The sequence below is a fragment of the Thermobia domestica genome, chromosome 7, assembly GCF_964235325.1.
Source record: "Thermobia domestica chromosome 7, izTheDome1.hap1.1, whole genome shotgun sequence".
NCBI lineage: Eukaryota > Metazoa > Arthropoda > Insecta > Zygentoma > Lepismatidae > Thermobia > Thermobia domestica.
In genome coordinates this window covers 55,479,739-55,623,917 of record NC_137460.1, presented here as the reverse complement: position 1 = coordinate 55,623,917, position 144,179 = coordinate 55,479,739, and the positions used below count along the sequence as shown (strand labels likewise).

The window sequence follows — 144,179 nt, the reverse complement described above, 5'->3', positions numbered from 1 at the left end:
TTATACTATGAATCATTTAAGACTAGTACAGTGTTTGACATCTAACATTTGGATGAACTATAGTATTAGCGCCGAGTCGTGAAGCTTGACCTAGATCTACCGATTTCACCACCCAATAGAACGCGAAGGTGTGTTCCAGTCGTCAACGCCCACCCATCAAATTTTGTCAAGTGTCTTCTCTCGTGATACATGAAAGACATCTCCCGGGAGTACAGTGTTGTCGGATTGGCGCAAAGTTCTGTTTTGTTAATTGCTTTGTGTTGCGTTATATTTTTGTTGTTACTATTCGTGTTATTGTTACCGTTTCAGAATAATTGTTATAGTGGTTATTGTTATGCAGTGCTATTATTGGTAATTTTTAAATGCTTTTTAAAAAATACTCATTTACTATCTTCAAAGTCCGGCAACATTGTTGGTGAATTTCAGCTGTTTGACGTTTTTCCTAATGTTCGCTCGGAAAGCGACTGCACGAATTGTACCGAAGTTTCCCGATATGTCGGAGCTCAAGCAAAATATTTTTATGATTGGTTTAGAGCCCAAGCTTCACGACTCGGCGCGAGTACTATAGTGTTCTCTACGAAAAATTTCTCGCCTTATGGGCACAACCGACAGATGTTTCTTCCGCCAGCCTAATTAATGCCTTAAATCAGCAGTCTTCATTTTTTTTTTTCAGGTTTTGATGTTCTAACTGTGTGATTAGAATCCTATAGCATCCTATAAAAATGCAACTAAAAATAATAGATTATATCGTAATTTAGTATCTTTGATTAAAAGAAAAATGTATCTATGGAACTCCAACTGCCTAATTTATTAAATAACAAAAAATATTTTGTTTCTGTTTGGAATATATAAATAATCAATGGCGTATTTAGGGGAAGCTTCCGGTCTTAAGCCCCCCCCCACCCGAAATTATATTTACTATATTAAAGTAAATTAAATATCTTGCAGAATTTTCACATTTCCAGGAATAAAGTTGGAAAGCCCCCCCTCCTAAAACAAAATGGTAAATACGCCACTGTAAATAATTCTACAAATTTTTCATTTGACGAAAAAACTAAATAAATAGAAAGATGAAATAAATACAAATCTCGAAAGAACTCACCAAGTTTGTCCTTCCCGCTGGTTTAGTGGCTAGCACGTACGCCGTTGGTGTACGAGCTTCCGCGTTCGATTTCCGGTGGGAGAGTCTTTGGAATTTTAACTGTCCTGGTTGTTTATGTGTTCGTGTCTGTGTCATTAGAGGTTAATGGAAGAACAAGTAAAAACGTAGTAATTAGATAATTAAGTTACTGAGAAAGTTCGGTAAATCAGTTAACTTAAAAAAAAAAAAAAAAAAAGCTGATCTAAACGATGTGGGCCAGTAAATATTCACGCATAGTATTTGATAAACTACGAAAAAACTATTTCTTTTGTAAACCTAAAATACGATAACCACTCCACCTGTTGAGATGAAACTGAATACAAGCTGTATCCTTCTCAAGCTTTTCATCATGGTACTAGCAAAGATAGCATTAAGAGGAAGTAAGGTTAATTACATTTATTTGAAAATTATGATTAACTCTTTTGAACTTTAATTTTTATTTAACTATAATAATTATCCAGAGACAAAATGTATGAATCGATAGTACTATATGCATCATGCTCGTATTTTTCTTGCGAATGAGTATCCCATCAATCGAAAGCTCTCGATCCTTACGACATTCAGTGAACTTTGGCTATTGTGGACTTATGTAGCTTTCTAAATTCACCCATTTGCTCATCTCTTTTCCTGCCATTTTTTTTTAAATTAATAATTTGTATTCCAAAAAAACTATCTGTGCTCTAGTGCTGTGTAACATTCTAATTTATATTTCGAAAATCGATGTTGACAAAATGTCGAATCTTCACCGATATATCGATTAGCATTTTTTGATATTTGAAAATTTAAATCGATATATGAAAATATCGCAAGACGTGAATGTATATACATATACCGGTACTAACTTACGAATATACAGCCAAACGGCCAAAAATAACCGTTTCAGCGTGTATGAGCAATGCACCCGTTGAAATCTTGAATTAGATTTTTTCACGATCACTATACTTTCCCCTATTTCCGCATATTTTTGATCCAGCAAACTATCAAAAATGCCATTCAACTATTGTCGAATCACTGAGAAACTGAATATTGGTTTTTGTATATGGCATGTTCAAACATAACTAAACATTTATAAGTAAATAGAAAATACCGAAATATCTTAATATCGACAATACCGAAAAATATCGAGATACCGAAAATTGTCGACGTTGAAATATCGTACAACTCTGCCTGTTTTCTGTGCGTAACGACTAATTTCTACATCCATAAAGCAAAACGGGCAGAATTGTGCTTTCTTAATGTAGTTTTACTTTCAATTTATTCGGTATTAGTTACAATAATAACATGTTATGTATAGTTTTTATTGATAGATTAAAATCGACTCCTCTTTTGAACTCTTAGGCTATATGAGACGTGATCCATTGCTTAAAGTGGAATTCGAAGTATTCGATGTAAGACAATCATTCCCACTTTGTATCGAATACAGAATCAAGGACATTAACAATTTGGCCATAATGGAACACACCCCTTTCAGATGCGCTCTGGTCTAATGGCTAGAGCCTGTGCCCTTGGTACACGGAGCCCTGAATTCAAATCCTAATGGAAGACCCTTGAAATTTGAATGCATTACGTACAGGGGTACAGGGTACGAATTCCATCTTAAATTGTAAATTATGTATCACATAGCCTTCATACTAAAAGGGACACCAGGAAGCATGATACCTTCAAAACATGTGAAACCTCTGAATAACGGACACCAACGGGACATGAATTTTTGTCCGCTATTGAGAGGTGTCCGTTACAGAGAGGTTACAGAAATTTAATTTCTCACAATGGTAATTGTATGCAGTAATATATAGTAAATGCATTATGTATGAGCGTAGATAGGGAAAATTCGATATGAAAATACTCTATTTAGTACGTATTTGAATTACTGGGGGGATGAAGGACAAATTCATTTCTGTTAAATATTATTATTACTGGAGAATGTGTTAATATATTCGTTCTTTGGCGGAATGGATGAAAAGGCAAGTTATTGGAAGCGCATATGTTTATTGACCCAGTCCCAATCACAAAGAATATCCTCTTAGTAAAAGTGAAAAGGAAGCCGGGAAAACCCCAAACCCCAGACTTGTTTCAGTATCATACGTAAAAGAAAAATGTTGCTTTTCCAAAAAAAAAAAAAAAAAAAAAAAAAAAAAGTAAGGGAGGAGACATTGTTCGTTGAAAATATTATTGTAAAACATACAATATTTTGTTATTTAAGAAATTGTCGGGAAAGATGCAAGGCCCAGATGAAAAAGGACTAAATTTGTTAGGGAAGGGAAGTTCTTTTGCATGGAATTCTTGGCCTTACGACTGACCCTGCATGAGTGTTATTACTTATTGAAGTTTTCCTAGGATTTCCATCAGAAAATAGTTTATTGCGGGCATAAACAAAGAAGAATTTCAAGTTCAGCTTGAAGCAGTTCTGTTTGATGGTTCACCAGGTCTAGACTCATGATAGATACACTTGTGGGGAGAAGACTTTTCTGTCTCCTGTAATATATCGCAGAACCGAGAAAAATTCCTGTCCGTTATGACGAGGTTATTGAAACGTTTGGGGGGGGGGAAGGAATGTCCGCGTCCGTATCTGAGAGTGTCCGTTAAAGAGAGGGTTTTGTTCCGTAAGAGAACATATAATTTTGCCGGGACAAAAACTCTGTCCGTATTATAGAGGTGTCCGTTATTGAGAGGTGTCCGTTAAGGGAGGTTTCACTGTATTTCCTACTATTAGACCCCTCTATTTTTCATTTCCTTGTGCGATCACACGATACGTTTTAAACGTCTATTTCCAGTGGCGTATTTAAGGGGGGCTTCCCGAAATTTTATTTACTATATTAAAGTAAATGAAATATGTTGCAGATTTTTCACATTTTCAGGAATAAAGTTAGCAAAGCCCCCCGAAACAAAATCGTAAATACGCCACTGTCTATGTTTATTACTTATACATAATCAACAATTATTTCAAGAAACGGTAACCAGCTTATTTTCGTCGTTAAAAGAAATCATTGAAAGAGATGGTTGACGTTCTAAAACGTAAAAGATTTTGCAATAATGATCTCCGAGTCAATAGGAACGGTAGATGCATTGGGCGTTATGTATCTGTCATTCACCCACATTACAATAAGCAGCTATTGTTTTCAAATGCCACTTAGTAATTTCCGATTTTGAAATAACTAATAAATCGGTGTAAGATTTCTTAACAGTTTAGAGAAGAAGATAATAGGCCAGTGGGCTGATGAAGCTTCGTTGGTTTTTGGTTCACGTGCTCCACCCTTCACTCACTGTTTTTACAATGGCATTTCCTTTCTGTTATAGCTGTATTAAACCAATGGATTGAGGTTTATAGGCTTCCACGTAAATGTTAGTGAGTGGTCACTGAACCGTCAGTATTAATGTTACGTTTCGTTGTATATACGTAGAAATAACATAGACAACGGTCTCATTTCACGCGATTATCGATTACATTAAGGTGGTAATTTTTATTTTAAAGATAATAGTGGATTTGCCAGATGTTTGGGGAACTCACACCATAATAACTTTTAGGGTTTTATATTTATTAATAATAATAATAATAATAATAATAATAATAATAATAATAATAATAATAATAATAATAGTAGTAGTAGTAGTAGTAGTAGTAGTAGTAGTAGTAAACCTAGTAGTAGTAGTAATAATAATAGTAATAGTAGTAGTACTAAGTAGGATAAATTATCATATTGTAACACATTATAACTATAGTTGAGGACCAGGTGCACATCCAGAAATTTTTGTTGGGAGATTTCTAAATTTGAGGACTCCAATGCTACAATACACTGTATCTATGTATTATTGAAGTGATGTTATTCTGCACCCAAAAAGACGATAAGTAACTGTACTCCCGCCTCTATATTCTAAGGAAAATGATGGAACTAGATTGTTTTTATAGGAAAGGAAAGAGTACATAAGAAATATAAGGTTGCAACATCTTAATGCTACATCTTGTGTGCTAGAATTGCTAGAAAGGCATTGTAAATTGAAAGTGAAATGATGATGTGAAGTACTAGATATCAAAATAAATTCACTTGCTATAATTACGTAATTTGTAATCTATGCTTGCACAATGTAATGCTAATGTTCCAATATATGTATATAATTGTAGTTTTACAGTTAAATTGATGCTTGTGACCGGATCTTAAATAAATTGGGGCAAAAATATGCTGTCATCCATCTAAAGAAGTAATTCTGACAGTGTGATCTAATAAAATAAAAGTGGCATACGTGAATGGTGTCCCATGTTTAAAGATAGACGAACTGGCGTGCACAATGCGGCAGAAGTGGGCGCCCATCTGTAGTCAACTTATCTTGCATCGTTTGGCCTAATCCTCGTTTCGCCTAACCAATTATCTGACACTTTTATGACAGATAAATGATAAGATTTGTGTCCGCCATTTTAGGTGAAATAAGGATCCTCGTTTGGCCTAATCCTCGTTTTGCCTAAAACGATGGACTATAAAAAAATCGCGGAAATAAAACTGGAGGGAAATTTCGAAAGAATGTTCCCTACTATGTGAACAACTGAGAAATATTTGATTTAACCATAACTAATTTGTAATTTAGAAAATGCTTTGAGAGTTGTGTTAGGTTATTTTTCCTTTCCATTTTGAGAACAGCTTATTAGATATAGACCCCTACCTCTTATTTAAATTTAATGCTTTCACAGTGTGTATAGTGGCTATATTTGAGATGAGAGAAAAATAATAAGTTACACGTAGTTTACGCTCTGTTATTAACTTCGTTTAAACATGAGTGTTTTAGTTTGTAGTTTGTTTCCAAATATCTGATATTGTTAAATAATACTTACTGCTAATCAGTTTCTTAAAGGAAATATAGTTTGCGTGAGTATAAACCGGAATATGTATTTTACATTTCTGTTTGTTTCGTTCTTATGTGGATGTAGAAGATATTTTATTGTGGGTTTTGCTGAGGATTTCATACTGAAAAGGGTGAGTAAGAGGGAGGAAAAATCGGCAAAAACACCTCTTACACGCTAGCCGTCAGAAGAAAGAAATGGGGATTCTAGCTCTAGACAGGTACTAAGATCGGATGGCTATCCTCTGAAGAAAAGGCATAATTATCTAGAAATGAATTCGCAGAAGGATTTCTTAGAAGAGAGAGACTGGGTGAGGGAAGGTGATTAGGATATTGATAGGAATACTTTCATTTCGACGTATGGGCTCAAAAGCTGACACTCCTCGATGATCAAGACTGATGTCCACAGGTTCGGCTCCTTGCTCTCTCAATGACTCTGGTGGTCCGCTGGTGTCGATATAAAATCAATCAATCAATAATAGATCAATCACTGTCAGTCTTTAATGTGGGCGACAGTACAAATACATAGATTCCTTCACAATACCAGCTTCAACACTTTATTTAAAAAAAAAAACTGTTCATGCATTATAGGTGATGCTATTGTGATTCATTATAATTTTAATTAATATAAAATTAGTGAATATATTGAGCTAGATCTGACAAGAAGTATCTAAATTCGTTCATAACAATGGACAACTTTAATCGAAATGTGATTTGTGACAAATCACTCCGCTGGCAATTTGATCTTTGGATAATTCCACAATCCAAATATCTCACTGTGTTACTAACAAAGAAAAAATAATAATTTCAATTCTGAGTAACCATTAGCAAATAGTTATTGAAAAATTGTTAAAGAAATAAAATGGCTTCTGGTTATTGGTTGTAGGCTTCTGGTTGGTAGATGTAGTTTTGTTTTGGTCCTGGTAAGGGCCGGATATTCTGTTTTCCTGCGTTGTTTTGGTTTCCACCTGAGTGCGTTTGGTTTTCACCTGTGTGATTGGTTTTCATCTGTGTGTGTTTGGTGATATTGGTTGCTGTGTCTTGTGTTGAAGTTTTTTCTAGGTTCTTCTTTTTCCTCCCTCTTCATTCAACTACTTGAAAGTTGTCTTCTTCTCTATTTGGTTTCTTGCTCGTAATCTTTGGTTGGGCAGAGTCAGGCTCGTCTCCATAGCCGTGTAGGTTTCCGTCTGCGTGTGTTTCCTGTGGGTCTGAAGAACAGTGGTCCTCATAAGGCCCGGAATGCTGCTGTCAGGGCTTTGGGCCTGAAAAGGACCATATTACGTCTAATTTGTATGTGTTCGTCTCCCTGTGCAATCTAAAAGGAATAGTACTGAGTTCCTGTCAGCAAAGCCTGTTCAACCTATACGATCAGCGCAAACCTGGGTCCAGCCAACAAAAAACAATGCATATTCCACCTAAAATGCAGTGTATGTAGTTGATCATTGTGTTATTAAGTTCTTTATTAAGTAAAGTATATCTAAGCAGCCTATCTGAAAAGACTGGCTACTTGCTCTCTTCTATGGAATAACTCCTCACACTACACAATACTTTCGTCTTCGAAAGGTGAAAAAACGGTGCTTCAAGCTTCTATATTTTAACTGCGTATGACGGCTCTAGTCAATGATTGCTTGCTATCACACTGCAAGGTATTCACAATCATGACGAGCATATCTCTGCATCTGAAATTCGACCATCTCTACTGGAAAGCCAATGTCTTCTTATTTCTTCGTGAGTGGCTCTCCAACGGGCAAATACTGCAGGTGGTAAAAGGTGATGTCATCATCATCATCATCGAACCGAAGGTTCCCCTTCAAGGAGAAGGGAGGATTTATTAGCACAGTTGCTACTCTATCCTTGTGTAAATTTTGTCATGTGTCCACATGTCTTTACGCCTTGTTTGTCTTTTGGTTTGTCTGTAAGTGTTCCTCGTGGTAGTGCGTTGCGTTTCGTCTGGTGCACTTGATATGTTTTTATTATTATTATTATTATTTACATTTCTTTCCTCCTACTTTTGATATAAAAAGGCATAAGCTGTGTTGTGTGGATTGTTATGTTACTTGTTTGTGAGTGTGGTGTTGAGTTCTTCTGTGTGGGAGAAAGTGTGTGTTTGTTCTGAGTTGTGGGTTGTTGCTATTGTGTTCTTCTTTGTAAGGGAAGTAGTGTTAGATGTTATGTTCTTCTTAGTGTTTGTATGTTTGTGTTAGTGCTACCTATCGTCTCGCATGGAGTAGGCAGGAAATTAGGCTATTACTGTCTCTATGCTGTAGATAGTTTGGCGAATAGTTTTCGGTGAAAATGGGTGAGTTTCTAATTTTGCGTGCATATCTGTAATTGAGTCTTGAAATTTCCTAGGATAGTGGGTTTATTCCCGCCTGCCGATATAGTTCTTCTTTAGGTGATTGGAAAAGGTTGAGAGTTATTCGTAGCCAGTATCTTTCTGTCTTAGCGAGGGCTTCTATATTTTTTCCGCTGTAAATTTGGTGTCCATACAGAAGAATTGATCGGATGATGGTTTTGTATAGGTGCATTTTGTTTTTCGTGGTCAGTGGTGCAGTTTTTATCTTGTCTCTTGTTTTTATGGCAGCTACTTTGGCTCTTCGTTTTGTGTTTTTTATGTGGCCGTTGAGATTAAGTAGTCTGCCAAAAGTGATTCCAAGGTATTTTGCTGTTTTGGAAGGGAAAATATGTGTCCTTCCCAGCATAATGGTTTTATCGAGATCTCGTCTACAGTGCCCGAGAATTATCCTGGCAGTGACGTAGACTTCGCTCGTGCTCAAATGCCATCCCACTGGTTAAAGCAGACGCTTCGTTCAATTCAACGTCCAATCCCAGGAAAGAGAAAATGCGCGAACACAAATACCAACTTAAAAGCACGCTCCGTTCTCTACAGCAGGAAAGCGAAAGGAAATGAACCGAAATGGGAGATTCGTTCCTGATAAATATACTTGTCATCTTTGTGTAACGATAACTGGAGTTTGAGGAGAATAAATGCTACATTTTTTCCTTTTATATTTATATAACTTTCATGGAGAATATGGTTATTTTATATTTGAATTTTATATTATAAGTATGTGGAAAATAATTCTAAATGAAAGCCATTTGTGTTTATTCTGTTCTAACAACATTCAGATTTCAACATGCTACAAACTTTCGTTCTGTTGAAGATAGACACAAATATGCAGTGGAGGAAATGGGAAGAGAAGTCCAAATTTTATTTTAAAGAAACCCCCATGTCTTTACCTATCACGGTCCTTGAGTTAGAGGATGATATGAGAACATGTTTCCTGGTCACGGAAACAGAGCGTGGGGGTTAGTGAATGTAGCTTCGAAAAGTATAACATTTACCAATAGGACACAAGAACAGCGCTTCCAGGAACAACACACAAACAAATTAAAAAACAAAAGCGAAATTAAATTAACTGAAAAGCGCATGTTTTCTTTGTGTAGAGCTGTACAGTCTGTGGTGACTGGTGAAAGTTGTCAATCCTTTGTTTGGTTCTTGTTTTCGAAATGTTGTGTATAAGAATGGGTGATAGTACCTTAAAGAAAGGCAAGCCGTTGCATTGTGATGCAGGAGACTTTGTTTTTAATGTTTACAACTTTTCTTGCAGCAAAGAATAATAAATCCGACAGTGTTCATGAAACCTCCCAAGCAACATGTGTTAGTGAGAGATCCGTGTGGCGAATTGTGAAAGAGAAGGAGTAAAGTCTGGACAACCCGTCGTAACACCCTATAAAGTAAGGCCAAATACACAGAAAAGTCAAACAAATTTAGATATTTCAATGAAGCAGTAGTTCGTAAAACAATTCACAATCTTTATGCTGAAGGCATTGTCGCCACCTTAAAAAAAATATTGTGCGAACTTAAGAAAAGCATTAACTTCCAATTTTCTGAGTGGGAATTACAACAAATACTGCGCAAGTTGGGATTTAGGTTTTTTAAAAAAATTCTATTGGAAATAGAAAACTGCTTCTTGATAGGAAAGATATTGTCGTTTGACGACATAAATATAGGGTCTAATTTGATTTTTTTTCTTAGTCGTAATAATGCACATATATATACTAGTATTATTCAAATACATTGTTATCTAAATTCTCTCTAGTTCGTTACCATCATTATTTTAAACTGTAGTTACAACGTGACGTGCGAAGCGTTCAGTGTACCATCTAAGCATTATTTGTGACTAGCGTAAGTTGGTAGCCTTGCAACTGAGAGCGCTGACGTCACTGCCAAGATAGTTCTCGCCAACTGTAGTTCCTCGTCTGTTTGGATAGCATAGGAGAATCTGTGTCTTTTTAGGGTTAATTGTAAGCCTCCATTTGTGGCACCAGTTGCTGAAATTTTGGATTTCTTTTTCGAATCTATTTAGTATGTGTGTTGTGTTGGCCGCTGTGGTCCAGTACGCCGTGTCGTCTGCATACAGGGCCATTTTGCATTTAGAATTTTTCCTCAGGGGGGTGTCATTTACATATAGTATGTACAGGAGGGGGACAATTGTGGAGCCCTGGGGGATCCCTTTTTCAAGTTTTATTTCTTGTGAAAGTTCCCCGTCCACAAGGACACGCGTGCTTCTGCCCCGTAGAAAGTTATGAATCCAGCGAACTATGGTGGAGGGTATATCTAGATCTGTGAGTTTAACGAGCAGACCGTCGTGCCATACAGTGTCGAAGGCGGAGCTAAGGTCCATGAAGATGGCCCCTCCCCTCTTCTTGTTTAGAGTGGCTTCATTAATGTCGTTTTTGAGTCTCACCAGCTGGTCTACTGTGGAGTGCCCCGGTCTGAAACCTGCTTGCTGGTTTGACAGTTGGAGGCTTTGCTGGAAGTAGCGATGAAGTCTGTTAACTAGAATTTTTTCCATGAGTTTGGAAAAGGTGTTAGTTAATGAGATAGGTCTGTAGTTTTCAGACTTCTTCGCATCTTTTCCAGGCTTGGGGATCAGAATTAGGTGGGCAGTTTTCCAGGCTGATGGCACGTATCCAGTTCTAATTGTGGCAGTGAAAAGTCGAGCAAGGGCTTCATGGAATGCTGGTGGTGCTTTCTTGATGTGTATTGCTTGGATCTGATCTGGGCCCGGGGCTGTTCTTCTTCTTTTCTAAGGCGGCCTGAATTTCGCTAACTTCAACGGGGGCCACAAGCGCCCTTTGGTCTCCCCTGGATTGTCTGTGTGCGTCCTGTGCAGTAAGATCATTGTGGTGGCTTAACGTCGCTTTGATACGTTCTGCACGTTCTTGTATGTTCCGATGTACCCCTTCTATAATTGGGGATTCCGTGTATTTCTTTTGTATTTTGTTTTGGAAAAATGCACATTTTTCCGTTGGCGTGGAGAGGAGTTCCCCGTCGATGCTGTTTTCCATGTGATGTTTGTCTTTATTATTGTTTTGGAGCATTTTCCAAAATTTGCTGAGATTTGTGCTGTATGCTTCTGCCAGATCGTCGCAGAACATTTCAAAGCGTGCCTGTCTGAACGTTTTTATATCGTTCGTTATTTCTCTTCCCAGTTTGTTAATCTGATTTTTGATTGCTTCTGAGGGTGTGTTGTTGTGTAGACGTAAGTAGTGCCTTTTAAGTCGTATTTTCCTGATTATTTCTATTGGAAGTATTTCCCCGTTGTTTTTTCTGTTGGCGGTTGGTACATGCTTTTCATCTGCTTTTTGGATGATTTGTGTGAGATTATTATTTAGTATGTCTATGCCTTCAGGGGTGTCCATGTGTTGAAGATGTTTGGCAGCCTCCTCTATTTCCGTCTTGTAGGCGTCCCAATCTGCCTTTCTGTAAATTTTGAATTTCTTGTTCGGAACAGGTGTAATTGCCACATTTTGTAATTGGATTACAATTCCAGCGTGGTCACTCCTGAAGGCAAAATCTCTTTTGGTAGTCGGATTATGGGTACGCAGATTCCCCACGGTGCATGTCCGGTTTCGTGTCTACTTCTCCAATGCTTCCTTTGCGAGTGGGGCCATCGATATGAACTTTCATTAATGAGGCATTTGCCAAATATGGGAAATTTTTTTTTGCCATTATCGGTGGTAATGGGGTCCCCCATGAGCCTGTGTTGGCTGTTTAGATCCGCTGCTAGGATCATGTGGGATTTTGCCAGATAGTTCAGGAGTGGGAAGGAGTCCTCTATGTTTGTATCCGGGGAATTATAGAGGGTGGTGATGTCAGGAATTACAATTCTTCACTGCACTAGAATGCTTCTTTGAAACTCGATATTTCATAATTTGCTGGTTTTGAATCATTATGGGCCGCTCTCATTGGCTGACCGTTTTCTACGTGTTCATTGGTTTGTTGTTGGCTCTGCTTAATTGGTTTTTCAGCCAATCGGAAACGATCTGTTTTTGCTATATTCTATATAAAAAAAACTAAGTCATGTTGAAATTCAGTATTTTGTGCTAGTATTTACAGGTAGTCGTTATCTTGTATGTTTAAGTTGAAACATGTCAGTGTTATTTGTTTCTAGTAAACGGGGTGGTAAAATCCTATGTTATGAGGATTATATATACCGCATTAACCGACGTATAGGTGAACGGTCATACTGGAAATGTGTAGAAGGATGTAAAGCTACAGTTATTATAAACGGAGAATCTGTAGAATCGAAGGCGGGCTGGCACGCACATGGCCCTGTTAGTGCAGGAATCGAAAGAAAGCGAGTTTGTGAGCGGATGAAAAAAAAAAGCAATTCAAGAACCGACAACGTTAGTTAATGATATTTACAGGTTAAAAAAAAAAAAAGTGATTTTTAAAAATATAATATTCAGGTTAGTTTTCAATAATCACTGTGATAATTTTCTTCTGCTCAGAACAATTGATGAATTTGAATCCTTAGTCAGGGTGAGGTTAGAGTGGGCAATGTCCGGACTAAATTATCTCGTGCCCTTTCTAGTACAGAACGTAGAGATTTTTTAAATTGGCTCAAAACTTGGTACGATATATTTTCAATTTTCTTTAACAAACTAAACTCAATTTCGAGCATTTTACTCATTTCTGCGTATCTTCTTACGAGAAGCACGAAATCTCTCTCACAGTACTTTTTTTTTAATTTTTAAAAATATTTGTTGGTTAATGACGATTCCTCGTAGTATTGGATTTGTGTACCATAATATTTATCAGTAGCTATATTATATCCTATGTTAAAGTTGTTGAGGTTCCTGTCATTGTATGACTGTATTTTAGGATAATTACTATTTCATTTCTAATTCTTTCAAGTTTAATACTCAAGCTTCATAACTTCCAAACTTTCGGTTCATTAAAACAAATGAGTCAAGTAATTATCAGTTTTTGTATGTACAATATTAGTATTTGTTTTTAATTTGTTATGATATATTTCATTCCCAGAATGGAAGTCCTAAGGGGGAATGGATCTCAGGAAGCAACCGCAGAGACACCAAAATTACATAACGTTAGAAACGCACTATACAGGGTGAGAAAGAAAAGTAACACACGATTGCCTAGGACGCTTGAAGAAGTGACTCTAGAAGGGAAGTGGGCGGAAACTGAAGACGGAAGAAATTTCATTCTAATAGATGACGGAAAAGGGCAAGGTCGAATTTTGGTAAGTTTATGGTACTAAGTTCTGACAATTATCATATATGTTTGTAGTATGTACAGTACATAGATGTCAATCACTTAAAAGATTGAATACGGTGTAATTAATTTTTAAAGTAATTTAGAGACTCTGTTGGAAACAAGGGCGCCCATGTTGTAGTTTCCGAGAGGAGGCAGGTATAAGCGACGTTTCAAAAATAGTTTTAAATTTTGCTGTAACTAATGTACAAAATTCTATTGGATTTTCGATATTCTGAAGTACAATTTCCTCTAGGGGGGCGAGCACCCCACCTTGCCCCCCCTGATGGGCGCCCTTGGTTGGAAAATATTGTTGTTTTTCACGGTTTTGTACTTTTGGATATATATATATATATATAATCACGTATGTAATGGTAATTGAAACAATACTTCTGACAAGCACTTTAAAAAGTAAATAATATAAATTACGGTATATGTCGTCTTGGGCACTTGTACAATAACTATTGTACTTTTACAGACTTAGTTTCTAGCTTGTTTTGTTCTTAGCACTAGTAGCTTCTACCAGACCAGGGAACGAAAGGGGATTTATGGCTTTAGTTTCTTTCTTTTAACTAATTCTGATTGTCTGAGGTCATTCTGATCAGCCAATCAGCGTTCAGAGCCAGTTATATTAAGATGCAACTCTTTCTTGTATTGTACCGGTACTGTGAATGATGAAGCCAATATGTTCAGTTAGTTGGAGAAACTATTATACATTGATTACTTTTTAGTTAAAACTTTACTTTGTTCAGAGATTTTATTTTTTGTGCAAGTATTAGATAATTTTATGAATGCGAATTAATCCAAATTACATGAATTTATCAAATTTAGTATATCATATTTATACTCCCTTCTTACTTTCCAGGTTTTTGGAACACACGAGAATCTACAGAGTTTGTGAAACAGTAAGATTGTTCTTCTGGATGGTACTTTCAAATGTGTTCCTTCACTGTTTGAACAGCTATACACTATTCATGGAAGATACCTGGGGCAAACATTTTCATATTTATATTGCTTGCTTCGTAGCAAATCCCAAGAGACTTATGTTAGGTTGTTTACTCTTATTAAGCAAAAAGCAGAAGCTAACCATATGGAGTTTATGATGCGGGATGTTCTTATAGATTTTGAAAAAGCAGCCATGAACGCAATCGCTATATGTTTTCCTTGTGCTACAATTCGTGGATGCTTTTTCCATTTCTCTCAATGCATATGGAGGAAGGTACAAAGTTTTGGATTGCCATGCTTATACAAAGAAGATGAAGATGTACGGAAGTGGATTCGCCGCTCAGCAGCTCTGGCTCTTGTTCCTTTGGATAGTGTGAGCGAAACATACCTTTATGTGCAAGAAAACTCACCAGATGTACCACAGAAAGACGCCTTTCACGATTATATGGTGGAAACTTGGATGGACGATTCTGATGCTTTATTTCCCCCGTGAGTAATTTGTAATATCTTACTTAGACTAGTGGCTTGACTGCTGTATTATAGTTATTTTCATTTTCCATTTGGAATAGATTAACATAGAGGTACTTTTCATTTAAATTTAATAGTACTCTTCATATTATTTTATTTTTATTATTATTAAAGGTTGTCCCAAAAGTTTGTAAACACATGCAAAAACTTGAAATTTTATGCAGTTGTTAAGTGTTTTGTGTGTTTATATCGTGATGGTGATGCTCTTCATTTGTGTATTCCAGATGGCAATTGACAAAATGGAGCTGCGAGTTTTGATTCGCTACTGCTGGAAGCGAGGACTCTCAACCAGAAAAGCTGCAGAAGAGATTTGTGCTACCGAAGGTGAAGGAACAATTGCATATGCTGCGATCTCAAAGTGGTACAAGCGTTTCGAGTCAGGCAACATAAGTCTTGAAGATAAGCCTCGTTCCGGACGGCCGTTAAAGTTGGATGATGGAGACTTGCAAACCGGGTTAGACATTGTGCCTTCAGCGACCACTCGGGAATTGGTTGCTGAGCTTCGAGTTGGCAAATCGACAATTCACCGACACTTGAAGCAACTTGATTTTGTTCACAAAAAGCCGCGCCAAGATCCGCACGAACTCACCGAAGAACAAGCCAACAAACGAGTTTAAATTTGCCGTCAATTGCTCAGTAATCCATTGGACGACCGTTTTAGGAAGCGTATTATGACATCGGGCGAGAAATGGGTCTATCTAGTCCAGCACAATCGAGACAAGCGATGGGTTAAGAAAGGGCAAGAAACACCGTCAGTTCCAAAACAAGATCGCTTCGGCAAGAAAGTCATGTTGTGCGTGTGGTAGAACTTTGAAGGAATCGTGCATTTTGAAATTGTTCCGAATGGTCGTGCGTCAATGCCGAACTTTACTGTCAGCAACTGGAGTGGGTCTACGACAAATTGAAGCAAAAGTACCTGACTCTGATCAACTGAAAGCGCGCGTTGATGCAGCAGGACAATGCAAAGCCACACACCGCCAGGAAGACCAAAGACAAGTTTGCAGAGCTGGACGGCGTTGAAGTTTTGCCACATCCTGCATACAGTCCGGACTGTGCTCCATCAGATTACGGCCTTTTCCGCTCAATGCAACACTTTCTGAAGGGCCGCCGATTCAAATCGTTTGATGAAGTCGCGGAAGCGTGTCAAGAATTCTTTAATTCGAAGCCGGCTGAATGTTACTTCCACCAGATCCGAATGCATGCAGTTCGATGGCAGAAAGTCTTAGAACATGATGGTCTTTATTTTGAGGAATAATGTTTGGTATGTAAATACTTGGCGAATAAAATGTCAATTGTTAGCAAGTGTTTACGAACTTTTGGGACAACCTGTATTATTATTATTATTATTATTATTATTATTATTATTATTATTATTATTATTATTATTATTATTATTATTATTATTATTATTATTATTATTACATTTCAACATGCTATTTGAAACTTATTTTAACGTTCCATTATTCTTGCTGCTATTTATTATCTGATTGCTCGCTTTACCTTCTAGGTTGGTGTGGAATCGCTATGAAAACACGCAAGACAGGACGACGAACAAAGTGGAAGGATGGCATTTCAAATGGAATAGGCGATTCTCCAGGCATCATCCAAATGTATACATATTTATTCAAGAAATGAAACATGAGCAAGCGGAAAACGAGACTGTCATGACTATGTTGGAATTAGGCCAACACAGCGTAGTTCAGATAAAGAAGTGCAAGCGAGCAAATGAACGACTTAATGTTTTGAAAGACAGACTTAAAAACAATGAAATCAATTTATTTTCTTATTTGAATGCTGTGTCGTATTGTATTCATCTAGACTATTAGGTGACTGAAATGCTAATTTACATTTTACTTGTTCACTTTTAATACAAACTTAATTTATTTGTTTGTCATTTTACGTAAAATTTTGGGAAATAAAACTAACGTTCATTCTGAAAAAAAAAAAGAAAGCTTTCTCATTTTACTTTCAACACTTTTGAGAATTCACTATTGAAAGGGTCGTAACATTTTCTTTTTTCTTTTAGTTTAAATCTCATTTTTATGCTCCGAGACTAAGAGAGGCGGTGATGATGATAATGAACGAAAATGATGGGATGAGCAAAGTGGAAGGAAACGCATGAAGCCCAAGATAAAGCTTACAATATGTTTGTAAGGTTCACTTGAGCGTGGTATTTCATTCAATTCAAATGTATCCATTTCGTCTCCTTTAGTCTGAAGGGCATAATTGTGGGACGTTAAACTCAAAGATTTTGTTTTTCAAGTGTATCTATTATTTGTGTAATTACTTAGTCACATAATCTACTGTAAAGGCTTTTTTTTTTTTAGCAAGTATAGTTCACATGACATTGGACTATTTTTCAGTATTTACTCAAATGTAGGAAATGATTTCAAAGCTCTTTCACTACTTTCAGTATTTGTGTTCTTTATTGCAAAATGTTCTGAAGTGCATTAAAGTTAGCTGTGCACGAACACATAGGAAAGGAGCTCCAGATAAACAAGTATTCTTCATATCCTAGTAGTTTTATATATATATATACGTCTCTGCTTCACTTACGCTTTTGTCGTCCCAATGCATTACATTTTGAATTTTCTTAATCTACTACTTTTTATTTTCCTTGGTGAAACTATATATTTCGCATTTCTAGGGAATTTTTTTCTTGTAATTTCCCTCTAGTTGAATTTCCACGATTTTTTTCATTGTCCGCCATTTTAGGCGTAACGAGGATTAGGCCAAACGAGGATCCTTTTTCGCCTAATCTTATCATTTATCTGTCGTGAAAGTGTCTGATAATTGGTTAGGCGAAACGAGGATTAGGCCAAACGTGGCGACACGGTCAGCAATGAACTCGTGCAGGAAATTCACAAAACTGCTCGTAAAGTCTGTCGGTTCAAAACAACTTTCTGTTCGGTTTCCTCAAATTTCTCATGATTTCATCAAATTAACGAGTAGCTTCATTCCGAGGCGGGAGATTTTTTGCAGAAGGAATTTCAAACCTTGTAAAATGTTATGACAAGTGCCTCAATTTGAATCGTGGATATTTTGAGAAGTAATATAATGTAGTACTTTTCCAATGTGTGTAATAAAAGTTCTATCTGCGAGTGTATATCATTGATAAACCAAACGGCGATTTTTTTCGTACTATAGGCAAGAAAGGAAGGCGACGTTTGATCAGTGTACATTTCTAACGTACTGATGAAGTGAAGGTTTTGACAATACTATATATCTGGAACAGTATGAGGCACCTCTGCTACAAATAGTCTTTCCAGTTTACGATTTTATAAAAATGATTTAAATTGGGTAAATTGCTTGAAATGGTCTCAGAAGCTGTTTTGGGCAATGATCTGGGTTATCGTGGAACATATTGTGTAATAACTTGCCGAGAAATACTCTTCACTATGTTCGTACAATTAGATAATCAATTAATAGTTTTTATACTATGTATCAAGATTTGGATGAACTAATGTTGCAGTGTAATTTCTCGTCTCGTCTCGGAAATAGTCGCCGTCTGTAACCATATACTTTTGCCATTCCTCGGCCAACTGTTAAATTCCTTGGCGAAAGAAGTGTGGAGTCTGCAGAGCAAGGAAGTCTTTAAACACACGTTGCATCGCCCGATAATAACAAAATGTTTTTTCTCCTAATGATTGTTCGAAACGCCGGACAAGGTAGTAGTCGATGAGAGAGACATCAGGGGAATACGTGGATGAGGAAGGGTTTCACATTGCAACTCATGAAGACTGTACAACATCATTTGAGCGACATTTGCGTGTGCATTGTCGTGCAACATGAGAAAACCATGTCTTTGAACGTTTCTCGGATGTTTGTGTGCAAAGTTGTGGTGCATCTCATGTAATGATCCTCGTTAATCATTCCACATTGACGAAGAAAGAGATCAGTCAGCTCCATCATAGATCACCATAGCAGCAACAACATTTTCTACAAGTTTTGGAAATCGTCTTGGACTTTGATCAAGATCCAACCACTGTGAAAACGTTTATGATTGTCGTAGTATTTTCATTTTTCATCAAAAGAGTGTAACAATCAGATGCAGAGGAAAGTTTCCTGGTTATACCTTACGATCAGAGAACTGCACGCTTCCAGATGGCGATTCTTGCTGACCGGTATCAACTTATGTAGCACCCATGAGCTCAACTTTTCTTTTTCTTTCTTTCTTTTTTTCTTTTTTTTTTACCTCACCAATTTCACAGAGCTCCCGAATGATAGTAATGTGATGTAGCCTAATTCGTCTGCAATTCAGGGGTGTAACCACGGGGGAGCCATTGGAGCCAGGCGCCCCAAATGATTTCGTGTCCCCACCCCAAATGACCAGTTTTTGAAACATCATCGTAAGATTACCTTGCTTCAGTCATTTAAAAATAACAAAGTTCACATATAATTAAAAATTTACAGTAAAATAGCATGGAAAAGTACTATTTTGCCATACAGATCGAAAAATAGCACGGTAACTCTTCCATATACCGATCGGAAAATAGTAGTGTTGCCACGAGACGAGACATTTCTCGTGTCCCGTCTCGTCTCGTCTCGTAAACGAGACGAGACGGAACCCTTTTAGACGAGACACGAGACGAGACGGACTGCTTGTCCCGTCTCGAAAACGAGACGAGACACGAGACGAGACGGGACGCCTTGTGAAATGTCTCGTCCCGTCTCGTGTCTCGAAAATGCAAACGCTGGCGGGAATGGCCAAGATTGAAATTGCCAGTGGTCATATAGATTGCAAAAGGAAAATCCCCTTTGTGAGAAAACATGTTGAAAAGCCTTCATAGAAAAGTGTCCTCTGTCTATTGAATGAATCAATCGAGATACATGAGCTTCCAGGAATATCATCCTTAATGTCTTGTCCCCAATTCCCCTTGCTGTAAACTGAGGAATTCTCATTTTTTTTTTTCATTTCTGGCTGGAATGATGACAAACAAAATCAAAGACAGGGAAGATTTTTACAAGGTCAAGAAACCGAACTACCATCCCATCTATTCAATTTGAAAACTGGATAAGGTCTACACTCATTACAGGCTGTAGTTGAAAGTTCTGGTTGAGATGGCGGATTCTCTGGTGGCGGTATTCTTTTTGCTATATGAACCGAAATTAACCGAAAACGGCAATTGAAGTATGTCATCTTGTAAATAAAATTTTGTCTTCTCTCTCGTTCTCTCTCTCTCTCTCTCTCTCTCTCTCTCTCTCACACACACACACACACACACACACACACACACACACATACACATAAAAATACACTTTTACCATTTTACCAATCGCTCGCTTATTATACAGCAGTCATGTTGTAAAATTCACCTCTTCGTTTGGAAGGCGGGCGCAGGACAAAAAGAAGCAGATATTATCGACGAACCCTTCAAATTGTTTGCTTTCAGCAAATTTATGATACTAACAATAACACTTTAAATGAAGAGGTTTTACAGGGGGACCTTCGTTTTGTTACGCGGAAATGTTTGATCTGACCAGTGTGCGAAATTGCCCTCTGCTTCCAAGGTTCGCCGACCCTACTGTTTCTTTCCTCTTTTAAGGTCGCGGCATAACTACCCTTCTTTGAAAACCGAAGATGCAGTAAAATTGTGACGTCACGGCGGGAGCAGAAACAGCTTTCGCCCAAGGTTCTTGTCATTCACCCTTGTTTGTTTCTTTGATTTTTGCAGGAAAGTGAGTGATTCTTGCTTTCCTGTATTAAGAAAACATTAATTACTGTAGTGCTCGTGTTAGCATATAAGCATGTCGAATTCTACACTAAGTATTTGTCGCAATTATAGTAGAAATACTACGGGTTCCAAAGTTATTTATCATGTATTTCCCTCGGTTCCTTTGCGGAAAGTTTGGCGAAAGAAATGCTGTCGGAAAGATATCTTTAAAGTTGAAAACGCCAGCGTCTATTCCGATCATTTTATTCCCGAAGCTTATGGACATAATTTAAAATGTGAGCTTCTAAATATTCTACCCAAGAAAAAGTTTAAACAAGACGTGCCTTCACTAAACTTACCTTTACTATACGGAACCGTGTTGATGTAAATAATGAAAGAATTAAATGTACGGAAGTTAGGTGTTTAAAGAAAAAACAAATCAGACATTGGGGTGCAGCCAGATGAAATAACTATTGTGACTGAAATAAAAAAATAAAAAAACTCTTTGTTTATGTTATTTTTCGTTTGTTTTGTGGAGAGTGAGGGGCATAAACCAAAGGAAGAGCTCTCCTTTTTGCGTAAAGAGAACGAAAAACTGAAGTCTAACAGTATGTACAAAGCCAAATAAATATGTTTACAAACGAAGTTAAAAGAATTGGAAAGCAAATATAATAAAGAATTAATTTCAAAGGCCAGTTCTAAAATATAATATTGTGATCGTTTCAATAAAGTGGTTAATAACCGGTGGTGGATATATTATGAAAAAGTTTTATACAGGGCCAAGTAAATATGCTAATGAATGGCAAGAAAAAACTAAGATGGATTGATTAAGATATCATTCGTGCATTAACACAACATGCCTCATTGATAAATTATACAATCATCTGCGGTTACAAGTTCGAATCCCCGTACCCAATGTGTCAACATTTCGACGTTGTATGATTGCGAATAGATCACGACAATATAAGAAACTTTAATCCAAAATGGCCACCCAAAAATCAACTTTCTTTAGACCACTAGCTAATCTAGGTGTACTGTCATGAGTTTGTTACACAAACGGGGCAACCACCATATAGTGGCACACACCTCGCGGTTATGGGAACAGATTTGTACCATGGAGGTGAAGACTGGCCCCAAGTATTCTTTGGTCCGATGTGTCGTTCAGCTCCCATTACTATGGCACTTTAAGTAGAGCTTACTGTGCAGTAACATATAAAATTTCAATCAAATACTTTCCATTACTCAATAAAATTATTTGGTTCCGAGCTTTTTTTTAAAAAAAATAATTGCAACAAATCTAAACATGCTAAAATGAAAAGTAGTTTTTGGATTGGTATGGAAACCTAAAGGCTGGAATATATGAAATCAAAGTGTACACACATATCTATCTCTCTATTTATCTATATATCTTTCCATCTCTCTCTCTCTCTCTCTCTCTCTCTCTCTCTCTCTCTATATATATATATATATATATATATATATATATATATATATATATATATATATATATATATATATATATATATATATCTTTACAGACACTATAAAGCAAGTGGGCTGATAGTATACGATAGTGTCGTGGATGGTGACACCTTTACATCGAACTTTGTTTGTCGTGTAAACATTATTTGACATTAGTGTCTTCATCTTCAACGTACCTATGAGCAATTTACTGTATATTCGTGTATTGAAACTGGTGAAACAAATTTCAATGTTTCAGAATGTAAAAAAAAAAAAAAAAAAAAAAAAAAAAAAAAAAAAGCCAGGGTCGAGAAGCCTCAGACAAGTAACAGCAGAGGTATATTATCTTGTAAATTATTTGTCCTTGCCTTGTGAGCTTATTTGAATTTATTTTTAAGACCTTTAGGCAACTTTGGCTCACCCCGAATGGATGATGATGGGAAAATTAGTGGAATGAAGAAAGTGGTAGGATACTAGACAACTTCGAGAAAACACACACATTCGAAAAATGAAATGAAATGAAATGAAATATTTGAGTTTTAGGTCCCACGGTAATGCCGGTTAGGCTAAAGGAGACGGTGATGATGAGTAATGAATGAAATGGTGGAATGAAGAAAGTGGGAGGAAACGGGAGAACCCCGAGAAAACCCACGCACACGGTGTTTGTCCACCACAAAGTTCACTTGGCGGGGCTGGGATCGAACCCGAGATCCCAAGCACCAGAGGTGAACGCTCTACCACTGAGCCACCGCGGTCCCCACACACATTCAATGTTTGTCCACCACAAAGCTCACATGGCACTAACCGAGATCGAACCGACTACCACATACACCAGAGGTGAAGGCTTCACGGTGTAGCTACCGTGACATTTCTTGTCTTGTGTGTTCTGGGTAATACTTGTAACTTACAAGGGAAGAGAGGGAGATTATATATCGAAGTGGAAGATGGTTTATATACCAATCGAAAGCACTAATGAAGCCTATTACAAAACTGTAATAAAACATTTCCGAATGCATATACTATGCGAGTTATATGGATATATAGAGTGTCCAGATAATCCGTTACCACCTCTTGAAATCGCAAACGATAAGACAGATGCCAAAACTCGAAAACATGTGTTTGATCATTTTAAAAGTATCAAAGCAAAAATTCTTGTCACAAGGCCACCCGCATTGTACTGGGCGGGGTCCAACTCAAAAATTACAAAAGGTAAGGGGGTCAAGTAGCATATCGTTCGAAACTTCTTGGGAAATGAAAGAAGACGGAACAAGTCTCAATACTCTAAAATTACCTTGTGCAAAATGGCGGCCGGTCAAACTGTCAGCAAAAACGTCATTGTAAAGTCGATGGCCACCCCCCAAAAAATCCTGAAACGGTGAGGCAGATGTCAAAACAGGAGAACATGTGTGTCATCATTTCAAAGGTACAATGATTGGAAGTAAAAATATTTGTCTCAGGGTCCTCCACAATGTCCCAGGCGGGGTCATGTTCAAATTGTTCAAATGGCAAGGGAGGTTAAGTAGCACATCGTTTAAAGCTGTTATTAAATGAAAGCAGAAAGAACAAGTATGGACGCTATACGATAATACTGTGCAAACATCTTGCATTTTAGTTGTTCTTTCTGTAACCGGGTTTTTAGTTTATTTTCACTTTAATTCTTGTACTCAACGGAAAGAAAGGAAATGCCCCTACTGTGAGATTCTGCTCTTTGAGCCCAATAATATCTAAATAAAGAAAAAAAATAATAAAATAAAAGCAAATTAAGACATAAAGAAAAGAAACGACAACATTTGACATCTTTGAGTATAGAACTGACTAGTTAACATATAATGTACTTCCACGAACATAAATAAGTAGAGGTTGGAGCCATCAGAAGTAAAGACTCTTACCTCTACTTATTTATGTTTATGACTGCACAACAGTGGTACTTATGCTCGTTATCTGGTTTATCAATTATAAAATGATTCAAACGAAAGAATTCCTTGCACCAGGAAGAGTAAATACGTACAAATGTCTCAGAATGAAAACAAGTGCCGATTGCAAAATGGAAAGTGAACGTTCTCAGAAAATCGAAATGAAGATGTACATTTTGACCGGCCGTCATTTTACACAGGGTAATTTTAGAGCATCGAGACTTGTTCCGTGTTCTTTTATTTCTCAACAGCTTTATTTGACCATATTTGCCATTTGAAAATTTTGAGTAGGACCCCGTCTGGAACCTTGTGGAGGACCCTGGGACAAACATTTTTACTTTCAATCATTGTACTTTTGAAAAGATGACACACATCTTTTTCTTTTTTGACATCTGTCTTACCGTTTCAGTTTTTTTTTTTCTTTGGAGGGTGGCCATAGACTCTACAATGACGTTTTTGCTGACAGTTTGACCGGCCGCCATTTTGCACAGGGTAATTTTAGAGAGTTGGGACTTGTTCGTCTTCTTTCATTTTCCAAGAAGTTTCGAACGATATACTACTTGGCCCACTTACCTTTTGTAATTTTTGAGTTGGATCCCGCCTGGGACTCTGCGGGTGGCCCCGGGGACAACAATGTTTGCTTTGATACATTGTACTTTTATAATGATCAAAAACGTGTTTTCCAGTTTTGGCATCTGTCTCATCGTTTGCGATTTCAAGGGGTGGAAATGGATTTTCTGGACACCCTGTATATTCATATAACTCACATAGTATATGCATTCGGAAAATGTTTATTACAGTTTTGTAATAGGCGTCATTAGTGCTTTCGATTGGTATATAAACCATCTTCCACTTCGATATATAATCTCCCTCTCTTCCCTTGCTGGTTGTATCTTGATTAGCATGGTGCAGCCTGCTACATTTTACTTTCGTTCCCATGGTATGCTGCTATATTTTTACGAGACAAGACGAGACAAAACGAGACAAACGAGACGAGACGAGACGAGACGGGACAGAACCTCTCGAGACGAGACACGAGACGGGACGAGTACATTTTTTCGAGACGAGACACGGGACGAGACATGCTTTGCACGAGACGAGACGAGACAGCCTGAAGTCTCGTCTCGTCTCGTCTCGTGGCAACACTAGAAAATAGTATGGTATACTCTTTTGTTACAGCAGATTACACAATTTACTGCGATTTATATTTGGCAGTTCGAAGACAAATGTTTTAACAAGGTACTATCAATACTACCATAAAAAATGGTATTAAACTAATTAGTAAGTACATTATATTTTTAGTGCTGTAACTAATAAGTGCTTTAAAACACATTTTTTATCAGATGGAAAATTTGGTGAAAAACAACGTTTTTATTCAGTTTTTCAGTTTTGGATTTCATTCGCTCTTTTTAATGCTACTTGGTGTAAAACAGAAAGTGAGATATACTTGTTAATAAAATAATTGTTTTTTAGTCACGAATAATAAACAAACATTTTTGTCAGGAAATATTGAAGAAATTAAGTGTACAACGTAATTTCAAAGAAAATCAGTGTTATGTATAAAGGTAAATAAGAAAGTTCTGTCGCTTTTTGTGAAGGTCTTTGCTCAATTGGCCCTCTCATCGTGAGTTGAATGCGAATGGAGATAAGGCGAAGGTCAGTAGTTGGTGTGGGTATATCCAATACACTATCTGGTTGTGGCAGTTCAGTTACTCCGTGAACTTGCGTAAGGACAGAGCGAACATGGAACCTCCACTGAGCGTCATAACGGCGTGTATGCTATACGAGTTCAAGAATGTTGATATGTGATGAGAAGTGGGTGCTGTATAAAGCTCCACGGCGCCATCATCATTGGTTAGCATGCCATGAACCGGTTCTAAAACAACCGAAACCAGCACTGCACCAGAAGAAGGTTCTCCTGTGTTTTGTGGACTGCTCGTGTATTCGTGCATCAGGAGCTACTACCAGCTGGTCAGAGCATCAATGCAACTGTGCACTGTCAGCAGTTGAGTCATGTTCAAGAAAAACTCAAAACTGTGGAGTCAGCACTTCTGAATCGCAAAGGGATCCTCCTATTACAGGACAACTCTAAGTCCCACGTGGCTAGGATGACTCGGGACCAGGGGTGGACTGGCCATAATCATGTACCGGCCCGATGGCCGCTGCACCCACCTCACATCAGTGCCTTTGCGCCAGTAGTAATCGCATGACTTGGCCTAACTTTTTGGCCCCTGGGTCCCTGCCTCAGGACCCATGGTCCCTGGCCCGGGGTCAATGACCTAGGGGTACCATGGCCCACCCCCTAAAATTTGGCAGGGGTACATAGGACCACCCCCCAGGACCCATGGTCCCTGGCCCGTGTCAATGACCTAGGGGTACTTAGGACCACCCCTCTAGATTTTGGCAGGGGTACATAGGACCATCTCCTTAAATTTTGGAAATTGCCAAATCTAAAAATTTGGTATGGTAGCCTAGGACCACAGTATGTACCTCTATCAGTATTGGGTGTCTATGTCGTTCCCTTTCATGAGTAAAAAATTGCCAAAAATTCAAATTTCGGGGGTTTTTTGACCTAATTTATCCCCTTTGATGAGGTATTATTACCCTATATGGTTATATGGGCATATACAGGGATTCATTACCTTTCATAAGACATGGGTATATTGGTGCACCCCTTTAAATTTTTGGGAGGTGTACCTTGGCCCACCCATCAATTTTTGGAAATTGCCCAATTTAAACATTTTGGTACAATAGTATAGAACCCTAGTATGTATTACTGTAAATTTGGGTGGTCCACTTCGTTCCCTTTTTAGGGGTACAAAATTGCCAAAATTTTAGTACAACCACATGTTTGGTTTTTTGGCTCATTTTATTCCCTTGGATGAGGTCCTATTACCTTATATAGTTATATGGGTGTATACAGGTGTTTATTTCCTATTGTAAGACATAGGTACTTTGTGCACCCCGGCAGGAGTGCCTTGGCCCACCCCTTAAATTTTGGAAATTGCCCAATTTAAACATTTGGTATAATAGTATAGAACCCTAGTATGTATTACTATAAATTTCGGTGGTCTACCTCGTTCCCTTTTAGGGGTACAAAATTGCCAAAATATAAACGTAAGCATTACGTTGTACCACGTGTTTGGTTTTTGACCTAATTCATTTCCTTGGATGAGATCCTATTACCTTATATGGTTATATGGCCATGTATAGGAGTCCATTCCCTATTATGAAACATAAGTACATATGTGCACCCCCGGGAATGGTACCTTGGCCCGCCCCTTAAGTTTTAGAAATTGCCAAATGTAAACATTTGGTATCATAGTACTGGACCCTAATATATATTACTACAAAATTTGGGTGGTCCACCTCGTTCCCTTTTAGGGGGCATTTTGTTCCGCTTTAGGAGTGAACATGGATACCTTGCAATCGTCCCGAGTTCGATTCTTGGAAATGTTGAATTTAATGTCCCCACCGATGATGAGAAATGAGAAAACATCATAAACTTACTTGCTTGCGGATTGAAGCAGAGACCTCACACATCAGAAAAAAAAACGCTGAGGCACCATGCCAACTTCAGTGCAAGCAATTTTTGCGTATGAAAAAAGAACATGAACAGATTATGTTACATTACTACACATTTCTGCTCGTTGTTACGCATAGAAGCTTGTTATTGTGAAATTGCAGAATCTGCTTATACTACATCAGCATTTTTTTCTCAGCTGACGGACTTTTAAAGCTCAACTTTACATTTATGTCAAAGACAGTTTCGTAACATATCGATGAGTGTTACATTTTTCAATCAAGTTTAAGAAAAATGAATCACATTTTTAGATGTGGTAATTTGAATGTCGTAAGAAACTAACGAGTCAACGGTATGATGTCATTATCAAAATTGCGATACGAGATGTCGTAACGATTGATGTGTAAGGAGAAAAAACGTGAATAATGTCACAACCAATCAGATTGCTTCTTACATCACGTTTCGGCTCATGATACATGATGAAAGCTGTGTTTTCTTTGGTTCTCCGTGATGTCATTGATTCATTTTCCTCGTTTCTGATTGGCTGATAGTGTTGTCACTTTATAGTTGAACCGTTTCAGACCTAAATAAAATTCTTAATTTCATTTTCAAATCCTACTTCCACGAAGATCTTGAATGAACGTAGATGTACCTCTAGTGACAGCGTGACTTTACTCCGTTCCTTGAATTTGAGGTAAGTATCGACTGCGTTTTTTTAACATCAATGGAGTGCTTTTGCATGAGGATAACATTGTTATCATTGTTTTATTTTAACACGAAATATTTAGCAAATGGAAGAATAACCCTCACTTACTTGACCGGGGATCGAATTAGGAATCCCACACATTAGAAGCACGAGAAAATTGTTGATTTTGGTTTAGCGTCCCTTCAGTAGTGGGGTGCTAGGAATACAGCTTAATGTTGAATCTGATCGCATACTGGGTGTTGAACCCGTGCCAGAGGAACGTAACGCTAACCACTTAGCTCAGTTTCTGAAAGTAAACAAAGAAACTACGCACGAATTTGTTCCCCTACAACGTGAGACGTGGACTTGCAGTTTAATGTGGGATCTGATCTCCCGCCGAGAAACGAATTCGAGTCTTTCTTGTCTTAGCTCGAAAAAAAAAAAGCAAGCGCATGAGATTTTGTTTTCGTTTCATGTTCGTCATACGTTTTAAAGTTCAGTGTCAGAGGAAAAATGCTTACTACTACAATGATTCTTTCAGCACAGTTAGAAAAACAATTTCATTCATTCTTTTTATCACTACAGAAACTTAGGTCATTTACATGTTGATGTTGGTCCGGGTTTGATTTCCAGTATGACGACAATAAAACGTTTCAGTAGTAGAACTATTTGAGATATGATCATTCTTTTAGGATTGATCGTGTAGTCATTTTGATAACGTAGTGATCTCTGAATTCAATTTAATTCGGGCTTTTTTTTTCTCTTTTCGTTTTAGATATTTGTTTTTCTTTGCCTATTCCTTTTTTGCTTACCTTACCTTTTTCCCTATTTGAATATGGCTACTTCTGGCTTTACTGTCTTGCGAGAAATCAATAGACATTATCGGCGTTTTAATCTTGAAGGACGAATGCTGGAAATTCAAATTAATGCTCCGACCAGTGGCACCGATATTGTGGAGTGGGTTCAGACCTCCTTTGAACAGATGTTGGATTACTTATTGGAAAACGTCGACGAATCATCGATGGTTGGATTATCGATTTTATCCCACGATGAGAAGAACAAACCGTTTTATCTATCTTTCCGGCATGCAAGTAATTTGACACTGGAGACTTTATGGGCATCCTTTGATCGCATCCTTCAAAGTAACGATAGTTTTCTCATGAACGAACCGTTCATTGTCCATTTTCATCATGTGGATGTGCCCCGTGGATTTGGATTGGTGCGTCGAGGTCTTTTATCAAACGACGAATTATTAAAGTGCAAGAAAGGCATTCTACGAGTAAAAAACACCGACAAGAAATGTTTAGCGTATGCAATTGTGATTGCTATTGGCCTAAAGAAATATAAGGATACGAACAAGAAACTGTACAGACAATATCACAACCAGAGCAAGTGTGTTGTTATTCCAGCCGTACATGAACTTTTGTCCAGATCATCAGTGAATTTAGACCATGGGGGATCCGTGGAAGAATTGCGACAATTGCAACGCTACTTGACAAATTATAAACTTACCGTATACACTAGCTTTTCCGGAGAAGATATTCTGTATGAAGGGCCTGGTGGCGAAGACAAAATTCCAATCAATTTAATGTGCATCAATTCTCATTATGACATCATCACGTCATTAACGTCTGTTTTTTCTACCAACTACTATTGTGCTGCATGCCACAAAAAATATGATCATCGTAATGCACACGTCAAGAACTGTTCGGCCATGTGCGAGAAATGTTTGCAGAAACCGCCATGTAGTAAGACCAATACGGAGAAGCAGTGCCTAGAATGCAATCGTGAATTTTATGGTGAAACATGCTATACAAATCATCTGACTCTACCATATCATAAAGGCCAACCAATATGCAAGATGGTGAAACAGTGTGCCAAATGTTTACGCATTTATTCGTTTGTCCATACAGGGGAAAGAAAACATGATTGTACAGATTATTTTTGTAATGTGTACCATAAACACGTTACGTCTACCCACCAATGCTACATGAAGCCTGATACGACTCAATTAAAACCTGGAGTTCCATCAGTGTTACATGCCAAGAAGGCTATGATTGTCTTCTATGATATTGAAGCCACACAGGATACTTTCTTCGATGAAGACACGTTCATTCATAAGCCCAATTTACTGGTGGCCCAACAAGTATGTTACAACTGTGTTCAAGATGAAGATATACATCATCCGTGTGAAGTTTGTGGACAGCGAGAACATATTTTTCAAGATGATCCGATCAATGCCTTTCTTGCGTATTTACGTCAACCACGACCCAACATCAAACTTATTGTATCTTTGGCACATAACTGTAAGGGATATGATGGTCATTTTATTCTTAAATCTTTAGTGGAAGAACATGAATTGAAACCTACTTTGATCTTGAACGGAGCAAAAATTTTAAGCATGAAAGTGAATCACTTATCGTTTATTGACTCTTTAAATTTCATGCCAATGGCTTTAAGTAAATTATCCAAGGCATTTCATTTACCCGCGACCAAAGGATATTTTCCACACTTTTTTAATACTGCTGCAAATCAAACGTATGTGGGAAAATTACCGGACATCCATTATTATGGTGCAGATGAAATGAAAGTGGATGAACGAGAGAAATTCATGACATGGTACAACGAACACCAGAACGATACGTTTATTTTCCAAGAAGAATTGGTAAACTATTGTGTCCAGGACGTCAACGTACTTCGAATGGCTTGTATATCTTTCATGACCACTTTTGAACAAGAAACTCACGTCAATCCTTTCCTGGAGGCTATCACTTTGGCGAGTGCGTGCAATTTAGTATTTCGACGAAATTTCTTAAAACCCAATACTATTAGCATTCTTCCTGCACGAGGATATCGTCACAGAAACAATCAGTCACGGATTGCTTTGCAGTGGCTTGCCTACATGGAAGAAAAAGAGGGTCATTCAATTCTACATGCGGCCAAAGGCAAAGAAGTTTATGATGCTGGTTTTCATCTGGACGGCTACTACAAAGATCCCGACACTAAAGAGGAACACGTGTATGAATTTGAAGGGTGCAGATTCCATGGATGTCCTCTATGTGTCCCTACAGGCCGTGATCAACCCATTTATGAGAACTCCGAAGAAACGATGAACTATCGCTACGAGAGAACACAGCGTAAAATGAAATTATTACGATCCATGGGATATAAAATACATGAAATGTGGGAATGTGAATTTTGTCAAGTGTTAAAATCCAATCCAGCATTGGCCTCTTCTTTAAGCACACATCCTTATACTAATAAGACACCATTAAATCCAAGAGACAGCTTCTATGGTGGCCGTGTTAATGCCATTAAATTGTATCACGTCGCAAATGAAAATGAAGGCGAAGAAATAAAATTCTTGGATATCGTTTCCCTGTATCCTTATGTGAATAAATGTGGACGGTATCCAATAGGGCATCCACGAATATATCTACAGGGAGATCCAGAAATGCCCGACATTCAAGATGTCAACGGATTGGTCAAGTTGAAGATTTTGCCTAGCAGAAATGTGTTTCATCCAGTGCTGCCATTTCGCTCAAATAAGAAGTTGTTGTTTCCACTTTGTGCTGCCTGTGCCACAGCATTAAATCAAGATTCTGAATGTACACATTCGGACAGTGAACGAAGCCTAACAGGAACATGGGTGTCCTATGAAATTCAAAAAGCCATTGAACTTGGGTATCAAGTCATTGAAATTTACGAAATTTGGGATTACGACATCACCGTATATGATCCAGAAACCAAGACTGGCGGATTATTCAGCGAATACATTAACACATTTTTGAAATCTAAGCTGGAAGCTTCTGGATGGCCTGCCAATTGCGTCACCGAAGAAGAAAAGCAGCAGTATATTCAAGTGGTACAACAACGGGAAGGCATAACTTTAGATGCAGCAAATATAATGACAAATTCAGCACGTCGTAGTCTTGCAAAACTCTGTTTGAATGCCTTCTGGGGACGACTCGCTATAAGAGACAATTTCAGCCAAACGACCATCATTAACGACCCCAAAGAACTGTATCAGAAATTAACTGCTCCAGATATAAAAGTCAACCAAATTTTACCTGTTAACGATTCGATGTTATACCTTTATTGGCAGTATGAAGATGATGTTCCAGTACAAAATCACAATGCTAATGTTGTCCTTGGAGCATTTACAACGTGTCAAGCTCGTCTGGAACTCTACAAATATTTAGAACTGCTGCAAGAAAGAGTACTATATTTCGATACAGATTCCGTAATATTCACGCAGCGACCATCACAGCCCACAATAGAACCAGAAGTATTTCTTGGTTCAATGTCAAATGAACTGGAATCAATTGGACCAAAAGCATACATTAAAAAATTCGTGTCTGGTGGCCCAAAACAGTACGCCTTGGAAATCTACAACCCCGACACGAAATCAACCAGTTATGTATGCAAAATTCGTGGATTCACACTCAATTATACTGCAAGTCAAAAGCTAAATTTTAACAGTCTGGAGCAAATGATCATAAATCAATCGAATGAAAAAATCTCCATTAGCACGCCGCACAAAATTTACAGAACCCACGATCATCATCTTGTCACAAAACCTGAAGAAAAGAAGTACAGTTTCAACTATAAAAAACGCCGATTAATACCAGACACATACGAGACATTGCCCTATGGGTATAAAAAAGCCAGAACAGAATAACAGCCATATTTTCCCCTAATCCCACCAACATCACCTCCCAAAGACGGGGCAAAGAATCAACGCAACACGGGACATGCTTCAACGAGGCCACAGCGGAAACAAAACTCAGATGACATCACCTTGCAGAAACCCGTGGAGAAAAAAAAAAGGAATTCAGGTACGTCACATTTGCGTTTCTTTTCTCACCTCACTCTCTCTTGATCAGTTAGTTCGATGTTAATAATCTGTTTTTCTTCTTTCACAGGAAACAAAATAAATATTACCATGTATATTCATATGTTTTATTTTCTCTTTACAGAATTTGTACCCGTCACGGACACGTCTTCCTTTGAAGAAAAAAGAAATTCTGTATTCATTTTCACATGCTAAAAATAAATGTACAAAAACATGATTCTGTGTTTTTTATTTCACATCCTAAAATCAAATTCTTTTTCCTGTACTGCGATTTCAATTTCTTTTTTCTGAATCAGTTTACCGGTAAAATAAATCAATGTTTTACGAAAAAAAATCAAACTAAATTTTTGTTTCAGAAAATTTTTAGTGTACGAAAAAAAAACTGATTCAGAAAATTTTTGTGTACGAAAAAAAATGTTTTCAGAAAAATTTTTTGTGTACGAAAACAAAATTCTGTTTCAGAATTTTTTTTGTGTGTGTACAAAACAAAAACTGTTTCAGAAAAATTTTTATGTACAAACAAAATTCTGTTTCAGAAAATTTTTTTTATGTACAAACAAAATTCTGTTTCAGAAAAATTTTTGTGTGGAAAACAAAAATCAGTTTTCGTCACGAAACTGCTCCGACTAAATGAATCGATTCATTCTGATAGTGTTGGCAACACTGGAAAAATTTCGGTAAGTATCGCTCAGACCCTGAGTTACAGCGAACACAACTAGATTCGAACCAGCAACCTTACATGTCTGATTCATCTCTAAATACAGCCAACTAAACAATAAGATTATGTGTATACGTCAATGCTTTGCACTGAGTCAACAAGGTTTTCTTCAAGGTCAAAGTTGCACACGAAGTAAAAAAGATGACAACGCAGATCTTCTATCTTTCTATATGAAACATAAACCTAGTATAAACTGCTCGCACTGAAATGTGTAATGTAACATAATCTGCTCGTCTTCTTTTCATACGCGAAACTGTTCGCACTGAATGGAGTACGGCGGCTCAGCGCTTCAATCCACGACGAAGTAAGTTCATGTTTCCTCCTATCATTTTTTCATCATCGTTTCAAGGGGACGTTAAACTCAACATTTCTTAAACTAACACACACAAAAAAAAATCGAACTCGGGACCATGACATAGTAATCAACAAACTGAACTTCTCAATGGGCCATGGTGACTCAGCTCTTATTTCTGATGTGTGAGGTCTCTGCTTCAATCCGCAAGCAAGTAAGTTTATGATGTTTTCTCATTTCTCATCATCGGTGGGGACATTAAATTCAACATTTCCAAGAATCGAACTCGGGACGATTGCAAGGTATCCATGTTCACTCCTAAAGCGGAACAAAATGCCCCCTAAAAGGGAACGAGGTGGACCACCCAAATTTTGTAGTAATATATATTAGGGTCCAGTACTATGATACCAAATGTTTACATTTGGCAATTTCTAAAACTTAAGGGGCGGGCCAAGGTACCATTCCCGGGGGTGCACATATGTACTTATGTTTCATAATAGGGAATGGACTCCTATACATGGCCATATAACCATATAAGGTAATAGGATCTCATCCAAGGAAATGAATTAGGTCAAAAACCAAACACGTGGTACAACGTAATGCTTACGTTTATATTTTGGCAATTTTGTACCCCTAAAAGGGAACGAGGTAGACCACCGAAATGTATAGTAATACATACTAGGGTTCTATACTATTATACCAAATGTTTAATTTGGGCAATTTCCAAAATTTAAGGGGTGGGCCAAGGCACTCCTGCCGGGGTGCACAAATGTACCTATGTCTTACAATAGGAAATAAACACCTGTATACACCCATATAACTATATAAGGTAATAGGACCTCATCCAAGGGAATAAAATGAGCCAAAAAACCAAACATGTGGTTGTACTAAAATTTTGGCAATTTTGTACCCCTAAAAAGGGAACGAAGTGGACCACCCAAATTTACAGTAATACATACTAGGGTTCTATACTATTGTACCAAAATGTTTAAATTGGGCAATTTCCAAAAATTGATGGGTGGGCCAAGGTACACCTCCCAAAAATTTAAAGGGGTGCACCAATATACCCATGTCTTATGAAAGGTAATGAATCCCTGTATACGCCCATATAACCATATAGGGTAATAATACCTCATCAAAGGGGATAAATTAGGTCAAAAAACCCCCGAAATTTGAATTTTTGGCAATTTTTTACTCATGAAAGGGAACGACATAGACACCCAATACTGATAGAGGTACATACTGTGGTCCTAGGCTACCACACCCAATTTTTAGATTTGGCAATTTCCAAAATTTAAGGAGATGGTCCTATGTACCCCTGCCAAAATCTAGAGGGGTGGTCCTAAGTATCCCTAGGTCATTGACACGGGCCAGGGACCATGGGTCCTGAATGGTGGTCCTATGTACCCCTGCCAAATTTTAGGGGGTGGGCCATGGTACCCCTAGGTCATTGACCCCGGGCCAGGGACCATGGGTCCTTATGCAGGGACCCAGGGGCCAAAAAGTTAGGCCAAGTCATGCGATTACTACTGCGCCCTCCACGGGAGGGGCTAAGACCCGTCTTAGCCTCGGGAAGGCGCACAGTTTCCTCTCTGAACACAATTAAAAAAAACAAAGCTACATAATTATCTTATAAATTTGCTAGCCTTTGGCCAGCCAGGGCTCCACCCCAGAGCCCGGTATTTGCTCGGCCTGCGGCCTCGCTCTTTCTCTTTCTGGGAATGCTATTAATGATATTAGATTTACCCCTAAAAATATAGATTTGACTCTAATATCGATCATTTTGGATGAATTTTATATATCAACCCTCCCACCCCCACTGCTCTGCCCCCAGTTCCCGTCTTTACTCGGCCTATGGCTTTGCCCTTTAGCTGAGTTTGGGTGTTTGTATATCTTTCTTTGGGTTTCTCCAGGAAATTCAGATATTTTTGGAAGAATTCCAGAAACGACTTGGGGTGTACTTGGAACAAAACCCAAGCGTCCGTCTTGAAGCTATTAGGATAACTCGATGGAGAAGTAAAAGCAACGCTGCTGTAAAAATATTTGGACACTTTCATTACTGAGCACCCGACCAAGGATGCCAGACCAAGAAAATCAAAACCAGTATATGTGGAACTCGTAGCAGCTCTTTATGTGAGATTGGCAACTCGCAAGAATTCAATTTCAAAGTCAGACATGATGCAATGGCTCTCATTCAGAAGTTGTGCTCCTTTGACACTATCATTGTGGCTATGATTTTTTTATTGATTTTTCAGCATACCACACCTTTATCAGACTACTTGGAAACAGAAAACTTAGACTATGTCCAAGCATGGCACCTGATATCCTCAACTCAAAATAGGTTGAAAGAAGCTAGGGATCAGTTTGACAAAGTCTACAAAGCAGCAGAACACTTTGAAACAGAAATGTCAAATAGTATTGAGGGACTCATTACAGATGTTCCAAGTCTAGAACAAGTTATTATAGAAACAGAATTGCCTGAGGTAAGATGTAGAAAAAGAAAGAAAATGGCAGGGGAATCAGCATCTGATGAAGTAATTGAAGAGTGTAAATACAGATTTGAAATAACCATTTCAACTGTGTTCTAGACCAAATTTCTAACAGCATGCAGGAACGATTTGCTGAAAATCAAAGCAGATTTAGAGTGTTTTGATCCTAAGAAGTTCAAGAGTTTAAGTCTGGCTTCGTTGTCACTGAAAAGAATAAGAATTACTTCCTGATTGTGAAGAGGGAAAACTTAAAGAAGAGCTTCTTTCGTTTTAATCAATGTGGGAAGAGTTTCCAAAATCCCTTTATGGAACCAAGAAAAGAATCAAGAAGCTGTTGAGGTTCGTACGATTGAAGAGGACAACTTTTCTGAAGATTTCATGGAGGATGAGGAGGAATATTTGGGGCCGACTGACGATATTGTGGATTTAAGGTCCATAAAATGTGATGGAGTGAAGTGCAATTCTTGCTTTAAGTGCGCATTCGATGTGATTCTGCAGTACAATATGTACTCAGACTACACAGAATTATTCAAAGTTTATAAGTATCTCCTTACATTACCGACAACATAAGTGTCCTGTGAGCGAGCATTTTCAAAGCTCAGATACATAAAAACAAGACTCCGTTCAAGACTTACAGATGAACATCTGGAATCATTGTTCTTGATGAACTCAGAAAGAAACATTCTGACCAAAATAGACAACAATCTTATTATTGACAAAAAGTGTGAGAAAAGCAAGGAGATGTGAAGGCTCCTTCAAGCATAAAGCAGTGACTTTACTTTCATTTTCCAGTTTTGTTTTTGAATTTCGTTTTCCGCTAGGTAGGTATATAATTCTAAATTTACTTTTGTTAATTTGTAATAAATGTTCTATATATACTTTTTATCAATGATTTTAAAAATAGATGAAAAATAAATTAATGTTATGATTAACATAGCTTTAAAAGGACAGAAGTATGAAAAGTAGCATAAGCCCCAAACTTAACTCAAATCTTCAGTTATAATTTGGCTGTTAACAAATGTAGCAGAAGAATTTAAACAAGTGGTGTGATTTTTGTAGTCTCAGTTAAAGTGTGAAGATTTATATAGACCTAATATATTTAGTACTCAAAGTCTCTGTGTTTGTTCATGAAAATATTGAATTTGTATAATTCTGCAGTAGCTAGTTAATCTTTTGTTGTTTTTTGTGTACTAATTTTCCGGGGAAAGCCCCCCGGCACTTCCTTTTATTAGGAGGGGGTATTCCATACAAGCGAAAGCCTCGGATGGACGGCGCCCTCCCACAGTATGTGACCGCGCCCTTTTTACATAACCAGTCCACCCCTGCTCGGGACACCATAGTACGCTCTGGATGGGAAACACTATTGCATCTGCCATGCTCCCCGGACATTGCACTGTCCAATTATTACCAGTTCCATTCCTTGGACAATCACCTTAGAGGACGCCAGTTCAAATTCCTAGTAGAGGTGGAAAATGCACTTGGCACTTGATACTTCGCTTCACGGCCCACCAATTTCTACCGCGATGGAATCCATGGGCTTCCAGAATTTTGACAGAGGGTCGTAGATGCTGATGGGGACTATTTTTGATATTCCAGGTACGTCTTAGCCCCAGGCGACATATCGATGTTGGAAGGTGATGGGTAAGAAAGCGATGGAACTTTCTTGGTTTCCTTTATAGATAAGTTCTGTGTACAACGGCTTAAATTGAAATAGTTATGTATATACAAAGGTATAGTCTTTGGTCCGGGGTAGTAGTTCTTGGTTATACATAATAAAAAATACCTTGAATATAATTTATGTAGAAAAAGCAAATAAATACATAAATAAATAATAAGTTAAAATAACAGTGTTTTTAGTTTTCCGGAAGAAAACAAATTTCGGTTTTTCTCAGGCCTCAAAAACACTAGCTGCAATACATTATATTTGGTTTTGTACAGTGCGCAGCAAGAAACATGCAACATGAGCATGTAAGTTTATTGTGAAACGATGAAGTCTTTTGCTCCAAAATGTGTGTAGGGGAGGACGCCGAGGTTTCTCCTGGCGTAATTCGTGCCACTTAGACGTTATGTTGATTCCTTACGCTGTTAGGCGTAGTTTCACAATAAACATGCTTATGTTGCAGTTTTTTTTTTTTTTTTTTTTTGCTGCGGACTGTACATTGTAGCTGGTCTTCCTTCAAAAACGACGGGCCCCTCCTACATAAACCGGCTGGCTACTCCCCTGCTGCAATTTCACGAAAACCTCGCTTCCACATCCAAACGTGATGTTGGTTGGTGCTCACGGGACTCATATTGCAATGCAGTGTCGCCAAAACGAGATTTGATAAATCAATGGTGAGTTGTGTCATTCCTTGCCCGAACATATAAAGAAATATCGTAAAGAAAAATCACTTGCAATTGTGTGTTCTCTTTGGTGCATTTTCATACGACTCTGTTCAACAACGCACTGTCCCTTGATTGTGTGTGTTGTCCCAGTCTGTTTGCTGGCTGTGTATATAATTTGTAATGTCAGACGTGTGACAGTTCATCCTTGTGTTGTGTTGTTGAGGTGAGTTTCCCACCAGACGTCAAAACTGATATTTCATTCGCACTGACCTAACCCATATTTCAGCAATGAAGTCAAGTTGCGTACTATATAGTGATAGCTATACGTTATACATACTCTATTTTGTTAGCAATACGAGGGATGATTCAAAAGTAAATGATAAACAGATACTTGTAATAAAATGATTTTGCTTCTCTATACCTTCATTAGTTCTCTGTAATATATTCATTTCAGTACGAGCAGTCGAGACCGTAATGCGAAAGTGTAAACAAACGGAGTAAAATTTGTCGTCAGCAGTGGCGTATTTACGATTTTATTTCGGGGGTGGCTTTGCTAACTTTATTCCTGAAAATGTGAAAATTCTGCAAAATATTTCATTTACCTTAATGTAGTAAGTAACATTTCGAGGGGGGTACTTAAGCCCGGAAGCCCCCTTAAATACGCCATTGGTCGTCAGGTACCTTTTCTTCAAAAAATTGTCGAAAGATATATATACTGACTTGGTAGAAACTTTACTCCTCTTTATTCCACAATTGCACGATGGTGCAAGAAGCTTAAGCTGGGCAGAAAAATCATTGAACATGAATATTGTGAAGGTCTCCCTTCCACGTCCCTCACCGAGGATAACGTCAAAAATGTCCAAGACGTTGTATTGGCAGACCGAAGAGTGACTATCAGAAATTTGACTGAGGTCACAGGGATCTCATATGGTAGCATTCAACGAATTCTTACCAAAGAACTGCACATGAAAAAAGATCTCCGCTCGTTGGATGCCGAAAATGTTAACCAAAGAGCAAAAGAAATGAGTTGAACTTACAAGAACGAACCTAAAAGGTACCAGGGTACCAGAATGACGAAGAATTTTTTGTCGCAATTTATGATATAGACAAACCATGATCCATCGTTTTGATCCTGAGAGCAGAGAACAGTCAATGGCTTGGAAGGGGGCGCTCTCACCAGCGCCGAACAAACTCAAAGTACCAGGCTCGACATGAAAGGTTATGGCGTCCATTTTTTGGGATGCTGAGGGAATAATTATGGTGGTGGAAGAGGGAGCCACTATCACGAGCTCTTACTACGCAGACTAGATAAGAAAATTGCGGGAGGGCATTAAAGAAAAAAGCCGAGGCAAATTATGAGCAAGAGTCTTGTTTTGTCAAGAAACCCATCTACACATGAAGCTGAAGTTTGATGGTTGCCATTCGAGAAACAGGTTTGGAATTGCTTGAACATCCACTCTATTCCCCAGGTCTAGTCCCCAGTAACTTTTATATCTTTCCCTGGCTGAAAGAAAAAGCTCAGGAGAAAAACGTTTGAAGATGATAGCAAAGCAACGGACCATTTGGAAGCATTTTGGGAGGTTCAAGACAAAGATTTCTTAAAAGGGTACTGAGAGTTCAGAAGAAAGATGGACTTGTTAGGAGACTGTGTAGAAAAACAAACATAATTTTAAACCATTACCATTGTACTACATACTCCTTATAATTATTTTTGGATCATCCTTCATATATTGCTTTGCTCATTAGTATAATCTTCCTGTTTATATAGTTCATATATTCCATTACATAACTAGCCAACGTCAAATAATAAAAGAACATAACTATATTCGTGATCTGCTCTTAACGCTTGCATTAATAATTAGCCAATAGATGTTCTCGTATAATTGCATTTAGAGATTGCATAGACGGGAACTTTGAAAATGACCAGACAACCATTCCACTGCTGTTACTTAAATCGTGACTTGCAGCTGTCTTTATCTTGACACAGAAGAAGAAAAAAATAAAGTGAAATTACAAAAAACACCTCCCAATGAAAGAGATGTATGTACGTACGATATATACATGCATCTCTGGAATCGTGCAAGTTAATTCCACATACTGATGCTGACCACACCTCATGAACACGTCTGTTTACTAAAGTATCTCCATCCACCTTCCACATCGCCATATGTATATTTTTTCTCTTTCTTTAATTTTGTGCATTTCACTTAAATAAATTATTAAGTTCATCGACCTTAGGGCTCCTGTTTCTAGCCTATATTTTTGTATGTTACATAAACTAAAATTTTCATATATGTGCTGCACAATTCATATGCTTACTATAATGGTATCCCAGAGAGAACTATAATGTATTCTTAACAAGTATATGTGGGTCGCTAATTTATATTTATGAAAGCTAAAATTGCATTCATTCAACCTGATAATTTACTTGTGTGACAGACATTACATTGAGCTGACATTCTGAATAATTGTCAGAGTAAATTATACGTTGTCACTTCTTTGAGTGTGAAGTACTTATACCTACCATTTTAGATTGTCATTACTAATATATATTTTTAATTGACTTCACTTTATACAGTAAAATGCTGGTGTAACGAACGCCAGTAAAACGAAATGATCACATTTTTAATTTTATTTTTGAGTTTAATGTCCTATGATTATACACCGAGGCTAAGGGAATTGGCGGGTTGAGGGATGTACGTATGATTGTTTGGCCGCACCAATTGTTTCACGGACGGTGGGGCGACGTGAAGCCAGAACATAGACGGTAACGTTAATATGTGCAGAAACTTGTGCAGACATATTACTATTTCTGATTGTGTTGATAGATTCAAATTGTATGGCTCTCATGGGCTTATTTTGTAAACTCAGCTGTTAATCTTGGTATCTTTAACAGGCACAAACATTTCAGTACAAATAGAAGAAAGCTAAATAAACCTTAAGGCACCGGCGTTACGGGGACAAATAAATGATTTAGTGGTAAGACTCGATCATAAGTTAACTGTCTGTCGTCTTTCGGAACACATATTGAAAAAGAAAAGTTGTAGGTTATATGATAACTTGTATCATATATTATGTTTTAATTATAACAAATACCGTACAAAAGGAATAATATAGAGATGTTTCGTTCGAGGAATTCTTTTTACTAGTGTTACCTATGTTAATTATTATATTGTATTATGCACGGGGAGAATAAATTTATGGAAAATATTCAATCAAATATCAACTTAGGCTGCTTAGGTTATTCATTTCAACGAAAAGTAATGATAAAAATCCTTAAGAGTCTTCATCCCGGCGAAATTAAAATACCGCTAATTTTACAGTAATTATGTGATATCTTCAAATAGATAAAAGATAATTGAAATATGGAACAAGAGCGCCCTAGACAATATTAGTTTGCGTGAGGTACCGTTATCACAAGTCACCTAGTGGCTTTTTGTTTTCAGCTGTTTAGAAACGCGAAAATAAATGCCGATTTTCAAAATGGCTCGAAATCGAAAGCAGATAAGTGAGTTATGATAACGGTTTCTCATGTAAAATAGTATTGTCTAGGGCGCTCTTGTTCCACATTTCAATTATCTTTTATCTATTTGAAGATATCACATAATTACTGTAAAATTAGCGGTATTTTAATTTCGCCGGGATGAAGACTCTTAATATACTCTACTTTTGGCACAAATATTAAAACACTCTACGCCCGTAGAATGCAAGCTTTAATCGAAGTGACATGATAAGTCCAGGTTGATACAGTTCTAACTTTGTTTCAAAGGTTATTTCAAATTGGTTAAGCATTTTCCGGACTCCAAAAACTATGGACTCGACACAATTCTCGGTCATTTTGGATATTTTATTTTTCACCTCTTCCCACCCATCTAGTCGATGGGGGCTGAGCATTGACTTTAATTGGCATCGAAAATGCCGGTATTCATCTCAGGAACCCAGAAACTATGTATTCGACATAAGTATTGGTACTTTAGATTATTTTTACATGACATTCCTTTCTCCCCTTGGGTTATCTTACCCACAAAGGGGACTGAACTTGGACTGATGGCATTGGGGAATGTCAGTATTCATATCAGCAACGTCAAACACTACGACAACATTAATATCTGTTGTTTTCAATTATTTTTATATGTCACCCCTTCCTACCCTGAAGCTAGGGGTGTCTTACTCCATAGTATCTTTTCCCAGGTTGTCAATCATGTGTGTACCAAGTTTGGTTGAAATTGCTCCAAGTATTCCACAGTTGTAGAAGAACATGCATATTTACGAGGCGCATGTCAAAAAAGGGCCGATATTTAAAAAAAAATGATAGAAGAAATGTATTGTGATTAATATACAAGTAAATATCCTTTTTTTCTACATAGTCACCATGAAACCACAAGCTTCTGTATACTCTCTGTGTAAAAGTCTCCTATCTGAAAGTACAACCAGTCCAGAACTGATTTCTTGAGCACTCCACTGTCGTTGAAACACTTCGATGCGAGCCAGTTTATCAGGTGAATAAAAAGAAGAAATAGCTGGGACAAAAGTCGTGGATGCAAGAGAGATGATTGAATATTTTCGATCGAAATCTTTGAATTGTCTCAACAGTACGAGCAGCTGTGTTTTGGCAAGCGTTCTAATGGATCAGAAGAACTCAAGCGCCTAGCATTCCTGTCCGCGATTTTGGATGACACGTTGCAGATTATTCAGTGTTTGGCAGTACACATCTGCTGTAGTTATTCGTCCTAGTTTCAAGAATTTCACAAGAATCACACCTTTAAAGTCCCAAAACACAGTTGCCATACTGTGAACTGATGGTGTTTGTTTGAATTTCTTTGCTTTAGGATAACCAGAGTGCCGCCATTGAATTGATTGCTGCTTTGGCTCCCTAGTTCGTTCGATATCTAGGTTTCATCCTCGTCATCCTCCTCAGCGGGCCAAAAAAATCATTTGCAGCTGTCGTCCTACGCTCTTTGTAAGTGTCTATCAGCAGTTTTGACATTCACCTTGCACATACGTAGTTCGTGATGACTCAGCTTGTCAGTCTCAATTCTTAAGTACTGTTTTCGCAGACACTTCTGAAAACTCTTTGGCGACTTCAGTTATTGTGGACCGGTGATTGGATCTCGTTAACGCGTTCCATCCGATCGTCCGTCTGAATTCTGGACATTCCGCTAAGCTCGTCGTCATGAACACTTGGGACGCTCTTCCCGAAACTGCATCATTGCCTGACATATTTCCTTCATTTATTAATGTCGGTTCGAAAAAAAAAATGGCACATAACTTCCGTTGAATATCAGCTGCTTTCAGAAATCGTATGAAAGGTCTCACGTCACATTTCGCGGGGTTTTGAATTACAGGAGTCATTTCACCTTACTGCTACTCGTACGTACGCAAGCTTACTCGGACGATTTTGTCTGCTGACTAGGGCATGTTCCAGCGCATGCTCATCTTCATCAATGTTGCCAACCCCGCGTAAAAGATAATTGGCCTATTTTTATTTATTTATTTGACATGTGCCTGTTCCGGCGTTGCTCCTGTCAGAGAATAAAAAAACTGAGTAAAATAAATATCGACAAGCAATGTATTCAATTTCCAGGACAGGCAGCGTGCCCATTGTTGCCTAAACTTATTCTCAAATATCATTGTGAATCTCACCAATCAGCTTATCGACACTAAAAATTATGGATTCAACACTAATCACAGTAATTTTGAACATTTTATTTTCCACTCCCTTCTCACGTCATGCCGATGGGGGCTGAACTTGGAATTAATTGGCATCGGAAGTGTCATTATTCATCCTAGTAATAGGGAAAACTTATGAATTTTGACACTAATATTGGTCGTTTTTCAGTTATTTTTAGATGTCATACCTTCCCATTCCAACTGTTAGGGTAAGGTAACCAAATTCTGACAAGCGAAAAGTAGGACACAATATAATAGTATATGATAGTTTACTGCGTAGGCAATACACATGTCCTTATTTTATTTAATGTTAACCTTAAGTTAATCAAGTACTGAACAAAAGTATTGTAATAAACACAACTCCAAATGCTTTGATGAATGGCAAAGTAGTTTATTTAGAACTAGAGTGAAACTTCGTGTAGAGCTAAAGACTTTTTTTGTTTTAATCGATTTTCGGAGCATGGGGTTATTTTAAGGAATGAGAGAAAATTTAGACCGGCACGAGGGAACTTCTATTTAACTTGGTTAGTATCACTGTCGTAAGTTGAAAAAAAGAAAAAAAAATCCTACCTTACCGATACCTCAACAAACTCTTCTCAGGAAAATCAATGTATTGCAAAACAATGTTTTGTTGATTGTTTTCCTTCCCTAATCTTTTGAAGGGTGTTTAAAAAAATACAGCGGTTCATCGTTCAGAAAGAGAGTGCCTGTGATTCAAAATGAGGTGAATAAACAATGAAACGTTAAAATATTGCAAATAAATTAACTTACAACACGCAGAGTAGCTCTTTGAAAAACAGTACTGTTCTGCGAAAATCAGTACGTCTGGTTACTCTACGTTAGGGGTGCTAGAGGTGTCTTATCTTCACTGGTGACTGAACTTTGATTTAAACGGTGTCTGGGTGTCACAATTCATCTCAGCGATTCTGAAAACTAAATTCGACATTAATATTGGTCGTTTTCCTTCATTTTTATGTCACCCCTTCCAAACCCCCTAAGGATGCTAATAGTGGCTGAACTCGTACTAAAACATCAACGGGATGTGTTACTGTTCATATCAGCAACCTCAAAATTTATGGATTCGACAGTAATATTTGTCGTTTTCGATTATTTTTACATGCCATCCCTTACGAAGTGTTTACCCCACTTGAGGTTAAACTTGAACTTAAATGGTATCTGGAATGTCACTATTCGTCTCAACGACCCTGAAAACTATAAGTTCGACATTAATATTGACCGCTTTCGATTATTTTTACATTTCACCCTGAGGGTTCTAAAGAGTGTTAGTGGTATTTTACCCCCCCTCCCCAGAATTTTATTTCAGACTGTAAGTCATTTGTAAGTTTGGTTGAAATTCTTCCAAACATTCCAGAGTTATACTGTAACATAGACACATATATATACATTTTATATAGATAGATAGATATTACTGAGTTCTTATTTAGTTTAATGGTTCCCAATCTGAGGGCGTTCCCCATTGGAGGCATGAAAACCCGGCAAGAGAGAAATAATCAACTAGCAGAAGTGAACAGTGAAATTATGAATAAATAAATAAATAACATTTTATAGTGTTTCTGGTCTGTAAACAATTTATAACAGATTTACAAGCAGCCAAGAATATATACTACGAGTAAATATATGCTTTTTCTTACGGTTATTTAACGAATGTTGCAAGAAAGATGCGCTAAATTAAATAAAGGTCAAAGGCAAAATTACTATTGAGTAAGAACTGTGGTTTCTTTTAAGATCAAGGGTGGAATAAAATAATCATTATAATAGTATGTAGAAGTCTTGCTGCAAAATAATGTAAATTAGTAAGAATATGACATTATATTATTATTATTATTATTATTATTATTATTATTATTATTATTATTATTATTATTATTATTATTATTATTATTGTTGTTGTTGTTAATGTTGTTGTTGTTGTTGAAAATTGCAGAATTCAATGTTTCATCTGAAATCGCAGAAGCTCCTTATGACCAACAAGTGGAAAAAAAGGGGGTCGTGAAGTATGAAGGATTTACAGAAGAGGGCGCTTGCTAAACAAAGCTGGGAACCCTGGCTTAGTCGAATTATTAGCGTGCTCAATTCCCATGTGCGTAGTCGCTGGTTCTATTCTCGATGTTAGCAGCATCATCAGGCAATATAAGAGCTACCGGAATTAAGAAATACCGAACTCCGGTCCAAAAAGTCAAATTAATGGCACCTGAGAATCAATGTGCTAGTCACACATCACTCAGTTGAGTGCCATCTGACGGGATATAGACCATCTAACGCCATATTTATGACCTTTTCAGGCCAGTATATATAATAATATACAGTGGAGCGGTGCGGTGCGGTATTCAAATGTTAATTTGATGAGGCTTCTGCTAGGTACAATTTCTTTATAAGGAATGAATTTAAGATACGTTAACAACGAGGCTAAACTCTTATAAGTAAAAAAGGGTGCTTAATACTGTAAATCATTCGCATAATTTAATAATAAGTTATCTTCTTTTATAATATATCTATACATTATGCACTTCAACCACATTTAAGCAGTAATAATTCATGTAACACACTGTAATTAGAAGTCAATTAAGAGACACATTCAGAAGCTGTTAATCATTTGGATGAGATATTTTTTGTTACATTTTTTTGAGATGAGCTTACATAAAATGGATGAAAGAAAAAAAAACATTTTCTTGCGTGACCTAGAAACTTAAGTTGAGCACTTACACAAGTACTGTATATAATAGATAGAACACATAATCTGTTTGGTAGCAATAGCTAATTCTGCTCAATCACTGCTGTGCTTGTTCTTATGTAAGTGCTCTTTTACTCCACCCGATTGCCCACCTTCTTTCGTCTTCCTTAAGAAGTCATTTGGTAGATGTCGGCACCTTGGATGTACAAAAACTAGTTTTACTTCACGTTCCGATAAGGTGAAAGGTTACCAATTCTTCTTGTACTTCTACACGATAATGCATGTTATGAAATGAAGTTTACTTGCTCCATATCAAGCGATTCTACGTATATGTATGTTGTTCTATCTATGTATCATCTAAATAAAGAAAAAAACCTGCATGATCACAACTCTTTTGATCACAAAACTTGTTGTTAGGTTATTGATTGCTGTCAGTTGTTTTGCAATGGTGATGTGTTGGTGGACGAAAGTAAAAACTGTGCTAATTGGAAGACAAGAATATTTTATGCATTTTGCGAAGGGAAATTCCAGTTTCTAGTGTAGTTACTTCATAGATGCAGGCATTAGTATCATAGGTTTTATCTTTAATGTCAGCCATTTTTTAAAATACGATTCAAAGTTGCCAAACTCTGAAATTATGTATTTCCCTTTTAGATGCGCAAATATCTCTTCAACGAGCAACACATCAATTTGAGATTTTTGATGTTTTATGTAGAAATAGGAATTATATATGGTCTTTCGGCGTCTAAGGCCGTTTTAGTCTGTGACGTGCGAGAGATAACGTCCCTTGGCGATCACAATACCCGGGAAAGTGGAGAAGGAAGACAGCGACCTCGGACTTTCGCGGGCGCGGATAACCATCTCGGCATTTACCTGAGTGAATGAGGGAAAACCCAGGAAACTTTATCTGAAACAACAGTAGACTACTTAGAAGAAATATTAAAATTCTGTAAAAATATAAGAATATTTCTACATGTTGTATATGTGCAACGTTAGCGAAAAATGGGTGGTCGAAAAGATCACGAAATCGTTTCAACACTCCAAAACACCTCAAGGAAACTACAAAATACACATTTTTCATAGTTGTAATTTTACAACATACATAATCCTCCTCAAGGAAAACACATTTAGCTACTCCAGGGATGTTGAAGCTCTTTATTCCTTATAGAACTGTTCAGGCAATGGCGGACTGGCACATAAAGGGCCCAGGCGGGGATTAATCATAGAAGCACTCTTTTTCCATACACACACACACACACAAATATATATATATATATATAGAGAGAGAGAGAGAGAAAGGGGGGGAGGTGTTGAGATGTTTGCGGCTGAGATTCATAGGGATTAAAATACGCAATAAACAATACTATTTTGTAGCAATAAAATATAGTATACTCTAAATGTCGTACACACCCTAAATATCTTAAATTCCCTAAATATAGTATATACTACACTACCTATGCAATTTCACAATTATTGAAGTTACAAAAAAATGTATAATATAACTACATACAATGCGAGAGAATTAATTCTCACATGACTTCGATGCTAGTACACACGAATGGTAATCTAAATTCTTTGATTTCTATTGACATGTAAGTTTAATATTCGGTTTAACTTATCAGGCTTGGTATGAATAACGATACGAAAAAGAATGTAAAACAAAAGGCTAACTTTTAACATTGTTTGATTACTGCATTAGTATTCAAATATTTCTATAGATATCAAAATAATTGACAAACCCTAGAAATACTCCATATGTAACAATAGAAAGCTAATACACCTCTTAAAATATACCTACAAAATATTTTCATCTACTTACGAAAGAAGCATTATTTTCAAGTTTGTTGAAGTTGCCACTCTTTGAATAACAGAATCATAGTTCAGTTGGTGGCTACTTAGCTCTACATTCACAATTAACAAAGATCTCAAGACGACTGGTCCCATTAAGGACCTTAATCTTCTTTTGATTAATTTCAATTTTGAGACAACTCTTTCATACGTTACTTGGAAAAAATGAAATCTTTGAGTTTTACGTCCCACGGTTATGCCGGTTAGGCTAAAGGAGACGGTGATGATGAGTAATGAATGAAATGGTGGAATGAAGAAAGTGGGAGGAAACGGGAGAACCCCGAGAAAACCCACGCACGCGGTGTTTGTCTTGAGTTTTACGTCCTACGGATATGCCGGTTAGGCTAAAGGAGACAGTGATAATGAGAAATGAATGAAATGGTGGTGAGTTACTTAATACAGCTGTATTCAACATAGATACATAATAAATATGACGTTATGTCAGTTCTGCTCTTTGGGATTCATTCTTTTTAAAATAGGCCATTAAACTTCGCCTGCCAATTGAAGTCTCGTTGTTATTGGTGCACTTCTTTTTAGAAGAACGTACCAGGCACTCGATAAAACAAATTCTAAAAGCGTATGTGGCTATAGCAGTACTACACGGGGCCCCATCAACGATCAAAGGGGCCCTCTTGGGCGTGATAAAGGGTCCCCATCATATATAACTGTTTTCATAGAATTAATTATACTTCATTGGTAGTCAGTGAAATTTATTATTATTATTATTATTATTATTATTATTATTATTATTATTATTATTATTATTATTATTATTATTATTATTGAATCAAGGGGTCCAGGCGGGAATTCCCGCCTTCCCGCCCGGGTCAGTCCGCCCCTGTGTTCAGGAGCCTATTTCTCTAAGCTAGTAGTCTTATATTTTTTCTTACAAGTCATAAAAATATCATTAGGGATGCATTCGAGTCGAGTCGAGTCGAGATTTAAGCCTGTCTCGACTCGACTCGAGAAAATGTTGTCTCGACTCGTGTCTCGACTCGAAAATATGTTGCTGTCTCGACTCGTGTCTCGACTCGACAGTCTCTGTCTCGACTCGACTCGAATTCGAGTCGAGACGTCTCGAAATTCGAGTCGAGACAAAATATATGAGTTAAAATATACACACACATCAGCCAGGCCATTATGACTACCTGCCTAATTGTTAGTATGTCCACCTTTTGGCACGAATAACAACGGCAACGCGTCTTGGCGTGGTCGCAATGTTCCTCGGTGGGTCGCTGGAGAGAGTTGGCACCATATATGCACACACAGGTCATCTAATTCCCGTAAATTCCGGGGAGGGGGTGATGCGCCCTCAGGTCACGTTCAATCACATCCCAGATGTGATCGATTGGGTTCAGATCCGGAGAGTTTGCACTTGGAACTCGCTCCTGTGTTTCTCGAACCACTCCATCACACTCCTGGCCTTGTGACATGGTGCATTATCTTGTCGAAAAATGCCACTACCGATGAGAAACATGGCCGTCATGAAAGAATGTACGTAGTCTGCAAGCAGCGTGTGACGCCTCGGTCGTCATGGTGCCTTCCTCGAGCTCCAATAGACACATGGATGCTCACCTGAATGTTCCCCAGATAATAATTAAGCCGCAGCCAGTTTGTCTCCGCCCCCGAGTACAGATGTCAAGGAGCTGTTCCCTTGGAACACGACGGATTCGCACCCTCACATCGTCATGATGAAGATGATATCGGGATTCATCAGATAATGCAACGCTCTACCATTGTGCCAAGCTCTAGTGGCGATGGTAACGTATTCATTTCAGTTGTAGTTGCCGATGTCGTGGTGTTAACATTCGCCATCGGTAGGAGTGTTCGGTGCACCGTGTGTTCAGACTAGTGTTGTAAAGGTCTGTGAAAAAAACAGAAATTTTGGGTAAAAAAAACAGTTTTTTACGGTTTTCCCGAGCTGGGGAAAAAACGGAAAATTTGGGTATTATCAGAATCATCATTTTTGCTAATCACAGAATCATTTTAGTTAATATGTTAAATCAAACATATTTCATAGAGATATCTTCATTGTTATATGTAAAATTCCGGAAATTTTGAAACCATTAGAAAAAAATCATTTGTTCGGAAATATTGGCAAAAACAGGAAAATATAGTTTAAAAACTATTTGTTGGCCTGATGCTAGTAATCTTACTTGCTGTAACATGTCTGCAACATATACAGTGGGAAGTCGAAAATTCGAACTAATTGGGACCACAGGTAGTTCGGATTTTCAAATTGTTCGGATTTTCGAAAATGACCAAGAAAATGCCATTTAGGCTTACATATACTGTACGGTATGTTCTTCTATCGATACAGTGGTGATTCAGTACATACAGTAATTACAATACCGTACGTAAGGCTACTTACATTTAATGTTTCTGAAGAACCTGCTTGTACTCTAAATAACACTGTTCTTGTAAGTCACACTTAAAATTTATAGGCCTAATAAAAAAAATAAAAATACATGACGAACAATTACATATAAATGAACTTTTGTAAAAACACTGACTTCACATAACGTCGATGGACACGCTATTGTTTGTTTCTCGCGTTAAGACAAAATGTAAAAAGCTTCTAGGAACCGCGTTCGGATTTTTGACGTTAGGATTATCGACGTCCTACTATATATGCAATGTATTTCGCTAACGGAAAAATACTTAAAGCAACAGGTTTTAGTTCTACTTTACACACATATACCGCACAAGTGAGTAAATTTGAGCAGCGAGAAATATATTAAGTGAAACTTCCGTTAGTTATTATTACAGACTAGCAGAATATCCGTTCTTCGCACGGGGAGAATACGTTTCATTTTGGACGCAAAGGGCACCAAAACTGTCCCCAATGAAGTTGTGAAGCCCCAAAACTATGAATTTGACATTAATACCGATAATTTTCAATTATCTTTACATGTCACCATCCCCCTTAGAGTACTAATGGGGCTGAATTTGTGGATTTAAACGGCATCTTCTGTTCATCTCAGCGAGTATGGATTCGAGGCCATTTTCGATCATGTATGTATATATAGGTAGATATATATACATATATACACACAGAGGCGGATCCAAGGGGGCTGTCGCCCCCCTCTCTTCACACTCAAGTATACACTGCATAAAATGGGCTTCAATCCTGCTTTACACTGGATAAAACTGCAAACTATGGTTTAGCCCCTCCCTTGATCATATCCTGGATCCGCCACTATACTGTATATAATTCTCAAAAAAATTAGGGGTTCAGCTGAAACATCACACAAGACCTTAAGATAGTGTATGAATAAGCTTGTGTTTGACTCATATATATCTTACAAAAAGGAATGCTTTAAGATACATTAGAAAAATGGGGCACATACTGGTGTTGGGGCACGGAAAACCTTGTTCACATGGCTCATGACACAAGACGGTTATGTGTGTACCTCTCGAACTGCTCACAAACAGGCAAGGCAACAACACTGATTGTTCCTTAATATGTCATATGATCACTTCGAATAACCAACAGAGCCTCGCACCTGCGTGGCATGGATTCAATCAGATTATCGATGAGTTCTTGGGGAATGTTGTGCCACTCATCCAGAAGAGCGACTTCCAGCTCTGGAATGGTTAATGGATTTACTGGCCTAGCGGCAATTCGTTGCCATGCATATTCCAGACATGCTCAATTGGAATGAGATCCGGAGAGCATGCTAGCCACTTCATCCGAGCGATACCCTCAGCATCCAGCATCTCATCCACTAACCGAGCTCTGTGAGGATGAGTATTGTCATCCATGAAAAGGAACGAATCACCAATGGCACCAGCATAGGGAAGAGCAAGAGTTTTCATAATCTCATCCCTATATCTGAGAGCCGTCAAAGAGCCATTTCGGATGATGTGGAGCTCAGTACGCTCACCAATGCTGATTCCTGCCCACACCATCAGTCCACCACCATGATACTGGGATCTTTCTCGCACAAACATGGGATTCTGTCGTGTTCCACAATCTCTCCAGATGAAAACACGTCGATTATCAGGCTCCACACTGAATCGAGATTCGTCAGAGAACAAAACATTGCCCCATTCATTGCGTCCCAACCCACGATGTTCCTTTACCTTCGCTCTTCGATCAACACGGTGTCGTGCAGTTAATGGGACACACACCATAGGCCTACGTGCGTAGAGACCACCTTCTCGAAGGCGATTGCGGACCGTTTGAGTGGATATTGTGCGTCCTGTTGTTGTTCGGAAGGCTTGCGGGAGCAGAGTTGTATTCTGACGCCGGTTTTGACGGGCTGTTAACAAGAGATAACGATCGTCTCTGGCTTTGGTTGCTAGTGGACGGCTCTGTCTTTGTCTTCTTCGAACACTTCAAGTTGTTTGTAATCGATTCCACAATCGGGAAATCACACTTTGTGCCACTCCTATGGCATGTGACACCTCCCGCTGTAACTGACCAGCTTCCAACCTGCCGACAGCTCGCCATGCCAACGATTCTGGCAAATCACGTTGTTGCGCAATTTCACTACGTAGATTTGTGACACACTAAACACAATGAAAACAAAGGTATCCTGGAGCTGGAATGTATTGGCAGCGCCACACTACAAAATGATATCTGTTAGCGCCACGTCACTGATTACGTGCACAGATGTTCCAAACGGTTCGTTTGCACGTTGGGCCTTCAGGATTTTAATCTGAACTGGACAAGATACAGTGTTCTTACATTATTCGTAAGAAGTTTTACATGTGTTTTCATCTGATTCCCTAATTTTTTTGATCAATATATATATATATATATATATATATATATATATATATATATATATATATATATATATATATATATATATATATATATATATATATATATATATATATATATATATATATATATATATATATACACAGTGAAACCTCTACTAACGGACACCTCTGTAAAGCGGACACCTCCCATAACGGACATATTTTGTAATCCCCAAACACTGTAATAGGAAAAAAACATATTGGCAAACCTCTCTAAAGCGGACACTCTCTAGTACGGACACGGATAGTCTTTTTTGTCTTTTATAGGTATTATTTACCTCCGTATTACGGACACTTTCTCTGGAAACAAGTTGGAAAGTGCAGTAAAAATACATTTTTCATACGCAGTAAAAATACATTTTTCATACGTATGTCACCAAGGAAGAACATGTGGGTGTGACAACATTTTGCCTCCTCAACTGTCTGTTCAGCAACCCAGAGGAAGGGTCTCTGTTTCACAACACCCTTATATCCTTTGTTTGCATTCCACTCCCACCCAACCTGCTTCAGAAAAAAAAAGTGATTGACAGTTGCCCACTGTTTGGAATGACACATCATTCTACTGTCCCGCTGGATCTCTAACCAAACAGGAAGACAAGTTTGGTATTTTTGCATTTTGCACGGGTACGCATATTGTCTTTTTAAAAAAGTCATTGCTGGACTGCAATTAACTCACAAATTAAAGCAACACACCGAAACGTAGTAAGTAGAGATAAGTATAAAGTGCAGAGAACTATAACATCTTATTCCCATGTTGTGCCTCGAATTGGATGGCGCAAGATAATGCAGGTACAGTAACATTTTGGTAATATTCATAAATATGTGATTCATGCAAAAAAAATCTAATTGCATATTACCTTGTTTATTAATTTACGTAAGAAAATATTGAAACCTCTCTAAGGCGGACACCTCTCTATAGCGGACAATTTTTGATTCCCCACGGCTGTCCGCTTTAGAGAGGTTTCACTGTATATATATATATATATATATATATATATATATATATATATATATATATATATATATATATATATATATATATATATATATATATATATATATATATATATATATATATATATATAGATAGATAGATAGATAGATAGATAGATAGATGTAGATATATATTAGATAAATATACCCATTCTTCGCATGGAAGTCAAGGCCTGTGGAAGTATTACCCTCATTTCCGCGACCGCGAAAACTATGGATCTGAGACTAAATCGATCATTTTGGATTACTTTTACATGTCTCGGTATATCCTCCCCTCCCCGCTGATTCTCGGTCCGCATACAATGGTAGCTGAATTTGCAAGTGATCACTAATGAAAGTGTCACCATTCATCTCAGCGACCGCGAAAACTATGGATTTGACACTAATATCGGTCATTGTGAATTACTTTTACATGTTTCGGTATCCCCACCCCCCGCTGACTCCCGGCCCACATACAATGGTAGCTGAATTTGCAAGTGATCACTAATGAAAGTGTCACCATTCATCTCAGCAACCGCGAAAACTATGGATTTGACACTAATATCGGTCATTTTGTATTACTTTTACATGTTTCGGTATCCCCACCCCCCGCTGACTCCCGGCCCACATACAATGGTAGCTGAATTAGCAAGTGATCACTAATGAAAGTGTCACCATTCACCTCAGCGACCGCAAAAACTATGGATTTGACACTAATATCGGTCATTGTGAATTACTTTTACATCTCTCGGTATATCCTCCCCCCCCCCCCCCGCTGATTCTCGGCCCGCATACAATGGTATCTGAATTTGCAAATATCGCTAATGGAAGTGTCACCATTGTTCTCAGCGATCACGAAAACTATGGATTTGACACTAATATTGGTCATTTTGTATTACTTTTACATGTTTCGGTATCCCCGCCCCCGCTTACTCCCGGCCCGCATACAATGGTAGCTGAATTTGCAAGTGATCACTAATGAAAGTGTCACCATTCATCTCAGCAACCGCGAAAGTATGGATTTGACACTAATATCGGTCATTTTGGATTACTTTTACTTGTCTCGGTTTTCTCCCCCTCCCCGCTGACTCCCGGCCCACATGCGATTGTAGCTGAATTTGCAAATCATCGCTAATGGAAGTGTCACTATTGATCTCAGAGACCGCGAAAACTATGGATTTGACACTAATATCGGTCATTGTGGATTACTTTTATATGTCTCGATATCTCAACTCCCCCTTCCCGTTGACCCCCGACCCGGTGCCACATAGCATGAATTTGGAAGTTAATGCGATCGGAGTTTCACCATTGATTTCAGCGACCGCGAAAACTATGAATTCAACACTCATATCTGTTATTTTCTACTACTTTTACATGTCCCGGTAAACAACCCCTGAGACCCCCCTGGTTCGAATTTTGACAAAATCGTTTAACTCTGGTCTGGAGCCTGGACCAAGGTATTCGTGACTAAAATTTGGTAACTCTCGGTCAATTTGTCTGGTTCCCAAGCCGGTTCCGGTAAACGCCTCCCCATGAGACTCCCCTGGTTCGAAATTTGAAAACAACTTTTCGTCTTGATCTCGGGCCTAGGCCAAGGTACCCCTGACCAAAATTTGGTAACTCTCGGTCCACTCGTCTGGTCCCCAGGCCGCATACAGACAGACAAACTCACAAACAAACTGTTTATTTTATTTATATTAGACTAGATAGATTCTTGGAAATTATACCAGATTTTCATATTATCTTTCCGAACTAATTTTAAAGACCCGCTCCTACTTATCTTTATATGTATACAGTATATCTATATTTATATCTATATATGTATATAACAAACGCAGGAATTACCCCATAAATAACACTCCTGGAGGACCCCTTTCTCAAACACTTGTACAAACTTCAGTTTTCGTACCGGATGATTACCGAGACCTGGTGGAAAAAAAAAACTGCTTTTGCGTTCGAATTAAAAAAAAATTAGTTCTCCTCAGATTAGTATTCACTGATAATATTTTTATAAAATTTAAATTTGATGGGTAAATCAGTGGACTTTGAATACATCCACATCGTATCCACTGAGTTACAAAATTGTGTACCTCCAGACATGGGCGGCCGAAGAAAATTTTCTAGGGGAACATCTTCAATGTTTGCTATATTAGTCTGGCATTTAATGTGCATGGTTTGTTATATTACGTATACATTTTCGTGAGCCAGGGAGGTTCATTCTTATCAAACACGGAGATTATGAAGGAGCAGATCTACTGTACAAAATATAATAAAAACATCTCTTTCGGATTTCTATTATCCCGCAGTCCAACCCCGAGACGGAAACATAAGAGATAGGCTTTTTGTTTTTAAACAAGATAACGTGTCTAGCGAATGCTTTACATTGTGAAGATTATATTAGTGAAAATTAAACGAATATAATTTTACAACTTAATATACATATTACTAAATGTTTAGCTCCCCGTTGCTATGTTGTTAGCGATGCGCCTTTCTCGAACGAGGTTTGATTCATGGTAGGAGCTCATGTGTTTCAAATCCGACATTAAACTGTACGTTCACGTCTTGTAGAGCTTTGCTCCTAAAAACGACGCTAAACTATAATCTAATTTAATATTATTAATATTAAAAAATAATGACTTATCAATGTGACGTCAATTTTGTAGTCATCAAATCCATTTTATACTTTCACTTAATCCAGTGGATATTAATATAACAATTACGAGACACACGCGCATATAAATACTCAGAAACAAGCACATACACACGTATACATACACAAATATGAACACTTCAAATCTATTTACATGTGTTGAACTGCACTGCATCAAGTATCTTCTCATGTATCTGCATTTTCTGATTCATCCACAGATTTCTTATTTGTACGCATCAATCATTTTAGCATTTTCGGGAAGGTTCAGGGTTCGTTCTTCATTTAAAGAGTTGGTTCTCTGTATTGGAAACAGAATGAGGGGAGGGTGGGGGAATTTATACTTTATGAATGGATAACATTTTAAGAAATATATACAAAACATGCCGCTTCCGATGCTTCACTACAGCATTTCTTTTAGCGGTGAACTACTAGTGGTACCCTGGTGATAATACCCCCTCCCCTCTCAAGTTGTAAAGTGAGAAGGGACAGAAACATCCCAGACACTCAGGGTTCAGTTGACAATAATAAAACTATGGGTAAGTAAACATCTTGTGCAGAGTCACGTTTTGCTTATTTTTGAACATTTCTGTGAAATCAACAATACAACAGCGGAAATACTAACTGGTTTTATTACTCCAACCATCGCTTCAACAAGGGATAATTCCCAACGGTCAGTGTTCTCTTTCTCTTTTTCTGTCCTCGTTTTTATTCTCCACATCTTTAATGAAGTAGGGGGCGCCCAACCTCTCGACATTTGGACGTCTTTTCCTCTTGGTTTCGCCACTTGTTGAAGACAATCACCACAGCACTCTTCGAACACCTGACAAGTCCTGCAGTTTCCGAAATTCTCGTGCCGAGTGTTTCTGAGCGAGTACTTTCTTCAAAATATTATTAAAAATTATAGAAAGATTTTCGAGACATTCGAGTCGAGTCGAGATTTTTACCAGCTGTCTCGACTCGACTCGAGTCTCGACTCGAAAATTCGAGTCGAGAAATACGTTTGTCTCGACTCGTCTCGAATTTTACAAAGAGTGTCTCGACTCGAAACTCGACTCGAATTCGAGTCGAGTCGAGTCGAGATTCGAGACATGTCTCGACTCGAGCGCATCCTTAAATATCATGAAGCAGAATCACTAGAATAACAGTAAAGTTATTTCTAAATGCTAATACTGATGCCTCTAATTTATCATGATTTATGTCCAATTGTGTAATATTTGATTTTTTGAGAAATTGGTCCTTGTAACCCTAAGAATTCTTCTACTGCTTCTATGACGCCATTCTCGTTGGTAAATCGAGCTTTTTCAAGTTTGGAAAAAGGCGGAAATTCAATAGAGCTAACAATGTGGCGAAGTGTGGCGAATAGAATGAATTAGAAACAAATGGAAACCCGCAGTCATAAATTATTGTCGTGACAACCGATAGCGTCGAAGCAAGAACGTTACATTGTTGGAAGAGATCCATTTTTGTAATTCTCGTCCGTTTTCTCCTCTTATTTTACTGATATCTTTCAGAAGTTCAGGGTAATTGTCTCCTTTAATTGTATGATTCCAATCAATACTTCCTCGGGAATATAAATTAAATGAATAAAACTGTCACTTTCCCAGGGGTACCACGGCTAGTGATGTGAGGTGGAAAATTTTCCGCTATATTTTTCCGGAAAATTTTCCGTTCTAAAAAAAATGTCAGTAATCAAGTAACAATTCCTCAGCAATCATAAAATTGGTTGAATTCATGAATAGAAATGTTAAAAATTGAAAGATCGTTTAAAGAATCTGAAAATTTTCATGGCTCAGACAATTTTCAATACTGTGTAGGTACAAGTGAAACAGTTTTTCATGAATCGAAATATTTTCTGTCTTATATGAAAAATTGAAGAACTTTTTATGATTCGGAAAATTTTCATCATTTTGAAGCAAAAAGTAAGACAACTTTTTGTGAATCAGGAAGTTTTATTGCTCTGTAGAAACAAGTGAAAGGAATTTTCATAGATCGGAAAATTTTCATCACGATGTAGAAACAAGTGGAAAAAACTTTTCGTAAGCCGGACAATGTTGGATATTATGTATAGTGATGTTTGATGGAAAATTTTCCATTATATTTAACTGCACATCAGTGATGAAAATTTTCCGATTCATAAAAACATACTCCACTTATTCCTACATCGTTGTTTAGCCGTGATGTAAGGTGGAAAATTTTCACCTATATTTTTCCGGAAAATTTTCTGTTCTTAACAAATATCAGTGATCAAGTAACAGTTCCTCAGTATTCAAAAATTGATTGAAATCATGTATAGAAATGTTAAAAAGTGAAAGATCACTTAAAGAATCTGAAAATTTTCATGGCTCAGACAATTTTCAGTACTATGTAGGAACAAGTGAAACAATTTTTCATGAATCGAAAAATTCACTGTCCTGTACAGTGAAGAAAATTTTCCGGAAAATTTTGAAACGGATTATCTTAAAAAGTTTCATGAAGTGAAAATCTAACGATTCTTCATTCCAAGAATGTTTCAAAAACTTCAATGCGTTCTTCCCTCAGAATCCACCTTTGATCTTACAATATTAGATTTCGTCAGTTTAATAGGCATAATACGGTTTTCTCATAGCTTTACTACTTTTATAGATTTACATACTGCAACATTTATAAATACGTAGATATAATATAAAGTGCCTAATGTAAATTTTTGACTACCCAAAATTCGAGTTTAAGTAACTCATGAAAGCAAATACTGACCATTTTCTGGAAATAAAAATTTATTTATTCACATATTCATTCAGAAGAGAAATTGGATTGGGATATTTATTCTCTACGTACTCGATGTATGTTCCCTGCACATTACACACACACACACACACACAGAGAGAGAGAGAGAGAGACTGTATATTTTAACTTCACAACTTGAAATATTACGAAGTTTTCTGGTTTCCGAAAGCTATTTGGAAAAATAATAATTTGTTGCCGTCTAACTTCCCTCTACAAGAATTGAATTTTATAGCTGAATGTGCAGTTAAATATTGGAAAATTTCCCACCAAACATAACTATACATAATATCCAAAATTGTCCGGATTATGAAAAGTTTTTTCACTTGTTTCTACATAGTGATGAAAACTTTCCGATTCATGAAAATTCTTTTCACTTGCTTTTACAGAGCAATAAAACTTTTCGATTCACAAAAAGTTGTTTTACTTTTTGCTTCAAAATGTTGAAAATTTTCCGACTCATAGAAAGTTCTTCAATTTTTCCGTACAAGACAGAAAATACTTCGATTCATGAAAATTGTTTCACTTGTTCCTACATAGTAGGCTACTGAAAATTGTCTGAGCCATGAACATTTTCAGATTCTTTAAACGATCTTTCACTTTTTAACATTTCTATACATGAATTAAATCAATTTGATGAATACTGAGAGATTGTTACTTGATCACTGATATTTGTTAAGAACGGAAAATTTTAAAATCTTCATATATGCTTTCTGCGTCTGAATGGAACCCCCAAATTTACAGAGAAATCGGCGCCCTTGGATTGTGCTCAAGCTCTTGAGGGTGGGATGTGCACCCCTGACTGAAGGCGTGACCTTGTCTTCTTCAGAATGTTGAAAGATGCATACTATTCAATCAATTCCTTTTTCTTATTTTTTCTGATAGTGTTGGATCGGACCTAGCACTCGTTCAGAGTAACGAATAAAGCAAAAAATATGCCAACATCAGCTTCAAACAGTTCCAAAATTGTTCAGTGACATCTTGTGCAAATATGTATCTACTCAGAAGTCAGAAGACACGATGGAATTCTATCGAGTAGAAACCTCGAGAATCCGCTACCTGTGAGATGCCCATTTGTCTATTATTTGACGTGTTGACAACCGGCGATCTTGTGTAATCATGTTCAGGACGAGGTCAACGTTTTCTTTGCTGATGAGTAACAGGGCCGGATCCAGGATATACTTCTGGGGGGGGGGGGACGGAGAGTTGTCATACTGCTACTTTTAAGGGCTCCAAACTTTGGGATGGGTTTTATTTATACATATAAAATAAAAAAGTTTCCTCTTCTGGGGGGGGGGGCAATACCCCCGATCGCCCCTCCTCGGATCCGCCCCTGATGAGTAATGACGGTTGATACTCTCCCTGACCTTGATTCCTTTGGGAGGCTGTTGAGTATGAAGGGTTATATCGTGATGGATTTCAGATAGTGATGAAAATATTTGACCACAGCGCAGATATTCCAATTTAACTTACACATTTTCAACATCTCACTGACTTCAAGGAATTGGCAAAATAAACGAGAGAAACTTAATAACATGAACATAGTTAATGATAATATGAAAATACATAATTTTTTTTAAAAAAAATATAATATTCTCTTGATTATACTCGAAAACTTTTTCGGTTATTTCCCGTACCTCTTAGTGTATCCTCGGTGGAAATCTGACTTTTAAGGCCACACATATATTTAAGAAGTGTTTAAATTCACACTTAAATACATCAATCACATTATGGCAATTTTTTAAGCTTGTTTTTATCTAAATTGAAATAAGTTCGATGTGAATTCTAATGTCAATAGTATGTTAGCATTAATCATCTTCTTGTCTTATTAGCTGTTTGCATGTGTAATGCATAATATGAGACAGCACATTTTTATTTATGTCAGTGTTACATCATTCAAGGTAGCACTACAAACAAAATTATGGGTAAGAATACTCATGTAGATATGGCCTTGGCTACCTGCATATAGATGAATCATAAAATATTTTATAAATTTGATTAATTAAAAGAAGAGAATAACTCAATTTATTTATGTACTGAAAAAAATGCATTATTTTGAATTTTCGTAACATGAAGATTTACGTTCAAGATTTGACAATGAAGTTCCAGGAATAAGGGTAGTACTCTGTATCTGCTACCGACAAAAAAAAGTTTTTCATGCTAAATTAATGCTATGATATTCTTTTGCAGAACATGTAAGGATTTAATTAATTAATTCAAAAAGAAAAAAAATATCTGTGCCCTTCCGAACAGTAGTAATCGAAGAAAACCTGGTTCCTGTCATCGGATTCGAAGAGAATCTGAGCCCTGGTCGTCAAAGACGCCCTTGTTCACATTATCATGTATTTTTACATGGAAAAAGGGAATTTATCAACTCTGTGCAGCACTCGATTCACTGAGGTTTTTTCAGTCAAAGAAGGAGGTTCAAATCTTTTAGATCTTTCAGGATCTGCACGATCGTTTCGCGACTGATATGCATTACGTTCAGGGATGTCATTTCAGACTTCGCTTGAGGGGAGCAAGATCACCAACGACATAAGACTTTCAAGTTTTGTATTAGCATATTAGTAGACAATCGATTAAAGTATATGCATTCCTCAAACTCTTGGGGGGGGATTTCCCCCCTCCTAAATGACGCCCCTGATTACGTTCTCTCTATCATGCAATGATCTGTCTGCTGCAAGTCGCGAACATGGTCTACACTATTCTCTGAACGACTGGGTGATGGGAGTCCACTTCAGGGGTATCAGAAACATCTTCATGTCCATCACGAAATCAGGTGCACTGTTTAAACGCACGACCACGAGATACGACAATCTTGTGGTGAACAGTACTGATCAACTCATAAGTCTCTGTGATGATTTTCCTAACTTTCAGCAGAACTTAATGTTTACCATTTGTTCCATGTGAGAGTCGATGACAATGGGAACCACAGGTTCTTCCATGACATGTTTAGAAAGGCACAAACACTTTCTTTAAAAATTTTCTCACGTCCTGCAAAATAATCGCTGTTGGAACTATTCGTATATTCCTTGTCAAACCTTGTAATTGAAGGTCTCGCACATCCCTTTCACAATAGCCTAAGAATTTAGCAGAAGCATTATTGTTCTTTCGTGTTACGAAAATATTTGGTCTAGGAATTAATTCGTGCGGTTTTTAATAAAAATTGAAGCTTTATTTCAAAAACAAAGTAAATGAATACGTTAACAAAAATATTGTCCATCGCTAGCCACTACTTTCTCCCATCTTTCAGGCAATTTACGGATTCCGTGTCGAAAGAATTCCTCATCTTTTGACGCAATCTAATCAAACATCCATTTTTCGATATTTTCTGAAGAAGTGAACCGCTGTCCAATCAAATCGTTATTGATGCAATCGATCAAGTAGTAGTCAGACGGAGCAGTGTCTGGTGAATATCGCGGGTGGAGTAACACTTTTCATCCGACATTTTCCAAATAGGTTTTGACCGGTTTTGCGACATGTGGTCGAGCGTTATCATCTTGATAAATAAGTTTATTATGCCTGTTATTCCATTCTGGTCGTTTTCAGGCCAGAGCTTGCTTCAAACGCATTAATTGTTGTCGATAGCGGTGTCCATTAATAGTTTCACCAAGTTTCAGAAGTTCATAGTACACCACACGTTTCAAATCCCACCATATATACAGCATAACCTTTGCACAATGGATATCTCGTTTCGGTTGTGAAGGACCTAGTTCACCTTGCTTCACTCAGGCCTTTTTTCGTTTAGGATTCTCGTAATGAATCCACTTCTCATCACCAGTTACAATTCGATGCAAAAATCCCTTCCTTTTCTGTCTTTGAAGCAGCAATTCGCAAACGGTTTTTCTTCTTTCAACGTCTTTCTTTTCAATTCATGTGAAACCCAATAAGACATCTTTTGAATCATTCCTATGGCTTTGAGACGTTTGGGAACTGTTGTTTGCTCAACTCCAAATGCTTCTGCAAGTTCGTCCTGCGTTTGACACGAATCCTGATCAAGCAATGCTCTCAATTCTTCATCTTCAAATTCTTTTGGCTGTCCAAATTGCTTTTGGTCTTCCAAGCTGAAATCACCGCCTTTAAACCGTGCAAACCACTTCTGACACGTTCGCTCAGCTAGAGCATGGTCACCAAACACTTCCACTAAAATATGATGACTTGCGGTAGCACTTTTCTTCATGTTAAAGCAATGAAGAATAACTCCCCGCAAAAACACTTTATCAGGCACAAAATGCGCCATTTACAGTTGAAGAAAAAATGTTGTTGTTTCCGCTTCAAGCAACTGACATATACTAAACAAGATGCTCAATGACAGTAGTTTTCAACGCATGTTTGGATCAACGAAACTATGGAACAATAAGCTAGTTACGCCATCTTTTGTAAAACCGCACGAATTAATTCCTAGACCAAATATACGTTCTGTATCGATATGCGGAAGTGTTCCTTGGTAAGCTTCCCTGATTATGATGCAGCCGAATATACGTTTGCACGACGGAACAACGTTTCTTTCACTCGTGGGCCGAGTCCCGCTAGATTTCTGAAGAACAATGAATAAGGGCGAAAGTAACTTCGCGGTTGCAGCAACAATTGGTTGAATTGTGTAATGTGTGTTATAGAACCTATTGATTGCACAGTCCACATGGCTACTTTGATCCACGGAGGGCTAAAGTTCGACCGCTATGCATCTCCAGTTCAAGTCCACTCTGATCCCAATTGTAGAGATGTTCTGCTCTAAGATTATCAATGTTTTCCTGCATTAGTCGAATGAAGTTTGCAAATGTTGCTTTGTCTTCTGTGTTTTGCTCCAGACGCGCCATCGTAATTAACTTTGTTACCTTTCATTAAACAATGTTGTGGGTACGTTTAAATGTCAATATGGACGCAGTTAGCGTTGGGAGATTATGTTCCCAGTTTGTTTCTAGAACCCAATGTCATGAACTTTGGATATGTGCAGCAAGGAAAGTTTTGAAAGATTCAAACACAACACCTGACACTCCACATAGTTTGTCTCTGTGTACCACCAGAACCAACGTGTTTCTCTCAGTGGTACAATTGGCTTCTCGACTTAACCCTCTTGTACTTTGTCATGACGTTGCTCAACGACATTAACTTACGTTTTCCACTCTTCCAGTAGTTGACAGGCCCTTTTGTTTGTATTCCAAATTCACTGAGTCCCTATCTTCACCACAGAGAATCCCCATCTTCTATTCTATTGTCATGTTCATACAATTGTTCGTAAAGTTCTACAGTCTTGAATAGTGTATGGCTTTTGGATGTGATAAAATATAAGCCCCATCGAAATAAACTGTGGTATCGTAACTTCTTCATACATTGGGAGAGATCCTTTCATACCTGCAGTTATCATATCCTGGATGTGAATGGCGAATTGAGTTTCATCACTTGTGATACGAGCTTCGTGCAGGTCCTAAATAGACAAATTATGCCAATAATAGTCCTATAACGTAAGCTGGATTGACGCAATTCATGTGAGTGTGAAGATGACAAACGTCACCGTAATACCATTTATCGTTTCAAGTAGTCGCTGTTATTTAATTCACAAGTGTTAATTTCTAATCAAGAGGCATGCATTTTCATGTTATGAACACTACTATTGTCAGACCTATTTATATAATGGTATAAAGTGATTCTTGCGATATAACACTCTCAGCTGCTAACAAAATACTTATATCATGGCCAAGCCACACCATTTTGGTAGCATGTATGTTACAAAAAAAAAAAAAAAAAAAAAAAAAAAAAAGTCATCTGCAATAAACTAACCTCAATAATATACACAATCAGATAATACCTAGTAGTCTAGTACCAATAGTCTAGTCTAGTACCAATCAGATAATAAATCTATGCTCTCACTATACTAATCCTAATTTCATTCAAATTCCAAGTATGGCATAGTGCTCTGTGAAATCTCATCGGAGGTAGAACGATTGTGTATATTTCTTCTATATTATTTCATTGCGAATGGAAGTTTATAGAACTTTTTTTGTATCTTGTATTGTTTGTAATTTCTTAAAGTTTATATGCTGACATGTTCCATACTGGTATCATTATGTTCAAAATAAGGTCCAAAGAACGCAATAAACGAACTGAATTGAACTGTATAACCAAAATTTATGGGGTGTATCCGCCAACAGCTGGCTACACTAATAATTGGGCTTGTTAGAAGAAGAAAGAAAAAAGAACAGTTGACTTACTTTGATACGGAATATACAACTTATACTGCTAAATAATACACTTTTTTTTTAATTTGAAATATATTTTTATATAAAAAATAATACAATAATTACATTCGAAAATACATAAACGGTATAAATACAATGTTAACTGTATTTAATTGACTACTGCCGATTAGATGTACAACTACATCGTCTTTTAATTACATAGTTTATTTATTTATTTTTAAAAACATTTCATAATATAAATCTTTTCTTGTTTGCATACGTCAATACAATCTAGACATAGCCTTAAAAAAATTGTATCTTCTTTATGAAGCTTCAAATAGAGATTACAATATTAGGTTACGAACACGCAAAAAAGTGCCAGCACTCACAAGTGTTAACCACAGCTTTAATTGGTGCGAGTATGACCTTATGTGCATGCAAATACAATTATTTTTTAATTTTTTTTAATGTATTTATGTTTGTTTTTTTTCCCGCTGATTAAGCTTTCAGAAGCCCTTAAGATCGTCATTCTGAACACATAACTTTGACTAGTTCTCTCGAGCCAATTGTTGCTGATGTATTTTCCAACAAATTTTGTGACGGATTTTTCAGTCCTTTTACGAATGTAATTAAAACTGCTGCTTTGATCTCCATATAACTTAATGATGAAGAAATTGTCAAATATTCGCCACCCTTCATTAGATTCGTATTCTCCTCTTCTTTTCCTATACAGGAATTTGATTCCCGATCAGAAACATACCACTTTTATTCGAGGAAGATATCTCTCCTTGCAGATAGTAAATATACATCCTTGCAGTTTTCTTGATGGCTACTTATAAATGCAAACAAGGACTGAAAGCAAGCAATGGAAAATACGACTAACAAGTGCTGGTAACCATCTCTCCATAGTGCAAGTTCGCATCCTTAGGAACAATATTTGTTACTGTGTCTGGATGACAATTTCACTCCGTCATAGTACATTTTGGAAGCACTCTTCCCGAATGATATAACAATCCGTTTACAACTACTGAACACTGTCAGAATATTAACCTAAGAATTACACTCAATCTTTCTAATTGTTGGACTTAAAGGAAGCAGTATTATCCATCAGTACACGATATTAGGATTATTACTATATACCACATTTACATTAATCAATACTTAACTAAAATTCCCATAACAATCAGTCTTACAACCAGGGACGTACGCAGGGAATGAGTTCTGGGGATCCGATGCTTCCCCCCACACAATCAAGATTTTTCTGTACATTTAGTCTAATTTTGGATGTAAGTTTACAAATTTTAATATAATTTATCCTCATATTGAACTCGGAACCCTCCCAAAATAAATTCTTGCGTACGCCCCTGCTTACAACAATTTAAAGAAAAAACGCACAATATACAAGAATATAGACCTTTTCCAATATCTGTTTTGGGTATATTGCGTGTTCTGAGTAATCACAATTCATCTTACAGGGTGATTTCTGATATACAGTACAAGTTGGAGACTGTGTTCCAAAGAAATCGACAAATCATAGTTTTGTTTAATATTAATTAATTAATTAATTAAAAAAAAACTAGCCGAGGTACCTAAGTAACTAACTGAGCCCTCCGTTAGGAGAAAATGTTCAAAATGGACGGAGGTAATTCATTTAATTGAACCTTTCACTTATTTGAGGAAATTCTTGCTCGTTTTTATTAGTTCACACTGTTTTTTTTCTTCTTCTTTAAACGAATAATATTAATTATGAAATACGAGGAAAGAATTACCTTTACAACTCAACATTTGATATCTTGTGCATTTAGGCTCTTGGTTTGACGATATATATGATAGAAATGTACACACACTTAATTTTCAGTGCAATTAACTACAAGACCTTTCTCTCTTTTTGAAACCATTTATTTGTAGATGACAGAAGCCATTGGTAGGATTGAAACAAACAAAATTATATATATATATATATATATATATATATATATATATATATATATATATATATATATATATATATATATGTTTTTTAAATATATTTTATATAATTTGTTCCCTCGAAGACTTTCTTGTAAGCTGTATTGAAACATTTTACCATCGGCGGTTTTACGATTCGCTCCCCTAATATATTCATACAAAATGAAAATCGACTACAAATTTTCACACAGTCCTACCTTTATCAAATGACGTGACTAATATAATAGATTTACTACAAAGGCAAACTTATTTTTGCGAAGTGTTTAATCTATTTTTGTTCACATTCGATTTCAATAATTTTAAAATATCCTGATTTTCCGTTGATTGTGTCTTCAAATTTGCTCCTGATTTAACTTTTAGTAGATAATACTGTATTATTTATATACTACTTTTTCTACAAATTTTATATGTAGTATCTGTATTCTTATATGAAGTTTTTTTTATGTTTACTAATACAGTATAATTACCATAACAACTTTTTTTTTTTTTTTAATTGAAGTTTGTGTATACAGCACTAGTAAAAAAGAAACCCTCTAATGGAACTATTAACGAATCTGTATTTGTTAATTTCTTTTGTATTTGTTATAATAAATAATAGCATATGATGCGAGTTCTTATATATATTTTTTTTAAAATATGTTCCGAAAGACAACATTTAACTTATGATCGAGTAATACGTCTAAATTATGATTTCTGTTCTATGTAAAATATTACTACTAATCTTACACCCTAAGCAGAAGAAATCTACCTTTCTTTTGTGGTGCCGGTGCCGTAAAGTTTAATTTTCCTCTATTTGTACTGATATATTTGTGCATATTAAAGATACCAAGATTAACAACTGAGTTTACAAAAGAAGTCTATGAACAGTACGATTTGAATCTATTAATGCAATCCAAAATATTAACATTTCTGCTCAAATTAACATTGCCGCTTATGCCTACCTTCATGCCACCCTGTGTCCGTGAAACAACTCAGAGTACGGCCGTACTATTGTAGCCTCCTGGAGCCGCCAATGCAGTTTACTCACGTATATTAGTGGAAAAATTTTCGAAGGAAAGTATTTTAAAAAAAATATAACCTTACACCATCTAGCAGATTCCTCATCAAGCTTTGATGTTCATCTTAACAAGTCTGAGTTCAAAAATATCATATTTCAGCCCCGATTCTTGTTCAGTATTAAGTACATATCTGTAAACACTACTATAAACTTCATTTATATGTACTATTCATTACTGTACTCAAATTGTTATTTGTTTGCTTTTGCAGTAAGAAAGAAAAGTTGTCTTGTTTTAACTATTCATTCAAACAAAGTACAAATAGTTCTATTATAGTGTTTAAAAGTATATATATATTGTATGAAATATGTTTTGGAACAGAGACTCTTACTTCTCCAAATCTACTGGATGTCCGATAAGTATGGAACTATAAAGAATAATTGGTTTTCTTCTTTTAGTTTCGTTACAGGTATTTCCCTACTTGAGTAATATTGTTAAGTGTTAGCGAAGACCTCCAAATGATCCATTTGTGGGGCTGAAGTCAGAAGGAAGTTATCGACTGTGACCAGATCAATCACCTACTACGCACAATTGTGTGGGGAAATTCATGCAAGAAATAAAGGGGACAGGATATTTGATAGACAAACTTCAAAGCAGGCCACCGAGGACATCAATAGAGGAGCACATAACTTATGATAACTTGGGAGTGGTCTCCACAAGCCCTACGCAACGGACGTTATTAGTGGTTAATAGTAACCACAAAACCTTCATCAGATACAGGCTTGTACGAAACAATATGGCGATCGCCTTCTTAGTTTCATGCTGTTACGGAGCGATCGACTTATCTATCAGTCCCTTCTTTTTTCAGACTGTGTGACTAGATAAATATATTTATCAATGCTCCAGGAGGAAGTATTTTCATCAATCTTGAATCCAGAAGGAAATTTCCCAATTTGATTTCAATAAGATGTGCAGCAACGCATTACTATGAGCAGGTTAGGTTCGTACATGTATAGACTTGGAATTTCCTGGCATTAGATTGCCCGATAAGGACTAATTGAGTAGCCCCACAGTACGTTCAAACTTGTCAGCATTTGATTTTTATCTGTGGGCAACTTCTAAGTCATGGTGTACAGGAAGTCCAAGGCGTAAATCATCTTAGGAAACGTATAGTGTCATGCTGGCTCAAATCAGTCAAATCGGTTTTTCCCTGTATATTTGAAACAGTTTTGCACAACGGTCAACGGCGGCCATATTAAACGAACACTCCGTAAGCTGGGGATTTTTCCTATAGTTCCAGATTTAAGGGACAGCCAAGTTACAAACTCAAGCAAAATAACGCCTTTATTTGCCTCTTTTTCACGCAATATGTAAAGTCAGGTAACAAACAAAAATAAATAAACTATCTTTGGTACATTCAACTTTTTCTCCTACATTTATGGCAACCCTTTAGAAACCACTGAGTAGCTAGCTCTATATCACAATATCTTATCTAACCGTAGTAATTTTTTCTAAATCCACTACTTTTTCCTACACCGCTACTTTCTCCACAATAAATAAACGTCTTAAAATACATAAAATGCATTTGCTTTATGTCAACTACGTTGTCTATAACCTAAATATATGTTGCAAATTTATTTAATGTTGAGACTTATTTAAAAAGGAAACAATAAAAATAATGTAGAAAAACAGTTGAATTCTTAATTAGGATCAAGGACTAATTTATAATCTTTGACATTTTTCAGCTAAAATTTGAACGATTTACTCTTTTTCTTCTTAAAAAAAAAAAAGTAACATATATGTATATTTATTAACTTGATTATCTCTATTTTGAATGAAACCAAGATATTAAAGTTCGAAGTTACATACCACCGTTTAAATTATTTGTTGTTCAAAAATGTAACGTTTTGAACATGCTCACATTGTTTTGATTTCAGTTTTCCGTATTGAATCACTAGAACTTTGAGTATTTTGGTGTTCACATAATATATTTCCTTTGAAATTATCAACCAACTAATGTAGTTCTCCAAAATTACAAAAACCAAGTTACATAATGACTTTTCAACACCTCTTGCTAATGCATTGTTTATGTAAGTTGCTTACGAGGGAGCACGAGTGTTTTGAAAAATAAGAGTGACAATAGTTCAGCGTAAATGACATATACGTTAATGCAGCTGTGATTTATTATATTATAGTCCAGAAGGTATAACGTCGTTGACTTCCCGCGCTTGGACCTGCTCGTCACTGGAGGTGTGGTAAGAGGGTAGCCAATCACCACTAACCGTCTCCTGCGCTCAACGAGCCACGAGTAACCAAACTGTTCACTCCCCATAAACGTCACTACAACTTTTCGCGGGAAGCGAACGACGTTGTACCTTCCGTACTATAACAATTGAAAATTCCATATGGAAAATCGATTATTAATATAAATTATACCTCTAGTTATACCTCATGAAGCTTCCATTGGTACAGCTGGATTAACATATATGTCGTTTACCTTCAATGATAGTCCCCCGTTTTTCAAAACACTTGATAAATCTGAGATATACATAATGAGAAGTGTTTATGGTCCATGTTAAATCAAAGTTCTCAATTCATTCTAGCTGCCTTATAAACTCAAAATATACAATAAATTCACTTTGCTCTTTTCCACACTATTATCGATATAAACAACTACCAATCGTTGACTTTCCGCTAACTTCACTGACAATATTGTTAAGATACAAGGAAGAAGAAATATATCAGTATACATCAAATAATGACGTGTTAAAACAACACAAAATGACTACTATTTGGGCATGTTACTTGTGTGTTAATTTAAGACCAAGGACATCACCTTCCGAACATATCAGAAATAACAAGTAATTATCAGTAAGAATTTGCATTGGATATTACTGTTTGCTAAAGCAAATTTGTACACAGTATTTGGCATATATGGAAGTAACGAGTAACGTACTATGTATTCTGTAATCGGTCATGTAAATAGTTTTGTAAACCTATGAATTGTCTAACAACAGTGACATGAGTAGCAGTTCTGCCATCTGTTGTTCTTATCTGTTTTTCGTATTTGCAAAGATATAAAAACAACAGGTGGCAGCACTACTACTCATGTAACTGCTGTCAGATAATTCATAGGCTTACAAAACTATTTTCGTGACCGATTACAGAAAGCCATATTACATTATTCCTTACTTGGTTTAGATGTCAAATATACTGCGTTAAGATTTGCTCATTAAACAATAAAATCAAATTTAAATGATCACTGATAATTACTAGTTACTTCTGATATGCTCGGAAGGCAATGTCTTTGGTGTTAAATTAACACACAAGTAACAGGATAAAGTGGTAGTCAATTTGTGTTGTTTCAACACTTCATTTTGGGCTGTGTAGGGGTAAAATGAAAAGGAATTAATTATACAGGTAATTATGCATACGGACATAACTTAACTTACCAACCTTGCAGACACTTGTGTTTGTAAGTGCAAAATATTTTTGTACATACGTGTTACCTGTACAATTAATTTCTAATCATGCTATCTTCATTAACTTCCTGTTTCTTGCATGTTTTATCCATAGTTGGAAAAATTAATGATAAATTTATAACGGATTAATAATAAAAATTAAAGGTAACGGTTAAAATTAAAATTAACTTCAATTTAAAATAATAGTTTTCACTATTACGCAATGAGAATTGTATTGAGTTGCAAAAGTTAATATAAATTAACAAAATTAAGTGCAAGAGGAAATTAATCGATTATTCTGAAAAATTACTGTTTTCAAACAAAAGTGATAATTAATTTAAAAAATTAAAAAAGGTAAAAAAAATGAGAAAAAATAATGAAAATTATGTCTTTTAATGTATTTTTTTGTACATCTGTTAGTTCTACAAGGAACACAGTTTTTTAGAATGCATGTACAAAAAAAGTGTTTGCAGAATATCCGTTTCACGCATTTTCGAGAAAAATTAACGATTAATAGTTTAATTGTTACGATTTTTAACGATTATCAATTAAAATTACTTCTTTCGAGAAAAATAACGATTAATAGTTTAATCATTACGATTTTTTAACGATTATCAATTAAAAATTACTTCTTTCGAGAAAAATAACGATTAATAGTTTAATTGTTACGATTTTTAACGATTATCAATTAAAAATTACTTCTTTCGACAAAAAATAACGATTAATAGTTTAATCATTACGATTTTTTAACGATTATCAATTAAAAGTTAACTCTGCAAAATTTAACTGATTAAATTAGAAATTAATATAATTTTAAAATGACTAGTTTAACTGTTTTCTTTAATGGATTAATTAAAAGCCTAGTCTTAACAATGCTGCCAATGGAGGGAGCGAAAATTCAATAATTAATTAAGAAATTTCAAATAGTGTAGAGCACAAAGCTTTGGGTATTTTTTGAGTTTTAATATGATATTTAAGTTATATTCATATGCATTTTGTATCATTTAGAGCGCTGTTTTCCTGATTAGCGATGGGTTACCCTGTATTAGAAATGCTTCTTTACTCACAATAAATTCAAGCTGTCGGAAACCCGTACTCAATAACCCGTGTATATTTTCATACAACACAGATTGCAAGTTCAATATCAAGAAACTAAACTGTTCATATTTGACAATATATACATACCGGCGCGGATCCATGGGGAGGGCTATAGTGGCTATAGCCCCCCATCCCCCCTTTGACGCTCAGGTACACTTGATAAAATGGGCTTCAATCCTACTTTCTTTACACTGGTTAAAGCGGCAAACTATGGTATAGTCCCTCCCTTGATCATATCCTGGATCCGCAGCTGTATACATACATACAAAATTGTTCTCTGTTATTATATCATAGGGTGCTATAACAAAAGATTAAGTAAGTGTATCTTACTTCTTCATCAACTGACAAGACACATTTTTAATTTAAAATTATATTCATTAGATGTTGATATGTTGAATGATGCATGAAATGCTCATAGTCAAAATATATATAAACATCGATACCTTTTTGTGAATAATTTTCAGCACTACATTGTACAAACATTATATATATAAATATGAACTACTTTTCTTTCCACACACCCCGTACAACACTATCAGTTAGGGGTTTGATTAATTTCTGGAATACGTCCATCATAACACATGCATTCATATACATTAGGTACTAATCTAAGAACGAAACACTAAAAACTAAACCATTTGTGGAAAAGGTTGAATTTACAGTACGACTGCAACAACATGTTGTATTGCACAAATTTAGAACAGGTACTTATAGATTTTTGATATATATTTGAGCATATCTTAAAAAATAATATCAATAACAGTCTTCAGCTGCAGTCCAACTGAACTTAAGTTGCTTGAATTATACTGTAAGACTAGTTTACATGAATCTATTGCATTAGCAGATCTACCCTTGAAATTCTATAACTCTAGAAAATATTACATGATTTGCACATAAAGGTACAAATAAGTTGCTTATTTTCTTGATTTGTTATAAGTTGCGTGTGTGTATTTCTTATTTAAAAAAAATACTATTTGAATAGTGGTTGTAAGAGTTTAATAACGCTTATCCAACAATATACTTTTGAATAATGCCGTTTTTAATCTATAAATGCCATAAAATTATATACAAAGTACACCCTTCTGATCTTCTATATAGATATTAGAAATGAGTGGAGGAGGGGGTATATTTATATTCACAAATATTATGAAAAATACGACTTTCCCCAAGAACTTTCTCAACAAGATACCGGTGAAAATCCACCAGATATAGTGCGTATTGGATTTTTTTTTTTTTTTTTTCAGGGTGGACTGCTGTCTTCTAATAAATATACAGATCTACAAAATGTTAGAGAAAACGACTCTATCGGAAAACGCATAGTATTCCACGTTGGAGATTGAGTTTAGGGTTAACAATTTTATCTCGTACGAAAAAGCTATAAAACTATATATTTTTTTAAAAAACCCTCCGAAAAATAAATAACAGATAGGCAAAGAATAGGGATTGAAAGTTGGTAACTACAACCTGGGAGTTATTCAATAATATCACGAAAGATGCACCATAGGACAAGACCTATTGCAGAATACATTAGATTGTTAACATTGCAGAAATTAATATCACGAAAGATGCACCAAATAGGACAAGACCTATTGCAGAATACATTAGATTGTTAATATTGCAGAAATTAATATCACGAAAGATGCACCAAATAGGACAAGACCTATTGCAGAATACATTAGATTGTTAATATTGCAGAAATTAATATCACGAAAGATGCACCAAATAGGACAAGACCTATTGCAGAATACATTAGATTGTTAATATTGCAGAAATACAAGAGATTAGATAGAAAATAAAAGGAAGCATTCAGAAATAAAACTGTTATTTTGTCATCGAAGAAAAAACAAAACAGGTTTTACTGTTTCTAAAAAGATTATAGATAAAATATAAGCTGAACCAATACACGACAGAATATGCACAATACGGGTAAAAGGAAAATTTAGGAGGATTACAATTATGAAGATATATGCACCAACATAAGAAAAAGAAGTGGAAAAAATATGAGACACTGGAGAGGATATATTACTACGGAAATATGTACTATGACATTAATACGAGTAGTTATTGCAAAGGATGAAATTGAAAAATGTATAGTAAATATAGCTGCAAGATGCGGGTTGCATCAAGAGAACAATTTGCGGTGGCGACAAACATGGTAATTAGAACCACGCAGTTCTCTTATAGACTTCAATAACAAAAGGATTTCTGTTCGAAATTAAAATTATGAACTACAATGAGTAAGTCTCATATAAATGTCTGCACTGTACATTGAAAAACTATCTAGTAAAAGTTATTTGTTTTTTTAAAGTTGCGTACAGGCCTAATGTCTTAAATAGTAATCACATTAAAATTTCAGTATTTATAAATATTGATGCAAGTAATTACAATAGTCTTGTAAACCTAATGTGTAAAGGATTTCCGATAACAAAAGAGGATCGATTTTTTTAAAGCCCTAATACATGACATGCACAATACCCTCCTTTGTATCCATTTTTTGTGTATGTTGCATTGGGTTAAGGTTTAGAGATACAATAAAATCATGCTATTCTAATTACTTTCGGCACCTTATAAAAGAACTGTACAAAGTTCATATTGTATGTATAAACTGTGACTCAATGAAACTTAAACAGACATATTGTATCAATTCAACTTAATAACAATATTGCCTTGCAATGACACATTTAAGTACTATAATGTATCAGTTATTAATAACCAACTTCTTAAAAAATCGAGTATAATACTCGGATAATATGCTCTCCTCGAAGTTCGCTATTTACATTGAGCAACATTTTGCTGTCATTCAACTGAATCGGAAATGGGACAAATCTCTTAAATAAGTTTTCTTTTTTAGTATCTAATAAATAAATTAGTCATTTTATCAACACCTCCTCTGTCCTATACAAGATCTTACACTATTTAGATTACAGGCAACTACAGTACTTAGATTTCTCAATTTGTCAAAACTACAGTCAGATCGTGAAGGAAGTCACATCGGTAAAAATCGGTAAGTTTTTTCTCTTAGTAAGTTTTATCTCATCGGCAAGAAGAAAACTTACTTAATTTACATTATTCTTGAATATAACAGTTAATGAATTAGATATCTTTCTTTCCCTTAGTTTTAAACGATAAAGCTTTAATATTTACCGATGTGACTTCCCTCACAAGCCACCTTTAGTCAAAGCTATTGAAACAAAAATGAATACACTTTTGCAATCATCTGTCTAGTACCACTGTATACATGTTCTTTTGTCTAGAATTTCAGAGCGATTGGATCAGTTTGGTTAGATCTGTCTTGAAGAAATGTAAGTTGTAGAATATCATATTAAAAATTGTCTATTTGTTTCACACTATTAATAAAGAAAAAGCATGTATGAAGTCCGTACGCACTTTTATGGTGTGAATATACGTAGAATAATTAAAAGTGAAAAAGTTTCTATGTTGAAATTTTACTGTATTTTTCGTGAGCAATAGTATCTTCAGTATGCTGAAGAATAAAGGATATTTATATCACTGATACAAACAGCATGACATCCCTACGTATTCACAGTGATAAGAATATTGCTAGAATCAAGACTAAAAAAAAACAACTCTTTTTATTGTAACAGGCATAAAGACAAACTAATTAACAGATGAGCCAATTATCAATACTGGACTGTATAGAGATTCGACGTCCACCCAGGATCGTGAGGCAAACTGAGGAGTCAAGTGAATAAAAAAAAGTGACGGCCACTAGGTGTAGAAAGCACCTGATCCGCTTGTTCAGACCACGTGTTCGTCGCTAAACTGGATGTAGTTCAGCCGGTGGCTAACAGATGGCGTTGGAGCGACTTAGGGCTCCACAAAAGGAGTTCTTACGCCTAGTGGTGGTGGTGGTGGACTCTATAGAGATTGATAGAAATGTAGAAAGAGCTACAAAAGGTTATTCATTGAAAATATCTTATAAACTTTATGGCACGAACTTTAGTTCATGTATGGTTCGATAGGTAATTTATAAGCGATCGTACCGACTTCAGTCTGTGAAACGTAAGAAACAAAGAGCAGTTGATGCCCAAGTAGAAAACTGTGTTGTTTTTCGCACAAATAAAGAATGTTTGCCACGACTCTGGAAGTTCTTCATGCTTATTTCGGTTCGCGATTGTCTCCTAGCATACAAATAAGTCTATAGGTCTGCATGTATAGATCAGCCAGACAATTTGAAACTGATGTCTATAATTTGAAGAAAACCTCTGTAGGAAGAGAATACTGAAGATGTAAGAGTGTACAAAACAGCTCTTGATATTTATCCTTGTGAGAATATCTGAAGAAATAGAAAGATTAGCAGCGTAAAAAATAATGACAAGTATGTTCTATTCCAAGCAGCCATCGTGACTTTCTCCTCGATTTTTTTTTCTATTTTAGTTTTATGTCCCAGCAGACTAAAGGAAGAAAGCGACTACCGAAACTGAATTAATATGAAAAACTGGCGACATGAAAATGTGGGAGAAAACGGAAGAACCTCGAGAAAACCCATGGACAAAATGCCGTATGCCAAAAACTTACATAAATGGAGATCGAACTAAGGAATTCTTCAAAGAAATGACAGAGGATTTGAGTCGTATAGACATCATAAATCTAAGAGTTTTGAAGAGTTAAATGTCAAGACGTGGACATACTGAACACACTAACTAGCTACATAAACCAACTGAATATATTAATGCTAATCTTTCTGCAATAGTTATATAGTGTGTTACGACTTTTAAAAGTCATTTTCAGAGTATCACTTCGTGCGCTATTCTGTATATTGTGTACAGTACAGGAAAGAATGGGAAAAAAATCTATCACAACACTAAAACAATACAAATAAGCAACATAGCACATAGAATAATGTTATGAACTATCACATTCATACAGTAACGTATGACTGATTTCAGTAATACAAACACCGTACCAGTGCACATAATAAAATACATACTTATAATAATTGTCATTGTTCAGTTACAATTAAAACTTATAATAATAAATATTTACATTTGGTCTTAGCTGTACATTACTAGCTGCTATCAGTCTCTGTTTATCGACTTCTTGTGTTTCAATGCTCTTTTATGACATTTTATTTTTCAATATTGCGAACTTATATTAATCAATGATCTACAATAATCAAATATCACAATTGTTTCTGCTGGTTACATTTTGTTTACAGCTGGAAACAGCAACAGTATATCTCAGCCAACAAATGTATAATATTTCACTTATACTATTGCATAACTGTATAGTAAACTGGAGAACATGTTTACTTGGATGCTCTCTTTAGATGATACCCAAACATAATTTCAATTAACATATTGAACAAGTATGTACTTCCTCTGTGTAGCTAAAATTTCACTTTAAAAACAGTCCTTTATTTACTTTTCTGTTCTTTAATGCTTTCCCATAACAATTTTCTTAAGAGAAGTTCAGTTACAACTTGGTTTGGTATCTAAGGCAAATGTATGAAAAACATTAAATGTAATTTCGTTAAAAAGGGTACTACAGTAATAAGACAAATATTTTCTTATGATAATGTGAAGCCTTTTTTTTTTATCAAGTTCGCTAAATATATAGCGTAAAACATTATTTATAAAAAAACATGTTGTACTCTGAGATTTCTGGCCATAATTGACTATTTATATTGTTGATATATAACACTCATGACACAAAAGATTATATTATTTACATCGGTATCAGTATTTTACACATAATAGTACATACATATCGAGTGTTTAACGTGATGGAAAAACACGGGGAAATAGCATTGCCTTACTTTCTTTTAAAATACACAATAGAAACACCAATATTCTATTTTTCCTTTTTTTTCGAATCGCTTCGAACGTTATGTATCATTAAAAAAAGGGGAAAAATAAAAGAAATCTTCCATTTATTACAGCTATTCAAGCTATATCTTCTGTGTGGATTTCAGCAATATGCTCTGTTGTATGGCAGGACTCTTCTTTTTCTTCGCTCTCATTTTCGGTGGTAAGTACACTTGCTACACCTTCCGCTACTTCTGCCAGCAATGACGATGCCCTGGCGTCCTGTTCTTCTTGTTTCTTGATTTCTGCTCTTGCTTCACTACACCTTTCAACACGAGATGTCACACCATCACTAAGGGCTATGCCAAAAATAAAATAGCCAAGTCCTGATCCTATAACCACTCCGATTGCAAGATATGCATTGTAAGTCATCACAGCTAACATTAGAATATATCCCAAGAGATTTTCGATTATCAGCAACGTTCCTTGATGAAGCATTGACGACATCCTGGGGAAATCAATAAATTACTATTAATTAAAAAAAAACTTACCCCAAAAGCACCCATGGCATAGTCTGTATCAATACATGGAAGGTGGTTACTTTGATAGTTTTAGATATTATTGAATTTAATAGACGTTAAAATTTAGAACAAAGTGTGAAACCTGTACTTTTGTTTTATTCAAAAAAATTCTGGCCCGAGGTACTGGCGGTCAAGGTAGCGCCTTGGGCGCCATTTTTCACGTGAGATTTTCTGCAAAATATTCAAATGCTCTATCTCTGGAATGGCTCAGGATATTTTGTTATCTTTTTTTTTATTTCAAAGATAATAATTTACTGATTCCAATGATGTCCTCTGCTTGGAAACATGTGCCAAGTTCTCGTGCTATAGCCTCCTGATTTTCTTTTAAATAAAAAAATTCAAAAATTCCCATATTAAAATTTTATTTATTATTATTATTATTTTACTGTTGATAGGTTCTGTACAGTACTACATTGAGCTTAACAGGTTTTATAAACAATGTTCACTTTTAAACTTCAGTGGCTAATGTCTTGATTGTACTTTCGTTTATTTATTTATTTGTCTCAGAAACATTAATCCCAAAAATTCTGTCAATTTTATGAGAGTTGTATCTTTAAGGGTACTGCATATCCTAAAAAGGAGAACACGTTATTTTGGTTCTGGAATATTTTTTTATAATGTTTTATTAAAAAATCTATTCTCGGACCAATGGAATAAAAATGATAAAATTATTTTCTTTATGTAGATTCTTCCAAATCATGAAAAGTCTTCTGGAACAATGTAGAACCTTCCAGATTATTCCAGAATTTCACAGAACCATCTAGAATATTCTGGAACCATCTAGGTTATTCCACAATGTAACAGAACTTTCTAGAACAATCTTGAAACACCCAGATAATTCTGTATGTTTGGCCTAGGATATAAAAGGGAGGATATGTGAATTCACAGTTCAGTTGTCAATAGGCAAACAAAGACAGCAGTTCATCATTTTGTGGTCCAACAGTACTTATAAACTTTTGTGAAGATCCTGCTGATTGATTGGGTTGTAGGGTGTTTTGTGGAAAGGACTGAATTTGAAATGTCTTCTCGCTTGAAACACAGGAGAATGAAATGTGCTGACTATTTGTATATCCATAAAAGAGTAACATATAAGACTAGCTAAAAAACATAATTTCTTTAGGTTGAGAATGAAAGTGTTCATTTCGAAACTCTATCTCAAAGTCAAGATGTTTCCATTGATGGCTTTTTGTGTTCTACATAATTTGACAATATCAACAATGACATTAATTGAATCAGAAATCTCCCATGGTGTGGATGATAAAGACTTTGTATCTGCAAAAGAAGAATCACATTCTTTGAAGAAGTTAGCTACAGAGGTTGGAGTTAGTCCTGTTAAGAAATCATGGTCAGAAGCCAAGTCGTAAGCTGTATATATCAAGAAAACACAGCGAAATTACTGCAGTCATAGGTGAGCACATCAAATCACAACTGACCAAATTCTTCCAAGTAGAAATTTCATTTTCAGAAGAAAATAAAGCAAAAGAATCTTGTACAACTTGCCAGGAATTCATATCAAACATCAATTCAGCTGCTGAATCGTACGTATGTCCTACAACGAAGAGGTGCAAGTTCTAACAATTATTCCAGTGTCCCTCCCTCTCAAAGGTATAAATTTTGCACCACATTTCGCCTACAACAAAATACATGGTAGACAAAGTTGCAGGAGAAAAGGTGGGAAAAATGAAAGGATACATAATCCGCAGTATTAAAGAAACTTCTGTCATATATAAGAAAGAACATTCAGTATTCCACATTGGAAGATTAAAATTTTATGCTCTAGATCTAAGTGTATGGTTCTACATCCACCCAGAGATGTATGTATTATGTCAATTTTGAACTTTCCGTGACAACTTTGAAGAAGTTACTTGAAGATGGACATATGACACTTTGGTTGGACATGGGAAGTCGTTAGTAATCTGTGATGTACAATGAGAGACTTGTTTGTTTCAGGAATGTGGTAATTGATCTGGAAAGAGAGGACTCGCCTTAAGACCTGTGGTCCGGAAAACATAAACTCTTCTGAGATTACATATGCACCATGGGAGGAAAATAAATTCATTAAGAAAATTGTTGCCATTGGTATCTTTATTGATGAACTTGGAAAACGGACAGTGAAAGCAGTAACGCACCAACATCTGAAGAAATTGCAACAACAACACATTGCAGAAATGAAGGGACGTGTGGAGGTTGGACAACTATGTTTAATGTTTCCTATGATTTTGGTGCCAACTAGTCTGTGATTCTGCCACGAGAAGTAGAAGGTATCACTGAAATAATGATTAAGCTTCAATTTTCACAAGAATCACATATTTTCAAAACAGGACCACAAGTATTGCAGTTATAAGCAATGACTGATGGCAGAGGACACGACTCAGCACATGCATTGTTGGCAATACGCAAAATTCTTCAACAGCTGCAATCACAGACAGAAAAGATCATCATTATTTGTGATGGTGCTCCTATCGACTTAAAAAACCATTACCAACTGTTTGAATTGACGAAGTCGCTTGTGCTAATGGAGTGGGTATACAGTAGGGTGGAGTGAAAAGAGGCCAAAAAAATTTTTTTTCGAAATTCGATTTTGGATAGGGGGCAAAAGTTGCATCATATCGTAGTACTTTACCATGGAAAATTTCAATACTCTAAAATAATTTTTAGCCGGGGCGCAAAGGGCCTTAAATTTGATAGATTTTGTAAATAAGTGAAAAGAGGTCAATTTTTTAAAAATCTAAATTCGAATTCGGATATGGGGCAAAAGTTGCATAATATCGTAGTACTTTACCACGGGAAATTCTAATTCTCTAAAGTATTATTTTAGCCGGGGCGCAACAGCCTTAAGTTTCATATATTCTGTAAACAAATACATATTTATTGGGTATTTATGTAATTATTAGGCAGCTCTTCGGTTGAAGTTAACTGTAATTTGAGGGTGTTAAGATTCATCGTTGTGTCCAGATGGATTTCTAAAGCTATCGAAGTTCATATTCAATGTTACAGGCTACATCAATCCAGAATTCACCACTAAGAGGTGGCTGCCGTCAAGTTCAATCCCACCCGCCCGGCAACATTAGATTGAATATTTCATAAGTTTCATTCACGTCTTCGTGCAAAATACTGCCACTTTGTCTCGAGTCAGTTTTGGAACGAATATGGAAATCTCTCTCTCGAGCCCCACATACTTAAAGAAGCTTCACTAATTATTTTCATTAATCTTACCACTGCTTGCGTATGACATGGTAACTCTAGGATATCAACACATGTATTTTCTGAAGAGCAAATTTCTTGCAATTTGCCATCTGTCACATGAGTCAGTATTGGTGGTTATGTTATGTTACACTGATTTCAGTTTGAAACTTCTATGTAAATAACAGCCACGAAGTTTAATACTGGCACTTGGAAGAAACGAATTTCAAAAGGTTTACACTATTTTCTGGATTGGAGGATTTTATCGGCAGCAAGGATTCGTGTAGCTTATCTGTCGCCACCAATCATGGCAATGAGAATATTCTAAGGATTCGCATGGAATGCATTTCTGAAAATGACTTTATTGACAGAAGTCTTGTATGGTTCTTGCAAACATTCGTGAAAGTCTTGTGTTCAAGAACAAGTGTTTAGCTCCGTATTTGACAAGAGGTTTCAGTTTGATGTTGAACCGCACTGGTACATATACTTTTACTACGAACTTTACGAGAGTTTAGAGCTCCTCTGAAGAAATTGGCATTGATATATATAGACGCGAAAGTCTGCAAGACATTGTTAACCAGCTAGTATGCGCAAGTTTCCTAGGTTTCTTATCTGCTAGGTTTTTATCACAGCCTCCTCTTACGACAGATTGACAAATTTCATACAAATATCCTTGACCATAACTGAGATGACGCACGTTTAGGTATGTAGGGAGTTCTGAAGAAATCTGTCCGAAGCTGCACACTGGATTCGTCTCACAATTCACCAATGATCTACCAATAGGACCAGATAAAGTATCATAAGAGGGATCTAAATTTATTTCAGTAAATGATGAAGTAGTAGTTCAATGATGTGCAATAGACGTATGTATCACTGCAAGGGCCTCTCTAAATGGTTTTCGAGCACTCGAATCATCATCCTTTAAACCCAACATTAGTATTAGTGCCATCACAGCCGATAGTTACCATATCTCATAGGTCCACATTATTTTCTTGTATTTCGCTGCAGATGGAACTAGCAATATTCTTTGCTGATGCTGATCTGGTCAAAGAGGCTGGGAAAATTGTTACGTGGTTCTTCAAGGATACAATAATGTTCTTCCATCTTCATATCTCTGTGACTTTCGGATATCACGAGTGTTTGATCTTTCTTCCCATCAAAATAGATAGCACGAGGTTTCACTTTATTGACAGCCTGTTTAGTTTTTACACTTTTCGATTCTCTTTGTATTTTACTTCTGTCAATTATGTTTTGCGACTGCTCTGGACTCATAGTATTAAACTCTCCCAAAACTGCAGTAGCAATTGCTGCAATTTCTCTTCTAGTCACGGTGGTTTTCTCCTTCAATTTTGCTAATTTTGGGAGGAATTTTCTCATTTGCGTGTATCCAATCAGTGATTGTTTTCTTGTCTTCTTCAAAGAATACTTCCAACTAAAATCAGGATCTCCTCCAGCTTCAACGTGTTCTTTATCGCTTTCCTTTCTTGTTTCAGAAGATGAAGAGGAATCTGAAGATTGATAATGTAACTGGTAGAGTATAATACTATTTTTTTAAAAGCTTCACCGTAAGATCGCTTGTTGGCTTTCCTTTCTTCTCTTTTCTTCAATTGCTTTGTCCAAGTAACTTCAATATAACCGAGTATATATTTTTTTTTTTTACTCACCACCCAGCGACGCAACTAGCCTAGTTGTCGCCCAAGGCAAGAACTCGGTTAGCCCCCCTTCCTCCTGACCAACCAACCAAAACGCTCCCAAACTATAACTGATATCGGCATCATACAGTAGTTTTCCTATTCCATTTTTCCTTCAAGTGGTAAGCTTGACTTCAAAATTGCAGTACATATTTTTTTTTTTTTTTTTTTTTTTTTTTTACTACAAGGTAAACACCAAAACTAATTAGTATCTGATTGACAAATAATTTGAAAGTAGCAAGCTTGACATATTCTATAGACTTATCATAATAACAGTAAATCAAAATGTTTCTGGAGTTATATCGGGACATGTGTATGTGTAGAATGAATCAACAATATGTTGCTTTAGAATAAAATATTTAATTATGATAAACAGTCAAACTGTTCTCTCAAGTATTATACACGGACATTTCGCAAATCTCTTAAATCGATAAGTTAAATGAAAACACAAAAAGCTGGAACTAAAATTTAACTTTTCAGGCTTTTTGGCTGTAAAGGTTTTTTTACAATGTCCTCAAATGATTGCTTTGAAGCTCAAAAGATAATTTATGCTCTATGGATATGATCCTAAGTTGTCCTGTTAAGTTTCTAGGGTACTTTTTTTAATGATTTTTAGTTGCTAAAACTTATGTCTTTGCCTTATAGTAAAAATAAATATTTGCCAAGTTTGTGTCCCCCATTTCGGCGCCTGGAGCACAAGCCCCATTCGCCCCCCTTAGTTACATCACTGTCACCACCCACCATACTATTATACTACTGACAACACTGCCAACCAGTTCATTATAGGATATCAGAAGAAAACTGTTATCAAGTAGCAAAAAAAGCTTCTTTATGACAAAGTCGCAAAATACTTATAGTTGATCACCTTTCTTCTTATTATTCCCAAATTTCAGGGCCATTGCGCCTCGGCTAAAAATAATTTTAGAGAATTAAAAATTCTTGTTGTTATTTACTGATACAGGATGTTTCTTTTGCCCTGTATCAACAATGCAAATTATAGTGTACTTTCAGCGAAGATTTGCTAAATATTTACATAGTAAATGGAAAATAATTTGCAAAATCTGAAATTTAAGGCCCCTTGCGCCCCGGCTAAAAATTATTTTAGAGAATTGAAATTTTCTATGGTAAAGTACTACGATATGATGCAACTTTTGCCCCCTATCCAAATTCGAATTTCGAAAAAAAATTTTTTCGCTCCACCCTAGTATACAGTGCTGCTGATTTGGAAAGGGGTCTTGTGATGGTGTAAGGAGCCTGCTGAAACATCACGCTACAAAACATAATCTTTCCAGCCCAAGTACAGCTGCAATTCAGAATGTCGAGGATTTTACAAGAGTCGTGAAGTAACACACATCAACAGCCCTAATCCTGTTGCTCAAGAGGGAAGATGAAGAATTACGCCAGCAGAAAAAAAGAACAATGACCCAACGAAACTATCCCTGTGAAAGGAATTCGGAAGTCACATGTCTAGATTCATAATGATGGGCGAACTTATATTGTACGAACTTTAAAGAGCAAAAAAGAAGAAATTTAATTTGTGCAATCAAAATCTCAGAAACGAGAGGAGAATATTCAGATACACCACATTCTACAAAGAGGGATGTTTAGGTCTTGTGTATATAATTGTCATTGGTGGCTTGCATAGATTATAGATATCAGTTATGAGTTACATGAAATCGCCGTGAGCTTTATGCTACCACATGGACTGGCTGCTGGGTATAGATTTCCACCTGAAAGACAGCAACATCACGATCAGTGCTCATTTCCAATTTGCGATGTTTTAAAGATTATAGCTGCCTCAGTTCCTACAGGAAGTTATCATTCAATATCCAAGGAAGATAATGATGCAGTTGAACACTTTCAGTTCGTTGAATTGCTAATTTCTGTTCTTAAAAAAGTACACAGAAGTGGTATGTTTTGAACATATCATATGTTTGAGATTAGAGAAGACATGACAGTTTAAGCTGAAATCCGAACCACCGTAATATGTTCAATGCTCTTCAACCGGGAACAGAACCTGACACCAGATGTACCAAATCTCACGCTAGCCACTAGACCAGCGAGGAAGGAATGATATTCATTTGTTGTACACCTCAATATTCCTTCACTATAGATACTCTGCCTTATTCTGCCAAAAACCAGATCTTTGACAGAGTCAACAAAATAAAAGAAAATGAAATTTTCTAACCTTAATGATGAAGCTGTATTTTTCTCTGTTCTGTATTATGATATACAATACTTCGTACTTGAAACCAGAAAAAGAAAAGCTCCAGTTATTAGAAAGAAAAGGGAAAAATACTAATCCAAAACTAATTAATATATTACTCACCCAAATAACGTTTCTTCCAATTGTGTTTCTTTCTAATATTTCAATTGCTTTTCTCGGGCACTTTTCGTCACGATCACAAGGCTTATGCACTTCTTCATTTTCTTTTAATAGAAAGTTTTCACATTTTTCTTTTCTTTTTTTTTTTATATCAACAATGGTAATATAATGAATATTGCTCAACTTTTTTTTTTCCAATAGTAGTAGCTTCCTACTTATCCCAGTGGATATAAATATTTACAAGTTAGTAACATTTACAGTATATAATTTAATGTTCATACACTAAGTTATAACTAAAATCCTGTTATTTTTTTATACCCTATCAAAGAACGAAAGGACTTCTAAAATAATAAAAACATTAACAGTTTTTACTTAAAGTTAGTGCACTAACATTAAACTATATATTTTATGTGTTACTTAGCTCATAAACATTTTCATCTACTATGGTAAGTAGACAACCACTAGTATCGTAAAAAAATATATTGCGCAAATTTATTATTATACCATTGTTGAGTTAAAAAGAAGAATATGAAGACCTTACATTAAAAAGAAAAAGTCTTGTGACCCTGATGAAAAGTGGCCACCTGAAATATCGGAAACAAACACAATTAGAACGAACAATATTAGAGCGAGTAGTATATTAATTATTATAATGTGTTCTATATGCTGAATAGGGTAATTAATAAGAAAGTTTTACACAAAAATATTGTGCTTCTCAGCTCCGTTCTAGCTATATGATTAGTGTTCTCATCTTTGATGCAAGAGACAAGAGTTCAATTCCCGATGGAAGCTCATGTGTTACTGATTCCACGTTAAACTGTAGCTCCATGTCTCATATAGCAACGGTGCTGAAAGGAACACTAACTTCCAACTAACCAATATTACGCTATTTTCTAATGATGGGAAAAGATGTACAAATTAACTCTAATTACCTGTAATGTTGCAGTAAAGATGCTTTCAAAAACGAAGTACTTTCTGTTGGATCCTCAGTTTCGCTTCCCTCGCCTTCATTTGTCTGCACGTGGATTTGTGGTTTCCAAATATTTTTATTCACATGAACTCGACGTACTTTAACGGCTTCCAGCAACATGGCAAGAGACATCACTGCTACGAATGTTGTTACTAAGCCTAGAAAAGGTTTTCGAAACCACACGTCAAATAGGAACATATGAAATCACAGGCTTTTGAAAGCACTTATTAATACCTTCGTAGAACACATTTATATTTATGTAAAGAAATAAAAAATGCGATACCCATTTCAGAAATTTAAGGTTTAAGCTAGCATGATAAAAGATGAACTGAAAATAACATGTTGTGGTAGTTTTACTCTGAAGTTCCAGCTGTTTGGAGATCTGTACAAGATTTAAGCAAACATCGAAAATCAAAACTTTTGACCGTTTTGTAATTCAGACTTTATATTCTCCACTTAGATTCTTCCCTTTACATACAAACTGTATAAGAAAATTCTGAACATCAAAGTGCAAAGATGAATAAATAACAGATGGTACGAAGAATGAAAAAAAAATACATCTTTATTTAACGGTTCTTCTTTTTAGGATAAAAAAAAGAGGGATAATTAATGAAAGTGAATGATTCTGAAAGGTGATACAAAAATGTGTGTGTGTGTGCGGGTGGTAGAATCCCAAGAAAATCCACAGAACAGTATAGTAAAATAATCAAATAAATAGATTAAGATATCATACCCTTTCTTCTAATTGTTCGTTCGAAACAACTTGATAAATTTGAGTGTAGAACTTTCATTTTTCCTACTGTAAAAGACACGAAACTCTTTAAGATTTGTATGATCTCAATGTACTTTTACGTGACAACCTTGGTTTCATGTTAAAAACAGCTCCATTTCCTATTGGGTACGAAAAGAAGTTACGCTATTGTATGATACACCAAAACACTACGCCTAAGTAGTGAGAGAAAAACAAATCATACTACAGCAAAAGTAATGTTTGCTGAAAACTATGCTCGCAATCTGTAAACGATAAAGTTCCGAAGTATGATCACCCCACTTTAGCTTGTCATTTAAAATAACGCCTATCACTTAATTTTTGAAGAATATTTTACAATTAACGAATTTACTGTTGTTGGGGAAAAGTAGACTCTTGACAGGAAAAATAATACAAATCTGCAATTTACCTAGACAGTCATTGTCAACAGTCTGATTACATATTTACTTTTTTTCAGAATTTTCCACATGAAAGACACTGTATCCATACAAAATCATGTCTATTGGAGTCATTTTTGAAAATAAACAAGACTGTTCATATAAAGATGGTCCATGGTCTTACTGACATCGAGACAACTATATTCAGGAAAGCTCCTTGGCATTAAATGGATAACTAATAAACAAACAACTAACGTCATGCTTTGTTTGATAATGCGTCGTTTCAACGACACCTAGTGGTGTTTGTATGAAACCTTGTCAGTAGTTGTATCTTAATTTCAACGAACAGTTGTGTATGCGCTATTCAATCTATGTCGTAATATGGGCAAAACTGGATGCAAATTTGTGACATGCGATTTTACTGTTTTCATTCGCGTGAACCAGTTGAATAGTATGAATAATATGCAAACACTAAAAAATATGGAAGAGAAATTGTTAACTAAAGGACGAGACACGTGTTTAAGTGATTATTTTGACAGAAGAGACTCATTCTATGTGAAAAAACGCTCAGAAATCGAACGGAGCAGTGCGTCGGATTCTTGAAAGACAGCCACAAAGCGGTATAAATATTAAAGAGAAACGCATTAATCGTCCAAAAATAACAACCTCTCTTAAGGACAAGTTCATTGGAAAAAGTACCAAACGGAATAGGTGTTAACCGCTTCGGAAAAAGCAACAGAACTATGGAAGAGCTATTTCAATTCGGTATCACATAGGACGGTGGCCCAGGCTCTTCAGATCTATGTCTTGGGGGTTGAATTGTGGTAAAGAAACCATTCCTTAAAGCAGGGAACATTACAAAAAGATACCCCTAGGCAAAAAAAAAAAATTAAAAATAAATAAATAAAATAAAAATAAAATGAAAAAATAAATTAAATTAGAACAAATAACAATTGGAACGATGAACAATGGAAAAGGGCACTCTGGATCGATGAATCGCAACTCCAACTTTTCGCCTTCCAATGCTTGAAGTTTAAGCGTCGTCATCACGAAAAGCGCTTTCACTCCAACAGTGTAATACTTACAGCAAGGCACATAGAAGATAGTCATTGTTTGGGGATGTTTTACAGACTACCAAGTTGATAATTTAGTTCGAATTAATGGAATAATGGACAAAATTGTCTTTCACAACGTTTAAGTGAGGCATGGAATTCTATCAAGAACGTGGATTTGGAGCAGTAACTTTGTATTACAACAGGATTACCATCCCAAATATTCTTCCAAGATATTCAATAATTATCTGCAATGCAAAGAAGACCCTTACATCACCAACAAACGGAACAGTCGCCACACTCACCGAATTGGTTACCCATTGAGCTCTTGCAAGATGAACTTGACAGGATAGTCCGTAAATACATGGTCTTTGGAAAGCTCCTCAGAACTACTTGAGTGCATAGCTTCAAAAAAGGATGGATAAATTAATCGAACAAATACATGGAGTTTGTAAAGCTCTTATCAGGGCTAGGATCAGCATTTAATTGAACGCAAACATACTCAATAAATCCGTCTCAGTAGAAACAGGACAATACATTTTAATTTCTTCATACAAACACTTGATGTTTATTTTACAGAACAAGTTTAACAAACTTTTTTTTTATGGATACATGGCTTTTTTTTTTTTTAAATGTGAAAATCAGTAGTATGCTCAGACTTTTGATAATGACTGTACATTTACATTCAGATTGTTTATTGAAGTCCAATCTATTTATCTAGCAATTGCTGATTTTAATTTCGTGTCTTTAAAAAAAAAAAATCCAATAAATAACACTAGCATTGTCTGCAAACGAACCTGTAAATTGCGATAAATCATTAATATACCAAAGTAATAATATCATTCCATATTTTGAGTTTTTTCTTTCATTCATTCATAACTTATAGTTTAGATTTCCACAAGTTTTTAAACGAAGAAACATTCATTGTCTCCCAGAAACTGGAAACGAATCAAGCCAAAAAAATATACTAACTGAAACAACAAGAATACTACAAGTAAAATTACCTGTAGAAGTAATAACTTTATATCCTTTGAAGAGAAAGTCTCCTATGTAAGTTCCAAACCAAAATGATGACATCATCATCATCTGGAATGAATTGACAAGTATTACAACAAACATGTAAATTACTGAATGAATTAAACATTAAGAAGGACAGTTTTGTAACATGCAAGATTAATCAATCAAGGAAAAAAATTACTCTTGTCGGAACTAATTAGTAAAAAGCTGCAAATTTGAGATTTATTACATCATAAGGGGAGTATATCCTCAACAATCCCATCCCCTTCCCTTCTTGCTTACTCCCTCCCCCACGGCCCTAAACATGTAAATTTGCATGCCTGCAATGAAGTACCACTATTTAGATTGAGCTAGCTCATATCAATATGATTTTCTAAAGATAGTTTCCTAATACTTACGTTATTTGTATTATGTCATGTATTTTTAGCTAAAATAAGTATATATGGCGCTATTAAAATACATTGCTGAAAATGTATATATTTTCAATGTAATGTTCAACATTTTCGTTATCATCACTAGAAAACTGATAATGTTGCAACAAAATGTGCCAAATAAAAGCATGTTTTTTTTTTTTTTTTTTAGCTTTAAAATAATATACGCATTCATAGGCTTGTAGGAATGTGAACGGTGTCCAGACAGTTTTTACCAGATGACTACAAGTGCGAGTGAGTCACCCTGCTGTGCTGGCCTTCCGCGTCATATCTTTAGTATCCAGACATAGCTAGGCACACCTCTTACATATAGTGAACAACATACTGGGTTACGAGAATCAAGAAAACTTCGAGATCAAGTAGATTTAGATAAATTCATCTTGTAGCTTAGCCAATATAATCCTTTTTAACAGAACGTCAGGAGAACTTATTTCTTTGTCATCTAGTTTCGTCAGTGAATTGCGACCACGCTTATCAACTAGGTTGTAATACTATGAAAAAAAAAAAAAAATGCCGGACAGACATTTTAGAGAGCTTAATATAAACTCTCAACTGTTCTTTAATACGATTCTCACTGTGTGTGTATGTACGATAGCTCCAAAACTAGAAAGCTATGTTGAGTATGAGTTACCTTCACCTCCACCATCTCTATTTAACGATGTTTCTCTACGTAAAGGAACTAAATTATCTGCACTGAAATTTCTTGAAGAAGACATTGTTAAAGAACAAGGAATCAACATAAATGAGGTAGTTGTAGAGATTGATAAAGGATTTTTCATTCATTATATTCCTTGGCCGAAAGACTATACTTACGGAAATGTTATTCAAAACTACAGCAACTGCATTATAAACACGTACGAAAGAATGTCATTGTCATTTTTGACGATTATTTTCAAGATTTTACCACTAAACAAGAACAAAATAGAACATCAGCGAAAAAGTTATCATGAGACATCACATTTAATGGAAAATAACAGATGCCTGACTGTAAAAGTTTTTCAGAGTACAAGAGGAACAAGACACATCTCATATTTTTAGTTTCTTTAGAACTCCAAAGAATTGAAATGCTGATGTTTCCATTCTGAACATTGGCATTGAAAAACTGAAAACACAATCAAATGTAATAGTTGTTGGCACATATACTGATTTGTTGGTGTTAAAATATCTATTAATTTCTTCTAACAGAAGTCACCACAAAAGTTTACTTCAGTATTCCCAAATTGACTCACAAGTTAGATGATACAAGAAAGTTCTTCTGCTACCTTATACCATAACAGGTTATGACATACACAACGTCGTGATTCTTTGGTCTTGGAAAAGCAAAATAATCATAGGGGAGGCCGGGGTAATAAGAGACAAAAAAATATTCTTGCACTTGCATTGATTTCTTGAGGAACTAGAAAAAAATATATATGTGACTGTACTAAAAAAAAATGAAACCTACTGATGTATTAACATATTTTTCCAGTTGCTTTTTCACCCCCCCTCCCCCCAAAAAAAAATCACGAAAAATTTTGTTAAAGTCATTGTCTTTTATTACCCCTAAGGGGTAATAAGAGACAGGGCTCTCAGTACTCATATACATAGAATAGAAAATGAGTAGTGGTTTAAGGAAAAAACCTTCAGACAATTCTGAATAATTTACTTTTTTCAGATCTGAAATATGTACTATACATATGTTCCCGAAATATCAAGATTAAAAAAAAAAAAAAATGAAATTCAATAGTTCGTTCGGAAAATTTATTTGCCTGAGTCTTAAATATCAAAAACCATTGAAACAAAGTATAGTTGCGTTTTACGGAATCTAGATACATCATGGATAAAACTCACACTACCAAATAAAAAAGAATACTGACAAGAAACTTTGTGGAGAATGTCGAAAATAAACTTAAAAAGTGCCTAAATTCTCAATGAAGAAAAGGCACCGCATGTGAAAAATAGTTTTAACTAACTTAAAGGACTGAAAAAGCTATTAAATTGTAATCATACAAGAAGAGAACATTGAAAAATGTTGTAAACCTATTGTTGACCAAATTTTATGTAAAATGTAAAACTACATTTTCGAAAAATATATAAGATGAATATTAAACCTTTTATGATGTACAGTCGAACGATCATATAAAAATGTACAAAAGAGTTTGGAAATGTTATGCTAGCCTATGTAAACTCCAAGTTAACATTTAAAAACCTAATCTTTCTGTTTTAGTTTCAAAAGTCCTTTTTCACTTTACTATAAACACAACGAACTTTTTGGAGCTATCCTCTGGATAACTGGAATGGCCCATTTCCATTTCCATCCAGTTTGATAGGTTCATAAAACACAAATTTGGGTGTCACTGTTTGAATGTCATCATAGGCAGGCTAATTGAAACCACTTAGTTCTTTTTTCAAAAATTTTACTTTGCACACTCCTTCATCTGGGAAAACAATAATCCTCCCAACATACGAGTCAAGATCGTAGTACACGGCGTAATACATTTCTAGCCAAGATTCTGCTCTGGTTGGATCAATTTCTCCTGGCAAACTTTCACCAGTTGATGATGAAATTAGTTGATCTAAAGCATATTCTCCAGTGTCACTATCTATGCACAGACTCTAACTGAATTGCCGGAGTAGGAATTTTCTATTTATTATCTATATACAAAAAATAGCAGGTTATACTCGTCACATGTGCTAAATAACTGATACCGGGTGAACTGGGGTAATAAGAGACATACCCTTAATTGACCTGAAATGCAATGTTTCAACATTTTTCAAAATTTCACATCAATCTTCATATCTTAGTCACAAAGTTAGATAGCAGTCATTTCCACATTTGTAACTCACTTTTCACAATAAAATTTTCTTTTAAAACAGTCACGAACTTCTGTCGTAAGTTTAAAGTGAAGATATTTTTTCATAGCATAACAATATAAAAACTCATATTAGTTCATAAGTGCAAGTGGGGTAGGAAAGTAAAGGTATTGACGTTGCCATTACTTTCTTTTTTTTATAATTTTGATTTGATATTTAGGGTATTTTTGGCCGTGTCTCTTATTACCCCGGCCTCCCTTAATAATAATAATAATAATAATAATCATCATCATCATCCATGGATATGATGGTCTTCAAACAAAGCCCAAATATAATGCTGGGTGTTTACTCGTGATGGTGTTTCCAAAGAAGAACACTTTATTATAGAGCTATATGGATTGAAACATTACTCCAACCGTAACCGTGCTCGCTACTTCATGTTTACTAGACTGACAAAAATTTAAATTAAGATCAAATTTTGACCTCGCGAAGCTTCCTCCGACATCTGAGGCTGCACATGAGCATTTGTTTTTAGTGTATTTAGAAGTACAGGCATGGCTTGGAAACAAATTGGATGCCACAGCATGTGACTTGAAGATGGAACATGTGTGTTTCTAGAAAAACTCACACCAGTACCAAATTCTAAACTCTTTGCATCTGATGACCTTCTTCCTTGCAGCTGCAAATCATCTTGTGTCAACTTCTGTGGATGTAGAAAAATAGGGCTAAATTGTTCCTTCATGTTTGAACACTGTAATGGACTTCTCTGCGATAATTCTTCGGCCTTCGACAACGTTATCGACCTTGATGTTGGAAAACGTGAACATAGTATAATTACATTTTAGCTAGATTTGACTCAGAGATGATGTACATATCGATTGTTTTGTAAACAGTAGAATACTTCGATGTAGATCAGTGTGTGGTGGATGTGAGGTCCGTGGTGGTGTTATAACAATATAAAGGTTACATTACTTTGTCGCTTGTAGTCAGTCTGGGACACGGCAGTCCATAGATAGTGGATAATGGAACGGCCCTGATTTAAGGGTTAGGAATACTCCTCCGAACCAAATAACTGGCTATGCTAGTAAACAATACTAATACTGTATTACACATTATATATAATTACAGTAAATTACAGTATTACAGTAAATAATTAATGTAATAATTACAGTAAATAATAAACAAATCCATAAAATACAGTAACCAATAAATTTGTGCATAATCGTTATAAATAGGGCAACTCAAAAGCATAACAGTAATTTACACATATGGTTGGTACCTTGAACATGGCTGTGGTTGTCTAAGGGTCCACAAGAAACTAGTTTTAAAAGCATAATAAAGCATAATTTAAAGTATATAGCACAATTCTTGGAAAATTATGTTTAACTGCAAGCTTAACATACTGTATTAATATTTTTTTTTTTTTTTTTTTAAAAAACAATATTTACAATGTAAAATCACTGAGAATATAACAATGCAACAATGAAAAGCTTATTTTTATTTCTGTAAAGTTTTCAGTGTAATCCTTTGATGTGGAGAAAAGGAAACAGGAAAAGAATAAGAAAACTTTACACCAACAATGAACAGTACACATGAATTCTACATTATATTGTTGTGTGTACCTCTTGAACTTAAGCACTTTCCGTACTTTTTGGTGGCATCTTTTGCTTTCCCTTTCTGTATATATGCACCTGTAAGGCACACACAAGTGATAGAAAAAACTGACTAGAGTAAAGCAGATCTCTTTACAGTGCATTAAGTAGGAAGTTCATTAAATATGAGAGAACCCGCTTTCCTAAAATATTAATAAACAGATCAAGATATTAAGAACATTTAATGTATAGTAAATATTACACATGATACACGATTAATGTAAAAAAATGATTAAAATTATCAGTAAAGCATAATAAGGCATAATTACACAAAAAATAAAACAATGTGGGTTGCTCTAGTTATAAATAAAATATTAACTTATAATAGCTACTTGCCAAAAATATATATACGTAATTAAAGTAATATTATTCATAATAAGACAAGTAATTAAACAATAAAAAAGCCGAACAGTGCCTGCACTGGCGATCTTGTATTTGCTGCTGAGCTGTTGTGCATAACATTAATAATACAGTATATATACATAATTTAAAGCTTATACAATATGCTAAAACTTATACTTCGTTCCATTTGTCATATTTTACTGCTAATAAAAACTATATAAGGAAATTTTTCATTTTTGAGAAAAATTACAATTTTTACGATAAAGAAATAAATTTTTATGAACGAAAAACTGTCCTTTGTCAATCGGAAATCGGTTCATTCACTGACTGACTCACTCATCACATTGATTAGGTAAGTTTACGACCCAATGCGATAGAGACATTAAACTCTTAATGATGGTACCTTATAATGACTTGAGTGTGGAAAGAGTCCGAAATTTTAGGAATGTGCTATGGGAATTTCTTATGAGCAAAAAACTGTCCTTACTCAATTAGAAATACGAAAAGGATTCCTTTATTGAACACATCATGCGCATAGTAGTGACGTTGTCAATTGACCGAATGGGCTAAGGTGCGTATATACTGCCTTAAGGTTGGAGGTTCGAAACCCAGACAAGGAATACTTAAATTTTTCTTCTTTTCTTCGGTGAATATTTTTCCTTTGTTGCATTCACTGGCATTAAATGAGTATGGAAATTGAATGGATAAGTAAGAGAATGTATATGTGGGAATATTTAGAATTAATGAAGTTTTCGTATTTAGGTAACGATGAAAATCAGGTGTTAGCGATTGTGAATTAGTAGCTGGATAAATGAACTAGAATCTCGTTTGGACATGGCTCTCTGGCAGATATTTAATGGAAGAAGCCATTCCCGCTGGTCTACTGACTAGCACGTGTGCCTTCGTGGGGGTCCTGGGTTCAAGTTCTGGTGGGAGAGCCCTTGCAAGTGGCACATTATGACTCCTTTAAAAATATAAATCCGAAATTTCAGTCCAACAATATGCGACAATTGAGAATCCGGATGGCATTTAGTATCTCCCCCAAATCCATCCACTACTCCGAATCTGACACTGTGACTTATAGTGAGCCGTTATAAACACCATCGTTTATGCGCATACCCACCATCGATGACGCGCCTGCTCCCTACGGACGCACTTCCTCGCTACCTTTCGGGCCCCCCTGCTGCGCTCCTGCCCTGACTCGGTTAGCATTCGTGCTGTTTAGAGCACAAGTTCGTTCGTGTTTTACATACTATAGTTTTTATGAGACATATCTACATTGTAATCCTAATATACGATATTGATATAGTGAACTACAAAAAGCAATGCAATCTGAACAAACACACCAGAAGTGCAATAAATGCGTCAGCCTCAAAGTGTTCAGCCGAGGAGCCACGTTCCCTTCCAATAAGCCCAGCCACGCCAAACCAATGTACTAAGGCAAATGAATGAAACTAAATATAACCTATTCATAACTCATTATTGTCATGTTGAAAAACTGGAGGCAATTATCGGAATGAATTACTTGTGTGTGTGTGTGTATGTGAGTGGTATATCGAGACGCTATATTTATACTCATAACAGTTAAACCCTCCTAAAGTAAGTCTGCACCCAGAAAGATAACTCCTCCAACAAGAAATAATTCAAAAGGTAATAGGAATGCATTTCCAGATGAAAGTACATAAATCATAAATTCGTGTATGTATCTTCAAAATGCGATAGCACGAAAATATGTTTTAGCACATTGTACATTAGTCCCATTAACATTTATCGGAACTACATATTTGGATTTCTGGAACAAAGTGATTATCGACACAGTTATCTCAAGTTTGATATTGTAGCAGTTCTACTAGTCTTGCTCTAGAAATCACGTATTTGCAAATTGTTGTTGTCACCAAAATAGTACGCATTAATCAACCAAACAGGTAATTGTTTATATTTTTTTAAATACTTAGCAAATTTTACAGAATTTATACTTTATGAAATAAATGTAGAATTTAACATACCGGTATTATACTTACATTCACTGGCAGTAAAATGAAGATATTCCCTTTGAATATAATAGCCAAGTCCAAGTATTACAGATTTTACACAGGTGTTTTATCCAATTGCAATGACACAAGCATTTGTCACAAAGTCCGTTTAGTTATTACATTCTTACTCATATCAAAACAAAAGTTCAAGGTTCCTAAGGTCAGGAACAGCTGTTGTTTACAAACTGACTGATTATTGTTTTGACGCTGATAAACTCTACGCTGTGATTCACCTGCTGTAGAAATTGACATTCATTGTCTGGCATGATCATTCACCAGGATAATGATATAAAAACAATGAAGTGAAATAAAATTCTTTATAAAGAGCACATTTACATTTGTTGTCTTTTGAAATAACAAATTTATAATTTTTACACACAAATAAACTGGATGGTAAAATTAAGTTGACGACGGACAAAATATATGGACAAAAAGTGACCACAAGAAAATGAAGAATTTTCCGTCCTATTGATAGTGTATACCAATACTCATTGTTTTAAATGTATTTGCAGAGAACTGTCGTGGTATATTTAGTTAAAGACAAATGTAGAACTCAATGTAAACTTTAAAATCAAAATACAAAAGTTAATTTTGCAAGATCATATGTTTCGTTACTCGAAACGACACGAAGTAGTATTTGATTTGATCTAACACGTAAAACAAATGAAATGCTCTTGCCGTTAGCCCGCAAGGAAAGAAACAAAATTCCAGCGTGGAGTGTATTTAGTGTATTGTTATTGTGAGAAGATACGTAAGAAATTCATAGAAATGTATTTAATTGATCTTTATATAATTACTATATGGATGTGATATATTATATTGTAATTTACGTCGAACAAGAACTATATTCTGCAATGAAGTCAGTTACGTAAGATTTGCATAATACATAAAAATGAATTGAAGGTTGAAGTAATGAATGAAGGTAATATTTTGCAGTATTTATGTTACTACAAAAGTGAATAATGTTTTGATAAGCTATCAGACAGGAGTGCATATATAACGTAACAAAATGGGACCAATGTTCCGTTAAGGGGGTCCAGTAATTTCTTCCACACGAAATTTGCAATTTGTCCACTTCTTTTTATTGATTTTCGTTTGAGTACACAATATAACGTTATATTAGGTTAGGTTAGTTTTGAACCCCCTTAACGGAACATGGACTCAAAATGGAAATTTAATGGGGCCGCGGTGGCTCAGTGGTAGAGCGTTCACTTCTGGTGCTTGGGGTCCCGGGTTCGATCTCGGCCCCGCCAAGTGAACTTTGTGGTGGAGAAACACTGTGTGCGTGGGTTTTCTCCTAAATAAAACAAATTGGCTGCAGGTTAAGTTTGCAAAATTTGCAGGTAAAATTCAGTACTCTACATGGAGAAGCAGGTTTTAAGGAACAAATTTCGAAGCATGTTTAGCAGAAGAGGTCCAGAAGGACGTAAAAATACAAAAATGTCCAGCAGAAATGGATGATGCAAGTACTTAACCTAACATAGCGTAACCAAAACTAACCTAATATTAGTAGAAATAAGCGAAATTTTATCGTTTTTTGGAAAATTATCCTGGACCCCTACACTAACGTAAACTAACAATGTAAACAGAAATGTACGAAATTGTAACTTTTTTTTTTAAGAAAAAAATTGCTGAACCCCTTCTGCTAAACATACGGCCAAATTTCTGTATGTGGTAGGATTAAATACAAAGTAATAAAGCTGTATTTTAGGTTTACATGTGCAGGGTTATTATTGTAAATTCATTACAAGTGCTTTACAACGGATAAAATAAGAATGTGTATGAAAGATGACTGTATTATATTTTCCATTGGCGATGTAAATTTCTGCACAATGCTATAATTTATGTTTAAAGTGTAGCGTTACTAGTGTAAAACTGTGACAAGTGCTTTTGGAACTCGCATCATTGCAAAACCAACGAGTTTTCACTACTCTAGCATACGCGTTACCCACCGTCTCTGCTCCCATCCGACCCACCCCCACGCTTTTGCATAATCCTAAGCTTCGTTCTGCCCTAACTCGTAGGCATTTATTCCGAAGTTAGTTGTCCGCTTGGTTTTCGACAAAAAGCGTATTAACAGTTACGGAAATGTATAAATTATCAATTTTTAGGACCGATTTAAAAGAGTATAATAGGGTAGGGTCAGGTAAGGTAAGATCGGAATAAATAGGGTAAGGTAAGGTGGGAAGTTTGGACTCATTTTTTAAAAATTAACAGGGTGTAAGTTTTCGTATCTGCGTAAGGAGTGTTGCTATTCAGCCGATTACCGGTTGTTAAAATATTTCGAGTTAGCAGAACCGTTCGCTAGACCAAGTCATAAAGTCTCACACTCACACGCAGCTAGAAGAGTGAGCTTGTTGGATACAAATTTTTAGAGCTAAAAACAATTCACCCATTTAAAGGACGTTGCTTTGCCTGTGCATACCAGAAGATTAATGGTAGGGTGGGGGAACGGTAAATTTTATTTTAACTGTTTTTGTTTTTAGAAATTCTTATAGCTATAGGGTTAAACATATGATTCTCACAACATGGTGTAAGTGTTTATTCCTTAATCTCAAATGCTGATATATCAAGAATGATGACTGGGAGATGGGGCTATATAAGTAAAATGGTGAATGTTATTTGTATTTGAAACACACGAACAATTGTCGATCCGTTGCTGGATGAAGGACTTTCCAATACATTTTCACAACCATCTATCCTGGACAATTCGTTTCCAATATATTCGCATTGCTACATAATTTCGTCCCATCTCCCTGTATTAGGATATTCTGGAGATCGTTATTTGTCACTTGCAATATCCAGTTAAACATTTGGTTTTGTCTACCTTGTATGATTTGATTCCTAAGAGAATTGTATCTATCTACCTATCCATCTACTCTCTTTTTCTTTCTCTCTTTCTCATATATATAGAGAACCAGTTGTTAAAAAATCAGAATAGCACCACTGTGCGTAAGGATACCAAAGGAGCGTCTTTGTACACCTGCAGCCATGTTCAGAATACAAATGCTTGGTGCTTTTTCACAATCCAATCATGCTGTAACCTTGCGCGAAGTAGTTCTCTCCGCTTGCCAAATTGTTCCATGATTATATCCGCTTTAAACACAACTACCGCTCTCCTTACATATTATCAAGCACATAAACGATTATATCAACCATTTCTTCCTGGTAAATTTTCCAAATTTTGCTAAAGACTAGAATACATATTAATATGTTACTGAATACAGCATAAATAAATTGTCACGTTAAGTAATTAAAATGATGCTAATAATAATAAGAATGCTAGAATAATAATAATAATAATAATAGTGTCCAATAGCAAATATATAGATCATAAAGTTCCTAAAATTGGGTAACTTATTCTTACTGTATGATCCGTTGAAGATTAAATCATGGGTAACCGATATGTTAGTGTATTTTAATTCAGCAGAATATTTGTTTCTTGCGCACGATTACCAATCGCATGTAACTTGTATTGCTAAAATACTAATATATTTTATTTGTTAATATACTTTATTATTATTATTTTCAGGTTTCTGAATGCGGAGAAGAATGCCTACCCATCATTCCAATGTAATTTATATAGTGATTGTGCTTCTTGTGACGGATCAAGTATATTTCTCTGTACCAATACTAGTATCGGCTGCCAGCAATAGTAATTTCGTAACCTCTGTCTGGGATTCAATTACATGCTCGCTTTGGGAGTGTTGCAATACTGGTTGGAAATTTAGTAATTTAACTAGTAAGTAATTTTCACAGAATTATTATTATTATTGGTTAAACTATCTTTTAAAGTTAAAAAAAAAAAAAAAAAAAAAAAAGTATGATACGCCAGGAAAAGTTTTTAAGTTTTATTGTATATTCTGTAACGATAACGTTTCTTGATAGTGAAGATCCTAAAGTCGACTGTCGTTTTATGTTACGTTTTGGAGTCCTCTTTTTCTAGAATGAAAGAAGCATATTGTTATGTATTTTCAAGTCCTATATGTTATGTATCCTGGATCCGTTGTTTTCCACAGGAACCGTAAATATTGAACTTATAAACGTTTTACTGTATGTGATAGCGATCTAAGGATAATCTAGCCCTAACTACTGAAACTATCCCCTTACTAGCAATCCTAAATAGTTTGTTCAGGAACTTAAAAAATTTACGTTTCAGTCAAACTTCACAATAGTCTGCTTCTAATACGAAGTAATCTCAGTCTGTATGTAGCGCTGATTCCTAATAGTTTACAATTGCCGCTCCGCAACATTCGTTGCCTGTCTGGCTTTATTTGAAAATGGATCTTGATAATGCTGAAAATGAACGTTCTTTGTTGTTTATTATTAAGACAGAAGGCGTATTAAGTGTAAATATGGTCCTAATTAGACAGTATATTGGCACGCTCTAGAATTCTTACTGTTATTTTACTTACAGCCTAGTAACTGTAATTCCCAGAAACACCTTGCACTTCTAGCTTTCGCTCTCTGAAACTTTGGTCACGAAAGTTAAAAACAGGAGAAATAATAGTAAAAACTCATAAAATGATAGAGTAACACACTGAAACATGGTAGACTCAATTTGTATATTCTTTTATTGGTGTTTCTATTTTTATACCAGTGTTGTCTGTATTTCTCAAGTACTACCTTCCGGAGTACCAGTTTATATTCCTTACTCAAATACCCCTTATCTAAATTTAGCCTCAGATTCTTTAGGCACATAAAGACATTTTCGAAAACAAGTCTTCTCTCTGTTTTCATTTTTGACCTCAAAGAAAATTCTTAAATCATGAATGTTGTGCTATGTTTCTTTTAAATGTTTCGACGGTCCTGAAACCCGATACTCTGGTTTATGTCCTTAAGATGTTCTTTAACCCGTATTTTGAGGTTTCCTTTTGTCATACCTGTATATTCCTCCCGACAACTGCATTTTAATGGCATAAACACCTGATTTTTCGCTGAGGCCGGTATAGTAACTCTTGAATTGATTGATTGAATCGAATGCGAAGTATTTAAAATTCACCTGAAGACTATGAGAAAATTGATAAACCTGCCTATTTAGTATATACTGCTGAAAGGAGGAAACAGTCGTTTTTTTTATTTTACATACCAAATCTTCTATAGGTGCGAATTCTAACACAAAGAGTGAAAAGGACCACCCGAGATAAGAGCACCGACCTCGAGAGTGAGAAAATAGCTGTTCTGAAAAGCGGACTGAATGGCGTAGTGGTTAACGCATCGGCACAGTCTGCCGTAGATCCCGATCTGGTCAGTCACTTTTTCACTGTTCGCGTTATAATTTTGCCTATTTAGATTTAACATCAGTAAACAAAATAATAAGTTCGTTACCAGCGCTCATCATAAGCCTACTGCAGGCACACAATGTATACATTACAGATCTGCACACTTACCGGTTACCAAAGCAATGCGAATTACAAAGGCAATTGATTACTTGATATACAACTAGTGAAAAGTGGAGGACTAGACTAGGACTCGAACCTGGGATCTTCGTCGTGCCGTGCCGATGTGTTAATAACTAGGTTACCCAGCCCGCTCACAGAACAGCCATACGCTCCGTCACTCTTGAAGTCGGAGCTCTTTACTTAGATCACAATGCTTGTACACTTCTGGTCACAAAAAGTGGGACTATCTTCCAGAGTGTACGTCCTAGTCCAAAAAGTTGAGCCTAGATCCTTACGATCTTTAGATCTCCTTACAAAAACTTTTCCCTTCATTCTGTTACAGAACAATGTAGGTATTGTCGAATAGAAATTGAATATTGCCGTCCAAGTAAATATCCAGGTGGAATGTGGAAAACAATCAAAAATTATGACTAATAAAAAATAAATAAATAAAATAAAATAAAAGTAAAAAGACTGGCATACTGTAGGATATGAGATTTAAACCTGTAGAAAGCACACTGTCAACAGAAGAAACAGAAACAAACGTAAAAAGCTAAAAACCGTGCGTTCTTGGTCTAGTGAATAATGTAATGGATTCACGTGTTAATATTTATTTTTAACATGGATCCGAATCCTGGCTTGACAAGCCTTTTCGGAAATAAAGAAAAATGCATTTTACTGACAAACAGCACTCATGTTTAAATGCAAGAAATTTATAAATATATATTGTGGACTTACCCCGCGTTAGTGTCTGAGATTCGGGAATGTTCTAGCGAGATAACACGGTACAGTCCCCTTCCGTTTACCTTCCAGGATGAACGGGAAACCAGAAAAATTTGAACAAGTCATAAACGAGAGGTAAAAGACTTGAAATAACAAAAGTCAGAATTAATAATAGTTATGCTCCTATATTTCGTATTAGCAATTGTATTTTAAAGTGTAGAGTGTGTGTCTAATTGCGGGTGAATCAATCCTGCTAGATCTCGATAACGATATTACTGGACATTATACCACTGATAACTAAACCAAAGAAGGAACACATGCCTGATGGATCCTGGTCGTCCTCCAACGTTTAAATGATGAGCTGGGCCTGCAGTGGTGACCTCCTGAAGAAGTTGGCAATGGACACCGTCCTCGCCGGAGAGCAATGTTGTTTCTCTTGCAGACACCTCCTATGCGACCATTTGCAAACCTCAAGTATCTCAAGATTCTTGCAGTAGACGTAGCTAGTCACGACTCCGTCGGCTCGTAAAGCTCCTCGAAGAATTTCTGTTTATCACTTTTGATGCTTCGTCTTACTTTCCTCTATCGGACACTTCTCCCTCGGCTTTCGCACCGTTTCTCCTACTCTCTGCCTTGAGACCGCCGACTCCCTGGTTTTGTTCTGTTTCCCCCTTCCGGGATTTAGCCTCATCATCCTTACGTTAAAGGTTCGTTGTTCTCTGCTCCAGGAAACTTGTCAGTTTCCTCATAGTTGATCAGCGACGAGAATCTCCAGAATGTACGCGTCGGCGATATTAGCAGTTTTGACATACCCGAAATTGTGTTTGTGTTAACAAATTACTTACAAAGTTTTATTACATAAATTTCCTTAACTCTTTCCAGTTAGTAACTATTTCGAATTCTTTTTCGCCTTTACAAAAGTTACAATAATGCGCCGCGTCGTATCTTCCTGAATGCCCGAATTATAAATATAATCATTACAACAATATTAACGCACAACTCGTAACTTGTGTAATGTTTTTATTATTTAACATTTCTTTACCTCATACTGCTACAATGACCCAATGGATAATTTTTAATTTTCAAGGAAACACAGAGATGATTAATAAAATAGAAAATTGAATAAAATAAATATTAAGAATATATGCTCTGGGCTACAATATATATCACAGCTATCTAATGTAGTATATTAGAACATATATATTAAACAAAATCACAACTCCTCCTCTTGTCTCTAAGTTGATTCCGGCATGGGGGATCCATATTCGATTCCTGGCGGGAACTCATGGTGTTCGGATCACACTAAACAATATATCCATATAACCTTGGTGGTTGAAAACCCCAATTACAGCACAGTCTAATTTTACTCTTGAAAAGAAAGCAATATGGAAAGATGTCCGTCCTACAAACTAATTCATTAGTAATTTGTGCAAGTGGGAATCGTCATTTCGTGAGGGCAGGAGGGAATTGCCTCCCCTGTCCCCCCCACACACTGAGTTTGAGATGTATATACATTTTAATTAATAGTATAATAATATGCTAATGAGAAACGTGAAACTATGTGTATCTAAGTCTCTTGCTCCCCCCTCTCTCTCCCTCCCTCCCTCCAAGCAAAACTTGAAATGGCCATTGTGGGCAAGGATAATCATTGTGTAAAATTTATCAAATACTAACAAAAGTGTCCTTTCTGCGTACGGGCTGCAAATTTGAATATTGTAGAAATTGTCCTCCTTTTCCCCTTCAAATATGGATTATTAAAATGCTGAAGCATATATATATATAGAGTATATATAATGAATAGATTGTGTACCGTGGAGCACACTTCCAATTTAAGCAAATCTCAATATTTAGCACTTTTGGAATAAAGAAAGAGAAATTTGAACGTTTTATAAATTCCCCCTTTTCTTCCTTAGAGGGAGAAAGTATTCCGAAAGCAATATTGGATTGTGAAGAGAAAATTTTAGTTAAGCAAGTTCAACATACTATTCTAATATATATATATATTTTTTTTTACAAATTGTATAAATATGCGTTAATTTATGTCTTTAAATAAGTAAACAACTTTTATTTAACAAATTTGCAGCAGCTTACTGGTTTTTAGATTCTTATTATTAAAGCGAGAGAAAATAATGGGTGTAAAGAGAATTGCTGAGAGATTTGTTGTAAGCTTATTTGATTAATTATTTCTTTACAGTGACTGAGAATTGTACTTAACACTACTGTATCTATTGCAAATGCTACAAAATTACCTTGTATTTTGGAGGTAGCGATAACGAAACCTCTCGGAGAGAGAAAAAGAGAGATGGATTTGCAAAGGAGTAATCATTGTAATAAAAAAAAACTGTAGCTGAAATTTGCATTTTTCATTTGTTGTTTTTCAGGATTAGAACATAATCTCCGAACCAGACTCTATGGACAACATCTAGTAAAAGACATAGTGTTAAAGGCATTGAGGTCACATATAAGTAAATCAGAGCCTGAGAAAGCTCTAGTGTTGAGTTTTCATGGATTAACGGGCAACGGAAAGAGTTATGTAAGCAAATTTATTGCTGACAGTTTATATAGGGAGAGAGAGAAGAGTAGTTATGTACATGCGTTTTATGGTCCTCTACACTTTCCTTTTGATTCGGAAGTCAATACATATAAGGTAAGTTTATTTATTTATTCATTTTTAATGGCCTTTTGATTTGATTTGTATTCACGGTCAGTTTGTTTGATCAGATTGACTATTACGGCAAATTTGATTAACTTCATACTGAGTTCCTTGGAGTTTTTGTAGTGTTGTAAACGAAATAACATTGAAACGATTGTTCAAATTCGGTAAAATCTTGAATTTCGGACACATCTTACGTCACGAGCGAATAGTTCGAAAACTATAACATAAGAATGTCAAACATACCGATATACTGAATTTACAAATACGGAAATTTCGGTACTACTCATATTGAACAGTACTGAAACCGAGAATCGTGGGAAACCGAGCGAGTTGGATATTGCAAAAGGTATCCAAATTCCCCAAACTCCAAAGAAAAAATAGAAATTTGAAAATGCATTTGTTTAGCTGACAGTGAATTCTTTCCCTAAAATTGACATTGCAAAGCAAAGCATAGAGTAAAATTCTATTCAAAAGAACAATGGAAGCTAGTCATATGTATTGGCCATGATATTTGGTACCACTGCTGTTGGAGTGGAGTGCTCTTCCATAATTTCTATGAGGAGGGGAAGATCAATGAGATATTTATGGCATTTATATTTCAACACTTTTTTCCCAGAACCTGACATTTTTTTTCTTCTATTGTCATCTTGCATCTTTGTACTTTGTATTAAAACATTTTTTTTTCTTAGAACCTAGAATGCTTGAATAAATTTCAATGTCTGTACCAGTATCTACTTCATCAACTACACTACAAACTTTTTTTTTTTTTTTTTGTAAGTCTAGAGGAACAAGGAGAAATGTAAGAGGACGGTGCCTCCTCTTAAAGTTGCCTAAATCCAACACTGCAAGAGATAGAGCAGAAAGTCAGACCTTTGTATATACCGGAAAGAACTCAAACTAATAATCCAGGTCTTTTCTATTACAAAAAAGCTAGGGCCAACATAATGTTGAAATCACCATTCTGGAGAATATGTTCTACCTATAACTAATTATGTGGAAACTATGATAAAATTGATACGTCTACAATGTCCTGTAAACCATTTAAAAATATTGTAAAAATGTTTGTAATATTTGAGCACTGTAATTGGGCTTCTGTCTATTGTGTTGATAAAAAAAAATAGTATTGTAGTACTGTAGTAAATAAATAAATAGTATTTTAATCATAAAATAAAAGAGGGCGATAGATACTATGGCTGAAAATTCAGATGTGCTTCACAGTCGACACAAAAATGTTAATACAGTAAATTCGGAAGTTCAACTTCAAACCATATAGTCATCAGTTTTTCCTCTAGAAAAGAGTTTTATTTATTTATTTATTTATTTCGTTATTTGGCTACACAAATTCGTGTGCACAGAAGGGACTTTGTATAATTGTATTCCTAATGTGAGTTGGTGTATTTTTTAATTATCAGTTTCGGTGGACCTTCACACTATGGAACACTGTAGGTGAAACAGAAACTTCACTTAGAGTGTTACTGGTTTCAACGTGAGTCATATATAGGGTGATTCCAAAATAGACCGTGAAACTGAGAGGTGATTGCTTACAAAAATAAGATGAAATATTCGTTGATATTTCCTTCTCACAGGCTTGGTTTTCAAGTATAGCCATTTGAAAAGTTTTCCACGCGATTTTTAACCAGAAGGGATATGAGCAGACAAGCACACAATATTAAAGATTTAATGCTTTAGAAGGTAATAATATCAGCAATTGATCTACTTCAGTCAAAATAGGATAAATTAGCGCATGCGCCTTGGACACGGCAGACCGTAGTTGGATTTCCGGTGGGAGCTCATGATTCGGATCCTACGTTAAGTAATAGGTCTACATCTCATGTAGTCTCGTTGCTGAAAGGGATGCTAAAATTCAGAAAATCTTTGTTGAAAAAAAATAATAAATAAAAGATTAGAAACGGCTTTCCATGTGATACAGTTTCTACATCTGTAATAAATGTATTTACACTTATTAGATCTTACTTAATTTTTGTTTGTAAAGATATCTGTTAAAGCCTGGGATTCCACGGACGAACAGAACCTATCACCATGTTTTAGTTGATAGCACAGCGGAAGAAGTCAGAAGCACTAAAAATGTATGTTTTGATTTTTATTTTTCCAGAATGTATATTTTTCTCGTATATCAGTATTACTTGAGTAACTTTTATTTGTAACTTTTAAACTTCGATCTGTTTTTTTCTGTGTGTAATCATCAATAATAGAAAGTACTTGTAATATCTTGATAGTTTAAATTAAGATTGTTTTATGATGTATTTCTTTGACAGTAATCTTTAGACTATTTCTTTACCCTAGATTGAATTACAAAATTGGATTCGTGGCAACGTGTCGAAATGTGAATACTCGCTTTTCATATTTGAAGAGTTGGATAAAACGCCGCCACAGCTTTTTGATGCAATCAAACCATTTATTGATTATCATCCACACGTTGGCAGTGTTGATTTCAGGTAAAGTATATAAGAAACTCTTAAAAAGAAGTTTTAAAATTCCGAGTACGATCACTATAAAGACAAATTGCACACGCAATGCAATTAAGGAAATGGAAGGGGCCGCGGTGGCTCAGTGGTAGAGCGTTCACCTCTGGTGCTTGGGGTCTCGGGTTCGATCCCAGTCCCCGCCAAGTGAACTTTCTGGTGGACAAAAACCGTGTGCGTAGGTTTCATCGGGGTTCTCCCGTTTCCTCCCACTTTCTTCATTCCACCATTTAATTTATTACTCATCATCACCGTCTCCTTTAGCCTAACAGGCATAATCGTGGGACGTAAAACTCAAAGATTTCATTTCATTTTCAAGGAAATGGAATCTGTAAGTAGAAATCTACTTGTTTTGAAAATAATAATGAACAACATTAGTAAAAATTGAACATACATATTATTTTAATACAAAATTAATAATAGCAAAATGAATTTTTTTCTTCTTCTTACAAACAATTCAGGGTCCACACAAACTCTCTTAGATTGGTCTCTGTTCTGTTCCTGAGAGCAATTTTAGTAGATGGTAGCTTTAGTTTTTTAAGGTTGGTGGTGTGGTCCACTTAAGCGATTACTCCCATTTATATTACCACGATATTGAAAAGAAACGATAAAATCCATTAAATCAATGAAAAAAAAAAACATCTGATCATTAGTATTATTACCAAATTAAACGTTTTAATTCAAGCTTTAATGTCGTATCAAAGAGTTATTAAACTATTAATAATCTAATTCGTAATTAAAATTTTATTTCTTTATTTTCCAGGAAATCTATTTTCGTATTCCTCAACACAGCGGGTGGCCAATTAATAACGGAAACAATGTATAATATTTGGAAAAGTGGACGAAAAAGGGAGACAGCCAAATGGCTTGAATTTCAAGATATTTTACAAAAAGGATCTTTTAATGAACGAGGTGAGAAAACAAATTTCAAGTAACCTGAGTAACGTTATCGGGTTGTATAAACGGAGTAGTGTGTAAAATTTGTAACAAACGTACAATTAGAAAACAGTTTTCTGGTCCGATATATTTGGTTTTGCTTGTTTTTTGGTTTCCAATGTGATTACATTTCTATTTCCTTGATGTTTATATTCGATTACGTTACGAAGAATTCTCGAGTTTTGCTTTCTTTTTGTAGAAACTAAAGATGAGTTTTTGGTATTTGACAGTGTTTTAGTAAGTTTAAAGTGATCAAAGGTGACTTAGCAAATTAAATATTTGTGTATAAACTACCTGCAACGTAGTTCGCTGAGCAGCCATATGGTGGCTGAAAAAAGCGACTTGATATCGATCCTGGTGGTGTTTTTCATTCTGTAACATCCCTTCAATTATAGAAATGTTTTCTTTCTTGTTAAATGTTGTTTCGTATAATATTATTAACACTGTAGCCGCACCCTGGGGTCTGTACCAGCTAAGATCACCTAAGTCGAGCAGTGCTGAATCTGGTCATTTGTTGGGTATTCTAAGTAGTATGGTAAATTATGGTTGGCCAATAATGAGTTGTACACCAAATGGTTTGATAAATAGAAGAAAATTAAATGTTATTTAGTGCCCTAGATTGTGGATGTAATTACGAAAACTATAGTTGAATTTATTTATTACAAATCATATCAAGATAAGAATAAACAATTGTAATAATGATTAAGTCGCTGTAAAAAAAATGCTCGTCTTTTTTTTCTTTTTTCTTTTTTTTGTTTTTGTTTTAGTTTTAGTAGTAGTAGAAACCACACAAAAATATGACAAAAGACAAAATATTATAGTAATAATAATATACAAGGTGAGCTAACTTGAGACTATTCCATCCTTGTGTTTGTTGATCAATTAAAACAACAATAGTAGAATATGATTCTAAAAGGTTATCCAAGAAATGAAACAGAATGAATGAGCAGGCATATGTTCAGTTTGAGTGGTCCACATATAGAGATTGCATGCACATATTAGCAGCATAGGAATAAAGTGTTTTATTAGGCTTCCGAAAAGTTCTTGAAAGGTGATAATGTGAAGAAAGACTTACCTAGAAAATCATAAATAATTCCTATCAGCACCGATAATTCGGTCCCCAAATTCAGGCAAACTGAGGATTCCACGATAGAACTCAGCTGTACATGAACCAAAGTTGTCCAGTGCATAAGTCTGCTTGTCAAGGATTCGAACTATTAATCCCGTATACTTTTTTAAATAGTTTATTGGCCCACTGTATTATGCTTCGAAGTTAAGGGAGACGGTGAAGATGATAATGAGCAAAGTGGTAAAGAAAGTGGGAGGAAGCGGGACAATTCATGCACACAGTGTTTGTCCGCCACAAAACACATGTGGCGCGATGTGGGATCGAAAGAATAGACAATGAAATGCTGAAAAATCCTATATAGAAGAATAGAATCATATATAAAACCAGGAAAAGAGCAGACAACGAAATAAATGGTTAGACAACATAATGGATATGAAGAATATGGGAGTGAATGGATGGAAACAGATTGCAAACCCGTAAAGAATGGGTGAGTTGTAGAGAAAACTAAAAGTCCGCCCGGACTGAGCTAAAAGTGGTAGGTAGGATATCTTACAGGAAATTGCAGACTTCGTAAAAATGAATCTAAACTAATAAGTTCTGCTGTATTTTTTAATTTTTCTGTGGATCTAAAGAATACTATATATAAGAAAGCTGTTCCGCAGATGTTTCACCTAATGCGATTCCTTTTCCCCGCACACAGAATGAACTCTCAGGCCTTGGTCAGGCGCGTCTATCAGTGTGACTTGAGAGTTGTGAGAGAGATTTTATGTTTTCTCAGGGGCCGAAAATCCTGCTCAAACTGGTTTGCCTTCAAGAAGAATACGTTATTTAACTTTCCAAATGTTTCTATTTTCTCTCAGTCAAAACTTGAGTCGTTTATGGGAAAGTTATGTTGTACACGTTTATGACGCAAAATTTAGTGTTTCAATGATCAGAAAGCAGTCTAACAAGGTACATTTCGCGAAGTGTCCCCTCGGGATTCGTCTAAAATTTATTTAAATGCAAAGTTCTCCGCGGCCTAAAGTGTATTGTACTAATTGTAGCGGCCTATAGGGTAATTTGCATATTTATGGGCCTTCATATATCCGGAATTCATACACTACTATAACGCTTGGTCACAAAATTGCTTTTAGTTTCTTTAGATGTAACAATATGAATGTGGGCATATGCAAAACAAATTGGATCAAGTACTGCTTCTCTGACACGTATTATCCACACCAGCCGCCATCTTGGATCCGCCATATTGGATTCAACTTTCGGTTTTTCAAATGGGAATAGGTACATGTGATACATGAAATTTATACAAAAGTTTCTCGGAAATTCATTGGTGTTGTAAGTTTTACGGTAGCTTGTACCATTTGCAAGATATTGCGTGTTAAATATGAGGCACTTCACAAATTCAACCATTAAAAAGTTGTGCAGGGCCCCGTATGTATTTGTGATCTTTTACGTGATTTATTGTTGACGAAATGTTTTCTGAACGTACATACACACAGACGTAAATAGGATATGGTAGATCTTCACCAAAATCTGGTCGTATCTAGATTTACATTAGGCATTTTGTTTGTAATACAATACTTCCTTGTTCGTAGTATAACATGGAAGTAATAACAATCACTCACAGAAATGTTGTAAGATTATGAAATTGTTTTGATTTGTCAACATCAAAAACATAAGCGTAACTGATATTACTCTGCAGTGTCTATTCGCGAAGTGCCTAGAGGGATTTAACTTCTAATATCTCGCAAATGGTACAAGCTACAGTAAAACTCACTACACCAATTAATTTCCGAGAAAATTTTATATGAATTTGATGTATCACATGCACCTATTCCCATTTGAAAAACCGAAAGTTGAATTCAATATGGCGGATCCAAGATGGCGGCCTCTGTGGATAACATGTGTCAGAGAAGCAGTACTTGATCCAATTTGTTTTCCATATGCCCACATTCATGTTCAGTTACATCTAAAGAAACTAAAAGCAATTTTGTGACCAAGCGTTATAGTGGTGTATGATTGGATTCCGGGTATATGAAGGCTCATAAATATGCAAATTACCCATATGGGCCGCTAAAATTAGTACAGTACACCAGTAGCGGCTCGTAGCCTGTACAAGCACCGGTTGCAATGTTACAATATCAAAGGTATGTAGGTACGCGCAAGTGTTCCCGTACCCCAGCTTTCTTGAGTCTTATCCAAGAAATATGAAGAGGAAAGTCTTTTAAGTTATATTTGTATATTATTGATTAAATTATTTCTCTAATATTAATTTAATATATAAGCTATTTCCTTTTTTTTTCAAACAACCACTATCAATACGTTTATACACTATTTATACACAAAACCTCTACACTCATGTTATTAAACACGAGATAAATCGAATATATAGTATGTGCTGTAAGCCATGAATGATGGTGTTAATCCGAAAAGAAGAAAGAAAAGAAAGAAAAAAAAAAAAAAACAAGAAAATTGCATGCACGAAGTTAAACAAAATTATTTAATTATATAAACTATGCATTATTTTAGAATGGAAGGTCTTTCTTCGATCTTTCGGGCTTCAAATTTTTCTATGACTTTATTGAAATCTGAAATGCTGCTCGCCAAGTTTCTCTGAATAGAAAGCATCGCTACCGCAAATATTTTCCGCTTTATTTTCTTTAGGGTCCAGAAACACCACTCTCCTCCGACAATATGCATTTTGTTAGCATTGCTTTGTATAAATATACGGAACAAAAAGTCCATTTTCAGGAACCACGTATTTTTTGTCTGTAAAGAAGCAGGAAATATAAGATGTTTTCCTGTGAAAATGAAAAAAAAAAATATATATATATATATATATAGTTTAACATTCCAGCAAATTAGGCTAAAGAAGACAGATGAGTATTGGAAGTGAATGATTTGATATTAATTTATGCTCTCCGCCGGAAATCGAACACGGAATCATGTGCACGAAAGACACAGAGCTAGGAATTAGACCAGTAGTAAGACATTTTCTTCTTGGAGACTCGAATAACCCCCCCCCCCCCCCCAGAATAGGATTTTTTAAAAAATAAATCTTATCCCAAGGATTTTCACCTTTGTATTATAAATGTTAAATAAAATCTATTGACTTCGAACGACCGCCCCCCAAACTTTCAGCCTGGATCCGTCCCTGCTACCACCAGACTTACATTTGTTCTTTGCGAGCTTATGTTTTGTGAATAACTTCTTTCTTCCACGCGTCTGTATCTTGCTCACCCTATCAATTGAGTCAAGCGCTGCTAAGCGGAGGAATTCGTAACTATTACAGAAGCTGACCAGTTGCGGAAGAAAATGCAACCGTAAGGGTCCAATACAGGAAGATAGGAGCGTTGCAAGAATAAATCTACTTCCCCATGTTGAGAGATAGGTGCTCGCTGCCACATGCTCAATGTTACTGCTTCCAGTGGCTACGTTCGCTGCCACTGGAAAGGTAAATCTCTCTCTTTCTTTCCGTTTTTTGACTTTTTTCAGAAATGCATCAATACTGTTTTGCGTTCAAGACCAAAGGTTTATTTTTTACTGATACACTACTTTAACACTTAAAAATATTTTTAGTATTAAAAAAAATATCCTGTTGCACAACCATGCAACATATAGTACCAGCCGCCACTGCAGTACACATTGAGCCATGGAGAACTTTGCATTTAAATCAGTTTTACATGAATCCCGAGGGGACACTTCGCGAATGTACCTTGTAAGAGCAAGGGTAGTGACAGTGCCTTGACTTTAGTCAAGAATGTGATTGGCTAGTATAAGGATTCAATAGCCTCATATTCGGTTCTCCAATACAAAGAAGAACACGGCTGCTCACACAAAGCCACCACCAGGATACTGGCGGAACTTCACAGAATGCTCATGCATGGACCTCTTCCCCCCCCCCCCCCCACACACACACACACCTCTTAGGATTTTAAGTAAGAGGCGTGTGACAACTTAAGTGGGCTCTGGAAAGCTGTGAAAGAGAAATGGAAGAAGATTCTCCTCGTAGTTCTCCAATGAAGCCTTCAGCAATGGAAACCTCGTTGCCGAACCATCGTTCAAAGTAGAGAACACACATCTAGCACCGCCGCAGTTCGTGCCATGGATTTTTGTAACTATTAGGTAAATATAATTTGGTCTCATTTATACGGAACACACATTTAATCACCTACACCTTTGTGTATATAATTAAGCTTCTCTTCATTGTGGACACTTCAGGTATGTTATATTGTTTTCGAAGAAGCATTTTTCTTCTTAAGATGGATTTGACTTTAGATTAGAGTTTAATAATTTTGTGTTAGTGTTGTAGAAAATCCACGATATTTCTTATAACAGTATTTGAGCAAAATTGCAAATTGATTTTACTGATGATTTTTATTATCTTGTTGTAGGTGGACTATATCATAGCGACGCAATTGAAAGTAATTTGATCGACTATTATATTCCGTTCTTGCCCTTGGAAAAGAAGCATGTTAGAAAGTGTGTTACAGACTCTTTCCGTACAAATTGTGAAAAGAGATTTTCAGATCCTAGTGAATGTGTAAAACCTACCCCTGAAATGATAGAGTAAGTATTTTACACCGATAAATAAATTACGGTTCAATTCTAGTGGGATACTGCGCTGAGATGTACAAAAATCTGAATGTCTTACCTTCATATTCTCTGTAAGCGTTTTCGATGTGAGAAAAAGAATTCATATAATTAACCCGATGCAACAGCGCGTGGACATGATTTTCCAAAGTTAAGTCAATTTAGATCTCTGCGATGAATGTAGAAAAAGTGTATAAGAAATATAAGAGTGCTACAGATATGCACACACCCCTTTGGGATATCAAAATTAGATAGGTGGTTGGTTTGGAGTTTAAAACCTCGTTCAGCACGTTCAGCATTGAGTGTATAAGCGACGTGGACCTACAGTTTAACGTGTGATCTGAACCACATGAGTTCCCATTAACTCATGTCTCCCTTGCTAGCTATATAGTCCCGAGGAAGCTCTAACGAAATTCGAGAAAACATATATGATTCTACAGGGTGGCGCTGATAAAAGTAGCCCGTGTAAGAATAAAGGAAATGCAGTGAAATTACAGAAATGAAGAGCTGAAATGGACTTACCATTTATTTACAATGAAAAATAGAGAGAAAAAGATAGTGAAAATATATTTATATAAAATGTTGAAAGTGATCCCCTGCGACATCAATACACAGCTCTGCACGTGTAAGCATATTCAGATATACCATGCGTAAAGTTTGGATATCGATGGCGGAAACTTCATGGCTAATGATGTCTTTCAGTTCCTTGATCCCGAAAATTTCTCGAGTTTCCTTGATCGAACCTGTTTTCATATATGCTTCCACAATTTCAATTCTTTCTTCTATCGAGAAAGTCATTTTGCAGACTTCAAAGAGAAGCGTCTAACTTCATTGATGAAATAAACTGAAGTACTGACCGAAGAATGCTAACAATCGATAATTCTTGTATGTCGATTGTTGAAGAAATAACAATCGATAATTGCATAAATTGTCCGTTGTTGTAGCTGTTTACTCAATTTCAGAAGTCGAAAAATTGCATTCGCATTCAAAGGGGATGCGGGCTACTTTTAACTGCGCCACCCTACAGAAACATTAGAATTACAAGAGTGAGTCATAAGTCATGCAATATTTCCACAACCTAAAGAGCAAGCGCGTGTATACGCCGTGACCGACTGTAAGTACGAGGTCGAACTGCGGTAAGAGGTAGTGTGGCAAGCGAACTATTTAACACAGAGGCCGCCATTCCGTCAATATCTTCAGACAGTATTTAGTGGCAGTGACGATGAGTGCTCAATAACGTTCAGTACGTAAACTGTTACTGTATGAGTTCGAAGTCGCGCATACCACTGTAAGAGTAACCCAAAACATTTGTCATGCGAAAGGGGAAGGTGCAGTGAACCACACCAAAACAACTCGTTGATTCCAGAAAGTTCGTGTAGGTTATAAAAATGTCGAAGATCCGTCAAGGTCCAGCCGCCTCGAAGTAACAGTTTCTGAGGTCATACAACAAGTCGTTGAGGAAAATATATCCACCAGCATATGATGATTGTCAAAGCAATTGTGCATATTCCAGTCCACTCTAGTCTGTTACCTTCACGAACTCTGTAAAACCATTAGGAGCTGCCGCCTTATGTCACAGAAGTGGACTACAGGTTCAGAGTAGAGTGGATGTGTATAGGCAACTACTGCAATTTCGTGTAATGTGAGTTACCTGAAACAGATTGTCAAATGCAACAAAAAGTGGGTGTTTTTCCGAACTCTGAATGTACAGAAAGAGTGGTTGAGCAAGGGACAACTTCAAGAAACGGTCGTCAAACAGGGCCGTTTCGAATATAGTCATGCTCTGTATTTAGTGGAACTACGATGGGGTAATTCACTTGGAATTCGTTCCTAACGCTCGTACAATCAATGCCGACTGTACAATGAATCCGAACAGTTGGAGCACATGTGTGGTGCACCACGCCAACTATATCCTATAATGATGAACCGAAAGCGCGCACCACTGCAGCACCACACTCGGCTCGAAAAACGAAACAAAAAATTTAGAAACCACGGCATCGAACTAATGCCACACTCAGCTTCTAGGTCTGACCTTACCCTTTCAGATTACGTGTTTCGTTCCATGGCTCACTTATTGAAATCACGATGCTTCAGCAACCAGCAGGAGGTAGGAACAGCAGTGACTGGCGTCTTTGCCTCTAATGATAAGATAGGGGGCGCGGTGGCTCAGTGGTAGAGCGTTAAGCTCTGGTGCTTGGGGTCTCTAGTTCAATCCCAGCTCGCGCAAAGTGAAATTTGGTGGATAAAACGTGTGCGTGGGTTTCCTCCCTCTTTCTTCATTACACCATTTTCATTCATTTCTCATTATCACCGTCTCCATTAGCGTAGCTGGCACAACGCTGGGACATAAAACTCAAAGATTTCTAATGATGTGGAATCGAGGAACTGGCAGGAAAGTGATTGCAGACAGTGTAACTCGAAGGCTATAGTTTGAATGTTAACTTTTCACAGTACTGTAATAAATACAAGTAAATTGCGCACCAGATTATTGCAAGACTTATAACTCGTACTTACCGTCTCTTCATACACCTACATGTGCACAGTAGTAACATTAACAAAGTCAATGTTTTGCAAAATTCATAACATTATGATAATAAAATTAAACGGTTAATATTCATTAAGGTAATTTGGATATTAAGTATGGCATATGTCAATAGACAACTGTATTAAACCAAACAATACAAATGATATAAACTTCCCGATGGAGTACTCAGGTTGCTTAGAAAAGAATTCATCTTGCATCTGTTGCTTTTGCGTTTTTCTTACTCCTCCATAATCTTTTATATTTCGGCTCGTGCTGGAGCCATGGACGCGATCATTCCTACCGCAAACTGGAATAAATTATTTACATTATTGTTATTTTTGGTCTTACAATAAAGAAAAACTCCCGGTTATTCAAAAAAACATTTAAAATGTTTTAACACTTGGTTGTTCGAACTTTGCCCATTCACTTACAAGAAGTTAAGGTAGTCTTCATAGAAAGATGTGTCTTATTATGAAGGTAATTCACGTTTCAATGACACTTCTCAGTGTGTGCTACCTTGTCCTTAAAATATACAGTTTTGTCTGTTATTTTATGTACAAAAATCCTTGTTTGTGGTATTAAGATGATTCTTGAGAGTTCCATTATAGAATGTCGCTGTGCGAATTGAGATATTTAATTACATGCTGATCATTGTTGTGAAAAAATGACGATAAAAACTTTTTAAAAATTACATTTAAAAAAAAAAAAAACTTTGCTCATGTCGAGACATTTGCAAGAATCGAGACATGACATTGAAAGAATTTACGAGGCTACACTCGTGCTCCAACGGCACTTAAAGAATTGTATGTGAATATCTTTTCATTAAGACCAAGAATTCACAACTTGACTTAACGGATAGTTAGATCACAGGTTTGCATGATAAAGAACTAAATAAAAGACTAACAAAACATAATTTTATTCTTCATTTGTAGATAGATAAAGTTGTGTTTATTATTATTATTATTATTTAATTTGTAAGAAGTTTTTATCATTGTCATCTTCTGGCAACAGTGATCGGCATGTAACTAAACATCTGCAGTTCGTACAATGATTCTGTAACGGAAATATAAGAATTGTTTTAATATCCAAAAACAAGGTTTTTGAATACAAAATAATAGACCAAACTGAATAATTAATGGACAAAGTTACACACTGTGAGAGGTGTTAGTGAGAAATGAATTTCATTATAAGAAAAATCTCTCTACAAAGACTACCATAGCTTCTTGTAAGTGAATCGACTAAGTTCGAACCATCATGTGTTAACCATCAGTTCGAACTTTTTTTTAGTGCTTTTTGAATACTTGGGATTTTTTTTCTTTATTACAGGACCAAAAACAACAACAATGTAAATAATTTATTCCAATTTGCGGTGAGAGTGTTCATGTGCATGGCTCCACCACAGGCCGAAATATACAAGATCATGAAGAGTTAAGAAAAACGCAACAGCAACGGAAGCAAGCCGAGTTCTTATTTGTTATTGGCAACCCTGCCAAGTGGTACTTCATTCATATTCAATCGGAAATAGAATTTCTTCATTTAATATTGGACAAGCGTTCATTTTCTTTACTTTAAGTTCTTTGATGTCCTAATTTGCGAACGCTAATGCGTTCTTCTAAAGGATGATTTGAAATATGTTGAATGTGAGTTTTAAGCTATCAGAAGAAACTATAAAAGAGTAACTGTCTTTAACAGCAAAGAATATGAATGAAACTCTGTAGGCTGCTCATACTAGGTTATTTTACAGGTTACAGAATTTTGTGATACGGAATGAATGATTTTTTAAATTACTAGAATCAAATTTGAAGGAGTAGCTTATCCTATAAGTACGGTAACCATACGTCCCGAGGAAATCGGGACGGTCCCGATTTTACGGTCTTTATCCCGGCGTCCCGAATAAAGACCCCAATATCCTGAATAATTGATGAGGAAAACTAAAATCTTTTACGTTGAGTTTTTACTTAGAGAATCTGAATATCTTACAAAGGATGGAACGCATTTTGTTTTCGTGGGATCAGAAAATTTGTTTACAGTTTTCCATCGAAAAATTTTTAAAATGTATTTGTGAACAAAACGTGGTAAGAATATTAAATTTATTCTTTCGTCGCTGTGCAGCTCTCGCGACTGTCTTAGTTTAAGCAATGAGTGGGTTGGCTGCACTTGCAACTGCACTATCTCTCCCCTCCAGATCGTCAGCTTCAGTTCAATTCAGTTTGACACTTATCACCTGAACAGTGCACTGTGCTTCGTCGAGCTTTGTTTATTCGTTTAGTGAATTTTGGTTCAACGTTTTGTTGTTCTGTTTCTTTTTTCGTAAACGTGAGTGGTGATAATAAGGGCAAGAAATGTGAGTGTTCGTTTAATGAGGAGTTAAGAAAGGAATATCCCTTCTTAAAACATGTGACAATAACCCACATGTAGCATTTTGTACTCAGTGTTCAAGTGAGATTAATATTGCTCATGGTGGCGTCTCCGACATCAAACTTCACATAAAGACTAAAAACTACACCAGGCTGGAGTTAATGCAGTAGCGATGACAACTTCAATGAGTAAATTTATCACTAAGAATGATTCCGCCAAAAACGAGATTTTAGCAAAACAGGCAGTTTTTGCGTATCACACTGTAAAGCATAATCATAGCTTTAGATCCTTAGATTGTACATCTAAACTTATTTCAACACTATTTGAGCCAAAATACTCTTCTGCAAGAACGAAAAGTGAAGCCATAGTAAAAATGTTTTAGTCCCAGAGTGTCAAAAGCAGTTTTTACAGGAATTGAGTGAAACGTCTTGTTTTACTGTGATCGTTGACAGCTCAAACCATGGGGCTGAAAAAATAGTACCAATCGTGTCTAGTGGAATTAATGTTAAAGTATTAGAGCTTGGAACATTACCTGGTGAAACGAATGAGCAGCTTCATGAGTTTTTATTTTTAGTTTTGAGCCACAACGATTTTGTTGAGAAATTAGTTGGAATGTCTGCAGACAATACTAATACAAATTTTGGGATGCAAAAAAGAAGGGTCGTAATAATTTCTTTCGAAAGTTATCAGCAAGTACTAAAACATACTTAGTTGGCGTAGGATGCATGGCTCATGTTGTCAATAACTGCATTAACAATGCTGCTGATACACTTCTTATTGATGCTGAGATAATAATTGTGAAGTTGTTTAAGTTTTTCCATATCTACACTGAAGGAGTTCTGCGTATTCATTGATGCTGAGTACCAGAAACTGTTGTCTTAATCGAACACACAATGGCTTAGACTTTAATCTGCTTCAGAACGTGGTCTACAAATGATGGAGTCACTTAGAAACTATCTTTCTGCCCAAGAAAATCCTCCTGTGGTTCTAAAATCGTTTTTTGAAGATCCAAATGGAGAATTGTGGCTTTGGTTTTTACGCAAATGTGCATCTCTTTTCAACGATGTTGTAAAAAGAAGATGGAAGGGGATAAAGTATCAGCAACAAATGCAGCACGTGAATATTTGATTTTATATAAGTACTTGATTCACAGAAAACAGTCCTCATTTCTACCGACGAAAGTTAAATACCTTCAAAGCAAGAATTTTGCTGCAGGACAAAGCTGTGACTTACAACAGATGAAGGAGACTGTGTCTTCTTTTTATGACCATTGCATAACCTGTTTAGATCTTTGGAAATCAAATGTAGAAAGCCTGAGTCAACTGTCTTGGATAGATTTAAAGAGGCAGCTAAAATGGGAAGAAGTATAAGAAATTTGGACTGTTTTTCAAGATAATATGCCGCCTATTTCATTTGACGATTTGTTTAACGAACTAAGTGTGCTGAACTCATAACTTACAGAGACTGTTTTGTCAGAGTGGACAAACCAGAAGCTTTCATCAGAACAAAGGTGGTTAACCATATTCCAGGACTTGAAGAAAGATTATATAAATGTTCCTAATCTTAAGATGTTTGTTGAGATTGTTCTTTTCTTGCCGGGAACAAATGCTTCGGTCAAGCGGGCATTTTCAATTATGAACAACTTTTGGGGTGCTGAAAAGTCCGTGATGTCCATTGTGTAAAATCAACTTTAGTAATACAGATGAACTGTTCACAAACGTGTGCAGAAATGTACGAAAACATCAAGAAAAATAAGAACCTTTTAAAAGCTCTGGCCTCATCAAAGAGATATGACTGGAAAGATCCCAAACCGTCTTCCTCTATGAACGCTGAAAAAGAGTAGTTACAGTGAACATATGAACTAATCTAATATGCATTTCTTTTTCTTTTACTCTGTCCATCAGCTGTTGCAACGTTCGTTCTTTAGAATAATTAGCACTAGGAATAATGTCATTGTTTAATAGAGTAATGTAAGTAAACATTGCAAATAAATTACGAACTACTACTATCATGTGAACAGGTTTGAATTTTAGCTTAATAATAATAATAATGTTTCATGGCAAAAGAGGGTTGAAAGTTTAAACGATAAGAACGGTGGTTGAGGCACGGGTGTCGTCGTTAGCGGGGGTGTCGGGGACGCTTCCTCAGATTTTAGTCAAATGTATTAAAACATGTGGCACTTATATATATGTATATAACTTTTGGCGGAAAGAGAATTTTGATTCATCCGACCTTCCCCCCTCCCCTGCAAAATTAAAAAGCTAACGACACCACTAGCTTAGGGGACTGACTTTAAAAAATGTCCCGATTTTCACTAACAGAAATGTGGTCACCGTATCTATAAGCCAGTATAGTATGTAAGAAACAGAAATGATTCCGGAGAATTGTAGCTGAGAAATTAATCTGATTTTCTCTTTCATTTCTTGTAGGAGAGTAGTGGACGAAATGAACTATTTTCCACAAGATAGTTCGTTATATTCCACCACAGGATGCAAACATGTCTCACAGAAGGTTGATATGCTGGTTGAAGAAGCTTTGTTTGATGTCGATGGTAGCAGTGAAGATGATGATCATATTTCTGATGAGTTGTAGCTTTAAAAAAGCGAAATAAACAGCAACTTGAAGATATCAAACTAATAAAACATAAGAAAGAAATGACTGCAGATATACATAGTGAAATCCTCCGAAAACACGATATTTATTTCCTTTAAAAAGTTGTGATAAGGCTAGATTCGAAGTTTTTGTTTTCGCGTCAAGCCGAGAAAGCTAGTCAGCGCAAGATTCATGGCGTTATTTGACCCTATAGACGATAATTACAGACGCCATTAATATTTAAGAGCCCACCGATTGTTGAAGGTTTATTCTCAGTGGTGGAGGTGATTTGTTTTATAAAACTAGCAGTTATATTTATTTGATAGATATAGCTGAACATATCTCGTGTGATCATTTGTTAATCAATTTATTTATTTTTGTATTGTGTGTAACTACAAGAAGAATGAACAGTGTTACGTGTGTGGAACTTTTTTAAGACTATGTACAGTGCAAAATATTTGTCTTTATGTATATCTGTGATTTTATTTTAAGCGACAGCCGTGATCGTGCTTCTGATAAAAATACTTTTCATTGTATGTTTTTGTGTGGAAATGACTGAATGATTAAACTCAATATTGCACCCGGAATACATTATAGAAAATAATTATTATTTATCAATTCCATTATTTATACTCATAACAGGGTTTTTAGTCCATATAATGTTAACTCAGTTTCTGAATTCGGAAAGAATATAGCAAAATATAAAAAATTGCCTAAAGAGACCAACAGATGCATAATTGAATTAAGAGGGACGATCAGAAACTAAGGTTACAAGGCCGAAATTTCTGGAGTTTCGTCGTCTGTTATAGAGGACTGAGGAGGGTGCTGTAACTTTAGTACATGGAGTTGGCAACTGTGCAGAGTTTCAGCAGCTATCCTCCACCTACAGCACTAGTTGTAGGTAAAAACAAATGGCTACTCGTTTGGAAAACTGGTCTCGCGAAGAAGTCCGCTCCGTTATTCAATTTATGTGGGCGAAACACGTAACCGCAGCTGAAATTCGCGTAACCGTAGAGGTGTACGGAAAAATTGTAAAGTCTCGTTAGCATGTCACAGAATGGTGTCGAAAGTTTGCACTGGTAGAGAAAACCCAGCCGCATACAGCCCAGAAAGACTACCACGCTGTTGAAGCAGTTTTGCTGCGACATCATCGACCACCTTCCCTAAAGCCCGGACCTCGCTCCAAGCGACTTATACCTGTTCCCGCACTTGAAGAAGTACCTAGGAGGCCGTCGATCGGCTTCAGACGAGGAGGTGAAACAACGTGGCTGAACACATAAGGACAGGATTTTTACCAGGAGGGAATCTTCAAACTCATCCTATAATGCGGCAAGTGCCTCAGCCAATTTCGAGGAGTGATTCTAAGCTAAAAAGTTCAAATGAACATAGGTCCTAATCTCAACGGTTTGAGAGCTACAGGTTGTAAACCATTTTTGACTGTAGGGTATAGTTCGCCCTGTAACTATTTTAGAGAGGTAAGACTTGCGGATTTAAAAGGTGATGGTATTATCTTTCCAACGGTATGCAGTATGTGGCAGTGTTGTCTTTGGAAGGGAAGCTATTGACGGAAATTTGAGGTTATTTAAAGAAATTAGATGGCAACACTGATTCCAAATACCTCGCAATAACTACTCTTCCAAAGATACCACTGCCACATATTTCATATCGTTGAAAAAGTCATTCCATCACCTTTGAAATGCGCTATGTGGCACATATGTAGAATAACTACAGGGTGAGCAATACCCAATATAAAGTAGAAAAAAAATGGTTCACAACCTGTAGCTCTCAAACCTTTGAGATTAGAACCTATGTTCATATGAACTTTTTTGCTTAGAATCACTCATACTACCATTTCCCAAAACATTGCCCCTTTCTCTTGGAAAAAAATGAAATGAAATCTTTACGTTTTACGTCCCACGGTTATGCCGGTTAGGCTAAAGGAGACGGTGATGATGAGAAATGAATGAAATGGTGGAATGAAGAAAGTGAGAGGAAACGGGAGAACCCCGAGAAAACCCACGAGCACGGTGTTTGTTCACACAAAGTCCATACGGCGCCAGCTGGGATCGAACCAGGGACCCCAAGCACCGGAGGTGAACGCTCTACCACTGAGCCACCGCACCCCCACCTTCCTCCTGGGACACCATATATATATATATACACAGTATTTCACTGCAGGATTTGTAACCTTAATTTCTGATCATCACTCCTCGTATAATCAAAGACTTACCGTAAAAGAGTCGATATTTTATATACACTGTACTGTTTTAAGTTCATACTACAATTTGTAATGTGATTGCAGCGGAAGTTCTTTCATCACTGCTGACAAAGACGGAGGCCAACCGTCGAAACAGTACGGTATTCATAAAATGTCGATGCTTATAAGGAAAGTCTTTGATTATAATTCGTATAAAATATATTTGCGTTCTTTATTTGATTTTTTCCTTAAAAATTAAAAACAAAGACAGCATATACGAGGGTCACTACGAAAAGTTTTGAGATGTGAAATAACTTACATACTTAAAATCAATTTAACACTTACATTTTCTCAAAGTATTCACCATTACACTGTACACACTTTTGCATACTCGAAAACCACTTTTGGAAGGAGTGTTGCCAGTATTTTCTTCAAGTGTTGAAAGTTCATTCTCGTAAGCCACTACAGCTTCTTCAGGGCTGCAAAATCTCTTCCCACGCATGCGATCTTTGATCCTGGGGAACAGAAAAAAATCACACGGGGACAGGTCAGGGCTATACGGCGGATAAGTCATAAGTTTGAACTCCGTAGATTCTAAAAACTAAATTGTGATGTTGGCCGTGTGTGCGGACGCGTTGTCATGATGAAGCAGGATCCCACGCAATCAGTTCTTGGACGCCGTTCCCTAAGCTTCTGGAACACTTTTGTTAGGCAAACAGTGGTGTACCGCTGAGCAGTAACAGTCCTTTGTTCTTCAAGTGGAACAGTTGCAACATGTCAGAGACGCGTCGAGAATTGCCTCCATCAAATCTTGCAAGCATTTCTTCACACCATTCTACACGCATACGCTTCTGCTGTTCAGTCAGTGTGAGGCACCCAACGAGATGAAACCTTCCTGAGCCGAAGATGATCATAAAGAATTTTTGTTACTGCTGGCGATCCAATGTTCACTGTAGATTCAATGTCCTTGAAAGTTGTTCGAGGATTTTCTCGAATCATTTGTTCCACAGCGGCAATGTTTTCATCTGACACAGTTGTTGCCGGACGTCCAGCTCTCTCTTCATCTTTAAGCGATGCACAGTGGTCCGAATAGCGAAAAAGGTGGACAAAAATGGAAGGAGTTCTTGAAATGTTTTGAAATTGTGTATATAATGGTTTGTAAGATTGACGATTACGAATTTGATATCAAAAATGAAAAATTCAAAATGGCGGATCCAATATGGCGGACCAAAAGGTGACAGATTCATAGTATGGATCTCAAATTGGGCACAGAGGGTTTTACACTGTAACAGATTACGAAGTTTGATAATAAAATTGTAAACTTCAAAATGGCGAATCCAATATGGCGGAAAATGTAAGAAAATGCATGCTACGGAGCTGAAATTGGTATGAGGCAAGTACGAATCTCATATTAGGAGTAAAATTAAATATAGAGTATCTAATATAGCGGAGCAAAAGGAGAAGTAGTTGATTATGCTAATGAGCACTCACCTGGTTACAAGCCTAACTCGTCTTCAGATGAAGTATTTGCAGACTCGTCATCTTGTGTGGTTATTTTCAGTAGCGCAATCACATCCCGAGGCAGTTTATGGCTTTTCTTCTTTGGGAGTCCTACCAAGGTGGAAATTACTGGATCCGAACTCAACAACAGCCTTTGAAAGAGATCCAAATTACTGGCTACTCTTGATGTTTTTCGAGTGTTGTGTTCTCTGTATTTCCGCACATCCTTGTGTCTAGATTCAAGGGCCTCCTCTGAAAGCTCCCCAATCGGTAAAAGAGCTGCCTGAACAATTACTGACCCGTGAATGAGAACTTTGTGCACGGTGGGTGGCACCGGGTGTAGTACCAGGGATATAATCGCACAAATAACTGAGCAGTTTCGATGCAGTACGTGTCGAATTTTGCAACATCTATGTTATGTCCACAGGAAATTGTTGTCAAGATATTTCCAAAACGCGTGATTAACTGCTGATCCACTCCTGTTATCTCCGAAGCTATTTGAGGAGCTGCAAAGAACCTGCGGGCGGTATTACCGTCATTGGTAGTTCCATAGCCAGGTTTGGGAATATCCACACTGAGGCCTAGTATGCATCTGAACCTCTCTTGGATAAATTGTTTTCTGCTTTCGAACATTTGACGAGTTCCATCTTTCGTACTCGCTTTCCACTTTTGAAAATCTAGTCTATACGAGATATGAAGGATACACTCAAAAAATCTAATATGTGCATGGAGGATGGAAAGTCCGAACTCCAAATGGGATAGATCTTGTGGCACATTTGTCATTCTCTTAAGATCATTCATTTGTGAAATTTTCGCGCCACAGATGTAACATTTCAGGCTTGATGTGTTGGTGATGGCATTGCATATTTTGCCATCAACCATTGATAGTATAAGGGAGTAGTGTATAGTCAGGGTATTGATTCTTAATGGCTGTAAGCTTTCTATCTGTTTGTTTATATAGTCTCTTTCTTCCTGGGCAACAGAAGTGGTTTCGTGAATCCAACGGAGATGAATAGGTCTGCAGAAACGTCTTGATGATGGTCTTTCATTTCTCCACACGCACTCTCCTGTTTCATTATCAAACAATCGCAAGGGAACGATCGCTGTCATAAATAAACTTGCGTCACTCATGCCACTTTCAGTCCATGTCTGTTCATATTGTGAGTGACCAGAACTCCCGTCAAAACCCCACTTGCAATGCAATATATACGCTTTGTCTCTTAATGATGGCCCATTGTCCAACAAAAGTTTCAAAATTCGGTTTGCAGTATGGTCTAGTAACTCTTGAACTTTCACCTCACATTCACTTTCACTTACACTTATATTTTTCGGATATGTTGCTTCTTTTGCTTGCAGAATAGCGTAGTAGCTCGGATATAGCGTGTGACCATGTTTAATTGCCGTGGTTCTAATTGCCTGATATTGGTGTTTACTTAAGTTCGTAGAGACAATCATCGATAACGCTTCCTCGTCTGATAGCTTCGTTGCTTCTTGTCGTTCCTTTATCCAAGTGTCACGAATTCTTTTGCCCCTGGTCAGTGTTGTTGTGGTTACTTCTTGCAACAATTTTGCGGCTTGTTCATCCCCGTCAGATCGCAACTTCATCACCGTAGCATATGCAAGTTCAGGCGTACTTGTATTACTTCTTAACGATTGCGTTTTTCGTCTTTTAGTTCTGTCACACACTTCGTGAAATTCTTTGGAAGGACGTCCAGTTGTTGCCGACGACGGAGTGGAAGGAACATCTGTGATTGTAAGATGTACTTCTTGCTTCAACCAGCCCGAATATTTACATACAAAATAACTTACGTTACTCCGACACTTATTCCAGCGCCAATAATATGGAATAAAGAAATGCAACCTCATTACATGATACAGCGATTTTGTGGCTTCGCTATCTATATCTAATCCACACTTGTTTTTCACATATTGCACAACACTTTCTTCTTGCTGCACACGGGTCTTCCTTTTGTTTTCTTGTATTTTATCATGCAACTCCAGACGCGATATATGTATATCCATTGTTTACTTCCCCACACTACACAATGCTGAAACACACACTGCAAACACTCGATAGCTTTGTGATAACTACCGTAGACACGGCTCTGTCGTTTTCAACTAACTCCGCGTGCTTGCACTGTCAAACAAACGCTATAACTTACGTACGTGCTTATCTTCTGCTCGTCTAGCCACCTCAAGCGGACACCTTCAATATCATAATTCCAAGGTCATATTTCCTGCAGTAGACGGAAGTAGACAATGAAACTTATACAGCTTATTGACAACTATCGACTGTTATCCATGTTTAAATTTCGTGGTATACATGTGTATCCATTTTTTTAAAACTCTACGAGAAGTCTGTAGTACTCCAATACATACGAGTACTAATATATGTATTTATTATAACTACTACGATGCAATACACATTGCTCATTCTAACTGTGTCACGTACATAATACTATACCAAGTGCATAATAATTACAATATGCCCCCTCATTCTCATGGCTGTTCGGAAAACAATTTCCCAAACTCAAGTCACAAATTTGCTAATTTCCTGCAACGAAGCTTCTGCCATTTTGGGACGTCTATAATTACCGGTAATAAGAGATAATTCAGTCAATTTCATGTTATTCTCATGAACTGACTCTCGATAATGACTGTTACACCTCTTTTGTGTCTGTAACTTCAACTTCATAAAATGACTTTTGTCCACCTTTTTCGCTATTCGGACCACTGTGCGATGTCCGGCCTGTTTTGAATTCACCAAACTACCGAAAAATTGTAGCACGGGAAGGAGCAAGGTCCCCAAATGCCCCCTCAAAGGGTCAAGGCTTTGTGTCTCGTTCAAACCACTTTTGAAATCGTAAAGGATCATTGCCCGAAAATGTTCTCTTTCGAGCTCCATTCTAGACAGTCGAATACTGCTCACATCAACAAACAAGTGAAGACTATACGGCCACGCCGATAAGCGAGGCGAGTTGAAACTTGCTTCGCTTCTTCGCTCTGGATACCACTACCGAACGCAATTGTTGGAAATCAAATACTGTGCCACAACAATACGTATCCGAAAACTTTCGTAGTGACCCTCGTATCGTACAAGTTTAACCAAACTTATCCGATCTGGATCAAATTTGGCATGATTGTAGACCTGGACCTGCTATACAACTTTCTGAAATATTATTATGCGCAAAACTTTTGATTCCTAATTTATACATAAAATAAAAATCAAAGCAAGCACGATTTTCTTTAGGACTATGAAACTGATAGTTTAGAGAGACGTATTGTTTAAGCCTATAGTTTTAAAATAAAAAGAACGCTGTGAAGTTTAGATAGAATTGTAAATCAAAGATGAGATTATATAATAAAACAGCTTTCAACTTTGTCGACGGGGAGAAAGAATTAGCAAAACAATGTAATGACACTGAAATTACGATACACTTTTAAGTACACTCAGGTCCAAAATTATTGTCGCATGTCTATAAGTGTGTTGTTGTAGGAATATAATTTGATAACGAATTCGCTCGGTATTTCTCATAATGTTAGTATGTGTATAATCGGCAAAGGCATGTATGTGGCAAATTTCATGTGAAAGGAACAGTAAATAAGAACAATAAAACGAAAATAAAACTTTCTTGTCCATTTAGCAACATTTTGTTTTACTCATTCTAATTTTCGTATTTATAATTCTTTTCCTATGAAATTTATCACAAACATACATTTCCCGATTATACACATAGTATCAGTATTAAAAGTATCCTGCAAAATCATTATCAAATTATATTCTTACAAGAAGACAGTTATAGATATGCGACAATCATTTTGGACATGAGTGTACATCGTGAACAACTAGAGTAATTTACCGTCTTGTTTAACAGTTTCCTCGGTGGTTAGTTTTTTTTTTTTTTTTAATTGCGTGACCTTTTACAAATTCATCTGCTTTTTTTCTTTCTTTTTTTCTATCCATCGAACAAGATTTGAAATGTCACGAACAATTTTGTAATAATTGGAAAAGATGAAGAGTTTCTTTACTTAGACAATATGGTCTGATAAATATCCACATTTGCTGTTTATATAATTTCGTATATATATTGTTGAGGGAGTAAAGTTAAATAAATTTTATTTTTAAAAATTTTAATAAATAAATTAAATAAAAATAAATGTATAAAAGTTAAAAAACAAAATTAAAAATTAAGTTAAAAAAATAAATTATAAAATTATGTTATTTTAATATTATTTTAGTTATGTTAATTGTAAATATAAATGTGTAATGTGTAATATTTTAATTATATAAAATAACAAAAATAAAATGTTATGTTAAAAATGTTATAAAAATAAGTTATAATGTTTATGTTATTATTTATTAATTGTTAATATTAATATAAATTTTAAAATGTGACAAAATTGTTAGATTATAAAAATAAACATTTGAACATTTTGTTTATTTAATAATTATTGCAAAAATATAAATTTTGGCAATGAAATAACAAATACGTGGAGCAATGTAAAACAAAATAGTAATTTAAAAAATAATAAATTTAATATAAATATTTTATAAAAATAAAATAATAATAATAAAAAAATAATATTAGGCGAAGGAATAAGGTTTATAATATATTGTTTGTATTTTGCAATCTCGATTCGATTGGATCAGACGCGAAGCACCTTTGAAACGCCGGTTGAGGGAGTAAAGTTAAATAAATTTTATTTCTAAAAATTTTAATAATTAAATTAAATAAAAATAAATAAATGTATAAAAGTTAAAAAAACAAAATTAAAAATAAAAAATTAAGTTAAAAAATAAATTACAAAATGATGTTATCCCAATATTATTTTAGTTATGTCAATTGTAAATACAAACGTGTAAATGTGCAATATTTTAATTAGACAAAATAACAAAAATAAAATGCTATGTCAAAAATGTTATAAAAATAAGTCATAATGTTTATGTTATTATTTATCAATTGTTAACATCAACACAAATTTTAAAATGTGACAAAATTGTCAGATTACAAAAATAAACATCTGAAAATTTTTTCTATTTAATAATCGTTGCAAAAATATAAATTTCTTCAATGAAATAACAAACACGTGGAGAACATAATAATAAGGATTTATCCATTCCTCACACAACAAAATACACTCAAACATTACAATTAATTATTAAAAATACAATAATTTTTAACTTTACTCATCATGTGTTTACTTTCTTAAAATTAATAATTATACTTTCCCAAACATTATAAAAAATGTTCAAAAAACAATCTTCCTATGTCTTCAAGCTACACACTTGCTATTAAAGGCACGCACGCAGGGGGGTTAACAATATAGAGGTGTTCCAAGATTATTTTTATTAAGGTATAATCCACTGCCTCTCCCCCCCCCCCCCGCCAAAAAAAAAGAAAGAAAAGAAAAGGATCACTGGGGAACTTATTTTAAATAATGGAATTGGTAAGCGATAATTGTGTTTTGTATGACTGATTGATTGTGTTAAAAATAAATATCTGATATGCTGCAATACGGATTCTTAAAAAAAAAAAAAAAAAAAGTAATTTTGTAAAATGTGTCTTTCGCATTAAACTTTTATACACATTAATGAATTATATGGTCAGATAAACACACTAATGGAATATTAATGAGAAAAACATGTGATGGTTTAAATTGCAGTAAGAGTTGGTTAAAGTTAAGTTTTGTAGAAATAAATGAACAAGAATTGAACTTTTTAAATATCCATCTTTCGTGAAGGAAAATATATTCTATAGGGGTACCACAAAGAAAAGTATCGACATGCGTGAACCTCTTCCCCTTCCCTGTACCCCTTTCAATATCTCCAGGTTTACAAACGTAATGTAAGCAGAACTACCATCCAAATAAATTTAATTACATATTTAACACTAGAAGCACCAGAAATTTTCCACCCTAGAAGCACCAAGCGGTTTTTTAAACCGCTCATGAAAATTTCCAGTTATGAATATTGAATGACGTTACATTTCTTGTTATACGTTACCATTTTATTTAATTAAGGTTGAAAAGTATTCAATACAATAGTATACGATCATGTCCGAAGGTTACTGGGTAGAGCCCCCCAGCTCACGAAAATGTACATGCAATATAGCTTACCACGAATATTAAATACCAGACGCAATATAGGAATCACTGAGATGGCCCTCACTAGTAAATTTTCTTCATTCGCCCCTGTATACGAATACACTTTACAATATTTTATTATATTACCATAAATACAAAATATATGTTCTATATTATAAGTATATACATTTAATATATAAAAATATTCAGCCAGTGAGTTTGTACGTTACGGGTCCATATCTTTGGTTGATTTTCCAAGTAAAATGGAACATTCTTAACAATTCGATGCTTTCACAAGCACATATTTCTAAGTCGTGTCTACCAATATCCAAACTTTTAATCCAAATTTATCGTTCTTGTTCGGTATATGTTGAATAAACTTGTAACAAACTTTCGTTGGAAATAGTTGCTCATTGCCAGTACTTTTCATGTGGCTTGCAGTTTCTGTTGCAATTGGCGATGAATGGATACAATATATCAGAAGCCAGAGCAAATTTACCTTTCTTTTGTCTCTCAAATCTACAACTTTTTTCATCAAATCGTATAAATTATATTATCCCAGAAAATCTGTTCCTGCTCATTATTTGTTTGTAAAATAGTGATAAATATTGTTTGCTCCACAAGTCTCTTATAGGAATACTACTTGCATTCAAAGTCCATTTGTTATCACCCAGTTACTTGTTAGCTTCCGTTTCAGTAAACTTATGTATGAGTCACAGAATTCTTTCATCCACAAACAGACGAAACGCACTTACGTAATTGTTATGTATATACATGTCGAACTGCGTAGACGAATGACCAGGCTGTTCGCGTAGGTACTTATTGATATGCAGGTAGTTATCCATTTTGGTCCATCTGTGGTTACAGAATCGCTTGTGGGGACAGGAGATATAATATTATCCTATCATCTTCCGAACGTTCATTACTGTCGTCGGGCCGCAGTGGCTCAGTGGTAGACCGTTCACCTCTGATGCTTGGGGTCCCGGGTGCGATAACAGCCCCCTCCAGGTGAACTTTGTGGTGGACAAATACCGTGTGCGTGGGTTTCCTCCCAGTTTCTTCATTCCACCATTTCATTCATTTCTCATAATCACCGTCTCCTTTAGCCTAACCGGCATAACCGTGGGACGTAAAACTAAAAAAATTCATTAATGTCGTCGTCATGTAAGAAAATATCTTCATTGGAATGTTCGCTGTTTACACCTGATAATTGGTCCCAATCTTCAGATCTAAATTCTTGTTCTTCTAGATCCTGAAGCGTGAGAAGATATTCTAAAGGCTTCATTTCAGCAGAACACTAATTATAACCAAACATTCACGATAATATTCCTATAGTACAAAAATTAGTCGTCTGAAGCACTGAGCTCATATTTCACCACAGCGTGTAAAATGTATAAATTTACTTGGTAAGCGGAATAAAGTGCCTTTCAAGAGCATGATATACGAGAGGTCAAACAATCTAAAAACCCAATTTTAGTGTGCTGATGACACAAATTAGTAAAGAGAGGGAGCAAGCCATAACACTGAGCTTTTGAAAATCATTTGTGATAAAAATGTGAAAAAGGAAAACAAAAATTAAAATTAAGTTATATAATTGATACTACTGTTACTTAGTGTCCTTTACGTAAAATATGCTTATTTTTTTGTTTATAAAAGTCCCTTTTCTGTTACCCACAAATTAACACGATAACCAACAGTAATTTCATTCATTTTCCCATTACTTAACATTATGCGGTCTAAGAAACCGCTCGGTGCTTCTAAATATATCATGCTGAAACTCCCTCCCCTCAGTATTTTTTATTCTTTTTTTTTTTTTTTTTTTTTTTTTTTTGTAAATACATTGAATATCAAGTAAATAAAAGTCATAGAGTATGAGCGACTAGTCGATAAAAGTAACTGAGAACTGGCAATATGTATGTTTAGAAGCGGTCTGAAAAACCGCTTGGTGCTTCTAGTGTTAACATGTGTTTAGTGCTTCTTTATGAAAACAAATTGAGCATGTTTTATCTCTAGTCTCTCAAAGACCACATATACGAGGTCTGTCCAGAAAGAAACAAAATGTCTAAAAATATAATTATACCACTTGTGGAAGTTATTCAGATTTATCTCCTTTAAAATTGTTCTGTCCACTATTATTAATACATCGTTCTCAGCGCGTCTTCCACTGCTGGAACGCACTTCTTAGGATAGTCTGGAAGTCTCGTAGCGATTTTTTTTTTTTTCTATGGATTGGAAACAGCAACCTTTCAAGATAGATTTCAACTTGGGCAATAGAAAGAAGTCAGCAGGTGCCAAATTAAATGAGTAGGGTGGTTGGGGTACAACAGTCGTATTGTTCTTCGCCAGAACCTTCTTAATAAGGAATCTCGAATAACAAGGAGCATTGTCGTGGTGTAGAATCCATGTTCCATTTTTCCAAGCTTTTAGTCTCTTCTTCCTCAAACGCTTCATCACATTGACTTCTTATTGATGGTTTGACCACATGGGATGTATTCATATTGAACACTACAATAATAATAAACAATAAGCATCACTTTAACATTTGAGCTACTTTGACATGCTATTTTGGGCCTCGACAAAGATTTTCTTACCCACTGGGATGGCTATGCCTTGTCTCAACGTCATAGGCATGAACTCAAGTTTCGTCACCTGTTACAGTATCTTTCAAGAAGCTCTTGTCTTCGGTTGCACGATTCAAAAAATTTTTACAGAAAGATCTCGTGTTTCTTCTATTTATTTTTAGCAAGCGTGAAGCGGATTTTACAGTAACACATCTTTCAATTTTTCAACGAATCTCACATTACAAGACTATTTACTGATTTCTACTTCCTTAGCTATTTGACAGGCGGTCAAACGACAATTTTTCCGCACAACAAAGCACTTTCTAAACGGAACTTCATCACATGATGTTGGTGGGCTTCTAAGTTTTGCCTCGTTTTCGATGGAACTTCTTCCTGCTTTGAAACGTTTTGACTACTTGTAACACTGAGTTCGGCTCATGTATTCTTTCTCGTACACTTACTGTAACACTTTAAATGTTTCTGTAAATGTATTAACCAATCTGAAACAAAATTTGATGCACACACGCTGCTCTTCCAAAATATTTATTTTTGTAATACTACAAAATCGCCATAAGTGTGAAACCACAACTTCACTTTAATGCTCGCAGTCTCACAGTGATACAAGGCAGAATGATCCAGTTACCGTTAAAATGCTTAGGAAGAATCTTACTACGCCGCGCTGGCAAACAGATGGATAGTTTCATTTATCTATTTGTATTTTTACTTTATTTATTGAAAATTCTGTGTCATTCTGGACAGACCTTACATTAAATCAGTTTCAGAAATAGGATACAACATTGTAAATGACTATAAAAAGCAGTTATTTGTTCTGAATTAGATTTTGACAACATGGAAATTAGAGTATGTGAGGAACTTTTTGCCTATTACATAACATATGAAATACGAAGATAGATCTGAATTTTATTCTTAAAACAAACTCGATGTCACTGTTTGTTGAATTATAGGTTTCTATTATACTGTTAAATCATTAAGTAGTCTAGTCTGCACGCTAAAGACTGTATAAATCGCAAATGGAATCACGTAATGATAAATCCTATAGCTTCTGCAATTTTAATTACTCTTAGGAATGAAAGATACTCGAGTAAACTTGAAGTGTCAATCAGAAGCCTACAGTTTCTTTACATTAAAGAAAAACATTTTTGAATTTGCCTTGTTAAATAAGTATTATTTTATAGAGGTATGACACACTATGATTTAGCGTTCGCACTTTTGGTGTGGGAGAACTGGGCTATATTCCCGGTTGTAGTGCATGTGGTTCGGATCTTACGTTAAAGTGTAGGTTCACGTCTCATATAGCTTTGCTGCTGAAGAGACGCTAAACGACAACCAACTAACCAATTTAATAGTGTCTCTTGTAAAATCCACATTTAGCATTCGAGGATAAGCAGATCACAACGAGACCCTATTTTAATTTTCCAACGAAATTGTGCACTCTAGTTAAATTACGATAAATCTCAATATTAAAAAGATCAGGAATTATATTTAAAATGCTTCATTTACCTATTTTTAACCAAAAAATGTTCTACTAAACTTTTATTATTGCAGTAGGCATTGTAGTATCATTAATAACATTACCTAATACCATCCAAGTCTTTAAATTTATTTGTATTGTTACGGTGACCGTATTTCTGTATAACATAGTTGAATATATCACTTCAGCAAATTACTAAAGGGCAAGATGACTACGTCCATCCATACCACACATCTTAAAATATTAACTATTTAATTTCACTGTTTTGATAAGTCATGAATTATGTAAAATACATAATGTTTCCTATCCAGACTGTTTAAATCACACTTACATTGAATGCATTTCGTTTTAAATATTGAGAGCAATTAGTAGAGGGTAGAGTTCTACGATGAATAATACTGTCAAGTAAGTACTTAAATGGAGATACTATGACTACAACAACAACAATATTTGCTGACTGAGACAATAATAAAATTCTCCTTAACAATTCTAAAATGATTCTCTTAAATAAGGTGGTCTGGATGTTTCCAAAGAAAACAACAAACTATAATGAATATTGTAGTTATCATTAATGCTGTTTACGTCTGGGAGTAAGCAGTTTGAGTGTAACAAATGCTGAAAATAGATGCTTCCGTGGAAAAAAAAAAAAAAAAAAAAAAAGTGGCGACCCTCCTGGCTGAAAACACTTATCATACACCCACCTTCAGGTAGTGCAAAGATGTCTTGTGAAATTCATGAATCTTATCTGTGAACCAGTACCGTGCATTCTGGGAACTAACGTATTTGCAAAGATGGAGATTCGCTTCATCAGCCATACATAACAGATCCAGGCCCGTATTTATTGTACAGTGAAACCTGTCTATGTTGGCCACCATCGGTTCCATCGAAAAGTGGCCAACTTAGGCAGGTGGCCAACTTACAGAAAATAAGTGTGATTTGTGTATTTTTAGAATAGGATTTCTAGTATTACTTCATTGTAAAATTTTAATAAGCAGTGGCATGACAGCTACTTATAAATAATATATATAGAGTAATCATAAAAATGTACAGTTCTAGAAAATCTTACTATACTATGCAAGAGCGCCGATTTCTCTGTAAATTTGGGGGGGGGGATTGAGATGCAGAAGGTATATATATATATGAAGATTTTAAGACAAATTGTACTCAAATTATACCAAATATTGTATACTCATAAATAAAATAGGGGCCACATGCGCTTTGGGGGGCCCGGGCCTCCCAGGATCGGCGCTTTTGATAGTATGTTTAATAAATATGCCTACCTTCCTCTTCCTGAAAACTAGTCTGGTACATTGGATTATTTGGATTGAAAACACAATAACACAAACAACCATGAAATAGAAGCGTATGTACGCAGTTTATTGAAATTGATTTATAGCACACTGAATTATTCAGATTGAAAACAAGAAAAGCTACGTTATAAATTGAGAAATTCATATGCAATTTATATGACTTCTTTTCAGTTGTTACTGAATGGTGGTTCATTCTAGACATATTTGCTTTATTCTTTTTGGCAGATATGCACATTCTAATATTGTAGTTAACTACCTCTTGTTAATGAACTAGAAGTGTTTTCCTCGGAGCAAAAGATGTTTTGAGAAACTCTTGAGAGAATTCATATCTCAAAACCTCCGCTACCTTTTGACATGCAGTCAGGTGCCAATAAATGACAATGGAGCTTTAACCTTGAGAATTTTTTGATGAAAGGAGCCGATATAGCTAATGGTTTTACCAAAACAGACAGGGTAAACAAATACGTACAACCATTTCCTGAATTCCTGTACGTGCTTTATTCACATCTTCCTTCACCACCCTTTTATGAGGGTAGTGTTCTGGCCATTGACCTCCAAGAACAAATCGTGCGAATCTATGCTGCTTTGTGTCCAGTCACAAATACAGAACATCTGCCTCTCATATGGGAATTCGAAAGAGTTAAGAAAAATAACAAAACTGTATTTTTCGTGGCCAAGATACGCAGGTAAATTTATCATTATCATCATAGGGTAAACATTGCTTCAGTGTGGCCAACTTCCAAGATAGACAGGTGGCCAACTTATAGAGTAGTAAGTAATGAATGTCTTATGGGAAAATGCAGGTTCAAGACGAACTAGGCCAAGATAAGCAGGTGGCCAACTTAGAGAGGTGGCCAAGTTGACAGGTTTCACTGTATTGTATTGTATTGTGTGCCCCTGTGCTCTAAATAATTTGCCGCTCCCGCTCATAATCCTTCTCCGAAAACGACCAATATTAAGAGCTGAATTCATAGTTTTTGGGGTCGCTGAGAGTTTTAATCCAATTCAAATTCAAGGTCATACTCCACTTCTCAGGGAGGAGGCGAGATTTTAAAAGCAATCGCGCAAACGACATATATTAGTGTTGAATTCATAATTTTTGAGGTCGCGGAGTTTATCAGTATCAATTTTTATTATGTTCAAGTTCATCCTCACCACTTCGAGTGGGGGTGGTATAGGTCTGTACGGGCCCGGTCCGGCCCAGCCCGTGCATTTATAATGTGAGGCCCGAAATATGCTTTAGCATTTAGGTCCGAGCTCGTGTGATAATGAAAGAGCCCGAAATGAGCCCAAGTTACAGAGACGTAATAATAATTCTTCAGAAAGAACAGTTCAGTAAATATCGTTGTACAGTACATTTACAAAGCTTGGCCCAAGAAATATAGTTGTGTATTTAAAAATTTACGGCCCGAGTCAGACCCAGGCTCGAAGTGATATATGCTTTGTAGGGCCGAGTCGAGCTTAAGCCCGCGGGGCTCGGCCCGAGCCCGTGCAGATTTCTAAAGGGTGGGAAGGGATAACTTTAAAAATAATCAGATAAGCTAGCTAATTAGTAACTAGTGCAATTAGAGCGAATTGAACACATTAAATACTTTTTTGCGCTTGTGCGGTACTTTGCGGATTGCTAGTTTTAAATATTACTGTATTGTAAATCTTTAAAAGTAACAAAATTTTGCCGCCCCGTGCTCAAGCACAGAATAGCACTTACCTAAATACGGGCCTGAACAGATCCACATCTAGATATTTCCTTGCAATATCAAGCAGCATCCAGTAACATTGCACACGATGCTGCTTGTCTTGTGGCTTCAGTTGCTGCACGACGGAGATCTTGAAAGACTTAATGTGAAGATCTGGCTTCTGAATGTAGAGACAGAATGATCTTGATACTTCCGCCTGCTGAGCTAACTTCCTATTTAAATTCTTTGAAATTTGCATCGTACACCGCGCCATGTCATATCCGATGTTCGCGTTCGTTTTGAATTCACTACACTGGCTGCCAACAGATCCAGTGGAGCGCCACTCGCTTATCAGTTTCTGTATGGAAGACTCCACGAGGGCAACTTTATTAAATTTCTCTACTAAGAGGTTTTGTAAGTTGTGTTTCACCGTAAACACACACACACCTATTGTGAGGACCATCATACCTAGAACAAAATAACCTTAACCGTCTTCTTGCAATACATTCTTTGGGATACATAATGTTTTGAATATATTCTTTGGTTACTTTGTTACTACCTATTCTTGGCAATATATCTTATGGGACACATTACGTCTAAATAAAACATGTAACTAAAATGTGGAATTGTGTCTTGTTTTACAACTATTTGATCCGGAAATCGCATGCAGTATTTTTCCTGAGTAACACAAGTCTTCTTGCCAAGAAAAAGGTTAAGTAATCATGGCGCAAATTATTTTTGCATTTTAAAACTGTTACTTTCCGAGTCAGTCGGACGAAAAAGAGAGGAAGTAGTTCAATACTACACATGCGCCAACCGCGACTATTCAAACTTGTCAGTAGTAAGTCATTTAGTGTGTCACAGCAGAGTGAGAGTTAGATGTTTTTATGAGGTTGTGTTATTAACCTAATCTGATCTAGTGTAATGTGAATAGTTAGTTCTGAAGTAAAGCGCACGCGCACACCCCCCTTCACCCCCACAAAATCAAGCTAGAAAGATAATTGGGAATATAATTAAATTTATGAATATGGAATCTCTAGAAGATACCTTCACAATTTCTACTGGAAAAACATTAGAAAGAACCACGAAGGCAGTAGAATTATCGTTACGGACGATAAAACAGTGAAAACTAGGAACATACTTAGAAACTCTATATAAAATCCTGCGTTGTCAGAAACTTGTGGTTGGGGTGGATAAATTCGACAATAATGTAATTCGGAGAACAGCTTACAACTTCTATAAAACGGAAAACAGAGTTCCTATTGTTTCGACACTAGGGAAAAACTTTCAGAATCGATACGTTTATAGGATGCTTGCATAAACCTTAGAAAAATTCTTTTAAAACTCTCGGATTTCAGTTGAAGACTAAAACCAACAGAACGTGCTTGTCGAGTGTCAAGACGTTCGAGAAAAAAGAACTTCCAACTTAACGTATAAAAAGCAATATCGAAATGAAGCGCGAGATATAGTTTATGCGAACAAATCTTGTATATATCCTCTCACATTGTAACGTATGTGTCATCCGTTAATTATTTTTGGGATTATTGTTTCTGCAATTTATTACTGGTTTTGTATCACTAAATTAACTCGGTAAATTTTGCCTATTTTTCACTCTATTTACATGTTTAAACTTTTGATTCTCTTATCTTAAAGATAGTATTGCCACCTACTGGCAAGTATCGTCACGTTTGGGATCTGGTGCCGTTAACGGACACAGAAGTGACGAGTAATTCAAACAGGGAGGATAAGAACTTTTCTACGATTAGTATAAATTATTATAATACCTGGTATAAGTTAACAGTGTCATTACTGAAGTGAATACAAGTTTGGTGTACTTTCTTTTGCATAAATATTATTAAAACAATATTAAGTGCTTTGTTAAATTTGTATGCGTAATTCCCATTTTACCAATACATTTGTTGACATATCCGAAATTTGTAAATATAATTTTGCTAGTATTAAATTTATGATACCGCAATCTACTTTCTTTGTGGTATTATTTATTATATAAAGTAGGCGTTAGATGATTATATTTATTTCATAGCATGGGGGAACCTTATTTTCTATGTCCCTCTCCCTGGTTTATCTGTTGTATGCGGTTTGTTCAATACATAATCTAGATACAACGTGGACTTCCGGTTAGCCTAGTGGCCAGCACGCTTGCCTTTGGTGTGCATGGTCCCGGGTTCGATTCCTGGTGGGAGTACAGTTGAAGAAAAAAAAAGTTGTTCGGATTCCACTATAATCAGTAGACCCACGTCTCCCTTATGGGGCGTTTACACTTAGTCGATTTGCGTTCGATTCAGTTGAATTGACGTCACTTTCAACTTAATCGACCGTGTAAACGGGACTTCAACTTAATCGCTTGTTGATCGAAGGCGACTAATCGACCGGCAACTGAATTAAAAGACGTTCTATTTTCTGTGGTTGAAATAATTGAACACATCCATTAATCTGATTCGGCCTAGTTGCTTCGATTTAGTGGCAAATGCAGCGAGTCGATTTAGTCGTGCGACTAAATCGACTAAGTGTAAACGCCCCATTAGCCGCCCAGGCATAAACGTGGAACGTTAAAAACTCAAACAAATCTTGGATTGAGGACAGTTTCCACGGTCTATTAGCGCGTTTCTCGCGGTCCCAATTTTAATTATGACTCACTCAGGAGAAAAAATGGGTTTGTACCCAATGCATTATTAATGTGAAAAGCAAGTCAGTTTACAGGCGACTACCATAACCAAATAAATCAAGAGAATTACGAAAAGCGTGTCACAGATGAATTAATTAAATCTTCCTCTCAATGTTGTGTTTCCGATCATGTATCCTATCATAACACTGTACTGAAAATAACTTCTATCGCTGGTTCAACTAAGTGATACAGTGGCTGACAGAAAAAAAAAAAAAAAATGTTCCTTTGATCGTAATATGCTGAAGCCGGCCGGAACTGTATATCTAAATTTAAAAAGTCTGCAACTGACAAAATTTTCAAATGCCATCGACAGTCCTTCGTTTATCCCCTTACCACCCCATTGAAAAACTTGGTCTTTGATGAAAGATTGGGTTGCGTCGCGAAACAACT

At 36.0% G+C, this 144,179-nt stretch overlaps 3 protein-coding genes across 4 annotated transcripts; 2 read left to right on the top strand and 1 right to left on the bottom strand.

Annotated features, from left to right (window-relative positions):
- Nucleotides 1-15,247: 15,247 nt before the first annotated feature.
- LOC145689192 (histone-lysine N-methyltransferase SETMAR-like) lies at nucleotides 15,248-15,625 on the top strand. The gene has a single exon (XM_081763325.1). It carries the CDS (start codon nucleotides 15,248-15,250, stop codon nucleotides 15,623-15,625), a length of 378 nt encoding a protein of 125 aa, XP_081619451.1.
- Nucleotides 15,626-70,770: 55,145 nt separating this feature from the next.
- Nucleotides 70,771-99,480, bottom strand: LOC145690122 (protein SLC31A2-like). Of its 2 annotated transcripts, XM_081764705.1 has the most exons (4): nucleotides 98,960-99,480; nucleotides 91,708-91,789; nucleotides 88,468-88,663; nucleotides 70,771-80,262 (listed from the first exon to the last, which is right to left on the bottom strand). In XM_081764705.1, the coding sequence occupies exons 2-4, from the start codon at nucleotides 91,787-91,789 to the stop codon at nucleotides 79,893-79,895; spliced, it is 648 nt and encodes a 215-aa protein (XP_081620831.1). In that variant the 5' UTR covers nucleotides 98,960-99,480; the 3' UTR covers nucleotides 70,771-79,892. The 2 variants fall into 2 exon arrangements, with proteins under 2 accessions (XP_081620831.1, XP_081620832.1); XM_081764706.1 differs by lacking the exon at nucleotides 91,708-91,789.
- A 175-nt stretch (nucleotides 99,481-99,655) lies between these two features.
- Nucleotides 99,656-124,870, top strand: LOC145690121 (torsin-1A-like). Its single transcript, XM_081764703.1, has 7 exons — nucleotides 99,656-99,893; nucleotides 102,504-102,713; nucleotides 107,457-107,722; nucleotides 110,036-110,187; nucleotides 110,978-111,126; nucleotides 116,611-116,785; nucleotides 124,121-124,870. The coding sequence occupies exons 2-7, from the start codon at nucleotides 102,512-102,514 to the stop codon at nucleotides 124,281-124,283; spliced, it is 1,107 nt and encodes a 368-aa protein (XP_081620829.1). The 5' UTR covers nucleotides 99,656-99,893; nucleotides 102,504-102,511; the 3' UTR covers nucleotides 124,284-124,870.
- Nucleotides 124,871-144,179: the final 19,309 nt, after the last annotated feature.

What these genes read in the sequence shown, in the direction of transcription:
- LOC145689192 (XM_081763325.1), top strand. Translation starts at nt 15,248, where the DNA reads ATGGAGCTGCGAGTTTTGATTCGCTACTGCTGGAAGCGAGGACTCTCA.
- LOC145690122 (XM_081764705.1), bottom strand. Translation starts at nt 91,789, where the DNA reads ATGATGATGATGTCATCATTTTGGTTTGGAACTTACATAGGAGACTTT. An exon ending in TAAAGTTATTACTTCTACAG is followed by an intron (nt 88,664 to 91,707) that starts GTAATTTTACTT and finishes AACCTTTTCTAG; the next exon opens with GCTTAGTAACAACATTCGTA. An exon ending in TCTTTACTGCAACATTACAG is followed by an intron (nt 80,263 to 88,467) that starts GTAATTAGAGTT and finishes TGATTTCCCCAG; the next exon opens with GATGTCGTCAATGCTTCATC.
- LOC145690121 (XM_081764703.1), top strand. Translation starts at nt 102,512, where the DNA reads ATGCGGAGAAGAATGCCTACCCATCATTCCAATGTAATTTATATAGTG. An exon ending in CGGAAGTCAATACATATAAG is followed by an intron (nt 107,723 to 110,035) that starts GTAAGTTTATTT and finishes TCTTTACCCTAG; the next exon opens with ATTGAATTACAAAATTGGAT. An exon ending in GTTGGCAGTGTTGATTTCAG is followed by an intron (nt 110,188 to 110,977) that starts GTAAAGTATATA and finishes TTTATTTTCCAG; the next exon opens with GAAATCTATTTTCGTATTCC.